The 135,064-nt window shown below is 38.4% G+C and overlaps 2 protein-coding genes and 2 long non-coding RNA genes across 9 annotated transcripts; 2 read left to right on the forward strand and 2 right to left on the reverse strand.

The window, feature by feature from the left end:
* The first annotated feature begins 19,926 nt into the window (after nt 1-19,926).
* LOC309656531 lies at nt 19,927-39,851 on the forward strand. Its single transcript, XR_014261424.1, has 2 exons — nt 19,927-38,379; nt 38,696-39,851. It is a non-coding gene; the product is annotated as an uncharacterized lncRNA (long non-coding RNA).
* A 1,647-nt stretch (nt 39,852-41,498) lies between these two features.
* On the reverse strand, nt 41,499-70,676 carry RTCA (RNA 3'-terminal phosphate cyclase). 4 transcript variants are annotated; one of them, XM_082452722.1, is made up of 11 exons: nt 70,537-70,676; nt 64,010-64,110; nt 62,258-62,416; nt 59,732-59,855; nt 55,962-56,020; nt 54,374-54,515; nt 53,885-54,009; nt 52,904-52,962; nt 46,743-46,837; nt 45,475-45,579; nt 41,499-42,168 (listed from the first exon to the last, which is right to left on the reverse strand). In XM_082452722.1, the coding sequence occupies exons 3-11, from the start codon at nt 62,374-62,376 to the stop codon at nt 42,067-42,069; spliced, it is 930 nt and encodes a 309-aa protein (XP_082308848.1). In that variant the 5' UTR covers nt 62,377-62,416; nt 64,010-64,110; nt 70,537-70,676; the 3' UTR covers nt 41,499-42,066. The 4 variants fall into 4 exon arrangements, with proteins under 4 accessions (XP_082308848.1, XP_082308847.1, XP_082308845.1 ...); XM_082452721.1 differs by having other exon boundaries at nt 62,258-62,401; nt 70,537-70,675; XM_082452719.1 differs by lacking the exon at nt 70,537-70,676 and adding an exon at nt 64,209-64,475 and having other exon boundaries at nt 62,258-62,401.
* A 202-nt stretch (nt 70,677-70,878) lies between these two features.
* DBT (dihydrolipoamide branched chain transacylase E2) lies at nt 70,879-115,652 on the forward strand. Of its 3 annotated transcripts, XM_082452439.1 has the most exons (11): nt 70,879-70,985; nt 79,357-79,480; nt 82,982-83,057; nt 84,725-84,906; nt 99,687-99,808; nt 102,450-102,666; nt 103,973-104,139; nt 107,928-108,005; nt 109,754-109,945; nt 110,084-110,155; nt 113,741-115,652. In XM_082452439.1, the coding sequence occupies exons 1-11, from the start codon at nt 70,935-70,937 to the stop codon at nt 113,906-113,908; spliced, it is 1,449 nt and encodes a 482-aa protein (XP_082308565.1). In that variant the 5' UTR covers nt 70,879-70,934; the 3' UTR covers nt 113,909-115,652. The 3 variants fall into 3 exon arrangements, with proteins under 3 accessions (XP_082308565.1, XP_082308567.1, XP_082308566.1); XM_082452440.1 differs by lacking the exons at nt 70,879-70,985; nt 79,357-79,480; nt 82,982-83,057 and adding an exon at nt 85,824-85,961 and having other exon boundaries at nt 84,845-84,906; XM_082452441.1 differs by lacking the exons at nt 79,357-79,480; nt 82,982-83,057; nt 84,725-84,906 and having other exon boundaries at nt 70,956-70,985.
* LOC309656507 lies at nt 110,438-119,806 on the reverse strand. The gene is made up of 2 exons (XR_014261414.1): nt 117,639-119,806; nt 110,438-112,454 (listed from the first exon to the last, which is right to left on the reverse strand). It is a non-coding gene; the product is annotated as an uncharacterized lncRNA (long non-coding RNA).
* Between the last annotated feature and the right edge of the window lie 15,258 nt (nt 119,807-135,064).

Raw genomic sequence — 135,064 nt, forward strand, 5'->3', positions numbered from 1 at the left:
GTCCATGTTTTCCAGGCCCCCGGCCATGGCTGTGGAATTCTAAAGAATGAAGTATCTCTAAATGTATTGTCCACACTCAACAATTCTTTGAATTTTGCCTGATATTTACCCCCACAAATCGTGTGTCAACAATCCTGTTAGCCAATTCATATTATTTTGTTGAAAAGTTCCAACTGAGACTTTATATGTGACAGTTATGGAAAAGCAAAGTGTATGAATGTCTCAGTAAACTTACCCACTTTGTTTAAAAAAGCTAATTCAATGATGGCAATCTATTTCCAAATTTGATGATGTAAAATTCGTGTAGAACCTAAATTCACTTAACAAATTTCCTAACAACTTTTCATCCAAGTGTTTGTATTAGAAAAACTGCTTTAGAAAAAGAAGCCCAGGTTCTCATTCAACGCATAAACTTTTAATTTTACTAAGTAAATAGGCTAATGAAAATAACTCTAAATCTATACGTTCAGAGAAGTCAGATTTAACTAAACACCTCTTGTTATTTTCTGAAATGAACTTACAAAAACATTTTCTTTCATATAATTCTCCTGCTTAGAAATTTTGGTCATGAGGAGTGAATTATAACCTGAACAAATAGAAGTCCTTAAAATTAAGAACTCAAAATGAAAAAGTTTATTTTTCCTTAGCACATTTACAATATGAGTATTACAATGAAATTTTTGAAGTTGTTAAGACTTAATAATGTTTTTTTTGAAGCTCAATGAAAGGAAAATAAGTGATTGTCAGTATAATCAAATCTCTCTAAACCAAAATCTATACAACCTAAATGGTATTAAAAAAATCCTACAAGAAAAATTATGAACAAGATAGTGCACATAGAGCATACATACATGTCAAGGTTCTAATGAGATCATAAAATACTATATTCTCTCAATTATCATGAGGTCAGAGTTCCTATTGGTTGTAGTTTCATAATAAAGGCATGATTTCACAGTCTATGGAGGAAGATAATGGAAAAAACTTTCCAATCACTCAATATGAATGTTAGGAACTGACTTTTATCTTAAACAACAATAAAGAATGGTGTTGCACACATAAAGAAAATACTAGGAGAGTAAAGATTTCACTCAACTGCAGAAAGGGAAGGTAATGTTATACAGAGAAATTTAGAAAGTATGGGGCTTCCCTGGTGGCGCAGGGGTTAAGAATCCGCCTGCCAATGCAGGGGACACGGGTTGGATCCCTGGTCCAGGAAGATCCCACATGTCACGGAGCAACTAAGCTCGTGCGCCACAACTACTGAGCCTGCGCTCTAGAGCCTGCGAGCCACAACTACTGAAGCCCCCGCGCCTAGAGCCCGTGCTCCGCAGCAAGAGAAGACACCGCAAGGAGAAGCCTGCGCACCACAACGAAGAGTAGCCCCGCTCACCGCAACTAGAGAAAGTCCGTGCACAGCAACGAAGACCCAACGGAGCCTAAATTAAATAAATAAATTTTTTAAAAAAGAAATTTATTAAATATAGGAGTGTCTCAAGTTTGAAAATGACAACATTTATTCTAACTCTGCAAACGTAGCTTGAATCCTACCTCCAGTGCCCTGAGGGTAGTCTGCAGCCTATGCTCACGCACCTGGAGAGCTAGAAAACTCACTGCTGGAGGCAGCTCTAAAATATGTTGTCACCCTCTGGTTCTAATTCTGCCCCTTAAGGCTGTGCTGAACTCCCTTAGTTACTCTTGCACATGACAACTCTTCAAAAATGCAAAGGCAGCTCCCTTGGACCACTTCTTCCCCCTTGGTATTTCCCAGATTAAAATTTCCATTTTCTGCAACCTTTTCTTAAATTACATGGCTTCAAGCCCCCTTGCTGTCCAGTCACTCTCTTTTCCAATTCGTCTGCATCCCTCATAAAGTGTGTCCCAGAACTGAATGCAGGCCTGTGGTGACCTGGTGTGACTAGTTCTGAGATCAGAAAAAAAAAGCACTGATGAAAATTCAGATGGGAACAAAAGCACTGAAAAACATAAAAGAACTAAGTTTTATTATTTAGTTGCAAAAAAGAAAATATTCTCTCGTGGGAAGAGGGGGGAAAAAAGTTGCTCAGGATAGTCAAAGCCCTGACAGCTGTGATATTTACATAGTCTATTCTTTTAAAATTATCTTCATTTCTCAGAATATTTGACTTTAACATGCTCTTTTAGTTGTTTGTTCAGTCATGATGATGTTATCTAAGCAAATAAAAGGGAATAAATAATACATATTTTGAATTCTTTCTAAAAATCAATTTTCAGTTTAACTATGAACCAAGGGGCAGTAGAAACCTACACTGCTGAGTAATTTGAAATTCAAAGTAATTTGAATTGTTTAAATATCTTGATAAATTGCTTATATAATGCCAAAAATAATTTAAAGCAGCTTTTAGTAAAATATATATGATAAAAAGTCATTACAAGCCTGTCCCAATCTCATGAGAATGTATACAAAAGTGAATAATGGCAGAAAACAATTGAGGTTTATTATTATAGAGTATTATTATATTATTATATATTATATTATATTATCAATTATATATATTAATTATATATTAATATATATTATATTATTATTATAGAGTATTATTATTATGGAGTATTATAATAGTATTTTTTAAATGATCATTCTTTAGTTTGCTTTTACAATTAAAGATTCAGATCCAGAACGAGAATTCTGCCCTTGTTTTTCAGCTCATCTACTCTGCACTCATCCTGTTTGTAAAAACAACCTTCCCAAAGGAACCCCAGGCCATTATTGTTCTCCCCTGTTCCTGTCAGTATCTGATTCAGGAAACTTCCTTGAAAAATGGGGAAGAATGGGGTTTTCTACTTTATTATCATCACTGCCAAATATGTTATACACGGATTGTTGAAAATCTGAGTGCAATAAAAGGAATAGCAACCCCCCCCCAAAAAAAATGTCATTACAGTACAAAAAGAATACCAAAAATTTGTAGACAACATGACTGCCCACAGATGCTAAGATCTTGGCCTGACCCAGCCATATTCTGCATCACACTAATTCTGTTTAAGGATTTCAAGCCAGAATCAAAGACAGTAAAAACCAGAAGGGACCTGGAAGATCAGCTAGGTCCAGTTTTCAAACAGACTCCATGGAGTCTAAGGTAGCAAGAGACGCCACATGGGGTTGGGGGTGGAGAGGGAAAGATGAGCAGGCAGGGCTTTTACAAAATATTTCATTTATAAAAGATTATGTGTCAAAATAGAGGAAAGAAAAGAGAAGAAACTGAGGTCCACAGCTGGTAATCAATTTTCCAAAGTTATGTAGCTGATTGGTGGTAGACTCAAGACCAGTATTCATTATTTGCTCTAGTACCAGCAGTCTTTTCTCAGTTTTCCCCTAACTTAGCTTATCTAACATTGTTTAGTTCATAGGTTCTGAAACTTTTGAGATGATAAAGTATCAAGCAATATAATGTATATTAATAACTTTTTTCTTCAAAATTTTAGAGAAAATGATTTAAACTCAGAATGAAAAAATAAAAGGTGCTTCATTATCTGCCACTGCTATTATTGTCATGTGGCTTCTATAAAAATCTGAATTATTTTTCCACTCCTGTGATTTATTAATAGTATACCAGCGTTCTACAGAACACAGCTTAAGAAATACTGTTTTAGTGAACATTAAATAAAATAATTCGATAATCATCTCATCCTTGACTAGTGCAGCCACGAAAGAATGATGTAGTTTTAGAAAGTAAAAGAAAGTTCCATGGGCAGGTCAGTATACATACAATTGCTCAATTTATTAACCACTTTGCTACATTTTTCAAATAGGCTAAAATGCGGTTTTTAAATTTACATAGTTTATCCATCTACATTTATCTATCTGTCATTCTTACTCTTTTTGGAGAAGAAATGAAGAAGTGAACATTTTTTTCTCCAAGAATATATAAAATAATATTCCTCACGCCACTCCTTGCCCTCATCACCACTGCCTCAACTTACCACCACCCCTTTACCATCGCCCTGTTAAGAAATATCATTAGTCAGCTCATGTTTTAATCTTGTTTTCATGTTCACTCCCACATGCACATCTAATACATGCCCCTACTATACTCTGTATATGTTTCTATCAGGAAAATAATAGTTGAGTTTTATCAAAAACCAAGCAGAGCAATTTATACCTCAGGTCTCACATCAGTTGTCTATGAGGTAGGTACTATGATTACTCCCATTTTACAGTTGAGGAAACTGCCACAAAACAGATGCTTACGGAATATTTGGAGAATAAATAAATAAATGAGTAATTAAAATGTTGGGAGTTGATCTCTACTACCACGCTCTATTCACATTGTCATTTCTTACCTATCGTTCCTGCAGTTAATCTTATAATTGTATTTTTGTCCATAATTATGAAAATAAAAATGAATTTCAAAGTTAAAAAAAAAAAGGTTGGGAGGTGAACTTATGTGAATCACTTGGATTTGTAAATTAGTTATATCTGTAGCCTAGAGTAGTGGAAAAAATACTGGATTTATAATCAGAAGCCTGGGTTTCAGGCACCGTTCTATCACCAACTGTAAGCATTATCTTAGACTATTTCCTCTGGTGTTAAATGGAGATTATAATAATTTCTAACTCACAGGAATAAGAGTAGAATTAAATAAGACTACCATGCTGTGATGCCGTTGTATACAAATATTTGTTATTAGTGTTAAAGCCGATATTAAATACTAAAATATTTCCAAAATATGATGATCAGAAGCCTCAAATTATATATTTGGATCTAGGTATCGTTACTTAATTTACTCCTAGATTAAAAACACAAGCAAACTATTTACAATAGCCAGGACATGGAAGCAACCTAAGTGTCCATCGACAGATGAATGGATAAAGAAGATGTGGCACATATATACAATGGAATATTACTCAGCCATAAAAAGAAACGAAATTGAGTTATTTGCAGTGAGGTGGATGGACCTAGAGTCTGTCACACAGAGTGAAGTAAGTCAGAAAGAGAAAAATAAATACCATATGCTAACACATATATATGGAATCTAAAAAAAAAAAAATGGTTCTGAAGAACCTAGGGGCAGGACAGGAATAAAGACGCAGACGTAGAGAATGGACTTGAGGACATGGGGAGGGGAAAGGGTAAGCTGGGATGAAGTGAGAGAGTGGCATGGACTTATATATACTACCAAATGTAAAATACATAGCTAGTGGGAAGCAGCCGCATAGCACAGGGAGATCAGCTCAGTGCTTTGTGACCACATAGAGGGGTGGGATAGGGAGGGTGGGAGGGAGATGCTAGAGGGAGGAGATATGACGATATATGTATATGTATAGCTGATTCACTTTGTTATAAAGCAGAAAGTAACACACCATTGTAAAGCAATTATACTCCAATAAAGATGTTAAAAACAAACAAACAAACAAACACAAGCAAAATATACACTCACAGAAAAGCTCTTTTAATCAACTGAAGACAATTCCACAGGATACAAGTTAATGTTGTCTTTCATTTCTGATTGCCTGTGGCATGGTACTGTCCCTAGAATGTGATTGGGGCCAACGACCTCATTCAGGCATCCTCCATGGATTCCTAAATTTCCCTGCTCTGGCTCATGTTCTTTCAATCGTTCTGTTCCAGAAGCCTGGAACACAAATGTTGTTCCCTCCGGTTCCCATGGTGACCCTTGGTGCCCCTTTGGAATTCCAGGTTTTCTGGTGCCTATCCCTGTGCAGAAACTCCAGGAGAAAATAATTTCAACAAACTAATGGGAGATCCTTGGTTTTCATTTTTCCAATCACAAAATGCTATACAATTACTGAACACATTCCTGATGGTTGTTCTTGCTGCTGTTGTTGTTATTAACACCTATAATTGTATTGATTCCAGTGGGAAAAAACACACAATATCTTCTGTGTACCAAGCCTTCCTGCATGAAGATTCTCTGTTATTCTTCAGATTCTATCCAAAGTATAATTTGGACTTGTTAGTGTAGGATAATAATGATATGAATAATGTGCACACCAACAAAAATAATTTCTGCTTATCCTAAAATATATTATTTCTCTTCATAACCGTGTTTTATTTCCCATAACATCAAACATATATTTTCTTTTTATATTTATGCATTCATTCATTCAGCAAATATTTGCTGTTTACTATTTGCCTGGCACTGTACTAGGTGCTAGGATTACAATCAAGAACGAGGCAGATTGTTTCCTTAAGGAATTTACATTCTAGAAAGTGATATAGATAAGTAAGCAGTCTCCATAAGCAAGAGACATATGATAGGCTGGAGTAAGTCAGAGCATTAGGAAACTTTTGTGAAAAACATTAGCTCTGAGAAGTGAGGAAAGCATTCCCTGCAGGATAGACTTGAGCTTGAACAGGCGTTAGCCAGGTGGAGGTAGCCAGATTGAGAAGGGAGCAAGGTAGCAGGGGAGGTGGGAAGGAGGAAGACGCAAGGAGAGAGTCCCAGGCTGAGAAAACACGATGTACACTGGCTGGGAAACAATCATGAGAAAGGCTAATTCAGGGATCTGAAATAGTTTCATTGGGCTCCAGCGGAGTGTAAAGTGGGAGGAGAGGGGAAAGGATCTTGGTAAGAAAGGTTAAAAATGTGGACGTTATCCAGAGGGCAATAGGTCACCAAAATGAAATATATTAAATAGGAAAAGCCTAGTCAGGTGGGGATTTAAAAATTGCTGGAAATAGTCTGCAAAGTAGTTACGCTAATTGTAAATAGATTGGAGCTTACCCCATTAATCCCCAAAGAAGCAGAATTATAACAAGAATATAGACTAAGCTCCACTTAATAGGCTCTTTCATTCTCTCCTTTTCTTCTCACTATTAAAAAGACAAAGTCGAACTTGCCCATTTTTTGCAGAACATAATTAAGTGCATAAAGGAAAGAGTTGTCTGAGATTCTGGAAATTTAATTTGCATATACTGAGGATAAATGTGGATAAGGCAATGCATATTTCCTCTAAATTGTGGGTATTTTTAGTAAAGGACCCTAAGCAAATGTAAAAAGTAAAATATACAAGAATTACACTTTATTAAAATATACTAATTAACTGAAAAAAGTAAGGTGGGATGTGTAAAAAGTTGATTTCTAAAAAACTTTTTTAAAAATTTTAGAAATAGTAAGTTAACATGAATGATTTGATTACCTGACTTCTTAGAGGACAAGTTGGTAGTGCCTAACGATTTTAAAAATAAAAAAGCAGAGAGGCTATAGGGCATGACTTGTGCCCTGGAGCTCCCAGCTGGACAGCCAATCCCAATCTTGCCATCTCCTCTTAAGACAGAAAAGTATGCACCAGCGTGCAGACATAATTCTTATCTAACATGCTCTATCTGTCTGTGTGTTGTGTGTGGTGCCTTTCTTGGTGCTCTTGGGTGGTTTGCCTAGCCAGGTTTTCCTGATGGACTTTTCCTCATCACAACCCTTTACAGCATTCCTCTGAAAGTGATTTTAGTTCTTGGAACATCATTAACCTAAGTATTACCCACTTACCTACTGGAATGGGGGGGAAAAAAAAAACTGACAAGAAGAACATTCACTTACCACGCTGACTCATCCCTTTCCTAACACTTTGTTCCAGGCCAGAATTTTTTGTTTCTATCCCTAAACCTCTTCCTCCTCCAGACTTCTCCAGCTCAGTACATACTGCCACCAGTTACCAGTTGCTCAAGCACACTCCTAGCTAGGAATCATCTTAACTGATCCCCCGCACGGAGTCATTCCACATGAATTGCTTGCTCTGCCTTATAATGTATCCTGAATCCTTCTACTTTTGTCTCATCATCCCTTCCCCCGGACCTCTGCAACTGGCAAGACTTGTGTTTTGATCTGTAGGTAAGACCCAAGGACTATGGTCCAAGGAATTCCTTCCCTATTGTGTCCTTTAAGGGTGGGGGTGGGAGGCAGTTATTTTGTTAGTTCTTCCCATCACAATCCCAAGAAAGCATCCTGGGGAAGAGATATCTAAGCATCTACTGCCTTTGGCTGGTGTGGGATGGGGTCACTGTCAAGTCTACCTGAGCCTCCTACCCTCTCTCATACTTCAACTTTGAATGATGGGACCTTGTGAACCCAACCTAGGATGTTTGGTCAGAGCATAGGTTCCTGTGCCTGGTCAGAACATACTTTCCTGTCTGGGGTTGGGAAGGCAAGGTTGGGGCTGGAAATAAGACAAGAGCCAGATTGTGAATGGTCTCATTTTGAGAACACTCAGAAAAATGTGGACCTTTATCCTTTAAACGATGGGAGTCATGGAACATTTCTAAAAAGGGAAAATCACATAACTAGTTTGATACTTTCTGATGCAGTACATAGAAAATTATGAGAATGTATTGAGGAAAAGTGAGAATGATGGGAAAGGACATGGATATTAGTGCCTAAGGGCTGATATTATAAGGCCTTAACCTATGTTTATTAGCCAGAGTTCAACATAACGCCTTTTCTGTGAGTGCTTGTGGGTGACCTAAGAACTCTGGAGTAGAGAAGTTCTACTGTGGGCTCCAAGCTCCATGTAAAAATTTCAGAAAAGCCCCTTACTTTTTGTTACTAAACACAGACTTTCAGTGATGAATGGACTTAGAAGTTAGGTGATGAGAAGGCAAATTAAAAACCTATACTTCAGCTTTTGGGGCACTGATATTTTCTTTGGGTGAAAAGTTGTTTATGTAATGAGAAAGAGTCTACATAGAGTAGAAGTTAAGATAGTATTTTGGAACTCTGAGATATACAGTGATGAGATTGGATCACAGGATATTTTTGGATAATAATATTGATTCTGAAATGACCACAGAAAAAATTCAAAATATGGAAAGCAATTTCTGTACACAGTAGAGGACTGTTCAATAAATGACATTAGGATAATTGGTTAGAAATATGTGAGGAAATATTTAAATGCCTCACCCATATTAGAATGAATTTCACACATAGGAAAGAATTAAATATTTTAAAAATCAAATAATTGAAAATAAGACTAATTATTTATCCAGTCACTTCAGGAAGTAAAAGCATAGGCCCAATAGAAGAAACTGCAGAGGAAAAGATCAACAGGTTTGACTGTAAAAACTTAATCACAATGAAAAGATAAGCATCAAATCAGAGAAAATATTTTCAGGAAATATGACAATAATGAGTTATTATGTTTTATGTAGAAAATATGTACAAATCTATAAGAAATCCCAACAATCACAGTTGAAGCAATGGACCTTCTCAGTCTTTAATACAATAAATTAGAAAAGACAGAAGGGTTAAATGTATAATATTATAACTGATCTAATGAATTAACTATTATGAAAAAGTCAAAGTGATAATTAGGAAGGTTATGTACATACATATACATAGAAGATAACTGGTTATTACACTGGTTATACTGGTGATTATTTTTGAACACCTATTATGTTCCAGACTATATGGCAAGCCTTTCACTTACATTATCATTTAACCACAATATTAATCATACATAATCATTTTCAGATGGTGCTACTGAGGCTCAGACATGTTTAAATGTGTCCAACATTGAACTGGAATCCAAGTATGACTATCCCCAAAGAGCAACCCTTTAACCATTATACTGTGGCCTTCTGTATCAAGTTCTACATTTTTTAAGGTATTATTAAAATTGTTATATTTTAATACTATTACCTAAGAAACAACAATTTAAAACATTTAGAAAGATGACTGAAAGAGTATATATTACAATGATTGCACTGGAATTGACAGATTACAGGTTATTTGTATATTATACACTGTTTCATTATTTTTTTATGACTTTAAAAAGATTTTATAAAGAAGAGTGCCTTGGTTTTAGAAAAATATAATACATTACCCAGCTTATATCAGGTTCTACTCTGAAACTTGACAAAAATAACACACTAAAAAAACCTATGTGCCCATTTCATTTGTGAACTTACTTGTGATTTTAAATATAATTGTAAAAATAAAACCATGCATTTCGTCTGAAGAGTAATTCATCTTGACCAAGCTATGGAAATAGTTGTTCTGTTAGGTAAGTGAGTTATGGGACATATTTGTTTCACATTTCTTTTAGTGTTGTTTATAAGATTATTTTAAGAATAAATAAAAAGAATTTAAACTAATATACAAAGAAAAAATTTTTTAATACGTAGCCAGGAACGAAGGTTTGCTGTATGTTGTTGTTTACAATTTCAGCAACAGTATATTGTACCAGATGCTATGAGTTCCAGTTGCAAGTGAAAAACATCACACATTACCAAGCAGTTCTCTTCCCTTCAAAAACATGAAACGTGGCTTTAATTGGACAAACTCATCATTGTTTCCTCTTTCTTTTATGTTTAATTTTCCTGACCCCTTTATAGACTTCTCTTTTCTTTTTACAAATAGACTTTTATAGGGCCTTCCTTACTAGTTCATCAGATATACCCAAGCAGATATGAATCCCGATAGTGGATAGACATGGTTGGTGCATACACTGGAACCCCTACTACTCAGTAATTCAGGAAAGAGACAATGAGGGTAAATGGCAGTGGACATAAAGAGAGGGCCTAATTCAAGACATCATTAGGAAGTGTAATTGACAGGATATGTAAAAAAGATGTATATAGAAGTCAAGGGGGGAAAGTGGAGCCAGGAATAACTCCAAGAACTGTGATTCTTTCACTGGCTCAATGGTGATGCCATCTTCTATAGGATGTTCATGGGGAATAAAATGAGCTCAGTTTGTGTTATCTAGAATTTGAAGTATTTGCTGGGAAATGAGATGGAAACACATATTAAGTACTTGAATATATAGATCTGAAGCTCAGGACAGGTAGATGGGCTAGACTGACAGGTGTAAGAGTCTCCACAGAATCAGCATAGTCTAACCTGCAGGATAAGCATAGTGATGTGAAAGAGTATGGCCTCTGGAGACAGACTCTCTGAGTCCAAATCCTGGCCCTCCTCTTACCAGAGGTGGGACCTTAGGCAAATTATTAACCTCTCTGTGCTTCTGTGTCCTAGTCCATAAAATGGGAATAATCAGAGTACCTATTTCATAACACCATTAAGATGAAACCAGTTTGAGATTGGTTCAAGATGGCGGAGTAGGACATGTGCTCACTCCCTCTTGTGAGAGCACTGGAATCACAACTAACTGCTGAACAATCATCAACAGGAAGACACTGGAACTCACCAAAAAAGATACTCCACATCCAAAGACAAAGGAGAAGCCACAATGAGATGGTAGGAGGGGCACAATCACAATAAAATCAAATCCCATAACCACTGGGTGGTGACTCACAAACTTGAGAACAATTATACCACAGTAGTCCACCCACTGGAGTGAAGGTTCTGAGCCCCACGTCAGGCTTCCCAACGTGGGTGTCCAGCAATGGGAGGAGGAATTCCCAGAGAACCAAACTTTGAAGGCTAGCGCGATTTGATTGCAGGACTTCAACAGGACTGGGAGAAACAGAGACTCCACTCTTGGAGGGCACACACAAAGTAGTGTGCACATCAGGACCCAGGGGGAAGGAGCAGTGACCCCATAGGAGACAGAACCAAACCTACCTACTAGTGTTGGAAGGTCTACTGCAGAGGCGAGGGTGTGGCTGTGGCTCACAACGGGGACAAGGGCACTGGCAGCAGAAGTTCTGGGAAGTACTCCTTGGCATGAGCCCTCCTGGAGTCCACCATTAGCCCCACCAAAGAGCCTGTAGGCTCTGGTGCTGGGTCACCTCAGGCCAAGCAACCCAAAGGGAGTGAACTCAGCCCCACTCATCAGCAGACAAGTGGATTAAAGTTTTACTGAGCTCTGCCCACCAGAGCAACACCCAGCTGTACCCATCACCAGTCCCTCCCATCAGGAAGCTTGCACAAGCCTCTTAGATAGCCTCATCCACCAGACGGCAGACAGCAGAAGCAAGAAGAACTACAATCCTGCAGCCTGTGGAACGAAAACCACATTCACAGAAAGATAGACAAAATGAAAATGCAGAGGACTATGTCCCAGATGAAGGAACAAGATAAAACCCCAGAAAAACAACTAAATGAAGTGGAGATAGGCAACCTTCCAGAACAGGAATTCAGAATAATGATAGTGAAGATGATGCAGGACCTTGTAAAAAGAATGGAGGCAAAGATTGAAAAGATGCAAGAAATGTTCAACAAAGACCTAGAAGAATTAAAGAACAAACACCTAGAAGAATTGAAGAAAAAACAAACAGAGATGAAAAATACAATAACTGAAATGAAAAATACACTAGAAGGAATCAATAGCAGAATAACTGAGGCAGAAGAACGGATAAGTGACCTGGAAGACAGAATGGTGGAATTCACTGCCGCTGAACAGAATAAAGAAAAAAGAATGAAAAGAAATGAAAACAGCCTAAGAGACCTCTGGGACAACATTAAACGCATGAACATTCACCTTATAGGGGTCCCAGAAGGAGACGAGAGAGAGAAATGACCAGAGAACATATGTGAAGAGATAATAGTCAAAAACTTCCCTAACATGGGAAAGGAAATAGCCACCCAAGTCCAGGAAGCGCAGAGAGTCCCAGGCAGGATAAACCCAAGGAAAAACACGCCGAGACACATAGTAATCAAATTGAAAAAAATTAAAGACAAGGAAAAAATTTTAAAAGCAACAAGGGAAAAATGACAAATAACATACAAGGGAACTCCCATAAGGTTAACAGCTGATTTCTCATCAGAAACTCTACAAGCCAGAAGGGGGTGGCATGATATATTTAAAGTGATAAAAAGGGAAGAAGCTACAACTAAGATTACTCTACCTGGCAAGGATCTCATTCAGATTCGACGGAGAAATCAAAAGCTACAGACAAGCAAAAGCTAAGAGAATTCAGCACCACCAAACCAGCTCTACAACAACTGCTAAAGGAACTTCTCTAAGTGGGAAACACAAGAGAAGAAAGGGACCTACAGAAACAAACCCCAAACAAATAAGAAAATGGTAATAGGAATATACATATCAATAATTACCTTAAATGTAAATGGATTAAATGCTCCAACCAAAAGACATAGACTGGCTGAATGGATACAAAAACAAGACCCATATATATGTTGTCTACAAGAGACCCACTTCAGACCTAGGGACACATACAAACTGAAAGTGAGGAGATGGAAAAAGATATTCCATGCAGCAAATGGAAATCAAAAGAAAGCTGGAGTAGCAATTCTCATATCAGGGAAAATAGACTTTAAAGTAAAGACTATTACAAAAGACAAAGGATACTATATAATGATCAAGGGATCAATCCAACAAGAAGATATAACAATTGTAAATATTTATGCACCCAACATAGGAGCACCTCAATACATAAGGCAAATGCTAACAGCCATAAAAGGGGAACCCAACAGTAAGACAATCATAGTAGGGGACTTTAATACCCCACTTTCACCAATGGAAAGATAATCCAAAATGAAAATAAATAAGGAAACACAAGCTTAAAATGACACGCTAGACCAGATAGATTTAATTGATATTTCTGGGACATTCCATCCAAAAACAACAGAATACACTTTCTTCTCAAGTGCTCATGGAACATTCTCCAGGATAGATCATATCTTGGGTCACAAATCAAGCCTTGGTAAATTTAAGAAAATTGAAATCATATCAAGTATCTTTTCCGACCATGACACTATGAGACTAGATATCAACTACAGGAAAAAATCTGTAAAAAATACAAACACATGGAGGCTAAACAATACACTACTTAATAACCAAGAGATCACTGAGGAAATCAAAAAATACCTAGAAACAAATGACAATGAAAACACGATGACCCAAAACCTATGGGATGCAGCAAAAGCAGTTCTAAGAGGGAAGTTTATAGCAATAAAACCCTACCTTAAGAAACAAGAAACATCTCAAATAAACAACCTAACCTTACACCTAAAGCAATTAGAGAAAGAAAAACAACAAAAAACCCCTAAAGTTAGCAGAAGGAAAGAAATCATAAAGCTCAAATCAGAAATAGATGAAAAAGAAATGAAAGAAACAATAGCAAAGATCAATAAAACTAAAAGCTGGTTCTTTGAGAAGATAAATAAAATTGATAAACCATTAGCCAGACTCACCAAGAAAAATAGGGAGAAGACTCAAATCAATAGAATTAGAAATGAAAAAGGAGAAGTAACAACTGACACTGCAGAAATACAAAGGATCATGAGAGATTACTAAAAGCAGCTATATGCCAATAAAATGGACAACTTGGAAGAAATGGAAAAATTCTTAGAAAAGCACAACCTTCCAAGACTGAACCAGGAAGAAATAGAAAATATAAACAGACCAATCAAAAGCACTGAAATTGAGACTGTGATTAAAAATCTTCCAACAAACAAAAACCCAGGACCAGATACCTTCACAGGTGAATTCTATCAAACATGTAGGGAAGAGCTAAAACCTATCCTTCTCAAATTCTTCCAAAATATAGCAGAGGGAGGAACACTCCCAAACTCATTCTACAAGGCCGGCATCACCCTTATACCAAAACCAGACAAAGATGTCACAAAAAAAAGAAAACTACAGGCCAATATCACTGATGAACATAGATGCAAAAATCCTCAACAACATACTAGCAAGCAGAATCCAACAGCACATTAAAAGGATGATACACCATGATCAAGTGGGGTTTATCCCAGAATGCAAGGATTCTTCAATATACGCAAATCAATGTGATAAATCATATTAACAAACTGAAGGAGAAAAACCATATGATCATCTCAATAGATGCAGAAAAAGCTTTTGAAAAAATTCAACACCCATTTATGATAAAACCATTCCAGAAAGTAGGCATAGAGGGAACTTACCTCAACATAATAAAGGCCATATATGACAAACCCACAGCCAACATCGTTATCAATGGTGAAAAACTGAAACCATTTCCTCTAAGATCAGGAATAAGACAAGGATGTCCACTCTCACCACTATTATTCAACATAGTTTTGGAAGTTTTAGCCACAGCAATCAGAGAAGAAAAAGAAATAAAAGGAATCCAAATCAGAAAAGAAGAAGTAAAGCTGTCACTGTTTGCAGATGATATGATACTATACATAGAGAATCCTAAAGATGCCACCAGAAAACTACTAGAGCTAATCAATGAATTTGGTAAAGTAGCAGGATACAAAATTAATGCACAGAAATCTCTTGCATTCCTATACACTAACGATGAAAAATCTGAAAGGGAAATTAAGGAAACACTCCCATTTACCATTGCAACAAAAAGAATTAAATACCTAGGAAGAAACCTACCTAAGGAGACAAAAGACCTGTATACAGAAAACTTTAAGACACTGATGAAAGAAATGAAGGATGATACAAACAGGTGGAGAGATATACCACGTGCTTGGATTGGAAGAATCAACATTGTGAAAATGACTATACTACCCAAAGCAATCTACAGATTCAATGCAATCCCTATCAAACTACCAATGGCATTTTTCACAGAACTAGAACAAAAAATTTCACAGTTTGTATGGAAACACAAAAGACCCCAAATAACCAAAGCCATCTTGAGAAAGAAAAATGGAGCTGGAGGCATCAGGCTTCCAGACTTCAGACTATACTACAAAGCTACAGTAATCAAGACAGTATGGTACTGGCACAAAAAGAGACATATAGATCAATGGAACAGGATAGAAACCCCAGAGATAAACCCATGCACCTATGGTCAACTTATTTTTGATAAAGGAGGCAAGAATATACAATGGAGAAAAGACAGCCTCTTCAATAAGCGATGCTGGGAAAACTGGACAGCTACATGTAAAAGAATGAAATTAGAACACTCCCTAACACCATACACAAAAATAAACTCAAAATGGATTAAAGACCTTAATGTAAGACTGGACACTATAAAGCTCTTAGAGGGAAACATAGGCAGAATACTCCATGACATAAATCACAGCAAGATCCTTTTTGACCCACCTCCTAGAGTAATGGAAATAAAAACAAAAATAAACAAATGGGACCTAATGAAACTTAAAAGCTTTTGCACAGCAAAGGGGAATATAAACAAGACGAAAAGACAACCCTTAGAATGGGAGAAAATATTTGCAAATGAAGCAACTGACAAAGGATTAATCTCCAAAATATACAAGCAGCTCATGCAGCTCAATATCAAAAAAAAAAAACCCAATCCAAAAAAGGGCAGAAGACCTAAATAGACATTTCTCCAAAGAAGATATACAGATTGACAACAAACACATGAAAGGATGCTCAACATCACTAATCATCTGAGAAATGCAAATCAAACTACAATGAGGTATCACCTCACACCAGTCAGAATGGCCATCATCAAAAAGTCTACAAACACTAAATGCTGGAGAGGGTGTGGAGAAAAGGGAACCCTCTTGCACTGTTGGTGGGAATGTAAATTGATACAGCCACTATGGAGAACAGTATGGAGGTTCCTTAAAAAACTAAAAATAGAATTACCATATGACCCAGCAATCCCACTACTGGGCATATCCCCAGAGGAAACCATAATTCAAAAAGACACATGCACCCCAATGTTCATTGCAGCACTATTTACAATAGCCAGGTCATGGAAGCAACCTAAATGCCCATGGACAGACGAATGGATAAAGAAGATGTGGTATATATATACAATGGAATATTACTCAGCCATAAAAAGGAACAAAATTGGGTCATTTGTAGAGATGTGGATGGACCTAGAGACTGTCATACAGAGTGAAGTAAGTCAGAAAGAGAAAAACAAGTATTGTATATTAACGCATACATGTGGAATCTAGAAAAATGGTACAGATGAACCGGTTTACAAGGCAGAAATAGAGACACAGATTTGGAGAACAAACATATGGACACCAAGGGGGGAAAGCGGGGGCGGGGTGGTGGCGGTGGGATGAACTAGGAGATTGGGATTGACATGTATACACTAAATGTATAAAATAGATAACTAATAAGAACCTGCTGTATTAAAAGTAAATTAATTAAATTAAATTTAAAAAAAAAGATGAAACCAGTTTTTTTCCTTAGGATAGTGCACAGCACACAGTAAACATTCATACACATATATTTCAAATAAAAATGGTCTCCAAGAAAGAGTATATGAAGTCAACTATACCCCAATATAAAATAAAAATTAAATTTAAAAAGAAAGAAAGAGTGTATGGAACAATAGTTGAAGAAAACCAGAATTAGCCATGAGGAATATTAACACTTTAAGATGTGGGTAAAGAAATAGGTACCTTGAAAGAAAATGAGAAAAAACTTCAATAGTATTTTTTTCCTCCAAAGACACCAAAACTGAGACATTGAGACATAGAGGTAATAAGAGAATTGGGGCTTAACTCCTCCTGCCAGATTCTCTACAACTTTAACAGGCAGGCTCTCAGATGGTTTTAGAAGTATAACGTTTACAGGTTCCACAAGAGAGAAGGAAAGTCTTTAGCTATGTCGAATGGGAAGTGCCTAGTATCCTTTTTCCAGTTATAAAGAAGCCTCACATTTTAAAAGCTTTTGAGTGTGCTGTATTAGGAAAAATCACAGGCTCTCAAGAGGAATAAAGCTACTCTGACCATAAAATAATGTCTTTCACAGATTCTAGGTTGAATAATTAACATTCATAAAGTGTTCCAAAAGGAAAATCACTTAAGAGCACTGAGTATTATTGTCTAATTAATAGTTTCCTAGACTTTACATGATTAGATACCACAGATACAAAATTAATTCACCTGGCATGAAATCTGACTTTTACTCTCATCCCCATATCCGGCAATGCTCATAGTGTGGTAATGCCTTTAAAATGCAGGAAATGTACCTTTTAAAAATAGTTTTTGATAGTTCTGTACTATTTCCACTCACAGTACTTCTGACACCAAATATGTGGGGTTTTTTCACACCAAGCAATTCTCCAATTCTCTGTGGACGTTCACTAGGTGTTCTACAATTCAATTCAATTCTGACACTGTCTACCTAGAGATAGCACAAACCCCATCGCTTTGTCCCACAAGACTGCCCCTACCTCAGATGCCAGTCACAAGTCCCAGGTTGCCACCTGTATTTCTGACCAACCAGCTATAAATCAGGGATTCCCATGACTCCCTCCTCAGGTTCAATAATTTGCTAGAATAGCTCACAAGACTAAGGAAAATATTTTACTTACTAACGCAAGTTTATTACAAAGGATACAAATCAGGAAAAGCCAAATGGAAGAGATGCATAAGGCAACGTCTGGGGGAGAGAGGGGCTCGAGCATCCATGTTCTTCCTCTCTGGGCATGTCACCCTCCCAGCACCTTGATGTGTTCACCAACTCTGAAGCTCTCCAAATCCTTTCTTTTCATCATTGGCCATTAGGGAACTCAGTCTCAAGCCTCTCTCCCCTTCTCGGCTGTCTAGGGGTGAGGCTGAAAGTTCCAACCTTCTAATTACAAGGTTCGTTCCTCTGGTAACCAACACCTATGCCCTCCAGAACGTATCTGTGGGCCCACCAGGAGTCACCTCATTAGCATAAACTCAGGTAAGATTTGTTGCAAATAACAGAAGATGCTCTTCTCACCCCTTCCACTCAGGAAATTCCAAGGGTTTTAGAAGCTCTGTGTCAGGAACAGAAAAAGACCAAATATATATTTCTTATCACAGGTAGAAAAAGAAAAGCCTAGGGATTATTTGGGAAAGGAGGCTTTCCCAATCTTTCCATTTTCTAATGCCTGGGTACACTGCCCAAAACTACTTGTTAAGAAGGGGCTTTTAATTGCAAATATGTGAACGATAAGCCAAAAATCAGTATTTATTAACATGGGGCCATTTGACCTTTATTTAGATTATATCTATATATGCAGTGTCTTAGTTTATGTTTCCCAAGTGGTAGATTCTGAAACAAGGGTTCAAACGCAAGTAATTTATTTGGGAGGTGCAAGGAACTTCACCTGGGGAGTGAGGAAGTGGGCAGGGAAGGGAAGTCAACCAATAGAAGGTATGTTTTCAAGGCCGTCTACCACTCGGCGTACTGGATAAGGGTGTAAAACCACCTGTCCCAGAGTACCCCCAACTCACCCAAAGGGCAAAGGACCTCTGATATTTGTCTACCATCCCCCACCATCCATTGATTGAGGGCTACTCCTGGGGATGTTAATTCTCTGACACTTCCCTTTGGTGCATGCATGTTTCAGAGAGACTCCTTAAGCACAAAGATGCAGAGCTTGGCAGATGGAAGTCTTAGAAGTCAGTGGAGGTGACAGTCCATAGAGTCAAAGATAACAGGTAAACAAACTCAGAAATGACAAGTGTCTTTGGACTTGTCTATTAGAGGCTGTTTCACTGCTGCCTTTCATGACAAAACTCAAAATGTTTCTTTCCTCCCTGTTGCCAATTCTGCCTCTCATTCTCTCTTGAACACACTCCAATCAGGCGTCTATCCCCACTATTCTATCAAAACTGCTCTTGTCAAGGTCACCAATGGCCCACACAATGCTAAATTAAACAGTCGATTCTCTGTCCTCATCTTACTTGACCTACTAGCAACACTGAACCCCATTGTTTGCCGCCTCCGCCTGCTCGAGTCACTTTCCTCACTTGGCTTCCCTGACACCACAATTCCTGATTCTCCTTCTCCTTCAGTCTCACTGGCTGCTGCTTTTCTGCACTCTGTTCCTCCCCGTTTTCTCAACCTCTTAAAATTGGAGTACCCCAGGGCTCAGAGCCTATACACTTCTCTATCTCAGCCACTCCTGTTACAATCTCAGCTCATTTTTTGGCTTTAACTCTGATTGATGTGCTGACCTTCACAAGTTTACCTCCAACCCTGACATCTCCACTGATCTCCTGACTTATACATCCAACTAGACATTTTCACTTGAATTTTTTTTTTTAATTAAAAAAAATTTTTTTAAACGTTTCTTTTAATTAATATATTTATTTTTGGCTGTGTTGGGTCTTCGTTTCTGTGCGAGGGCTTTCGCCAGTTGGCGGCGAGCGGGGGCCACGTGGGCCTCTCACTGTCGCGGCCTCTCCCGTTGCGGAGCACAAGCTCCAGATGCGCAGGCTCAGTAGTTGTGGCTCACGGGCTTAGTTGCTCCGCGGCATGTGGGATCTTCCCAGACCAGGACTCGAACCCGTGTCCCCTGCATTGGCAGGCGGATTCTTAACCACTGCGCCACCAGGGAAGCCCCTCACTTGAATATTTAAAAGGCACCTCAAACTTAGTGTGCCCCAAACTCCTGATCTTTCTCCCAAAACTTGCTCCTCATACAAGCTTCTTCATCTCAATTAATGGCAATTCTACCTTTCCAGTGCCTCAGTCTAAAACCTTGGATTTATCCTTGACCCACCTCTCTATGTCATATACTGCATCTAATCTGTAGCAAATCTTGTCACCTCTACCTTAAATTATATTGAGAACTGGAACAGTTCTTCACTACCATACACGTCCAAGCCACCATCATCTGGGAATAACTGCAACAGTCTCCTAACTGGCTTCCCTCATTCTGCCCTTGTCAACTATGGTCTTGTCTTAACAGAGCAACCAGAAGTTTCTTTAAAATGCTAAGTCAGATCATATCACTTCTTGGCTCAAAATGTCCCAAATCATTCAGAGTAAAAGCCAGAATCCTTTAAATGGCATGTAAGGCTCTAAGTGACAGAGCCTCCCATTATTCCTCCAGCCCCTCCTCCTATCACTCTGCCCTTTATTCCTATTCATGCCAGCCACATTGGTCCTTGTAGTTCCTTGAACATTCTAGACACACTCCCACTTCAGGGCTCTTGCCCTTGCTGTTCTCTCTGCCAGGGACTCACTCACTCACCTCCTTTAGGTCTTTGCTCAAATGTCATCTTCTCATTGAATCCTTCTATGACTACTCTTTTAAAATCTGAACTTCCCACCCCCAACCAACACTCCCTATCTCCCTTCCCTGATTGATTTTCCTCCATAGTACTTATCACTTTCTAAAATATTCGATATTTTACTTACTTATTTTGTTCATTGTCTGTCTCCCCAACCAGATTATAAATTCCTCATGGCAAGAATTTCTGCCAGTTTGGTTCACCGAATGGTGTCCTCAGAGCCTAGTACAGAACCTGGCACATGGTGGTAACCCAACAAATATTTTAATTGATTAACTAAATGGTGTAATTAATTAATTAAGCTGATTGGTTTAATTAAGTAATTAACTAACAGCAAATGGTGAGGACAAAAGCAAGCCTGAAGTGGTTCGAGGAGTGACTAGAAATTGAGAAATATGAGATCAATCAGGAAAGCAACACTTTTAAGAAGCTTGGGTCAGTAGGGAAGATGAGAAATAAGACAAGGTCATGAGAGTGTTGAAAGACCAAAGGAAAGTTGCATTTTGTTTTGTTTTGTTTTGTCTTAAGGCTGGTATGTTTGAGCACACTGATAGACTGAGGGAAAGGGGCCAATGGAGTTGGAGAGGCAGAAGGCAGAGGGAAAGCCTAAATGATCTGAAGGGAACAAGATTAACAATGAGAAAGATTAGCCTTGATCATGTGAGGATCACCCCATCTTCTAAGACAGAGATCAGCAAACTTTATCTTAAAGGGCCAAATAGTAAATATTTTAGGCTTTTCGCGTCACAGGGTCTCTGTTGCAACTACTCAACTCGACTTTCAGATTGCAAAAAAGCCATAGACAATACATAAACAAATGGGCACAGTTGTCTTCCAATAAAATTCTATTTACAAAAGCATATGGCAGACCCAGACACTGTAGTTCGCCAACCTCAACTCAAAGATTAGAGGGGAGAGGGTAAGAATAAGAGCAAATGTACTTACATTTATTAATTGGTTTGGCAAGTGGTAAAAATGGTATACTTGCCTAATTACTGCTATTTTCTTTATGAATTAGAAGTTGGGATCACCTAACAGAAGAGTGGGACTAGGTAGAGACTTTTTGGAGAGGGGTGAATATTTGAAGTACTTGAAATATAGAAATGAAACAGCATGGGGGTGGGGGAGGATATTGCCCAACTGATATTAGAAACCAGTCCATTACAGCTGTGGTCCATCAGGACCAGTCTTGGGAACAGAGAAGGTCAATTACCTGAAAGAGAAAGGCTAAGGCTAGTCTTGTCTTGGCCGGCTCCCTAGTATCTACTTTTACTTTCTTCCTCCAATAAAACCCTAATTTTCCTTTGAAATATTCATCCCTCAACCACCCTCGAACACATGGTTGTGGTAGCATTAACCTCGGCCTCCCCACTCAGCTCTAGAGGTGGGCTCTAGCCAGCTTAGCCAGTCAGCATATTCTGTCCCCCATAGTGGTCACAGTGACAGAGTCGGGGATGAAAAGAGGACACAATGTGCATCAAAGAAAGGGAGTGAATTCCAAACTCCTTGCCAGAGCAACTTCAAAAAAGCTGTTCCTTCCCCACAGGTGGATGGTATAGGAAGAAAAGATAATGTCTAGAGCCGTAACTGCCCTTTTTACCCCCAAGTGAAATCCAAGGATAAAGCCAGCCTGTGGGAGGCAGAACGGAGAGAGGAATAGAAGAGGACTTGGGACATCACTGGATCAATCATGATGGAAGAAATGAGCTGGCTTTATCCTTGGATTTCACTTGACTATGAACTGTCTATTCTTCTTTAAATTTCCCCATATTTAAGGGGTGCCTTGCATCTATTAAATCCTTGACAAATTTGTTACATTAAAAAGATGAAGTTGGACTTCCCTGGTGGCGCAGTGGATAAGAATCCACCTGCCAATGCAGGGGACACAGGTTCGATCCCTGGTCCGGGAAGATCCCACATGCTGTGGAGCAACTAGGCTGTGCACCACAACTACTGAGCCTGTGCTCTAGAGCCTGCGAGCCACAACTACTGAGCTCGCGTGCCAGAACTACTGAAGCCCGCGCGCCTAGAGCCCGTGCTCCGCAACAAGAGAAGACATCACAGCGAGAAGTCCGCACACCGCAACGAAGGGTAGCCCCGCTTGCCGCAACTAAAGAAAGCTGGCATGAAGCAACAAAGACCCAATGCAGCCAAAAATAAATAAATTAATTAAACTGTAAAAAAATAAAATAAAAATTAAAAGGTGAAGTATGCCTGGGGTAAGTGAGTAATCCGATGTGACTGGAGCAAAGGGCACATGAAAGGAAGTTCTGGGATATAAAACTAGAAAAATAATGGAGACTTTCTAACACCAGCTGAGGCATAGGGAGTGTTACAGCACAAACTTGTGCCTCCTGACTCCTTGCTCTTCCATTTATAGTAAATAAGGCTAATAGTGGTTTTTAAAGCTATAAGTCTGTGTCAGCATTCAAAAATAGAGCACTCAGATTTTTAGCAGACAATAAAAGAAAAAAATGCTCTCATACACATTACCCTCATTTGTCTGAAACTCAGACACCACTGAGGCAAAACTGAAAATATTGACTTTGGAGTCAGACCTATGATTGAGCCTAGGCTCTGTCACTAATGTGCTAGTTTCCGAACCTCTCTGAACGTCAGTTTTACCATCTGTAAAAGGGATAACACTGGTTGGTACCTATATACTGGGTTGTGAGGATGAATGACATAGTGTAATGTAAAGTACCTAGCCTTAGCACGGGGCCAGATAGTTGAGTGCTCAATAAACATCAGCTATTATTAGACATTACAGCGAAGTACCAGCTTATTTAACTACCACTCTATAACCTTCTTTTGCAGATGAATCGGGTGAAAATTTTGCAGGTATGACAGTCGAGTCAAAAGCAGGTAAGAATCAAGAAGTATTGGAAAACATTCAAAAACAACCTACATTTCCTATTTTCCCCTAAAGGTTTACGGTCTGTGCAAAGACTGCAAAGCTTAAGTATTGGGAAACGTCCTTCTAAAGACATACAGACTTTTGGATAGAAATTATAACTAAACATATTACATCTCTGATCAAATGACTACTACACTTGTAGTAGCTTCTTAATTAAGAGACTTATTTAAGCTTCTATTTGCCTCTTAAAGGGAAAAGAGCAGGGTGGGAAATTCTGAAATAAGCCTGAGATCTCTAACACTAGGAAAATGTATTAAGTGTGTGCCCTTAAAAATTATGTTCATGAAATATTGTATTACCTATCAGGAAGGTGACATCAGTTTTCCTAGAGCACTTTGCCACGTTTTAGAACTGTTGTGGAATACAGAAGCAGGACCTGGCTGAGAAAAATAGGAACAAACTGATATCCAGTCTCCTTGAAGAGAGTTCCACCCCTTTACCCCCACTCTATTCTTTCACTTCTTATTCTACTGTCTCTATGCTCTATAATCCTTCAGCTAAACCCTGAGCCCAAGAAGGGTCCCCAGTGCAGGAGAGTGGTTAATCACAGGAACCTTGGTACCAGCAGACCTGCATTCAAATCCCAGCCTAGCTGCCTTCTTACCAGCTGCCTTCTTACCAGCTGCCTTCTTACCAGACTTAATCTGGTATTGCTTAATATAAACTTCACTTTTCTCCTCTGTAAAATGGGTATGAATAAATAAAAGGGCTGTTATGCAGATGAAGAGAGACAGCACATTCAAGCCAGTCAGTACTGTGCTTAGCACACTGCCGTCAATAAATGATAGCTGCTATTATCACTACTATATTATCGTTCAGTTTATGATACTTAACCTTTCTGTAACTTTTAAAGGACAAGAGAAAAAAACCCACCAGGCAGTAGCCCCAGGAATTCTGAGAGGTGATTAATGAAATAGTGTCTATGAGACCTATTGAATGATATGGGGGAAAGGTAATACAACAGTCTTCATAACAAGCAAGAAAAAAGGTACTCACCCACCAAAAATTTTCACCTGCCAACCTCCCCTCTACATGATAACAGTTCTTACTACAGATACAATAAAGAAGAAAACATCCTTAACATTCAGCCCACTGGAAGCTGTTACTGGCCCTGAGTACAAAGGTGTTTTCACTGTCAGCCAAACAGATAGGAATTCTAGGGAAGTTACTCTCTCTAAAAATTCCTAGGACCTCAAAATGAAACACACATATACCGTTCTCAGAGCAAGTCATTTCAGAAACTTACTGCGACCGAAACCACACTCGGTTCACACTAACCTGAGATCTGTAGGGCCCATACTTCCTCTTCTTCACAAGGATATCCGCTTGGGCTATAAGGACCCCACATATTCTGAGTTACCTTTTCATTCTTCTCGGTGGCACAAGCCTGTTGTACTCAGGTGAGAAGACAGAAGAATTCTGCCCTATCACATGGGCAGACGTGGTGTTCGATTACCTTCTATCAGTTAGATTATGGGGTTAAGGAACTAGATCAAATTACAGTCCAGGGGTGTGCAGGCATTGTAATGCAAGTAAAGGTATGGATGACAGTGGACTGCTGCTTTGCCCTCGGAAAACACCAAACTGACAAAAAATGCAGTCTGAGCCTAAAATTTTACCAAAAACTGCCCAGAAGCTCTTAGTAAAGCAGAAGTGTAAAATAATGAAAAGTAAAGCTAAAGTGTAAGATAATGAAAGCTGACTGCATCAGAGCCTATTAGCTCCATTCTGCTATTTATAGTGCTGTGGCTCACTCTGTATCAACACAATCATTGCTGAATTAGATATGACTAACAGTTTTGGTTGATCCTGCTTAATTGGGTCAGATTAATGAGCCAGCTGCACACCCATGTGGGAGAACCATTCATCATAAACTAGACTGTTGATGTTTAATGTAATATTAGATTCTCTTTTCCCAAAATTGGTTTGAATTATACTGTTAAATTAACCTCTCTTTCCCCTCAGGCCTCCAGTAGAAGCCTAGAGCCAATAAAGGACTGAGCTAGCTCAGCCTGTCATTAAAGCAACTTCTCAGGAGCTAAGTCCCAGCTGAAGGGAGGGTCTGGCCTCTGAGTTAGAGATGCTAACTGTTTGTGGTGGTGAAGAGTGAAGAGCCAGGCATCCTGGATTCAACTCCCCACTCTACCACTTGTTAGCAATGAGATCCTGGCCAACTTTCTTAACCCCACTAAACCTGTTTCTCCATTTGTAAAACAGAGCTAATAATAATACCTACTCAATAGAGTTTCTGATGATTAAATGGGATAATCCACTTCAAGTGTTTACCATAAATGCCTGGCATATAGTAAGCCCTCAACGAATGTCAGCTACAACTAATAATGATAAATATCAGGCTAAAGAAAGCTTTCCTGATAGTTGCTCTCTCAGAAACACACAATCGACACATACACTAGTCAAGGATTCTCCATCTCAGTACTGTTGGCATTTTAGACTCGATAATTCTGTTATGGGGGACTGTCCTAAGCACTGCAGGATGTCTAGCAGCATAGTTGACATCTAACCACTATGGGGCACTGCCTCAGTTGTGACATCCAGTAATGTCTCTAGACATTGCTGAATGTCTCTGGGGGAGGAAAGGAAAGCAAAATCACCTCAGCTTGAGAACCACTGTGGTAGAACAATTAATAGCTGCTGTTAAGGACATTACCATCTTTGTGTTATCACTCTTGCCTAAATGTCCCATCAACTACGTCTACTAGGTAACTAAATGATAAATAAATCACATACATAGAAGGCTGCCTTAAAATTACTTCCTCCTTTGCTGTTAATTCAACTCCGTGAAGACGAACAGCGTGTCATTTTTACCTCAGTGTTCTCAGTACCCAGCACACAAGGGACAATGAATGAATGGATGAATGAATATACCCTTGAGCTTTTTGTTTTGTTTTTTTTCACACACACACACTGTATTTTATTTTTACAAGAGATAGACTGACACCAAGCATTGTACATGGATGACCACAACAAAAGCAACAATGATTGCAATTACCAAACACGAAACACAGTCATACTATGTCATAATTTTGACATTCAGTCCAGTAATCCTCCACTGTAACAGCTCCTTTACTTTGCAGTGAAAATTGATTTGTATATTCTTTGCCTCTGAGTCCTTGTGGGATTTTTTTTTTTAAATTCAAACAGTCACAAAAATTATAATCATCCTCATCAGTTCACTCAGTCCCATGTAATTAATTTTTTTTTCATCTTGATCTTTTGTTAGCACTTTTATGAGGTCATCAGTTTTTCATGAGAGTTCTGAAAATGCTTATTCATTCAGAGCAGCACTTAGGTTTCCTCACTCTTGACTCTAGTCAACACACGAAGGAGATAAACACTGATCATGCCCCGACACACTCCCATACCGTGAGGAAGCACGGTAAGCTGGGCCGAGCCAGGTCAGGCTTGCAGGAGCAGGGGAGGGCAGCGGCAGCCTTGCCAAGAGCTTCAGGGCACAGAGCCAAAGGCTGAACACCAGCCCATCTCCAGCAAACAGCACCGAGGGCCTAGCTGGAGAAGTGGGTCCAAATAGGTCAATGAGCAAAAGACCTGCAGAAAATCCTAGGATGAGAGAGGCTGAGCCAGCAGAGCCACAGAGCAGAGCAAGGAACAGCTCAGAAGGAGAAGTGGTCTGAAAAAATCCCACAGACAGGCAGAAATGTTTCTGGCTGGATGTAAACATGTTTCAGACAACTTGTGATATGGTCACTTACGGACCCAAGATGAAATGAGACCCAGATTCTGTCTTCCATGGTTCCAATTCACCCTGCCAGCTTCATGTCAACTACAGTTTTGTTTCGTTTTTTAATCTATTCTTTTTCAAATTCTTTTCCCAATTAGGTTGTTACAGAATATTGAGCAGAGTTTCCTGTGCTGTACAGTTGGTCCTTGTTGGTTATCCATTTTAAATAGAGCAGTGTGTACACGTCAATCCCAAACTCCCTATCCTCTCCCTCCCACCCTTCCCCTCCTGGCAACCGTAAGTTTGTTCTCTAAGCCTGTGAGTCTGTTTCTCAGAACAGTTTTAATCAGTATATTCTCTCTTCATCCAGGTCAATGATAAACATGCTGGACAAAACTTTTCCTTAGAAACTACGATTATTTCCCCAGTGGCCCGTTAAATAAAGGTATTTAATTCTGTAGAGAACAACTTAAATAGGCTATAAAATAATGACATGTATCACAAAGTTCAGCAAACAAAATTTTCAAGTGAACATCACTTCAACTATTTTCATATGAACCCACAAAATGATCCAACTATACCAGGTGGTTGCATGATATTTCTGAAGCACACAAATGAGGATTCTTAAATCCCTGCTTATTTGATACTGAGATATAAACTGGTAAACAAATACACAGCTCTCTGAAGTCATGTCAGCTATACCTACTTTCCTTTCATTGTCCAGTGCTCAGCTAAAATTTATTTTCTCTTTGGTTTTGTGTCCTTTATTTTGCAAAGGTATGTGGATTTGAATGTGATAATAAAAGCTTATAGCCCAGGTGAGAAATTTCTTCTAGGGTCATGTGTATATACTTCCCTTAAGGAAATAGTGGGCTTTGGGGGGGATGGCAGTGAGAGGGGGAGGGAATAACTAGTAACATATCACGTCTCCTTTTTCACTTTCGCCAGGAATCCTAGACCATACTTGAAACTCAATTCTAGTGGTTCATTTGTGTTCTACTTATATACCAGGGCACGACTTTCTACTCTAGTTTTTATTTCTCTGAGCCCGATTTTTAATTTATTTGTAGCTCACCACTTTATGGTATGTGCTTATTGCAAGTCTCTGAAAATATTTTGTGAAATGAGGTAAAGTATGAATAAAAATTAAACAATGATCAAAACTTTTATATTATGTAAATGGCATTATAAAATGAGAGGCAAGATTAGCCTTAGTAATTAGTCAAATAGTATAAAGGAAAAGGCATAAATATTAGAAAGTGTACAACAACATTCTTTTTTTTAGTTTTGAGGGATTTTTTTATTTTTAGGATTTCTGATAAAAATGCAGAACCCTCTTGAGGGGTTAATACCTTAAGACTTTATCAGTAAGTTAGCAGCTTACTGAGGACTAGCTAACATGTGTGCAGGATTATATGCAGGAGAGGATCATGACCAGGAAAAAGATACAGAAAGGGTAGGTAAGATAGTGTCAAGGATCCACCTCAGCTCATCGTTTTTACATGGTGCTGCTAGCCACAAGGATCCACCTGGGGATATTTTATAGTTTCTTTGTGCTGTTATGCTAAACGTGTCAATCATGGTGACAGCCCCGCCCATTGTCCTACTGAAGGGGCAACCCTGGGACCCGCATTTTACCTCAGCAAGAGTCAGCGCTTGGCCAGAGCACAGTCAACCCTGACTCCCATCCTAGCCTATGATAAACACAAAAGATTTGCTATTTAGCCTAATTTAGCAGCAGCTCACAAAACACAGGTGAAGTCATTTCCATAATCATATTGCTACTACCAAAATCTTCCCTTCATTAAATTAGAACAGCCGTATCTGAGCTAAATGAAAGTCTCTACTCTTTAATTTTGCTTTCCATTTTTTTGTGTAATTAATACACAAACAAGGTTCAGATTTCAAGAGACACCCTGCCTCCTGGGCCTGGAACTATTCTGTTCCCCGATGAAAGCAACAATGTTGCCAGTTTATAGTTAGTCTTTCAGAAATTTTCTATTAATTCATAAAAATGTATAGTCTCAGGGACTTCCCTAGCGGTCCAGTGTAAGACTCCCTGCTTCCACTGCAGGGGGCGCAGGTTCAATCCCTGGTTGGGGAACTAAGATCCCACATGCCGTGCGGAGCCGCCAATCAATCAATCAATCAATCAATCAATCAATCAAGTCTCACAAGCTAGGAAACTGAAAAAAAACCTCATTTTTTTCCTTTAACCTACGGCATCCAGTTAACTGACAAGTCCTAAATTATATTTCAAAAGACTTGTGAGCTTTGTTGTGCTTTCCCATTTCATCACTACTGCATGAGGGGCTTTAATTTTCTCCCTGGCTCTGTTAATCTCCCTTCTTCCACGTGGCTACCAGAGTAATCTTTTCTGTTGTTATTAAATACGTTATGAAATGTGTATATTACACATATGTACAATATAAATATACATACAAAATGGCATATATGTGTGTGCTTTTTAGAACAATATAACATCCCACATGTCTACCACCAGCTTGAGTCATAGACTATCACCAGCACTTTGGAAACTTGTTTTGTGCCTTTTGTTGCCTGTTTGTCTCTCCCTCCCTCTACCCCAGAGTAATTACTTTTCTACATATTGAGTTTTCCCATTATCTTGGGATTTATTGCACCCCAATAAAATAAATGTATAGTTTTGCATGTTTTTGAAGTTTTCATAAGGGGAATTACACTGGATGCATGTCTCTGTGACATGTCAGATATCATTGTTTTCATCTCTCAAAGTTCTATTGTATCTTTTAAAATATCTTCTATGTCTCTAATTAGCATATTTAATCTTTCCTCTAGCTTTTTGAACATATGGAATATAGTCATAATATTTTAATGTTGTCCTGAATCCTCTGTCCTGCAAACTCTAGCCATCCAGGTTACGTCAAGATCTCAGTCAGGATCTTCAAATCAGAGTTCACCAGGCTGCACCTGGGTTTTCCCTCCCTGTGCCATGGCCTGAAAACTTTCTCTTGGCAGTCAGCTGGGGCAATTACAGGGCTCTGTTTGTTTTCTATCTCTCAAAGAACACTATCCTTCACTGCCTGATGTTTAATATCTTGAAAATTATTGTTCCATATATTTTTTTTTCACTTTTTAAGTTGTCTCAGGCAGAAGGGTAAATTTACTCCATCTTGGCAGAAGCCCGATAAATTGGGTTTTTTATTCTGTTATGTAAATATCCTCAAATTAAAAAGTTATAAGCCCCTTATACATATAACTCTTACACAACTAAAAAGTCTTAAAATTTTACAAATTAATTATAGTCAAATCCAAAAGTGAATTAATAACATTAATTTAAGGTGATTAAAGATGTGATTTGGTTTAAACAAGGCATAGTATTAATTGCTCCAGCATAGGTTTGCTTTAGTTTGGCTGTGGTGACTCACTTCTCCCACTAGTTCTCTGTATTTCAATCACTGAAAAATATTCATCTCATTCAGCCTTCACTTTGTTCAAACGTGTCACTTACATTTTAAGTCTACTCCTGTTCTCTTTGGTGTCTATATGTGCAACTGTGAATACTGAACTTTCATAGCAGTATTTGGCTGCTATGATGATCCTGAATATGCTTATATTAATTTTTAAATAATCACTGAATTGAAAAAACAAAAATTTTTAAATTCTTACATAAAACATCCCGTTTGATATACATTGTTTCAATGCAAGACAGTAAAACTTCTATCAAGTTGGTAGCCACACTGAAAAAGCTAAAGATGTATTTCAGCCAAGAGAATTCCTACAAGATAATCTCTACTTTATCTAAGATGATTGACAATGAGGAGAAACAGGGACTGAAGTTATGATGAGCTAAAAAATACCTGCAAGAGAAAGGTGGGGAAACTCTATGAGAATAACGAAAATACGTGCCAGAAAAAAGCACAGGGTATAAAAGTGAATGTGACAGCAGATCATCTACAAAGGAGGAAAATAAGAAGAGAGAGAAACTCAAGAGGAAGAATCCAAAGAATATCACTGTCTGATAGAAAAAAACAAACCAAAAAAATGAGACAGGGAAAAACAGATTATCTAGAATCTTTATGGATAACACAGGATTGACAGAAAAAGCAGCATCTCTGGGGCAGAAGAGAAGCTACATCAGCCAAATTGACAAAGAAAAATCATTGCCACTTTTACCAAAAGCCAGAGCATAGATCTGGATTACACCCCGAATGGAATAAAGTTCTTTCATCAGAGGCGAGGTGAGTTTTTCAACCCTGCATTAGACCAGCCTGTCTGGGAAAGTAAGTCACCTGCATCCGTCATCCAACAAGAATTCAGCAAGACAGCAGAAAGAGAACCCTACATAGTGCTTCCTTTCTCAGCTCAGTTTCAAGGTCTTGTTGGCGATGCTCTATATCTGCTTCTGGTTTCCTGAGTGCTCCCCTGGTTTGACCTATAACTTCTACATGACCCCTGACTCTCATGAAATTTTTCCCGCAGGGTGACTTGAGAGTAGCCCTTCTGTTTTCTATTGTGCTTCCCTCTTGGCCTTTTCACTGGCTTTCTTGAACCTGGTTTATTTACTTACTCTGTTTCTCCTTGATTCAGTGATCCTACCTGCTCCCTCTCAGGGTGAGGGAAAGTCCTCCAGGGAACAGAAAGACCCAGAGTATGGAAAAGGGAGAAAGAGCCATCAGAGTAACTATACTCCCAGAGGTGAGGTCCCCATAGAGACCTAAGAGCTAGGTGGAATGCCAAGAAGAATATCTGCTTAGTACTTTAAACCTGCAAGACTGTTGGGCGAGTATGCCTACCTAGGAGATTTAGTAACTGTGTAAACCAACTGAATGATATGAAGTGCACTTGAGAAAAAACTCTCAGCTAGGCAGTGCTCATGTCTCAGAATCCCCACTGTGCAGCAGAGGTCAGCTGTCTACACAAACCTGGACAATGTGTGTTGGAGTAGACAGGTGGGTGCCGGGAAAATGAGAGAAAGTGGGGAAAAGGCAGGATTCCAGGATCCTGGTCTTTGATAGGAAAACCTTTCCCCTTTGTATTCTCTGGTGGTGACAGAGAGGGGGGAAATCTGAGACACATCAGGGGTGAGATGAGATGCCATGCCCTATTTTAGCTCAAAGTCTCCTTAGGAATTTAGCATCATCTACTCTCCATATACTCCACTTTGGAGCTGGTAACGTCAGGATCAGTGTGATGGAACTCCAGGTTCTCATCAGTGGACACTCTTTTTCATGATAGAAAGTCCACTGAGGACATTCACAGGATTTGTCTGATAACGCAGCACTTAGGGGGCAGGTCCAAAGACTGCCTGTAATTCAGGAGACCCTATGGCTTCACCATGTAGTCTCATTTCACCTGAAGTAATCACTGCCTTATCCTTCATTATTCTATTTAGGAGTATACTGATTATTAAAAAAAAAAAAATTGTGCCCAAGGAAGCAGAATTATTTTAACAGCTTTCATCTCTACATTGTGATTTTTTGTTTTCTGCAAGTATCTGAATGTTTTCACTTAGTTTATAATAAAAATAGGACCCTAGTAAAACATACAAAGAATTTTAGAGCTGGAAAGAATATCAGATTCTAGTCCTCTTTATTTTATAAAAGAACTGAGGTCTACAATGATTAAGTCTTTCAACAGAACTCATACTCTGTAAGAGCTCAAAAATATTATTCCCATGAAACATCCAAGGTTCCAAGGGCTTAGTTAATTCACCCAAAATCAACAACTAATAAATGATGAAGCTTGTATTCAAATTCAGATGTCTCCACTGGCTTTGGAGGCAGCTGTGATATGGTCATGAAAGAGCAATCGGATACCAGCACCCATTATGCTGTGTAGCCTTTCTCATGCAGATAGAGAACTGCTCTGCATACCTAGATTGGTAATGTGAGTGCAATGACGTGCTACATTTTGAATCAATGCTAAGCAAAGGAAAAAGGATTTGGGGTTGTCTTTCTACTTGTATTTCTGGAATCTGATCCTACTGTAAACAGAATAACAACTTACACCTGTTTTTTTCCCCAGAGTCTTATTTGAATTCTTCCTAGCTTTTCCCCAGCCCTGGAGCCTCCTGGAGTAGTGTTCCTTTACGGATGTTATGTGGACCACCTCAACAAGGGTGGGCTCCTTTTTAAAATATACAGATTCCTGCATCCCACCCAGAGTCACCCAGTCAGTATTTCCAGGACAGAGAGGGGGACTGGGAGTTTTCATATTTATAAGTCTCCCTGGAAGCTTATGTACACTGAAGTTCTGAGATTATACAGAAATGTCACTGACTGATACTGCAACAGTCTTTGCCTGAAAATAACAGAACTGAAATCATGATTAAAATAGAGTAGCCTTGGAATATTACTCAGCCATAAAAAGGAACGAAACTGGGTCATTTGTAGAGACGTGGATGGACCTAGAGAGTGTCACACAGAGTGAAGTAAGTCAGAAAAACAAACATCGTATATTAACGCATATATGTGGAATCTAGAAAAATGGTACAGATGATCTTATTTGCAAAGCAGAAATAGAGACACAGACATAGAGAACAAATGTATGGATACCAAGCGGGGGTGGGGGGGAGGAATTGGGAGATTGGGATTGACACATATACACTATTGATACTATGTATAAAAGATAACTAATGAGAACATACTGTATAGCAAGGGGAACTCTACTTAATGCAATGGGGTGACCTAAATGGGAAGGAAATCCAAAAAAGGGGATATATTTGTATGTAGAGCTGATTCGTTTTGCTGTACAGTAGGAACTAACACAACATTGTAAAGCAACTATACTCCAATAAAAATTAATTCCAAAAAAAAATAGAGTAGCCTCCAGGAAATCCTGAGTCAGGAAACTGAACTTTTTTAGGAGTGCAGTTTAAAAACTATCTTCAATTGCCTTCATAATTTAATATATTACTCCAGATACATGCTAATTTGGAAAAAAGGGAAAAATGGAAAGAAACAGCAATTCCCTCTAGACAGCTACTTTTAACATTTTGATATATTACCTTCCTACCTTCTCTTTTTCTTTTTTTCCAAGAAAGCTGCCTTTTTGTAACATAAGGATGACTTAAAAATGAACTCCTTAGTCAAAAGCAATATTGTGTCAAATCTCCATTAGTACAAGGATAGTCATATTGGCAGATCCATTGTGATCGACCTGCCACGAGGTATCCTTCTGGTCTTTCTTGGGGAAAGGGCTGTGTAAAGGGCACAGCATCAGTCTCTGCTGTTGGCAGGTTAGGCACTCAGCAACGAGGATAGCCACACCAGCCCTGGGGGAGCGGGGTGGGTACATGGTGTTGGGGCCACGCATGACCTTTACCCCCACCACTGTGGCTGGTGAGCAAGCACTGAGGTAAGTGCAGAAGGAGGCTGCCTGACATTCACACAGCAGGTCGTTTTGTCCACCTGTTTACTGAAAGTCTCCTCTACATGGATGCCCTTTGCTGAGTATTACGGGACACCAATTCTTTTCACACTCTATATTCATTCTGAAAGTTTCATCCACAGACCTCTTTCCTCATCTTCTCTGTCACCAACCTGCCAAAACTTCTTTTTTCTGAGTCTCCAACTTTTAGACAAACTGCCAGTCAGTATCCATGAATCAGTATATTTGCACTTTTGACCAGCTCTCAATGCAGACAAAGTGGACAAATGTATCGCTCGAAGTTCTACTCGGTGAGAGGATTTTCCACCACAACTGTCTTGCAGGGACACCCCTGAATGGAGTTGTAATGCTGCAGCCATCTGCTTCCAGTTGATGCCAACACACTGTGAAAACCAGCTATAAACTAGGCTTTAGCTTTTTTCTTCCTCGGTCAGATGCTTATGTCTTCAGGAACTGCTTGCACTTAATCTTATTTATACCATTTCCACTTGAGGTTGGATTGCTGATGCCTTCAACCAACCTTGTATCGTGGTGGATGAGAAAACATCCAGTTCATCATAGGAAGCTCAGGTCATATGGTCTCTTAGATGTCCCAGATCAGAAGTTCAGTTGGTACCAGGATCCAGTAGCAAACCAAGAGCTGTTTCTGAAAAGGATAGGTATCTATTCCAAAACCCTAGTGGCCTGTGCTTTTGCTAGCATGACTGTTGTAGCCAGCCTTTAAAATGGTTCCCAATGATCCCCACCTCCTGTTACTCATGGCCTTAATCCCATTCCCTTGGGTATGAGCTGGACTAGCGGCTTGCTACTTAATAGAATATACAAAATGATGGGATGTAACTTGAGATTAGGTTATAAAAAGACTGTGGCTTCCATTTTCAGGTCAATATCTGTCTCTGCCTGTCTCTCTCTCTCTCTCCACTCACACTAGGGAAAGCAAGCAAGCTGCCTTGCTGTGAGAAGCCCTATGGAAAAGCCCACAGTTTACCAGCCTGGAAGGAACTGAATGAAGCCTGCCAACAACTATGAGTGAGGTTGGAAGTGGATCCTTCAACCCTACTCAAGCCTTAAGGTGACTGTAACTCCGCCCAGTGGCTTGGCTAGACTGCAACCTCAGGAGATGCCATGAGCCAGAACCACCGAGCTAAGCTGGTCCTGTACACCTGACCAACAGAAACTGTGAAATAATAAGTGTTTGCTGTTTTAAGCTGCTAAATTTTGAAGCAATCTGTTATGCAATAATGGATAAATACAATGATTATCTGTGGACTTAGGGTTGTTCTACACAATATTGCTTCTGACCAAGGAACTCACGTCTCAACCAAAAAAGTGTGCCAGTAAGCTCATGCCCACTGAGTTTATTGTTCTTGCCAGGTAGGAAGGATATCCCTCAGAAGCAGGAGAGCTGATAACGGAGCCTAGTGAATCAGTCACAGCGCCGGCTGAGAAACAACATACTGAAAGGTTAGGGCCCTATCCTGTAGGATGTAGGCTATTCTTGGGATCAGCAACTAATATAGGGTATTCTTTTCTCCCATAGCCTGAATACATGAACCAAGGGGTAGAAATGGGAGAGGCTCCTTCAATATAATAGTTAATTACAACCACCCCGCCCAAATTTTGTTTTCCATCCTTGCAAGTTTGATTGCTCTTGGTTTAGAGGTTTTAATTCCCAAAGGCAGAATGCTCCCATCCACTGGCTATGTTGAGCTTCTCATGCTATTGAAATAACAAAGAAGAGATCATTGCTTTTCCAGGGGCAACTGCTCCCAATTACTAAGGGTAAACTGAGTAGCTGCTATAACAGTCCAGGGGGACTATGTCCAGAGACCAAGGCATTCTCTGAATTCTCTCAAATCTGGTTGTACAAGTTAAGGCAAAACTACAGCAACACATTAAAGACAGACCACTAAGAACAGATTTAGGGTATTTAGATGTTTTTAAATTATACAATGATATAAAAATATAGAAAAATACATGTGGGTTTACTTCCTGAAATAACGTTATATTAGAATACTTTTTTAAGATATTAGAAATAAAGCATTGTTTTATTTGCCCATGTTAAAATAAAAAAAACACAGACCACTAAGATTTAGACCCTTTGGGAGTGAAGTTTTGGATTGCCTCCATCAGGAAAAGAACGCCGACTGGCTGTGGTGCCAGCTGAGGGTAAAGAAAACAGAGAATTTATAGCAGATGTGAGTGCACACAACTGCAGCAGTTGTGCAAATTTTCTCCCTTCCTCCTTATGTATATATTAATATATATTTACTTATTTTTTCCTTCCCCTTCATTGTCCCTCTTTATTTTCTATAAGGACTATTACTGGTGATTAACTTTACAATTTGGTCTGTATGCTACAGAACATTTATTTAGTTGGGATTGATTAAAACAGATAATAACATCCCCCAGAGATGGCTATGGTGACTGTTGGGACTTTAGGTTTCTTTTGAAGAAGAGGACGGAAGTATCTTTGTTTGTAAAAAGGACAGTTGCATCATGTGAAGCAAAAGCAAAGAATGTTATTGTTGTAAGATAGAAACACGTAAATGGATATTGAACTACCAAAAAAAAAATAGATTCTGCTATAGCTATTCACTGTCTCTCAGCTCCAAGCACACCTTTCAAGACTGTTCATGATGTTTGGGTGTATAAACTAAAACTTCCAGACTCTCTTGCCAATTGGTTTCTGGTTAGATTCTGCAAAAGGGAAGCCCAAGGTGGAACTTGGAAAGAGGAGAGAAGAAAGGACCCTTCCTGCTTTCAGCTCCTGTCAGGGATGCTCCAGCAGCAGCAACAACAGCAGCCGCCAGCTATGGCTCCAACCAAGCTTTCTTCAGCTGGCCCTGCCACATACCCTGCTATGCTCCCTTGGCAGTAAGGATATTAGTTCCGCTGTGCTCCCGCACCTGCTGGGCCGTACCACCTGAACCGCCTAAGCACCTGCCAGGTCGCATCCCCCTCCTTTAAAAGTCTGAGTACCAACCACAATGCTCCTGAGGTCTGATAACCAGCTAAAGAGTACCCCTTCTTGGGAGATATGATCAGTCCCAGAGAGCCCCTCCTTCAAAGTTGTAGGTTCTGATAAAATCACTTGTATTAGTCAGGGGGTCTCCAAAGAAATAGAACCAATAGGAGAAAGATATACAGAAAAACATATAGACAGACAGAGAGAGACTTACAGGGTATTGGCTCATGTGATTATGGAGGCTGAGAAGTCCCACACCTGCAAGCTGGGGACCCAGGAAGGCCAGAAGTGTTGTTCAAAGGCCTGAGAGCCAGAGAGCCAATGGTGTAGGTTCTAGTCTGAGTCTGAAGGCCTGGGAATCGGGAGCACAAAGGGCAGGGAAAAACTGATGCCCCAGCTCCAGCAATCAGGCAAAGGGCAAATTCAACCTTCCTCTACCTCTTTGTTCTATTCAGGCCCTCAAAGGATTATAGGAAGTACACCTACATTTGGGAGGGCAATCTGCTTTACTCAGTTCACCAATTCAACTGCTAATCTCCTCCGGAAACATCCTCACGGACACACAAAAAAATACTGTTTAAACAGATCTGGGATTCAAAATTTTTCATCATAAGTTTCCACAGTTCTAGGAAAGAAGGCAATCAATGTTATAAATATTGTCATTTTTTTTTTTTTTAATTTTTATTTATTTATTTATTTATTTATGGCTGTGTTGGGTCTTCGTTTCTGTGTGAGGGCTTTCTCTAGTTGTGGCAAGCGGGGGCCACTCTTCATCACGGTGCGCGGGCCTCATTATCGCGGCCTCTCTTGTTGCGGAGCACAGGCTCCAGACGCACAGGCTCAGTAATTGTGGCTCACGGGCCTAGTTGCTCCGCGGCATGTGAGATCTTCCCAGACCAGGGCTCGAACCTGTGTCCCCTGCATTGGCAGGCAGACTCCCAGCCACTGCGCCACCAGGGAAGCCCCTAAATATTGTCATTTTAAAATAAAACTATTCCATCACTCTCAAATTTATCCACTAGACTCTAAAAACCATAGCTGTTTAATATCTACCATCTCCATTAAAAAAAAATATTCCCTTCCCCCACAATTTTATATTTTTATGCTTAAAAGTTCACCTTGTTATATTTCTCTGCAATAAAAATATGTATTTTAATTTACATTGTTTTAAAATTTTCAGTGAACACAAGACTCTTAAAATTTTTTTAAATTTCTTCTGGCTTGATTAATTACTATCAGCATTATTATACAATGGAGCATAACAAACATATATATGTTTTGATATACCACTAAATATAAAAGTAAAATTTATGGAAATACGTCTCTTGGGACTTCCCTGGCGGTGCAGTGGTTAAGATGCCGCACTTCCATTGCAGGGGGCATGGGTTCGATCCCTGGTAGGGGAACTAAGATCCTGCATGCCCCGCACTGTGGCCAAAAAATAGGGGGAAAAAAAAAAAAGAAAAAAATGAAATATATCTCTTAATGAGATTGATGTTCTTTTTTAAAAATTTAGATCATGTATCTATGGACAGATAATGTTAATTACTGGGATAAGATAGAGCTCAATGGAAATCAATAACAAAAAGGTTAGCAAGTGTGAGGCTTAAAAATATATAATTGTTGTGTGTATTATTTACAAAATATTAATAATATAGATTATAGAAGCTACAACACACTCCACATGGTAGGGGTGAACAGATAGCAGAGAAGTAACTCATAATTCTTACTAAGCAGTAATCTACCAAAGTTTAAAAAAAAATAGATTTAGGGCCTCCCTGGTGGCACAGTGGTTAAGAATCCACCTGCCAATGCAGGGGACACAGGTTCGAGCCCTGGTCCGGGAAGATCCCACATGCCGTGCAACAGCTAAGCCCGTGCACCACAACTACTGAGCCTGCACTCTAGAGACCGTGAGCCACAACTGCTGAAGCCCGCGTGCCACAACTACTGAAGCCTGCAAGCCTAGAAGCCCATGCTCCGCAACAAGAGAAGCCACCGCAATGAGAAGCCCGCACACCACAACAAAGAGTAGCCCCTGCTTGCTGCAACCAGAGAAAAGCCCGTGCACAGCAACAAAGACCCAACGCAGTCAAAAATAAAATAAAATAAAATAAATTTTTTTAAAAAAGATTTAAATTTTCTAGTAGCCTTTCGGCAAAGCTACTGAAAATGTTTCTCCTAATAATCATAAAAATAAGCTTTATTTAAAGGTGTCATGTTGATCTGTGGAAAGTAAACATTGGAGCTTTCATCTCCCTACTTAAAATCATGCAAATATATATAATAAGGTCCAGGTTTATCTCTTAGTTTGAGAAGACTTTTCAGAGACTAATATTTCAGATTGTCCCTTTATTTGGTGCCTTTGAGATTTTCTTATATTCCAGGGGAATACACCATAGGAAAATTAGGCTGGGTAAAAAATAAACTTTCTTTTTGTAAAGAGGAAAAATGGAGATTGTGAAAGAGAAGGTAAAAAGGAGAAACTGCAAAGTTCTACTTTGACTGCAGGCAACTCTATTTTAGAAAGAAGTACATATTTAAGTAGAGAAATTTGGAAACATATTCTCTAAAAACTACTGACATCTGAAAACTTGAAATTCATGGGAAGGCTTTGTGAAACTCAAGTGGTATGAATACCCCTACTTGAAAGTCACTAAAGAATATTTTTAAAGAATATCAAAATATTAAATGTACCCATTGTGCACATAGGGTCCAATCAACAGAATTACTTGGATTACGTCGTTATTAAAAAATGAAGATGCATACTGAAATATCAATACAATTTCAGATATAGAAGTAGGAATAGAAGTACAATTTTGTTTGAGGAAAATAAACATCTTCTAGAACTTCACAAAAATTTCTTTGCAGTAGTCCCTTTATTTTACCCAAGCTGAGACTAACAGTAGCGACACACCCAAGCCAAGATTAATCATAAACCCATCATGTACACTGTTGCCCTTAAATCTCTTGCTCCGAAATTCCCAATCTCTGCATTCCAACCTACCTCGTTAACACTGCCACACACCTCATCAGAAGCAGCAGATATCATCACTGGTCTTAAAACCCCCAAACTTATCACAGCCCCTCCAACAGCTATACTAAAAGTGTAGTTTGACTCTAAAATAGAAAGACATTTCATGCCTTATGTGTTATAGAAATTAACTTATAAATTTACTCCCTGAAAATACAAATAGCAAGCAATACTATCATCATCATATTTAAAACAAATTGAACTCAACTGTCCAAGGCCACAGAAATCACTGACAAGAATTACGATTATGTACATGGAGTAGTTTTTTTCATTACACCTTTTTATACAGACTAATTCTGCACTTTCTGAATGTTTTATAATATCATCCTCTGGCTCTGTATCTTGTACTATGTTTTTTTGTTTTGTTTTGTTTTAATTTTTGAATTTTATTTTATTTTTTTATATATCAGGTTCTTATTAGTTAACTATTTTATACATATTAGTGTATATATGTCAATCCCAATCTTGTACTACGTTTTAATCATTACCAGATTAAGTCCAAGATAGAACTAAGTCTGAATGAATTCCTCACTATATTACAGTACGGCATATTTAGCTGTTACATAAAACTAGTTTCATTTGAGTCACAACCTCAACTGCCTACAGGGACCAGGAAATAATCTAAATGTGGAACAGGCTAGGTGTAAGACAATAGAGAGTGATGAAAAGCATTCTGTTCTAAAGGCAATTATTTTTTTAATACTATAAGCCAAACAAAAACATACCTGGGGCTGATTTGGCCAAATTTACTAGGGTTGAAATTTTGCAGTTCTCATTGTTTAGCTTTCACAACATATTCAACAGATTCAAAATCAATATCTACCAAATACCCACTAGAAAGAAGATACATATAATGAGACAATGCTTATTAAATGTTATTGTTGACACAACAAGTACATGTGTACAAAGTTGTCTCATTAAATTTTACGTGAGATTCTAGTAGTGATTAGAATTATACACAAATTACAGATCAAATCTACATCCGTAACTTAATATACTATATCAAAAAAAAAACACACTTCAGGTGAAAAGAATATTTTATTTCAATACTTTAATACTGAAATCTGCTATCATACATATTCACCAACTCTTAAATTTCACTGTCCCTATCTATCTCAGAAGACAGTCAAAGTGAGATTAATAGGACGAAGCATTCTCAGCAAATCTAGAACTTTCTGTACTTCATCTCCAAATTTAAGTCAGGTCCTTTAATAAGTTACTGCTTATTCACTGTTCTATAATATTTATGAAATGATTAGTGCAATACATCATTGAGGTATCATTTAAAAGGCAAATACCCTATAGATTTGGATTTGTCATCCCAATTCCTTGGCACTCAATAATGTAAGCGTCTTTAGAAGCATCTTCTTCATCCTCTGATTTCTTCACAGTAAATTTAGCCTGAAACCAGAAGAGCATTTAGTATATAAATAATATGAAAAGCGATAGAGGGACGAGGCCACAACTCCAGCTTAAATAGGCAGTAGTTAATACCAAACTCATTTTATTGAAGAAGCTAGAGATACAAATATCAAATGACTCATGAGAAATTCAATGGCCTAGATATAAAATATTCTGTTCCAGAAGCATGGTCCGTGTTCAGGGGTATACATACCTGTGGAGTTCTGTCAGAATATACAGCCTGGGCCCTACTCCATACCCACTGAATCAGAACCCCCAAGGAGTACAGCTTAAGCAAATATAAATTTTAAAATCTCAACTGTTAATAATAATGCATCTCCACTACCTACTTCCTAAAATTTTTCTAAAACATGGCACTGAAGCATTTATACTTCTTTTATCTTGTCAAGTATCAAAATACCCTTTAATTCCCTCAAATTTTCTTGCTAATTTAATTCCCTAAATATACTATTTAAAATACCTAGTTCAGAGCAGAAAGGTAGAGGGAGGTAACAATTAACATCTTCATTGATCTTTATTGGGCTTAACATTGTATTTTTCACTTAACTAATTCAAGTTTGGCTTTGAAACATTTGACCTCTATCATTGTATTGTGGAAACATGATTTTTTAAAAAGCAAATGTATTCATTCTAAGAAAACTGAATTAAAATCAAAACAACTGAGTAGGCTGACTGAATTTGTGACAAAGGGATTTCAAGTATGCCTAAAACCTTTTGATTCTCTGAAATACAATTTGAAAACCACTACTCCGAGGTCCTGTTGAACTGTAATATTTACAAATTATTCCAGTCTCAGTATTATGTGGCAGTGCACTGACACCCTGGACACTGAAAATTACTGTTGAATGAATAAACACTGAATCTGAATTCTGAGCTAGATAGACAATTTATATAGTATATATATTTTTCTCAAATTATAAGCACTATATAAATATGAAACACAGGTAACAATTATGGAAATCATTTCTAGCCTATATATAAACTTACTGAAAACTACAAAAATTTAGAGTTGGAAGGAGCCATAGGGACTACAGCACACTCTCTGACCTTACTGATGAATTATCTGCACTGAGACACAGACTGATGAAGCACCTTTGCCCCAAATCACTGAGTTAAAACACAACAAAGCTGAACAAGAAACCAGAGCTAAAAATTCCAGTTCACGGCCCTTTCCACTGTGTATTCACTTCAAATAACATGTGAGTGTCTACTATGTGCAAAGTACTGTAGAAAGAATGAATACAGGGCTTCCGTGGTGGCACAGTGGTTAAGAATCTGCCTGCCAATGCAGGGGACACAGGTTCGATCCCTGGTCCGGGAAGATCCCACATGCCGTGGAGCAACTAAGCCTATGTGCCACAACTACTGAGCCTGTGCTCTAGAGCTCACGAGCCACAACTACTGAGCCTGCATGCTACAACTACTGAAGCCCACGCGCCTAGAGCCCATGCTCCGCAACAAGAGAAGCCACCGCAATGAGAAGCCCGTGTACCGCAATGAAGAGTAGCCCCTGCTCGCTGCAACTAGAAAAAGCCCGCGTGCAGCAATGAAGACCCAATGCAGCAAAAAATAAATTAAATAAATTTATTAAAAAAAAAAAGAGGGGCTTCCCTGGTGGCGCAGTGGTTGAGAATCTGCCTGCCAATGCAGGGGACACGGGTTCGAGCCCTGGTCTGGGAAGATCCCACATGCCGCGGAGCAACTGGGCCCGTGAGCCACAATTACTGAGCCTGCGCGTCTGGAGCCCGTGCTCCGCAACAAGAGAGGCCGCGATAGTGAGAGGCCCGCGCACCGCGATGAAGAGTGGCCCCCGCTTGCCACAACTAGAGAAAAGCCCTCGCACAGAAATGAAGACCCAACACAGCCATAAATAAATAATAAATTTTAAAAAAAAAGAAAAGAATGAATACAGCCTTGCCTCTGCTATTAAGAAGATCACAGTCTACGTGGGGAGACAAATAGTAGTTACAAAATACAGCATAAGTAGAATAATAAAAAATACAATTAACTATCTTTTGACATCAAATATAATTTGCCTTTGCCTCCTATCAAGCCTTTTCCCACAATTTAACCAAAATCTACCTATCCTTTCTAGTAACAACAAAAAAAGTACATATTATTAAGAATCATACAAATAACATGTTAGGAGTAGGGCAACCATGGCTTTGTGCTTGGTACACCTCTGTAATGCTTAATTTCTTAATACTACTGTACATTATTTTTATAATTTTTTAAAATGCTTAAGGTCAGCACCTTCCTTCATACAATTCTGAGTTATAAATTTTATATTATTTTATAAAATTACATTATAAAGACTATGGTAAAATGGAAATATGCCACACATTACTGAAAAAAGCAAGAAATGAAGCTGTATGCATTAACTGCAAAAAAATGCAAAGAGAAACAATTTTAAGAGAGGAGGAGAATACCTAAACGTCAAGAGTGGTTTTACTGGCAAGGAGGAGTTAGGGACAGCTTTTTTCCTCTATTTTCTAAATTTTCTATAAAGAAATTAGTTTCAGATGAAATATACATGTCACATTTTTTAAGTTAAGAATCCTGTAGAAAAGGTATAAATATGAGCTTATTCAATGTTAAATTCTTTTTCACTAAAAATCATAAATCTAGGGAATTCCCTGGTGGTCCAGTGGTTAAGACTCAGCGCTTTCACTGCCAGGGCCCGGGGTTCGATCCCTAGTCGGGGAACTAATATCCCACAAGCCATGCAGTGCAGCCAAATTAAAAAAAAAAAAAATTATAAATCTACTTTTCTGAAGCTGAAAGGACTGGTAAATGTTAGAAGTCCAGCAAATACTCTAGTCTACCCCAATAAAATCACAAGAAAATAAAATAAAACATTTAAAATTTTTATATAAATAATTTAAGTTTATAGCCCACTGCAAATCCCTTGTGATTTGATTTTATAGTTCCCATTAAAACATTTTCACTTACTGGAAGGCAGTACCTACCACACATGAGCTTAGATGTATGCTCTCCCAGTTTGCTCAAAGCTCAGTCCTGCCACTAAGAAACTATCTTGAGCATTTAATTCCTCTGCCTCACTAGACTCATAAGTAAAATGGGATTAATAATAAATGGCCACCTAAAATGGTCATGCAGAGGGAGACAACTCAGCTTCACTTCTGAGTGAGCTCAGTGTCTGCCACATAGGAAGTATTCACCAAATGACAGCAATTACAATTACTATTAAGTTTTCTGTTGATTAAAATGTGACTCCAAATTGGCCAAAATGAAAATCAATTACTCTTTCTGATGAATACTCACCTTTGCTAGTTGTTCAGCAAAATGTATAGCCGTTTGGGTATGGAGCGTAACTGGTCCTGTTTTTATTCTGGAAATTCCACTGGCTAATGCCATGAAAATGATCAGCTATTAAAAAAAGAACCAAGAAGAAAACTCTCACACATTTACTAATATTTGGGGTTAAAATTCTACTGCTTTCCATATGAAAATACTATTGATACTAGAAATCAACATAGCTAAAAAAGAATTTCTATTTCTTTAGGTTTCCAAAAGTCTTAAGATGATACAAAACCTATGTTACCAAAAGTCTGTGGTGTAGCACAGAAATGCTTAGTAGCAGATCTCAATATAGATTTTTAAAATTAATGTTTCAGAATATAGAAAGTTAATAAATTTAATCAGACCAACTATCTTTGCAAGCTATTACATACAATACGAAACTTTCTTCCATACTCTAGAATTACAACATTTTAACACATAAATAAATACACTAATACAGAATTACTGGAGTGTAGACTAGTAAGAAGGAAGAGACTAGAAATAAGGAAAACTGTCTTAAGAAACTGGTCAAGAAATCTTGAGTAATACATTTCTAAACATAGACATCTGATTTGCTATTAAGGAGAAAAAACTATGGTAGAAAGGAAAATCTTATCAAGACAGTGCACCATAAAAAGATTTTATTTGAAAATATTCACTAGCACTTCTCAATGTAAGTAGACATGTTAAGTTTGAGAGATGTATGACACATCCAAGCAGAGATGTTGACAGGCATAAGAAATATAATGAGTATGCAGTTAAGGAGAAAGGTCTGGGCTAGTGATATAAATTTAGGAGCTGTCAGCATACAGATGGTACTAAAGCCATGAGACTGTACAAAATAACTGAGGGACTGAATACAGATAAACAAAAGAGGTGTGAGCCTAAGCCCAAGGGCTCTCCAAAATTTAGAAGTTGAGAAGAGGCAAACAACAATGACAAACTGGCAAAGAGACTAGAATGTATGGCTAGCGAGATACAAAGATAATAACAGTATTTCAGAAAGCAAGCGAAGAAAGTATTTCAAGAAGGAAGGAGTGCTCGATTGTGCCAAATGCTGTAGCCAGGTCAAGTAAGATGAGAACTGATATTTATGGTATATACGTTCCAGAATAATACCTAAAAAATGGATTGAACTAGCACATACCAATCAGTGCCTGAAAGTCAATGACTATAATTTACATTCAATCTAATTGCCCAATATTTGAATCTAATAGGCTTGAAGGTTTTTATCCTAAAAGTGTCATTACCTGGTCTTGCAGATACTCATCCACAGCACCGCCATGTCTAAGATTTGCTAACAGCATTTCAGCAGCTTCAATTCCAACCTTGTCTGCATTAACACCTACAACAGGCACAATGTAAAAAAAACTAAATTAATTACTAAGAGGCAAAAAGTTTAACATATCCCAGTTAGCACTGGTGTAATATCTTTTAGGTCTTTGAACTCACCCAATGCAACCTTTAGGATAAGATCTTCATGTATATTTAAGCTTCTGAGAGCTTTAGCATATGCAAATATTTTATTAAATGCACAAGTGGAAGAAAAAACAGGCTGCTTTGGTCCTGTTTAAGAAGTATTAATTATAGGGGGACTTCCCTGGAGGTCCAATGGTTAAGACTCCGTGCTTCCACTGCAGGGGGCATGGGTTCTATCCCTGGTCGGAGATGTAAGATCCCAAATGCCACATGGTGCGGCCAAAGAAAAGAAAAAAGAAGTACTAATTATAAAACCAATTTACAACTAAGTTATGACCCTACAGGTGTAACACTACACCTTGATTTCAAAATTTTAAATTTGTAATTCATATATGTTACAATTAGTCGGCAGCCGATTGCATTAGAATTAAAGGATTTTTTTTAAAGTCAGATAGTTTTCATCTAAGGAAGAACAGATAAAACTTCTCAGATCAAATATTATAAAGTTTTATTCCTTTAAGATTTGAATTATTTATTTATTTATTTACTGTGCCACGCAGCCTACAGCAACTTAGTTCCCCGACCAGGGATTGAACCTGTCCCCTGGCAGTGAGAGCACTGAGTCCTAAGCACTGGACCACCAGGGAATTTCCTGGTATCACCTAATTTTGAAAATAAGTCAGAAAATTTATTCCCATGTTCTACTTCCTACCTCTCTACACATACCACAAATATTTGGTACAATGCTGAATACAAAATAAGTCCATCAGGAGTAGTGGAATGTCAAATGATTCTTTTTATTTAATTTAAACTAAATGAACCCTTGACTACAAATGAAAATGTCCTTTGAAAAATGAGAATGTGGTTATTTTTTATTTTATATTTGGAAATTCATTTGACTATATGCATGTCTTGATAAAATTTACCAGAAAAGGGGAAATCAAATTTTAACCATTTTTTCCCTTACAGCAATTATTATCATAATATAACAAATTAAACTATCTTCACAATATCAATCAGGCAAGATTCATACATATTCCAAACCATTTCATTACATGATTGAATGAAATGGTTTGGAATATGTATGAATCTTGACTTCTTCGGTAAACCACTTTGCCTTTTCCATTTCTTCTTCTAGATGGAGATAGAGATGATAATACCCAAGTTGCAAACCTGTTAAAATTAGAGATAATATTTATAAAGCTTCTATTACCAAGACTGGTTCATAATAAGCTATTAAGAAAAATAGTTAATATGGAGTACCTACTATGTGTGTACCATACTAAGTGATAGAAACTGGTTCCTTTGCTAAGGAGACATCAGAAAATACTCATATATAAGAGTATTTGAGGATAAGTGAGTGCTAAGCTCTATGGTATAAACTATATATCCAATGAGATTTCAGAAAAGGAAATTATAGGTTCTAGAATAACTTGAGAAGGTTTCATGGAGCATGAAGGACTTAGGTGAGACCTTGAAGAATGGCTAAAATTTGCATGGAGGATGTGAAGGAGAAGGAAGGAATTCCTGGCTTTGTATCAATAGTATCAGAGAGCAGTAGACACCCTAAGGTTTCTCAAGGTTTCTCTGCCTAGGGGCAAAGTAGTTCTCAGAGCCATTCACATTCCTTCCTACCCAGCCAGCCTTGAAAGCGAATAATGGGATGAATGGATCTAACATAATTACCACATATTACTAGTGGTCTGTGGCAACTGAACAAAATGAAGTAAATATGAGAATTTTTCTTATTAGTATTATGTTCGAAACAAAAGAGCAAAATCCTAGTTTCTTCTGAAAACTTAAGGCTTTTCTGACAAATACTCTTCTGATATTCTAGAGGTTTCTTAAAACGGTCTCAATTTTGATGGTTTATAACGAATTAAAATGAATATTCAATGATTTGGGGTTTCTTCTAGCTTATTAAAAGGACAAAACTATAAAACAGTTATCAGGCTGAACAGAGGAAGCTAAAGGACTGATTATAGCATCACAGAGAGGCCATGAATTACCACATATACTGAAGGAGGAAAAAAAGTGCTTACTACAGGCTAGGCAGTTTCCATACACAAGAAACAGGATTGATAAACCAGAGGTATAATTCATCTTAGCAAATTGATTTGTCCCATAGTAAAGAACACTAACTGAAAGATGAGAAATCAACGAATACACAGATATTCAACAATGTAAAGACAAATACATTCTGTCCATACAGCAATCATATAAAGTTGGAAGGGATTCTTATACATAGATAATGGTCCAATCTCATTTTTCAGATAAGGAAAGCCCAGAGTCACCATGTAAGATAATGACAGACATAGGACCAAAACTTAGGTCTTCTTGCTCTCAGTTTAGTGCTCTCTGTTATAATGCACTGCCTCCATCTAAAACTGCAAGATTCCCTCAAAAAAAAAAACACACAAACAAACCTCACCTTTGCAACAGGATTAAAGAATGTTATAACTGGAAGGATTTCAGAGATTCTTCAGGCTAACTCTCTCACTCAATAGATAAGGAAACTAAGGTCAACTGAGACAATGACAAAAGCACGACTAGTTACAACTTACTGCTTCTAATACATATGGTGGTGTGCACAACCAGCCAAAGTTGCTTCTGATAATAACGCTTAAACATTAGGATTCAGAGTCTAGTAATTTTCTAGTTAATTTAAATCTGAAATAAAAAGGGGATCTGGATATTGGGATCCATCACATTCTCTGAGATGCTTAATACATAGACTACCTAGACTAAGAGAGAAGACCCCAAGGTCTTTGCATTTGCTAATGACATCTCCTTTGACTTAACTGCCTGACAGGAAACAAGGGCAGGCACCAGAAGGAGTCAGGCAACCTCAGTAAGTATGCTGCTCTATCCTCTATTCCCTCCTACCACTATAAGTCTAAAAATAAGTACTGTGCATTCTACATGAGCGTTGTCCAAAGACAACTTCAAAGTAAAAACCGTCTCATATGACAAAGTGAAAAAAAATGTTTATGGAATACTAGGAAAGAAAGTTTTTCAGGGCTGGCAGTAAAGTTAATTCCAAGTATTGCTCATAACAGAGTAACGGACCATTTATGATGTCAATGCAACATATCCAAAACTATCATCTACCCTGGCAAACTAACTCTACCTCCCATATTCACAAGTTTTAAGTATTTCCAGTTACCCAAGTTAGAAATCTAGAAGGTCATTACACTGCATCTCTCACCCCCCATTTCCAGCTGATCACCAAATTGTCTATTCACCCTCCTAAATACCCTTATATCAGTACTCATCTCTCTAGACTCAGTCCCTGCATTCCTTGGTGTAGGTCCTCACCATTTCTGACCTGAATTGCTGTAACAGACTCTTGTCTTCCTGCCTCCACTATGGTTTTCCTCTAATCCTCTACACAGCTATCACACTTACTTCCAAAGACCTGGAATTACATCCCTCCTTAAAATCTTTATGTTTTCAGGATGAAACCCAAACTCCTTTATATGGCCTATAAAGCCCTTCAAAAATCTGTTGACCTCTCTAACCTCAGTCTCTGCGTTGACCCAGATCCTGTACTCATCACCTATGGTTCTAGTTGCCCAAACACAGAACTGCACTTTTATGTCAGCACTTTCCTTTGTCCTTCTTCCTTAGCTCTCACTTTTCTATCTGGCTAACTTCTACTTATCTACAGAACCCACTGGAGGATCACTGAATGGCACAAGACAGATTTGAGGTCAATCAGCCCCCAAAGAATGAGCTCTTCTTCTCCTGTGTTCCTATGGTGCCCTGGGGATAGAACCACCACAGCACTGGTCTGTCTCCTCTGCCAGACTAAGCCAGGAGGCAGAAATGGTGGCTCTTACTTCTGAATCCTTCATACAAAGTACCTGGCACATCTTGGTATCCAACGATAATACAAACAAACTGAACTCACATTCCACCCAATGCCTGCCAAGCACTTACTACTTGTAACATAGGGTCCTAGTCTCTGCTTTATATTTTGCATTATCTTTGCCCTCTCAAGACTTAAAGATATTGCATGTAGTGGCTCACTGACCCGTGTTGATTCCTCACCGCACCTAACAAGTAATGAGTATACACTAAATATATGCTTTTGATCACTATTTCTCAAATTTTATAATACCTTAGAGAGCTTGTTCAAACAGATTCCTGGGCCCCACTCTCAAAGATTCTAATCTGATACATGAGGTGGGCCCCAAAATTGGTATTTCCAGCAAACTCCCAGATGATGCCAATATGCTACCTGTCCGCCAACCACACATTGAACAGCACGGTTTTAAACAGAATTCATTTATGTCCAGTCAACCAAAGGTGTTGATTTTACCTATTCTACTACACTGGTTAGATTTGACACCCAACTGTATCTAGATCAACCAACTGAGTAGACTAAGATTACCTGGTTTTTTTGTATTCAGCAGTAATAATGTGGTTAAATGGCATAGCGAGGGTAAGCGTCTTTTAAAGATGCTACAAAGTAGGAATAAAGCAATCAACTGCCACACAAACAGTGAAAAGTTCAATTAGAAGTTGCCTCAATGGCAAAAGTAACTTTAAATACTAACCAACAGATGCATACATGTATCTACTCTCCCAAATATACCAAATACTACAGAAATTTCCCTTTCACAAAAACATTCAGTATTTTGAAATCAACACTGTAATAACTGATGCAGGGAAGAACCATCAATAGATGCTAAAACCACTGGATGAAAGTTGTATTGACATAGGATAATCAGATGGTGTCAAAGTATTATCCCAGAGTATTTATTAATTATAAAGGGAAAAGGGGGAATTCCCTGGTGGTCCAGTGGTTAGGACTCCACGCTTCTACTGCAAGGGGCACGGGTTCAATCCCTGGTCGAGGAACTAAGATCCCACATGCTGCGAAGCACGGTAGATAGATAGACAGGCAGACAGACAGACAGATAGGTAGGCAGATAAATAAATAAATAAGGAACATTTATAGCAGACAGACGTGGAGAACACCACCTTAACCAAGTGATCAGTCAGCTGTACTGATAAAGGGCACACTGACATTACGTGCACCCTGATGTGATACAATAGAATGCACACAAAATCACCTGTGCAATATTCTTACTAAAAATGTTTAACCTGAATAAATCTAATCATGAGATAATCAGACAAATTCAAACTGTGGAAAATCCTAGGAGAAAATGGCCTGGACTTTTCAAAATGTAAATATCATGAAAGGAAAAAAAAGGTGAAGAGACTATTCTGTGGTTTAAAAAAAAAAAAACTAAACAGACATGACAACCAAATGCTGTGTGTGCTCAAAAACAAACAAGCAAGCAAACAAAAAACCCCATATTGCTCTAAAGAATATTTTGGAGGCATCTGGTTACGTCTGAATATAATAGACAGGGAACTTCCCTGGTAGTCCAGTGGTTAAGACTTCACCTTCCAATGCAGGGGGTGCGGGATCATTCCCTGGTCAGGGAGCTAAGATCCCACATGCCTCACCGCCAAAAAGCCAAAAAATATAAACAGAAGCAATATTGTAACAAATTCAATAGAGACTTTAAAATGGTCCACATCAAAAAAAAAAATCTTAAAAAAAATATACATATATAATAGACAGATTCTTTGGGTATAAAAATGGTAATGTGATTATGCAGATATTATTCTTTGGATGGACACGCTGCAGTATTCAGGGGTGAGACTTGGTACCCGCAACTTGCATAGAGATGGTTCAGAAACACACACAACATGTAGCTAAATGTTCATAACCAGTGAATCTAGGCAAACAGTGTATGGATATTCACTAATCATTCAACTTTTCTATAAGTTTGAAAATTTTAAAAGTATAAAGTTGGGGGAAAGACTGAAAATTTAATTGACTCTAAAACAGAATCAGTTAACCATATCCTTTCAAACTTGTTATCCATCATTCTACAACATCCTAATCCCGACAGATAATTAAAGAATCGTACACTAGCACTGGGAACAGTGGACGCCCTTCATTTAGCTATACCTCGTTTACCAAGCGATGATCCAGCAAACAAACAGCCAGTGGACGTCTCAGCAATAATGCTACACAGGGAAAAAAGTGTTACTATCTATGCTATAAATGTTCCAAAATTACATGCAAATATAACACAGGAGAACAGTGACTATTAAATAAGCAGAATTAGATCTGGCTAGTATATTACGAAAGTGAAAGTCTTCATAGAGAGCAGCATGATTGGCATTCTCCATCTTCACCAGGGTATGAGTATCTTTCAGCACTTCGGACAGGAAGTCACACTAGATTCTAATCCACTCACAGGTAAGGAATGGCCCTCCCAGAAGTCTTGTCATCAGCACTAAGTGGTACCATTTCAAAGGCATACTGCACTCATTATCTTAATGAAAAGGTCTTTCTACGGAGATGTTTGGTTTTGTTTTATAGTTTTTAGATAGTACTATCATACAAAGACAATGCATTTACTTTAAACACTTTAATAGAAAATCTGGAAAAGAGAGCTTAAATTTAAATATCCACAAAAGATACTTTTATTCTTCAAAAATATTAATTAAAGCATTTTTATAACAAATCAATAACTACTAAATGGATTAATATACTATATTTCTTTGTTAAATAGATCTTTGCCGTATCTAATATTTACTTGTAAACTGATTTCACGTTTGAGATACAGAAAAGTAACTGGAAATATTTCTCTTAGGATCATCTTCAAAGGCTAACTTCTGATTAACTTAAACATTTAAGTTCGCTATATAAACAAAAAGGCTCTTATAATGTAATAAAAGGTAAACCATCCTCAGAAAAAAATTCAGAATAAAATAATCATCATAATTCATCATACTGTTGTTTTAGGTAGGAATGCCCTTAAAAATATATCTTCTTAAAACTACAAATTTAAACAAACAAAAAAAAGACAAATCTTTAATTAAAATAGAATAATTATTTCAGGGCTCTCTCAACCAACATCTAGGAAAAAGTATATTGTCTCACATTATTCCATTTCCATTGCCAAAAGCTTGGTCTTTAGGTTCCTGAACAGGCTGGATGTTAACATACAGATCCCTAATCTCCTTTCTGATGCATCTTACGGCTGCCGCTGCCATATCTTTTGCTACCTATTTTGGCAAGACAAAAAAATAGAATAAAATAAATTAATGATTATTTTGACAATTGCTTTCAAGCCTTCAAAGACATATAATTAATAACTTTTACATGCATCATATAAAAACACAATTTTCAACAGTAGAGAACACAGAATTTTAAGAAAAATTTTTAATGAAAAGATTTATTTAAAAATTAAGTTCTTTCAATTTCAAAATTTAGATGATATAATACTTATCAAGACATGTGTACACTTCTAAGATCATCTAGACAACTTTATTTTTTATTACTTTATTTTTTAAATTTTTATTGGAGTATAGTTGATTTACAATGTTGTGTTAGTTTCAAGTATACAGTAAAGTGAATTAGATAACTTACTTTAAATGGCAAAACACCAGCAACAAAAGCTCTTCCATATATCTTAGTCACAGAGCCACGGTCAGTTAAATTTATCGGGTTCAACTGTTTAACTGGTGACATTCGGATAATCACTTCACCACCTCCTTTTGGGTAGTAGCCCCTATGAAAAAGTATCATAAATACTCACATAAACTGATTGCACGACAAAAAAAAAGCTCAATATTTACAATAAAATAACATGTGAGTGATATCCAACTACATAATTCATGTTTGAAACTTCCAAATAATGTTTTAGATCTGTGTTGTCCAATATGGTAGACTCAAGCTACATGTGAATGAATGAATATTAATTAATTAATCTATTTATTTATTTATTTAGGCCAAACAGCTTGCAGGATCTTAGTTCCCTGACCAGGGACTGAACCCACGCCCTCAGCAGTGAAAGTACAGAGTCCTAACCACTGGACCACCTGGGAATTCTCTATTTAAATTTAAATTTAATAAAATTTAAAACTTAGCTCCCCAATCCTACTAGCCACATTTCAAGTGCTCAATAGTCATATGTATCAAGTGACTACCATCCTGGACAGATAGGGAACATTTCCCTCAGTACAGAAAGTTCTATTCAACAGTGCTGTTTTAGACTTAAACTACTTAATGGTAGGAGCTTGGTCTATTTTGTTCCTGCTATATTCCAGTGCCTAAAACAATGTCTGGCACATAGTAGGTGCTCAATAAATATATGATGAATATTTAGTAGCTGAACCACTAATAAAATTTTAACTCAAATATTTAGTGTCACTTATTCTACAGAGATGCTGAGAACACACAGATGAGAATGGCAATGCTCTTGTCCACAAAGAACTCCCCACCTGGTAAGATGGGGCTCCACATATAATCTACTAGGACACAACCCAGGCTGTAAGGAGGACTACAAGACAGATGTAAATAGGAACTCCAACTGAGGCACAATCACTGACAATTCACATAAGAAATTACAAGTTTCATTTTCAGAAAATGTAGGATTTCCAATTTTTAGGAGAGCAGGGGAAGAAAAACATGAACAAAGACATGGAAGTCTGAAGGCACAAAGTATGTTTAGGGAATGGCAGCAATCATGTAGTTAGAATATATGGAGGGGAGGGAGAATAAAGCTAGAAAAGTAAATTGGAAAAAGACTGCAAATCACTTAAATGCCACACCAAGAAATATGGCCTTTTTATTATGTGGCCTTACAGAGGGAAGGGAAGCCTTACAGAGAAATAACCTGAATGCCCAACGTGTCTCTTAGAAAAATAATTCTGGTTGCTCTGTGGAAGAGAATCCCTTTTACGACCCTGCAGTGCCCATTCCAGTTGTCCGCACACAGTGAGCATTCTGTCTGTGGTGAGCATGGATAATTCTAGATAGGAAGGTGCCTCAGTGTAGCAATTCCCTTTCAAGTCCCCATGCCTCTGCTGCTTATTGTTTTTAAGCCACGAAGTACTATTATTTCCTATAAGATATGTATTAAGTGGGTTACGGAATGACAGTTCTCCAAGATCTAACTTTTCCACTATTTTTAGCACAAGTAGTGGGTCAAAGGGTTAAGAAATAAGTGACTTACCTCATTTTAATGTCACAATTAAATGTGAAACCAAATTTTTCAACAATTGGCTTGAAAACCTGAAAAATCAGTTTATTGTTACTTTAATCACCATATTCACTGTCAACAAGTATATTTAGTAAACAAAAGTGCTCTGCACTGAAGTAGTAATGAGGCACCATGGATAAACAGTGATATAAAAATGTGTAGGCTAGTTCTATTTTTCAAATAAAATATCTGACATGTAGCTAAAATTAAAAGTTTAACATTTAATTAATCAGAGCTGTGCAAGTCTATCTAATGAAAAAGAAAAAAAATCAGGACTCAAGATACTTGATCCTAGCAGTTTTTAACTCCAGAGGCCAGTATTTCCTAACCTTCTCAATATAATGTACCGTAAGAAATTAGGAGGTGTTGAATAGCACTCCATTCTGCGTTCTCAATTTTTTTTTATATAGTTGAAATCTCACTGCATATACAACGTTTTATACATTTTTCCCCATTTAACATTATAAACAAAAGCATCTTCCCAACATTATAAAATTCCTCCTAAAAAATATTTGAATGACTTCATGGCATTCTAGCATAATTTACCTAACCACTGTCCAAGTTTTCATTATTACATAATTATATATATTATATAACAATAATTATAGTATATAATGCTCTGCTCCAATACCTTTAACATTATCTTTTGCTGCATTTCACAATATTTAATTAGGGTCATTTCCTTGAAGTGGAATTACTAGGTGAAGAGAGATTAACTTTAACTTTCATTATACATACTATCAAACTGAATTTTAAAAGACTGTACCACCTATTAAAATGGCAAAAAAATTTTTAACTGAAATCTGAGACTATCAAGCGCTGGGGAGGATGAAGAAGAGCTGAAACTCTCCTACAGTGCTGGTGAAAATGCAAAACAGTGCAGCCACATTGTATGCCAAAACAATTTGGCAGTTTCTCAATAAAGGTAGACATAAACTTACGATTACAACTGAGCAACCCCTCTGTAGGTATTTACCCAAGACAAATAAAAACTAATGTTCAGACAGAAAAACCTGTATGTGTTTATAGTGGCTTTACTCATACTTGCCAAAAACTGGAAACAGTCCAAATGCCCTTCAACTGATGAATGGATAAACTGGTACTGATAAACATCCATATAATAGAACACTACTTAGCTTTTATTGCTGATACAAGCAACATGGATGACTCTCAGACGTATTTTTTAAAATTTATTTTATTACAGTATAGTTGATTTACAGTGTTGTGTTAATTTCTAGTATACAGCAAAATGATGCAGTTATGGGACTTCCCTGGTGGCGCAGTGGTTAAGAATCTGCCTGCCAATGCAGGGGACAAGGGTTTGAACCCTGGTCCGGGAAGATCCTACATGCCGCAGAGCAACAAAGCCCGTGTACCACAACTACTGCGCCTGTGCTCTAGAGCCCGCGAGCCACATCTACTGAGCCCACGTGCCACAACTACTGAAGCCCGCGGGCCTAGATCCCATGCTCTGCTACAAGAGAAGCCACCGCAATGAGAAGCCTGCACACCACAACAAAGAGTAGCCCCTGCTCGCCGCAACTAGAGAAAGCCAGCGCGCAGCAACAAAGACCCAAGGAGGCAAAAATAAATAAATAAATAAATAAATTTATTTATTTATTTATTTTTAAAAATGATTCAGTTATACATATATATGCATTCTTTTTCATATTCTTTTCCATTATGGTCTATCACAGTAGGACCTTGTTGTTTATTCATTCTGTTATATAATAGTTTGCATCTACTAATCCCAAACTACCAATCCATCCCTCCCCCATCCTACTCCCCCATAACCAGATGTATTATAAGTGAAAAAAACAGACTCAACAGGCTATATACAGTATTATTCTTTTATATGACTTCTGAAAAAAAGGCAGAACTATGAGAGAAAACAGATCACTGATTGCCAGGGGTGGAGGAGGGGGATTGACTACAAAAAGGGATAAAGGAATTTTCTACAGTAATTCTCTATCTTGATTGTGATGACTGGTTCACAATCATACATCAGAAATCACAGAACGGTGCACTACAAAGGGTGAATCTTAGTATAAATAACCACACCTCAATAAACCTGGAGAAAAAAAGATCATACCACTTTTCTCTCCCACTAGTTGTATAAGCATGCCAATACTGAATTTTATCATTCTAAAAATTTATAGTCAAAACATGGTATTTAATTGTTTTTTAAAATTTTATTTTATTGTGGTAAGAATATTTAACATGAGATTTAAGAGTACAACACAGGGCTTCCCTGGTGGCGCAGTGGTTGAGAATCTGCCTGCCAATGCAGGGGACACAGGTTCGAGCCCTGGTCTGGGAACATCCCACATGCCGCGGAGCAACTGGGCCCGTGAGCCACAATTACTGAGCCTGCGCGTCTGGAGCCTGTGCTCCGCAACAAGAGCGGCCGCGATAGTGAGAGGCCTGCGCACCGCGATGAAGAGTGGCCCCCGCTTGCCACAACTAGAGAAAGCCCTCGCACAGAAACGAAGACCCAACACAGCCATAAATAAATAAAAATTTAAAAAAAAAAAAAAAAAGAGTACAACACAATATTGTTGACTATAGTTACAATGTGTACAACAGATCTCTAGAGCTCATTTATCTTACTGTACTGAAAATTTATGTCCGATAATTATTAACTCCCCAATTTCCCCCTTCCCCTAACCAGCATTCCAGTCTTTGATTCCATGAATTTGACTACTTTAGATATCTTACATAAGTGGAATGCCAGTACTGTCTTTATGTGACTGGCTCATTTCACTTAGCACAATGTCCTCAAAGTTCAACTGTGTTGTCACATAGAATTTCTTTTTTTTTTTTTTAATTTATTTATTTTATTTATTTTTGGCTGCGTTCAGTCTTTGTTGCTGCACATGGGCTTTCTCTAGTTGCGGAAAGCTGGGGCTACTCTTCGTTGCTGTGTGTGGGCTTCTCATTGCGGTGGCTTCTCTTGTTGTGGAGCACGGGCTCTAGAGCACAGGCTCAGTAGTTGGGGCACACAGGTTTAATTGCTCTGCGGCATGTGGGATCTTCCCAGACCAGGGCTCGAACCCGTGTCCCCTGCATTGGCAAGCAGATTCTTAACCACTGCGCCACCAGGGAAGTCCCCCACATTTTCTCTATCCTTTCATCCATCAGTGGACATTTAGGTTGTTTCCACATCTTGGCTATTATGAATAGTGTTGCAATGAACATGGGAATGCTAATATCTCTTGGAGATTCTGATTTCAACTCTTTAGGATAATACCTAGAAGTGGGATTGCTGGTTATATCGTAGTTGTATCTTTAATTTTTTTGAGGAACCTCCATACTGTTTTCCACAGTTGTTGCACCGTTTTGCATTCCCATCAACAGTGTGCAAGCGTTCCAATTTCTCCACATCCTCACCAATCCTGTCAAACATAGCATTTAATTCTTACTTTGAGTTTTTCTTCCAAATCATGATCCCTGTATTCAGAAAATAACAGATTTATACGATAAGCAATATAATATATATACATTATAAGTAACATAATGTATATAATAACTGAGGCTTTTTAAAGAATTCACTATGAGCACAGTTCTAAGATACAACACACAATCTAAAATAATTATCCTCTCCCACAACAGAACCAGACACCATTAAGAAATTAAACAGCTATGTACACAAAAACACTCAGGATATATTTAAATAGAGAATGGAGATTCAGAAGACTATGTGAGATCATCTTAGTTTTATCAGTAGCAACAAAAGCCCTTACCATGGCTGTGTAATCAATCTGTGGTGCCATTTCAGCATTAGTTCCACCTTTCAGACGAAGTTCTGATGGACAAGCAGCGAAGAGAGCACAGGGCATTGAGACCTGCATCAAGAGGCACACACTCCTAAGGAGAAGGCAGAACAGGCTTAGCTGCATTTTCTTTTTAAAGTCTCAAGAAAGAGACATTACTACTACATATCACCATTAGCTGAAGCACAGACAACTGAGAAGGCAGGCACACGCCCTCAAGTTTAAAGTTAAAAAACACTCCAGTGACTGAATGATAACATCCGATTAGTATTTCGCAGTAGAAGGAACTGGCCTTAAATGATAAGCAAATCTGGGTTTGAATCCAATATTAAATACATTAGCTGTGTGATCTTAGGTAAGTTCTAACACTTTTCTTTATGTTACAAAGAAGTAAAAAAAAATTTTAAAGCATCTTTACAATGTTTTTATAAAAGGATTCTTAAAAGTAACAGTTTATGAAAATGCATTCAAAACCATCAAGGTCTAGAAATATTCCAATGATTGTATCTGAGTCTCCACCATGCACAAGGCATCGTTCCAGATATTAAGACACAGTTCCTACTATCGTGGCATTTGTGGTATGATAGAGTAATGTTTTACAAAGACTGATAGCCAAATATTTTACATGGAGAAAACTGTTAAGCAGATAATCCTTACCATAACTCACCTCTGTTTGGTCCTTATAGTCAAATAATGTGAGAAATCATAAGAAATAATTATAGAATATGTAGCATTTTATAAAATGAAACAGTCAGATTTCCTAAATGAGCTGTTATCTCCCTTCTCCAAAGTCAAGGGAAAACAATCATATTAAAACATAGACTGTAGTTTGAAAAGGAGTGCAACATAGCCTCTACCTACCAAAAGATAGCCTTTACTTAACTTTCTTATAGCAATGATGCATGTGTACTGAATTAGTCTCTATCACTGATAATGCATTTCATAACTCAGTAAATATTTATTGACTGTATAATGTGTTAGGCACTGTAAGAGAAAATGCATGCAATATAATCCCTGTTCTCAGGAATTGAGCCTAGGAGCAAGTGAAAAAAACCTTGCTCAGGAAATGTTCAGTTTACTATAAACCATAGGTTTACAACTACTGAACTTCTGTTTATTCTCTGAGAAACCCAACACAGTTAAAGTGTCTCTCTTCCATTCAATAAAATCAGATTCTAAGAAGACTAAAGAAAACCTTTATTTTAGAAGAGTAAGGAATTGCAAAGACAAAGGTAGACATGAGAAAACACATGGTACTGTAATCACAGTTAGGGGTGAAAATGTTAGAATTCAAATAAATAAGATGTGTTTTCTTACTAGGAACAAGCTTGTTTGAGTCTACTGAATGGAGCTGGATTATCAACTTTAAACTCACTGCCCATACGTTCTAGTGGATTAGAAGCCAGAAGGCCTAGATTCTAATTCTAGCTCTGGTTAATCACTTAACACCAGAGGGTCTTCACTCTCTCATTCACAAAGTGGAGGAAGGGTTGGAACACATGGTTTCTACCTTCTCTCCTGTAGCTTCAAAATTCTATGATTCTTAGTTAATTTTTAGATAGCTGATTAACTATAACTTTTCCCCCATTTTGTACCAGAGAATGCCCAAAATAATAAGCTCACTAGAAAGATACCTCAAAATGCTTTAATCCCCTTAAGAAAGTTCTCATTTGGCAAACTTCACCTTAGGCCTAGCAGCAAGCCCCTTTTAGCAGAAGTCTATTCACATCATAACTCAAATCTCAATCGTCACTAAACATTTTAAGCTAAAAAAAAAATCATAATTTTTTGAAACAGTCATTTCTGAAACAAACTGGCATTGGGCTTACAGTACTATTTCTTACTTTACCAAATTTCCTAGTAAATGGATAGGACTTTGGTAAAAGGATGCTGCTTACAATAACAATCAGCCAATAACACAGAAGACACAAAAATTGCTCTCCATGTTTTATCAATAAAAGGAGGGATTCTTGGAAAGGGATAAAAGCTCAATTTAATTGTTAAATATCCAGTTTTCAATGGGGAGAAAAAGCCAAGATCATATATAAAAATTTCTAAATAGGGTTGTGTAAGTATCTATTAAAGGATAACAAAAATACCTAGACTAAAAGTAGAAGATGGCTAATAATTTGCTGTAAGCCAAGAACTAAATATGCTACACCACAAAGACTACTATCACTATAGAGCATGAAGCTACGGTTGTTTTCAGATATTCATTTTCTAAGTGATAAAACTAAAGAAACAAATATGCTATACTACACATGTGAGAAAATTCTAGATAGGTATAGCAATAGCTACAATTAGGAAGCAATTAGGTATCTGAAACTTTACACAGTCTCTAACCCTGAAAGGTAAGTGTTTTATCTCCATTTTAAAAGTGAGGAAACTACAGCTTCAAAGAGGTTAAGCCACTTGTCCAGTAAGTGGTAGTACCTGCATGTGCATCCAGGTCTAATTCTGAAACCCATACTTAAATGGAATGTAAGTGACACATACCCTGCTGTCTTGGTATCTGCTGTGTGGACTCCACCTTTGATCTTCTCTGGCGTAAACATTATTTCTGTTGAGCCGATTTCTGCCCCCTCCAGATGCCCATCACAGAAATCTCGAATCATTTCCAGTCCAGATAAATGCTGAGGCCTTCAGGTCATAATACTGCATCAAAACGTGTGCATTCAGACTGCCTATATCCCCACTTTTTATGACACATTTACAAAACTTCAATGGCAAGAAAACAGCAAGCTCTAACCATAGTAAGTGCCAGAGCTTCCTTTTGGCTTTTTATGCATGTAGACTACCTGCTGGTAGGCATTATTTTAAGGGTTCCTTCCAGACCAGTTATTTTAACTATAAACATATATGCTGATAATATTGTTGCAAATTAGAAGTATGCAAAAGAGGAAAACTAATAAAACTATCTAAGTGCCACTAGTCTCACTTGCATTTCACTGAATAATCTATGATACCTGCATGGGCTGAACTGTGTTCCTCTAAAATTCATATGTTGAAGTACCTCACAATGTGACTGTATTTAGAAACAGGGCCTCTGAAGAGATGATTATGTTAAAAGAGGCAGTTAGAGTGAGCTGTAACCCACTCTCACTGGTGTCCTTACAAAAAGAGAAGATTAGGACATACCAGGGGTGCACATGCACAGAGGGATGAGCATGGGAAGAGGGGGCAAGAGGGTGGTCACCTCCAAGCCAAGGGGCGAGGCCTGAAACAGAATCTTCCCTTATGGCCCTCAGAGGAAACCAACCCTACCAGCACCTTGATCTTGGACTTCCAGCCTCCAGAATTGTGCAAAAATAAATTTCTGTTGTTTAGGCCACCTACTCTGTGGTATTTTGTTATGGCAGCCCTAGCAAACTAATAAAATACCTCACACAGCCTTAATGAATTAATTGCCCTATTGGTGAAATGGGTTACTGCAAACTACTGCTGTGACAGAGAATTACTGTTCACACATATCAGTAATTGCCTTTTAATAATTTCAACATGGAATGTGGATAAAAGACTAAGAGATAGCTGATCCATTAGAATGAAATATATACAAAATACAAGTACAAGGAATCAGTCTGTCTTCCCCCTGGGTCCTCTTCTAATGCGTGCATATACCTGACACTTAAAATAGTGGCATGCCTAGCTTCCCAGACAGAAGAAACAAGGTCAACTGTCAACATTTTTCCCTCTCCTACAACTGATAATCCTGGTCGTATCCACAGCTTCCTAGAGGTCTGAATGAAAGCTGGAATGACACATCTCAGGGTCCTTATGAGACTAAAACGTGCGGCAGCAGAAAATGCACTGGTTAAAAAGTGGGGTTTCCTCCGGCCCTGGAGCCTGTTCTGCCCTGATCTACCTTGCCCGCTGCTACGAGCTCTCCGGGTACTTGGAATGCCCGATAAGGTGGGGAAACCGTTTAAAAGATAACTCATTAGGAAACGAGACAACTCTAGCCAAATAGAGAAAACATGGGCCTATTTTCTGAACTTGCCCCTTGAAACTTTCAAGGGCGCACAAGCCCGGCTACGGCTAACCGCCCAGCCCGAAACACCGTCCCGCGGCCCGGGCGGCCCGGCTGCAGAGTCCTCAACCCTGGGGCCGGCGGATCTTCCCAGCATCACCGTCGGGCTCCAGATTCCCAGCCCCAAGACCCGTCCCCCATCCCCCAATGGCCTGTCCCCCGCCCCGAGCCCCCAGCCCGCTCTCCACCCTCCAGTCCCGCCGCCTGGCTCCCCGATTTACCTAAGGCCCGGGGTGCTGCGGCCTGCTCGGATCTTCTGCACCCGCAAGGGGAGGCCCAGGAGACAGCTCAGAGCCGTAGACACCCTCAAGATCTGCCCGCCCTGGTGCGGAGAGAAGAGAGAGAACATCAGATGGGCAAGCTCTGTGCCGCACCCCGGGCGGCAGCCGCAACCCGCCAGGCCTCGGGCTCGGCACTCACCCCTTCCATGATGCTGCCGTCCACCTCGACCCGCGGGCCCGCCATGGGGGGCGTCCTGAGGCCGGGCCAACCGTGACTCAGCCTCGGCCCGAGCGGGAGGAAGAGGAGACGCGGGCTCCTGCCCCGCAGCTCCGGAGGCGCGGTCCTCGCTTGGGGCCGCGGGGCTCCACGTAAATGCGGAGGACACGCCGGCTACGGGAACGCCCGACGCAAACCAAGCTGCTCTGCGTGCAGAAGCCGGGTTCGCCCGGCCCACAGCCAGGGCGCATGCGCGCCGCGCGGCACTTAAAGAGGCGGCGCCCACAAAATTCCGGCAAATCGGAAGCTGTCCAGCAGGAGGGGTGGTGGCCGGGGAGGTTCCCTGGAGGTAGGAAATGTGTCCCTGGAAGACTTGCGCCCTGAACACAGCAAAACGCGCAGATTGCCGAAAGCCTCTCTTTCAACTCTAGTCGGATCCTCCAGTTGTCTCGCAGGCTTGTGCAAGCATCTGCGTTTATCTCTGTTTTCTCGGGGATGCTGCCGTACCCAGAACTGGAGACTCTTAGAGCTGAAGATGTAGGAAAAGTCCCTGCAATGCACCGACCACCCTCTCTGGTCGGGTTTGCCTTCTCTGCAGCCTGTCCCTTGAAATGTGTGTCCCTGGTGCATTGATGATACCCATGAGCCTCTCGTTCTTCGTGTGTGTGTGTGTGTGTGTGTGTGTGTGTGTGTGTGTAGAGTATTATCTCTTTTTCTTCTGCTAGACACCATTTATTTGGGGATGAGTGGAAAAGGACAGAATCAGAATCAGTAATATAATGCTCAAAAAAGCCAAAGTTATGCCACCTTGTCCGAGAATGAGTGCAAGTTCATGACTGCAATGAACAGTGCCACTAACGTAATTCACCTCAGAGGAGGGCAGGAACGACAACCCGCTTCTTGATTCCGCTTGTGGTTCAGTTCCTACATTAACTGAGTACCAAATCATATGCAAGCCTCTAGGTAAGCAAAGAAGAGTAAGGTATTTTCTGCCTCGAAGTTATTGGAAGTATATAGTAGAGACTGAGAAGTGATAAATTATAATGTCATTCTTCTTAATGATAATAATGTACTGTACTTATCTTACAGTTCAGTAAAGAGAGAGCAGCAATTAGAATATGATAAACCATAAAAATAATAGTCAACATTTATTGAGCACTTAGCCACTGCATGCATTCACAACCTGCTGAAGTACTTACTGTTTTTACTCTGATTTACAGCTGCATGTGTTAAACAATTTGCTACAAGGCCACACAGTTAACTAGCATACTGTGATATGAACCGTGGTGCTCTGAGGTGAACACAATTGTCTCCTAATCCCAACATTCCACCACTTTTGTAACAGAGAAGGCCCTGGGAATGCATATACTTTACCCAATCTCTGATACCAAAAGCAGACAAAGATGACATGGAGAAGAAAAATTTATAAATTTTATAAATTCAGATGCACCAGGATCAATCAAAATATTAACAAATAAATCCAACAACGTTTATGAAATACCATACAGTATGACCAAATTGGGATTGAATATCATTCTAACATTGGAAAAATGTTATGATGATATATCAAAAACCTAAGATCCCATTAATAGATGAAGAAAAAGCATTTGAAAAAAAATCAAGATCTATTTATGATAAAACAAAAGCAAATGAACCTAGGAATAAATGTAAACTCCCTTAACCTGATTAAGGACATCTGGAAAACTCTACAGCAAAGTTCATTCTTAATAACAGTAAATAATGGTAAAACATAAGACACCTTTCAAAATCAAAACAAGATAGTAATGCCCACAGTTATGGCTTCTTTTCAACAGATGATGGAAGTCTAGTCAGATTTTACAAGAAAGAGATGAAAGACACAAGACTGGACAGACAAAAACAACACCGTCATTATTCACTGGTGATATGATTACCTACATAGAAATAATGCCATTTGCAGCAACATGGTTGGACCTAGAGATTGTCATACTGAGTGAAGTAAGTCAGACAGAGAAAGAGAAATATCGCATGATATTGCTTATATGCGGAATCTTTAAAAATGATACAAATGAACTTATTTACAGAACAGAAACAGACTCACAGACTTAGAGAATGAACTTATGGTGGGGGGGGGGATAGTTAGGGAGTTTGGGATTGATATGTACACACAGTTCTATTTAAAACAGATAACCAACAAGGACCTACTGTATAGCACGGAGAACTCTGCTCAATATTCTGTAACAACCTAATTGGGAAAAGAACTTGAAAAAGAATAGATACATGTATATGTATAACTGAATCACTTTGTTGTACACCTGCAACTAACACAACATTGTTAATCAACTGTACTCCAATATAAAATAAAAAGTTAAAAAAAGAAAACCTCAAAGAATCTTTAGATATATTATTGAAAATATAGTTTCAATAAAATTCCAATCAAATGCCCACAGTACTTTTTTAAGGAGCCTGACAAGACAATTCTAAAATGTATATGAAAGAACAAAAGTGCAAGAATAATTTTAAAAGAATGAGGTGAAGGGTACTTGTCCTCTGAAAACCCAGAATTTCTATGAAGCTAAAGTAATTAAGATAATGTGAGATTGGTACAGTGATAAATAGATTACTTAGAGCCCTTAAACTGATTTCTTTGACAGATGAGATGGCAGATCAGTGGGAAAAGAAGAACTCTTCAGTTTATGGTGTGGAAACAATAGGTTAACCATAAGAAAAAATGAAATTGGATTTGTATTTCACACCATACACAAAAACCATTTCAAGATGATTTAAAGACTTAAATATCTCCCACCATATTTTAAAAATTAACTCAAAACGGGTCAAAGCCCTAAATGTAAGAGCTAAAACTATAAAACTTTTAGAAGACGATATAGATGTAAATCTTCATAACCTTGGATTAGTTGATGGTTTCTGAGCTATGACACCTGAAGCACAAACAATTTTTTAAAAATAAATTGGACTTCAATTTAATTAAAATAAAAAACTTTTGTACTTCAAAGGTTACTATCAGGAAAGTGAAAAGACAAACTAAAGAATGGGAGAAAATATTTTTAAGTCATATATCTGATGAGTCTAGTATCTAAAATATATAAAGAACTATTACAACGCCAAAATAAAAAGACAACCCAATTTTTAAATGGGCAAAGGATTTGAATAGACATTTCTCCAGAGAAGGTATACAAATGGCCAATAAGCACATGAAAAGATGTTCAGCATCATTCGTCATTAGGGAAACCCAAATCAAAATCACAACGAAATATTGTTACTGAACGCCCCTTGAAAGACAATTCTCCCAACTCTTGAGAGGCAAGTGTTGGTAGGAAAGGAAAGGTTGCTTTATTTCGGAGGCCGGCAACCGGGGGAGAGGGTGGACTCCTGCAAGAGAACCAACTCCTGATTGTTGCTCAGGGGACAGGGGCTTTTAGAGGGGAGTTTCAGGGCTGTATAGGCAGAGGGAGGGAGCAGAACAGCACAGTCAGTTCTGACAGTCATCTTGAAGTAAGTAATGTGGTGATCTGATCAGCATCAACTTGGTTGTTTCAAGATTACTGCTTAATCTTTAGTTCCAGGGTTTGTTCCCATTTCTTTGAGGCCAGTTCTCAGAACTGTGGAAGCTTCTGTCACGGCTTCAGTTCGGTCATCATGTAGTCATCCTCCTCCACCTGGTGGGGGTTTCAGTAGCTGCAAAACAGCTCACAGGATATGGCCCAGAATATTATCTATAGCCCTTAAGGAGGAACTAAAGGTCCTTGACTATGCTTAATGATTAAACTATTATTATTTGGTCTCCTTTGACTGTTTTCCTTTGTTTCTGCATTTTCTCACTTCTCTGATTAAACTTATTCTTTGGCTAAAGTTTTTCCACAGACAAAAGGCAGGCTGAGGATATGGGGGGCGGGGGGCAAGGACCATAGGGTCCTGCTCCGTTTCAATATCACTTTATATCCACTCGCATGGTTATAATGAAAAAGACAGACAATAACAAGAGTTGATGAGGATGTGAAGGAACCAGGACCTTCATACACTGCTAGTGAGAATGTGAAATGGTGCAGCCACCTTTGAAAACAGTCTGGCAGTTCCTCAAAGAATTAAACATAGGGTTATCGTGCAACCCAGCAATTCGACTCCTAGGTATACAACCAAGAAAAATAAAACACATGTCTGTGCAAAAACTTGTACATTAATGTTCATAGCAGCATTCACAATAGCCCCAAAGTGGAAACAACCCAAATATCTATCGACTGATGAGTGGATAAAGGAAAATATTTATATCTGCAAAATGAAATATTATTTGGCCATAAAAAGGAATAAAGCACTGATACATGTGTAAAACAGATGAACCTTGAGAACATTAGCTAGTCATAAAAGCCACATATTGTATGATTCCATTTATATAAAATGTCCAGAACAGGTAAATTTATAGAGGCAGAAAATAGACTAGTAGTATCAGGGACTCAGGAGTGGGAGGGAGTTCCAGAATGGGAATTGATTGCTAATGGGCATGGGGTTTCTTTTGGGAGGTGATGAAAATGTCCTGGAATTAGATGGTGGTAATGGTTTTACAACTTTGTAAATATACTAAAAATCTCCGAATTGTTCACAAAAATCTTTCTCTTGCCCCTTTGCAGTCATTCCCCATTCTCACACCCAGTGCCAGGCAACCACTCATCTGCTTTCTGTCTCTATAGATTTGCCTTCTCTGGACATTCCATACAAATGGAATCAGGCAATATGTGATCTTTTGGATCTGGCTTCTTTTACTTAGCATAATATTTTTGAGGTTCATTCATGTTAAAGCATGTATCATTACTTCAGTCATTGTTAGTGATGAATAATATTCCATTATATGAATACACCACAGTTTGTTTATTCATTTACGTATGTAGGACATTTGGGCTGTTTCTAGTTTTTGGCTAATATAAATAAGGCTGTTAAGAACATTCTTGTACTAGTCTTTATGTGGACATATGTTTTTATTTCTCTTGGGTAGATACCTAAGAGTAGAATTGCCAGGTAACAATCAATCATTCAATTATTATTATTATTATTGTTTGGCTGCAGTGGCGCAGCTTGTGGGATCTTAGTTCCCCCACCAGGGATCAAACCCAGGCCCCCTGCAGTGGAAGCTCGGAATCCTAACCACTAGGGAATTTCCTCAATTAAATTTTTAAAAAGAGAGGAAATGGGTTATTTGGCTCTTTTGAGCTCAAGTGAAAGGATTAACTAGTGAATATGTGGCATATCTCTTGATGTTGGAAGGAAGGATAAGGAAACATACCATACTGGATTTGGAAGCAGTAATCATGTTGAGGTAAAGAGTATAAAAGAAAAGAAGTAAACTACACATTTTCTTAGGAGAAGGTAGAGTCAAAGGGAAAGTTAAGAGGAAGAAGGTAGTATAGGGGCTTTGGGAAGGAAACAATTCAAAGGCACAGCTACTTAATCTTTTTATACAAACACATGCATGTATTATTATGAAATATATTATTGGTGCCTATAAAATGTTTTGTTAGTGGGAAAGTTAAAAAAAAATCAAAGTTCTTTGACTATCCCAGGTTTTCTTATAAAGGTAATGATTTAAATTTATTGCTTACAGTTTGTGTGTGTGTGTGTGTGTGTGTGTGTGTGTGTGTGAAATACACTGAAAGGCAAATAAGGCAAAATAAAAAGTGTGAGTTTGAGTAATATCAGACAGTGAATTTGTGAAGTACCTGAGATTTTGTTTTACGGCCACTAATCTTCAGGTGTTGAGAATTTATGATTTTGTCTTTGTTCCAGTTTTGTTCTCTGTAATTCTTTAGACATCTGTACAGATTTTCATTCCCTTATAAGAGGAAGAACAGACAAATATCCTGGACATTTCTAGAAATTTGTTTCTTAGTTGCTGTGAGGAGGATTGACCATTAAAGTTCTGATCTTTTCTTTACCAGTTCCACTGACCTCAATTTGACCTTTCCCCAATAGGCAAATAAATAAAGGTAGTATGTCTGACATATATTGCACGTGCTGGGCAGCTACATCTGACAGAGTCCCTAAAAAGGAAAGATAATGTTGATGACATTTATCTTAGACGTTATGGTAACCTTGTTTATCTTCCATGAAAAAAAAAAAAATCGAAAAGCCAGTTTCGGTAACCAAGAACACAATGCGAGTAAGAAATGCCCGTTATTGGGAAGTATTCCAGTATAGACTTGACTCAACTAGCGGTACAAATCCTTGCTACAAAGTATAGAAATGTCCCATTTTCTGTAATCAAGCGGTTACAATACAAGCTGAAGGAAGGTTTTTGTCTTTGTTTTTGCTTTCTCCTACTTACCCCTCAGATCTTACTTCAACGTAAATTTCTCCAGGTGAGTGCCCTTCCTTTGTTTCCTTAACATACTCCGTCTCTCCCATTACTTGCACTGAAAAGATGATCGTTGGCGCCTATGTACTTACACAGCAGTGCCTTACCCAACTTTGTCCCTGAAACTAAATTTGGGCAGCCCTCCTCCCCATTTGTCTCTCCTCCCCCTCCGCAGGGCTTTCCCACCCCACCCCCAGGGTTATCTCAGCCCCGCCCCGCTCCCTGATTGGCTGTTGGGTGGGAGGCTCGTTCCTTCGCTCTCCATTGGCCGCTCAGGCCTCAGGGGAAGGCTCGTTTCCCGGCTCCCAATAGGTCCCCCGCGCAGGCAACTCCTCCAACCTCAGAGCAATGGTCATTTCCGGAGTAAGATGGCTGCAGTGCGTGTGCTGAGGACCTGGAGCCGGACTGCCGGCCGTCTGGTAAGCAGGTTGGGCAGATCTGAGGTCGGGAAGGAGTGATTTGTTCGGAGTCACCCGGGAGAGGTGTGTTACTTTGTCCTCCGAGTGCTTCGCGTACAGGGCTCGCGTGATGGAGAGGTGGAGGGAGGTATGCAAAACGAAGGGCAGCGAAGGTGGTGCCCAACCTGTCTGGAGACCCACTCTCTCTCCTTACCTGGGCGCACTTATGTCGTGACTTGGTCGCCCTCCCGCTTCATCTGCACCCGAAGCCCAGCTAGCCTTTCGTTCAGCAGCCTTTTATTGAGCACCATCCGGGTACCGGGCATTGTGGTAGGCACTGGGGAAACAGATATACTGTATTCATTAAACATTTATTGAGCACCCCTTAATTTCAGACACTGATATTACGACCCCTGCCCTCGAGGAATTTACAGTCTAGAGAAAGAGACTGGGCAAGGAAAGCGTTAACACCATAGGTCCTTGCCTCCGAGCAGCTGAGAGGCTCGAGCTTTGTTCTTTGGGTTTACACCTATCTCCTACATTTGCACCAGTATCTTTCCAACCTTTTAAATCACCAGAGCTAAGACCCACCGCCATCTCTCCTTCATTTCTCCCCTTTCACACAGTCTTCTAGCACCAAACAATTAACATCCCAATAATCATAGTGTTTCATCCTATTTGCATAGCGTTTTTCTTCCTGGGTCCCCTCTTCTGAATTTTCCTATAGTGTTGGGCCCCTGATCTTACAAAAGCTTCCAAGAGCCTGCTATGTACCAGGTACTGTGCTAGGAATTGGGGGTGCAAATATGAATAAGACAGACACTGATTTCTGCCCCCTCAGAGTTTAATTACAGCCTTGTGGTATGGCACGGGGGAGAAAGGCAGAGATAGACATTAAACAAGCAATTACAGCACAGCATGAGAAGATGAAACAAGTGCCTAGAGCTACAGGGACACATAGGAGGGATCTTGGGGGGTCAGAGAGTTCCCAGAGGATACTGTATAATTTGAGATTTGTGAGAGCTAAGTAGGAGGTAACCAAGAGAAGAAAGCTCTTCTCAGCAGCACCTTACTGGATATTGGCCTCCCTTCTTTTGAAAGCTCTCCATGCTTGGCTTCTGTGACACCGGCTTCCTGGTATTCTTTTTCCTACATCTTTGAACACTTCATCCCAACCTCCTCCTCTTTCCTTCCCTAACTTTTAAATATTGGTGTTTTTAAGGGTTCTGACTTTGCCCCTCTGTGTGCTTCTTGCACTTCCAGGGTTACCTCATCCACTTCTTCAAATTTAGTTGCCATTTATATGCTGATGATTCCTGAAGTTCCCCAGTCTTCCAGCCAGCTTTACTGCAGACCCATATATCTCACTGTCCTGGAAATCTCCAAATTGCATGTATTTTAGGTGTTTTTCAGCTGTAAGTGATAAACCCAACCAATAAGTAGGAAATTAAGTATCTGTGCATACAAAGCATCTGAAAGTTCGATGGCAGCTGGGATTGATTAAGTGCCTCATCATTATCAGGGTTGTCATTTTAGCAATTCATGTGGCCTTTCCCTCAGGGTCACAAGAGGGCTGCTGCAACTTTGTATTCAGGGCAGTAAGGAGGAAGTGGTGGTACCATGCAGACTCACTGGCTAGAACTGTGTTACGTGGCCACTGCTAGCACAAGGGAGCTTGGAAGGACTAGCCTTTAGCCACCTCACAGTGACTGTTATAATGCCTCCGAGGAACATCAGACTCTAGGCTCTGGAACTAAACCCTCAAACCTGTTTCTCTTGATTCTAGCCTGTAAATCTCAAAAATCTAGTCATTTTTCTCCAAACTGTCTCCAGCTGCAGATATCCTGGACCTTCCTAAGTTGGACTTTTCTGCCTCTAATCTTGTGCCTCTCTAACCCGTTCTCCATAGTGTAGCCAGAGTGATCTTATAAAGTAGGACACAAATTTGAGAATGTCATTTCCTTGCTTAAAACTGCTCTCAGCAAAATGTTCAGAATTCAAATGACTATGAAGCAATATATGATCTGCATCTTTCCAACCTCTCCAGCTTCATTCCTTGCTAAAACCTACCTACCCAGTCCCCACTCTGACACTTCACCCTTAGCTCACACTAAACTACACTAGAAGTATATTGAACAATTTCAGTTAATTGAACACAGGCTGTTTTCTCTCTCTTGACTTCAGACCTTTGCACGTCTATTTCCTCTGCTTTAAAGACTCTTGCCTTACTCCCCTATAGACTTCTCTGCAACACATCTCACCCCCTGGGTGACTTCTACTCATCCTTAGGTCTTACTTCACTTTCTCCAGGTAGGTTCCCTCCTTTGTGTTTTCTTAACACTATCTCCCCAATTATAATACTGTTGTAATCACCTGTTTACTTGCTTTTATCTTTCACAGTATGGACTATACATTCCATAAGGGAAGGAATCATGTCAATTTTGTTCTCTAATCCTAAATGCCTGGCACATAGTAGGTACTCAATAAACATTTGTTGAATGACTCAGTAAAAGAAAGTCTATTTTTTTCCATATGTTATAAAAAATCATAAACAACAAGAGGTCTTATCACCTATAGTAAATTATTAAGAAAGACTTATTATGTTGTGTTTATACTTCCCTATGGCATCATGCATTTGACTCTTGATTAACTTACCCTATTATCTTGAATTTTTCTATTTTGTCTGTCTTCCTGCAGTAAAGTGTAAGCAATTTGAATTCAGAGACTGTATTCTGTATCTTATTTAGCTTTGAATTCTCGAGCACAGAACAATCCTATCTTTAGGTATGCTCAACAACTGCCTGCTGAATTATTACTAATTTATTTCCTTATTATGTGAATCTGCTAAACCGTCTTTTCATTACTTTGTATTTTTTTTATGTTGTTTGTAGAAGACAATGTCTCTCATACTTGAAAAATTATTTTTTTCTCCTCCCTTCCATTTTCTAAAAATAAATTTATTTATCTATTTATTTTTGGCTGCGTGGGGTCTTCATTGCTGTGAGTGGGCCTTCTCTAGTTGTGGCGAGCGGGGGCTACTCTTTAGTTGCGGTGCGCAGGCTTCTCATTGCGGTGGCTTCTCTTCTTGCGGAGCATGGGCTCTAGGCACGCGGGCTTAGTAGTTGTGGCTCACAGGCTCTATAGCACAGGCTCAGTAGTTGTGGCACACGGGCTTAGTTTCTCTGCAGCATGTGGGATCTTCCCGGACCAGGGCTCGAACCCGTGTGGATTCTTAACCACTGCGCCACCAGGGAAGCCCTTCCCTTCCATTTTTATCCTTCTGTTTTCCTTTTTATACCTTTAGTAGGCAGCTTCACTAATGTGTTTTAGCTTTCTCTTAATAGCCACTCAATCGCTGTTTATCACATAATGCCTATTGCACTTATGTTGCTTTCTTTATCTACTCTAAGTCTTCTCAGCCAGGAGCCTGTCATTCCATGCCTCAAATACAATAATTGTTTCTTAACTTTGTCCTTTCTCTCCAAGCTTTACCTGTTATAATCTAACAAACACACAAACACACACACACCTAGATTAATTTCTTTTTTTATGCTTTCATTTTATTTATTTTTTTATACAACAGGTTCTTATTAGTCATCCATTTTATACACATCAGTGTATACATGTCAATTCCAATCGCCCAATTCATCACACCCCCACCTCCACCCCCCGCCGCTGCTTTCCTCCCTTGGTGTCCATACGTTTGTTCTCTACATCTGTGTCTCAAATTCTGCCCTGCAAACCGGTTCATCTGTACCATTTTTCTAGATTCCACATGTATGCGTTAATATACGATATTTGTTTTTCTCTTTCTGACTGACTTCACTCTGTATGACAGTCTCTAGATCCATCCACGTCTCAACAAATGACCCAATTTCATTCCTTTTTATGGCTGAGTAATATTCCATTGTATATATGTACCACATCTTCTTTATTCATTCATCTGTCGATGGGCATTTAGGTTGCTTCCATGACCTGGCTATTGTAAATAGTGCTGCAATGAACATTGGGGTGCATGTGTCTTTTTGAATTATGGTTTTCTCTGGGTATATACCCTGTAGTGGGATTGCTGGATCATATGGTAATTCTATTTTTAGTTTTTTAAGGAACCTCCGTACAGTTCTCCATAGTGGCTGTATCAATTTACATTCCCACCAAGAGTGCAAGAGGGTTCCCTTTTCTCCACACCCTCTCCAGCATTTGTTGTTTGTGGATTTTCTAATGATGCCCATTCTAACTGGTGTGAGGTGATACCTCATTGTAGTTTTGATTTGCATTTCTCTAATAATTAGTGATGTTGAGCAGCTTTTCATGTGCTTCTAGGCCATCTGTATGTATGTCTTCTTTGGAGAAATGTCTATTTAGGTCTTCTGCCCATTTTTGGATTGGGTTGTTTATTTTTTTAATATTGAGCTGCATGAGCTGTTTATATATTTTGGAGATTAATCCTTTGTCCGTTGATTCATTTGCAAATATTTTCTCCCATTCTGAAGGTTGTCTTTTTGTCTTGTTTATGGTTTCCTTTGCTGTGCAAAAGCTTTTAAGTTTCATTAGGTCCCATTTGTTTATTTTTGTTTTTATTTCCAGTACTCTAGGAGGTGGATCAAAAAAGATCTTGCTGTGATTTATGTCAAAGAGTGTTCTTCCTATGTTTTCCTCTAAGAGTTTTATAGTGTCTGGTCTTACATTTAGGTCTCTAATCCATTTTGAGTTTATTTTTGTGTATGGTGTTAGGGAGTGTTCTAATTTCATTCTTTTACATGTAGCTGTCCAGTTTTCCCAGCACCACTTATTGAAGAGACTGTCTTTTCTCCATTCTATATCCTTGCCTCCCTTGTCATAGATTAGTTGACCATAGGTGCGTGGGTTTATCTGGGCTTTCTATCTTGTTCCATTGATCTATGTTTCTGTTTTTGTGCTAGTAGCATATTGTCTTGATTACTGTAGCTTTGTAGTATAGTCTGAAGCCAGGGAGTCTGATTCCTCCAGCTCCATTTTTTTCCTTCAAGACTGCTTTGTCTATTCGGGGTCTTTTGTGTTTCCATACAAATTTTCAGATTTTTTGTTCTAGTTCTGTAAAACATGCCATTGATAATTTGATAGGGACTGCATTGAATCTGTAGATTGCTTTGGGTAGTATAGTCATTTTCCCAATATTGATTCTTCCAATCCAAGAACATGGTATATCTCTCCATCTGTTGGTATCATCTTTAATTTCTTGCATCAGTGTCTTACAGTTTTCTGCATACAGTTCTTTTGTCTCCCTGACAGGTTTATTCCTAGGTATTTTATTCTTTTTGTTGCAATGGTAAATGGGAGTGTTTCCATAATTTCTCTTTCAGATTTTTCATCATTAGTGTATAGGAATGCAAGAGATTTCTGTGCATTGATTTTGTATCCTGCAACTTTACCAAATTCATTGATTAGCTCTAGTAGTTTTCTGGTGGCATCTTTAGGATTCTCTATGTATAGTATCATGTCATCTGCAAACAGTGACAGTTTTACTTCTTCTTTTCCAATTTGTATTCCTTTTATTTCTTTTTCTTCCCTGATTGCCATGGCTAGGACTTCCAAAACTATGTTGAATAATAGTGGTGAGAGTGGACATCCTTGTCTTGTTCCTGATCTTAGAGGAAATGTTTTCAGTTTTTCACCATTGAGAATGATGTTGGCTGTGGGTTTGTTGTATATGGCCTTTATTATTTTGAGGTAGGTTCCCTCTATGACCACTTTCTGGAGAGTTTTTATCATAAATGGGTGTTGAATTTTGTCAAAAGCTTTTCCTGCATCTATTGAGATGATCATATGGTTTTAATCTTCAATTTGTTAATATGGTGTATCACAATGATTGATTTGCATATATTGAAGAATCCTTGCATCCCTGGGATAAATCCCACTTGATCATGGTGTATGATCCTTTTAATGTGTCATTGGATTCTGTTTGCTAGTATTTTGTTGAGGATTTTTGCATCTATATTCATCAGTGATATTGGTCTGTAATTTTCTTTTTTTGTAGTATCTTTGTCTGGTTTTGGTATCAGGGTAATGGTGACCTCATAGAATGAGTTTGAGAGTGTTCCTTCCTCTGCAATATTTTGGAAGAGTTTGAGAAGGATCAGTGTTAGCTCTTCTCTAAATGTTTGATAGAATTCACCTGTGAAGCCATCTGGTCCTGGACTTTCATTTGTTAGACGATTAATCCTTTTTCTTCAATAATCCATAATGTATGAGTTCAGACTCCTTAATCTGACATTTACAGTCATCAGCAGTTTGGTACTTGAGCTCCTTCCACTGCTCCCTTTGATAAATTTGATCAAGGCAAATCATACAACTCAACATTTAAAAATGGGCAGAATTGAATAGACATATTTTCAAAGAAGAAATGCAGATGGCCAACAGGCACATGAAAAGATGCTCAACACCACTAATCATCAGGCAAATGCAAACTAAAACCACGGTGAGGTATCACCTCAAACCTGTCAAAATGGCTATCATCAAAAAGAACACAAATAACAAATGTTGGCGAGGATGTAGAGAAAAGGGAACCCTTGTACACTGTTGGTGGAAATGTAAATTGGAGCCACTGTGGAAAACAATATGGAGGTTTCTCAAAAAAACTAAAAATAGAACTACCATATGACCCAGCAGTGCCGCTCCTGGGTACATATCCAAAAAACCAAAACACTAATTTGAAAAGATATATGCACCATAATGTTCATAGCAGCATTATTTACAATTACCAAGATATGGAAGCAACCTAAGTGCCCATCAACAGATGAATGGATCAAGAAGATGTGATATACACACATATACATATGTACGTATATACATATATATATGTAATGGAATACTATTCAGTGATAAAAAAGAATGAAATTTTGCCATTTGCAGCAACATGGATGGACTTGAAAAGCATTGTGCTAAGTGAAATAAGTCAGAGAAAGAAAAGTACTGTATGTAATCACTTATGTGTGGAATCTAAAAAATACAACAAACTAGTGAATAGAACAAAAAAGCAGCAGACTCACAGATATAGGGAACAACCTAGTGGTTTCCAGTAGGAGGGAGGGCAATATAGGGGTGACGGTGTGGGAGATACAAACTTATGGGTGTAAGATAGGCTCAAGGATGTATTGTACAACATGGGGACTATAGCCAAAATTTTGTAAGAAACGTAAATGGACTGTAACCTTTAAAAATTGTATAATTTTTTTTTTTAAAAGTGTGATGTAGTTAATCAGGTATTAATAACATTGAAATGTTAACTTTCAAATTAAAATATGTACCTTTCACGCACTTAGTTTTTGATATATCAAATGAAGTACATTCAGTCCTACTTATTTGCGTAACATTGTATTTTATTATATTAGGATTTTATGTAAAATATCAATAGTTAAATCTAAAGAGTCATCTATAAATTATGATAAGAAAACCTTTGGGGACAATACTATGTGTGTTTTTCAGTGTCTTTAGATGCCAAAGGAGTCACTTTTTTTTAAGAATAAAGAAGTGATTATTTATTTATAAATTTATTTATTTATTTATTTATTTTTGGCTGCGTTGGGTTTTTGTTGCTGCACGCGGGCTTTCGTGGCGAGTGGGGGCTACTCTTCATTGCGGTGCGTGGGCTTCTCATTGCAGTGGCTTCTCTTGTTGTGGAGCACAGGCTCTAGGCATGTGGGCTTCAGTAGTTGTGGCACATGGGCTCAGTAGTTGTGGCTTGCAGGCTCTAGAGCGTGGGCTTCAGTAGTTGTGGTGCACAGGCTTAGTTGCTCCGCTGCATGTGGGATCTTCCCGGACCCGTGTGCCCTGCATTGGCGGGTGGATTCTTAACCACTGCGCCACCAGGGAAGCCTGCTAGCAGTCACTTTTGAATTCTTTAGTTGTTTTATTTCAGGAAGCCTTTAATGACTCAAATACACCTACAAGCTGTTGTGTTTATATAGAAAACATTGTTAAAACTTTTTTACTTTCATAGGGAATTTTAGGCAAGGATCGTAAGCATGTGGACAAATCAGGATATAATTTTACTAAACAAGGGAATTCCCTGGCGGTCCAGTGGTTAGGACTCCCTGCTTCCACTGCAGGGGGCACAGGTTCAATCCCTGGTTGGGGAACTAAGATACCGCATGCCTCGTGGCATGGCCAAAATAAATAAACAAAAGAACAAGAAAATATTCTGGGTGCTAGGGTTTGAATTCCTTTGGTTTCTTGACCAGAAACTTCTCACTGATGCCAAGTGTTCTGATTTCAGCCTAGAAATTTCATATTGTTTATATTGTGATAATGATTGTTCTACTTTTAGAATAGACTTGAAATTCAATATATACTTAGAGATACGCCATTAAGATCATTTATAAAAGCTTTTACTGTTTTGTTTTCCCATCTCTAGATTTGTGTCCGCTACTTTCAAACATGTGGTAATATTCATGTTTTGAAGCCAAACTATGTGTCTTTCTTTGGTTATCCTTCATTCAAGTATAGTCACCCACATCAGCTGCTGAAAACAACTGCTGGTAAGTGTAATGTCAGAATAGCCTGTACAACATAATGTTTTGTATTTATTCAGTAACTGAAGACTCATCAAAGTAAAAAAGTTGACCTTTTATTTCTAGCCTGGCCCTCCTTGCTCTCCCCACATCTATCCAATTCTCATTTTCTTTTCTTTTCTTTTTTTTTGCTCCCACTCCCCTTTCACATACTTTCCCTTAATACTTGTGTCTTCATAATGCTGGGACTGGATTCTCTCGGGCCCTCTGTTCTTTATCATATGACTTACCTGAGTGCAACAGTCAGCATTGATATGACTTAGATTAAATTGTTGACTTAGTAGATTGTGTCCTCGTACTGACTGTATTACTGTTTTTTGGATGAGGCACTTAATCTGTCATGTTAAGATAGTGTGATGAGGTGCTTGTATAAATAGAAAGTTCTCTGGCTTTTACCACTTAATTACCTTTCCCCCAACTTTTTCTACCTTGCAAAGAACTTGAGACTTAAGTATTAGATTTGGCAAAGGCACTAAAACTTTTTTTTCCTGATGTTCTTTTTAGAACCCTGGTAAAGAACTCTAGACTTTCGTTACAACGTTAAGCTTTTGACAGATACTTGGTGCCTTAGTCTGTGCTAGTGATGAAAAATAACGGAATTCCAGGCGGATCCAACCCCTGAGATCAATTAGTCCTTCCATGCCTGTAGATGTCTTCTGCTGCATCACCCTAAGATATGTAAACCTTATCTTCACCATTTAAAAAAAAAAAAATTCTATTTTCAAAAGTTGATCTTTTCTCTTTACTTCTCAGAGAAAATAGAGGCCATTCAAGCAGAAACTCCAACTTCCTACCCTAGTCTCTAAACACTTAAGGAGCTTTGGGTTACTAGCTGTGTAACCTTACGCAAGTCACTTAATTTCTCTCTGTTTCATCATTTGGAAAATGGGAGTAACATCGTATCCAACTTTGTATTCTTGTGAGAGCAAATCCATTCAACACAGATAACTGACTGATCACCAACTCCCTGCCAAGGCACTGCTCTACATACTTGGGATACATCCTCTTCCTATTCTGCCCTAACTCAGTAAACAGTTAAGCTAGAAACCTGAAGCCATCCCGATACTTATCTCACATCAAGTTGATTACCAGATACAGTAATATTACCTCTTATATGTTTCTTAAATCTGTCTTCACCTTTTCAGACAGCTTTGAAAATATGTAAATATATGAAGTTCTATGCTTCAGTTTCTTACCTACAATAGCCTCCTAACTGCTTTCTCTGCCACCCCTCCCCCAGTCCTTTCCATCACACTCCTGCCAGAGACATTTTTCTCTAAAATTATAGATATAAAATTATAGGTCTGAAATTGTAGATGGGACTCCTATCAGCTAATTGCTGAATAATAACCTTCCCCACAACTTAGTGTCTTAAAGGAACAATGATTTATTGTTCCTCAGGATTCTGGGGGTGGGTTGGTCGGGTGGCTCCTCTGCTGGTTTCACCTGGGCTCACTAATGCGACTGGATTCAGCTACAAGGTCATCTGCTGGTTTCACCTGGGCTCACTAATGTGACTGGATTCAGCTACAAGGTCATCTGCTGGTTTCACCTGGGCTCACTAATGTGACTGGATTCAGCTACAAGGTCATCTGCTGGTTTCACCTGGGCTCACTAATGTGACTGGATTCAGCTACAAGGTCATCTGCTGGTTTCACCTGGGCTCACTAATGTGACTGGATTCAGCTACAAGGTCATCTGCTGGTTTCACCTGGGCTCACTAATGTGACTGGATTCAGCTACACAGTCATTTGCTGGTTTCACCTGGGCTCACTAATGCAACTGGATTCAGCTACACAGTCATCTGGGTTGGAAGGTCCAAGATGGTCTTACTCATATGTCTGACAGTTGGTGCTGGTTTTTAGCTGGGGCATCTCATTTCTCCTCCACGTGGTGTGTCTCATCCTCCAGTAGACTAGAACAGAGGATCTCAAGGCACATTCCAAGAGGGAGAAAGTGGAGGCTGCGAGGTCCTGTGAGGCTTGCACTCCAGAACCTACACAACTTTACTTCTGCTGCATTCTATTGGTCAAAACGAGTCATAGGCCAGCATAGATTTAACTAGTGGTAGGATAAACTCTACCTCTAATGGGAACAGCTGCAAAGAATTAATGACCATAATTATTTACCACTGGTTCCTAATCACCTCTAGGATATGTTCCAAACACCTCACCTCATCATGGCACAAAGCCTTAAATCTGGGCTGATTTCTTGCCACGTAGCCTATCCTCAGCTGTACGGAAGTGTTTGTCATTCCCTAACCATGCTGTATACTATCGTATTCCCATGCCCTTTCACATGCTGTTCCTCGCATAATATTGCTTCGTATAGAGGTGCCATGGTGTACTTACTTGCCATTTTTTGATTACTTCAGTTGGTTTCCAATTCTTTACTATAACTCTATGATAACTATTCCTGAGCAGAAATCTTCGTGTACCTCTCTATTTCTTCAAGGAAGAAAATCTTAAAAGTAAAATTACCTATGGAGTCAAAGAAACAGACTTTTTTTTTTTTAAGGTTTTTGATTCTTAATGCCAAACTATTTTTCAGAAAGGTTCCAGTTTGTACTATGAGCAGCAGGCTATGAGAGGGCCCAACTTACTAGAGAGGAAACAAGAGGTGCTTAGGACCTCCGTATCAAAACTGTATTTCTTAACTACTAATCTCCTCATATTTATTAAAGAAAAATTTCCTACCTTAATCAGCTTGTTGTATATTTTATAAGCAATTTTGATTAATAGTAGTTTAAAGATAGAGGAGCGCTCTTCAGTCACTTCAGAGCCATTTGTTAGTTTGGAAAAGTGAGAGGATCCATACGTACTTTCTGTCTTGGGAATAATTACCATAAATTATCATTGGCATCTAAGTTATAAAGAGGGTGTAGAAATTTGAAAAGGAGTAAAAAAATGCTAAGAGAAAATAGAAGACTAAAATTTAAGAAGTTGGTAGAACATCATTTGGGCGAATAAGGATTTTCCAAGTCTTCTAGGTATGGATCTGCCTGATCTTTACACACTGGGAATGAGAAGAGTTGTATGAAGTCAAAAGAGATTTAAAAGCAGGCCATTGATGTTTATTATAGTTTCATAACATGAAACAAGGAGATCCAGCTGAACCTCCCTTTGTCTAATATCTTGTCCTATTATCTGTTCATCACTATTATTGCAAAATCTCATTTGTTGGAAGGGCCTCCTATACCCTTATAAAAGAACATTATTTTGGAAATTGGAAAATGTCAGTTCTGTGGCAATATCAATAGGTCTGTGTCACTGAATAATTTATATAAATCTTGGGTGGTTATGAATGATGGTTATGCTTTTAAACATTATAAAATGCTTTTTAAATCTATAAAAATGGAAAAATTTCTGCCTCTGCTTGAGAATATTTTCTAATTTTAGATGTCAAAGCATCTGTCTATTAGCAATACATTACATATTTAATGAGATCATTTCTCATTTGTCTTTGAAGCTCTACAGGGACAGATTGTTCAGTTCAAACTCTCAGACATTGGTGAAGGGATTAGAGAAGTAACTGTTAAAGAATGGTAAGTTATTCTGAAAAATTTTTTAAGTAAATATAAAAATAATTTGAGTAAAAATAAGTAGAAATCTATTTAAATTGAGACATCTCTTTCTGTAACATATAATGATTTTTTTAAAGCAATAAGGTAAATCTAGTTTGTGTTGCCAATATGCTGGTGGCACAATTCATCCTACAGTATGGCATTTTATTCAATGTAATTTATTAAGGATTATTTTTTCCTCATTTAAAAATTTTTTTCACTACCCACCCCTCACTTCAGCTAAAAAAGAGAAATTTGCCACTAAAAAATATTAAGTTGGTATGACCATGTGTTTTGAAAAGCATTTACTGTATGAACTTAGAGCTTTTTTCCAAACTATTTTGAAATAATCATGTAGTCTAAGGTCTCTTTACCAAAAATGACTTCAGTAAGAATGCAAGGGGCTTCCCTAGTGGCGCAGTGGTTGAGAATCTGCCTGCCAATGCAGGGGACGCAGGTTCGAGCCCTGGTCTGGGAAGATCCGACATGCCGCGGAGCAACTGGGCCCGTGAGCCACAACTACTGAGCCTGCGCATCTGGAGCCTGTGCTCCGCAACAAGAGAGGCCGCGACAGTGAGAGGCCCGCGCACCGCGATGAAGAGTGGCCCCTGCTTGCCACAACTAGAGAAAGCCCTCGCACAGAAACGAAGACCCAACACAGCCATAAATAAATAAAAATAAATTAATTAAAAAAAAAAGTCTTAAAACAAACAAACAAAAAAAAAGAATGCAAGTACATTTGACTCACCATTACCTGAGAGTTTGCCTATATTTTTAGAAAAGGTTACAATATTAAACCAAAAGGCATGAATCAAAAAATAATTTTCGAAAGGTTAAAAAGATGTTAAAAAAAAAGGCTTGAAACAAAACTTAAAAAGCTCTTTACTTAGTCATCCTTCTATCCCTTTCTGGAAAAAAAGGAAACACCTCTGGGTACTGAAATAATTTTCAAAGATTTCTAGAAGTAACAGTTAAGGTGAGTCAATAGATTCTCTCCCACAATTGTATACTGTTAAAGATCCTTTCAAAAATCTGATTCAGCCACCTGAACATTCTTTCCCTGCTGTTCTCATTATAATTGCTTTGTAGGTTAGAAGAGAACTATAATAACATAAATGTACTTTATGATTTTGTAGCTGTTGCATTGTGGGATCAAGGAAAGAGCAATGACCTCAGGTCAGAAGAACCTGAATCTGAAACTTATTAGCCATCTTAGAAACAAAGACTAAGAACTCAAACTAAAATTCATGAAATTAAAAAGGATGTATATTGAGGATATCAATTTTTAAAATTTAATTCTAGAAATAATAGGCATCATTAAAATTTGATAAAGCCTAAGACAATAAAAGGAAATAACACTTTTAAAATACATTTTTCATATTTGAGGCAGAAAACCTGACAAATTAATTAAATCTTGGGGTTATAGGTCTATGAATTTTTAATTATTTTGAAATTTTTTATATTTCTTGAATAGGCATCAAAGAGCCTCTGGAAGTCACTGTAGTCTCTTCTGAAACATTCTTTGGTATACTATCTGGGACCAAATGCTGGGCTCGATGGATACTGATCTAATTCAGTGTAACATTTATATTGTTAAGATGATCTGTATTATTCCTCATGTAAAAGTGTCTTACATCTTTTTCTTTTAGGTATGTAAAAGAAGGAGATACAGTGTCTCAGTTTGATAGCATCTGTGAAGTTCAAAGTGATAAAGCTTCTGTTACTATCACTAGTCGTTACGATGGAGTCATTAAAAAACTATATTATAATCTAGACGATATTGCCTATGTGGGAAAGCCATTAGTAGACATAGAAACGGAAGCTTTAAAAGGTACTGTATATATATGTTCATCTATTTTGCCAAATTGATCACTGCTGTCCTTTTGTCACTGGGTACCAATTGAAAGTGGAGTTTACTTTTAACAACTTACAGGATTTGATTTGGGGGGTTTAGAAGCTGAAATCAGGAAAATAGGAAAGGTACTCTGTGATGCATGATTATCTTTTGACCAGTTACCATGTTAAAAACATGTACAGTAATACTTCATTTATCTGGAGGCCTACCTTCTGGAAACCTTGGTGTTCACAGAAGCAACAAGCTCTCTTGGGAATTAAAGGTTCAAGCTTTAAACACTGGTCACTAATAAAACTTGGAATATGCAAAGATTAAATCTCACATAATGGGATTGCTCTGTTTGCTGCTGATACGAAAACCGAAACACACTCTTATTGGTGATGGTTATGAAAGCCAAATTTCTTAAAGAGAAGTAGAAGACAAAAGGAGGAAAATCAGAATGAGAAGCAAAGAAACTAGCATTCAGAAGCAGCCGCAACCATAGGACTTATAAGCAGTAGATGTCCTGACAAAAGGGAATTCGTTATGAGAACGTTACTGGAAAATTAAAACAGTGCGCTGTCCCTATGGTAGCACATAGCTGGCTCTCTACATCAGAAGTTCCCTTTGGCATTGTTGTGATACACCAAGGTTATGTCATCTAGGAAGCTTTGATGTGGGGGCAGGGGGAGCAGAGTCTGTGATGCAACCCTAAGCCCACAATCTATCTGGAAGTGCTGAGATAAAGATATTTCAGTAGTGTAATTTGGAAGTCTAGAAGGAGTCTGAATTAGAGTGGCTGGCTGACTCTTAGTCCTGCAGTCTGTACAATAATATAATACTAATATCATAGTCACACTTTATCGTTTATACAATGTTTCACACTTAATATTTTATTTATTCTTATTTGTGAGGTATTCCAGTTTAATGGATGAAGAATCATTGGGTAATTTGCCCAGTGGCAGTGACAAAGCCAAATTTAGAAATCGGATGTCCTGAGTCTTTGTCGAGAATATTTTCAGCTATAACATGTTGCCTCCAAAAGCTGGAAGGTAACTTATTAAAACCTTCCTATTATTTATTTAATTTCTATTATTATAAAAACAGGATGTGTGCATTGTAGAAAGTTACAAAATGCAGAAAAACAAAAATAAGAAAATGAAAACACATTCCTACAACTCATTAATCACCACTCTTAACACATTAGTGTATGTCATTCCAGACATTTTTCTAGGCACATGTACATATGCATTTTGGGTTTTTTTTTCCCCATCTTTATTGAAGTATAATTGCTTTACAATGTTGTGTTGGTCTCTGCTGTACAACAAAGTGAATCGGCTATATGTATACATACATCCCCATATCCCCTCCCTCTTAAGCCTTCCCTCCCACCCTCCCTATCCCATCCCTCTAGGTCGTCACAAAGCATCAAGTTGATCTCCCTGTGCTATGCGGCTGCTTCCCACTAGCCATCCATTTTACATTTGGTAGTGTATATATGTCATGCCACTCTCTCACTTCGTCCCAGCTTCCCCTTCTCCCCCTGTGTCCTCAAGTCCGTTTTCTATGTCAGTGTCTTTATTCCTGCCCTGCCACTAGGTTCATCAGTACCACTATTTTAGATTCCATATATATGCGTTAGCAATACGGTATTTGTTTTTCTCTTTATGACTTAACTTCACTCTGTATGACAGACTCTAGGTCCATCCACCTCACTACAAATTACTCAATTTCATTCCTTTTAATGGCTGAGTAATATTCCACTGTATATATGTGCCACATCTTTATCCATTCACTTAGGTTGCTTCCATGTCCTGGCTATTGTAAATAGTGCTGCAATGAACATTGCGGTACATGACTCTTTTTGAATTATGGTTTTCTCAGGGTATATACCCAGTAGTGGGATTGCTGGTTCATATGGTAGTTCTAGTTTTAGTTTTTTAAGGAACCTCCATACTGTTCTCCATAGTGGCTGTATCAATTTACATTCCCACCGACAGTGCAGGAGGGTTCTCTTTTCTCCACATCCTCTCCAGCATTTATTGTTTGTAGATTTTTTGGTGATGGCCATTCTGACCGGTGTGAGGTGATACCTCATTGTGGTTTTGATTTGCATTTCTCTAATGATTAGTGATGTTGAGCATCTTTTCATGTGTTTGTTGGACATCTGTATATCTTCTTTGGAGAAATGTCTATTTAGGTCTTCTGCCCATTTTTGGATTGGGATGTTTGTTTTTTTGCTATTGAGCTGCATGAGCTGCTTGGATATTTTGGAGATTAATCCTTTGTCAGTTGCTTCTTTTGCAAATATTTTCTCCCATTCTGAGGGTTGTCTTTTGGTCTTGTTTATGGTTTCCTTTGCTGTGCAAAAGCTTTTAAGTTTAATTGGTCCCATTTGTTTATTTTTGTTTTTATTTCCATTACTCTAGGAGGTGGGTCAAAAAGGATCTTGCTGTGATTTATGTCATAGAGTGTTCTGCCTATGTTTTCCTCTATGAGTTTTATAGTGTCTGGCCTTACATTTATTTATTTTATTTTATTTTATTTTTAACATATTTATTGGAGTATAATTGCTTTACAGGGGTGTATTACTTTCTGCTTTATAACAAAGTGAATCAGCTATACATATACATATATCCCCATATCTCCTCCCTCTTGCGTCTCCCTCCCACCCTCCCTATTCTACCCTTTAGGTCTTTAATCCATTTTGAGTTTATTTTTGGGTATGAAGTTAGGGAGCATTCTAGTTTCATTCTTTTACATGTAGCTGTCCAGTTTTTCCAGCACTACTTATTGAAGAAGCTGTCTTTTTTCCATTGTATATTCTTGTCTCCTTTGTCAAAGATAAGGTGACCTTATGTGCATGGGTTTATCTCTGGGCTTTCTATCCTGTTCTCTTGATCTGTATTTCTCTTTTTGTGCCAGTACCATACTGTCTTGATTACTGTAGCTCTGTAGTATAGTCTGAAGTCAGGGAGCCTGATTCCTCCAACTCCATTTTTCTTTCTCAAGATTGCTTTGGCTATTGCAGTCTTTTGTATTTCCATACAAATTAAAATTTCTTGTTCTAGTTCTGTAAAAAATGCCATTGGTAATTTAATAGAGATTGCATTGAACCTGTAGATTGCTTTAGGTAGTATAGTCATTTTCACAACATTGATTCTTCCAATCCAGGAGCATGGTATATCACTCCATCTGTTTATGTCATCTTTGATTTCTTTCATCAGTGTTTTATAGTTTTCTGATTACAGGTCTTTTGCCTCCTGAGGTAGGTTTATTCCTAGGTATTTTATTCTTTTTGTTGCAATGGTAAATAGGATTGTTTCCTTAATTTCTCTTTCTGAACTTTCGTTGTTAGTTCATAGGAATGCAAGAGATTTCTGTGCGTTAATTTTGTATCCTGCAACCTTACCAAACTCATTGATTAGTTCTAGTAGTTTTCTGGTGGCATCTTTAGGATTTTCTATTTATAACATCATGTCATCAGCAACAGTGACAGTTTTACTTCTTCTTTTCCAATTTGTATTCCTTTTATTTCTTTTTCTTCTCTGATTGCCAAAGCTAAGACTTCCAATACTATGTTGATTCATAGTGGTGAGAGTGGACATTCTTGTCTTGTTTCTTATCTTAGAGGAAATGCTTTCAGTTTTTCACCATTGAGAATGATGTTGGCTGTGGGTTTGTCATATGTGGCCTTTATTATCCTGAGGTAGTTTCCCTCTATGCCCACTTTCTGGAGAGTTTTTATCACAAACGGGTGTTGAATTTTGTCAAAAGCTTTTTCTGCATCTATTGAGATGATCATATGGTTTTTATTTTTCAATTTGTTAATATGGTGTATCACATTGATTGATTTGCATACATTGAAGAACCCTTGCATCCCTGGGATAAATCCCACTTGATCATGGTGTATGATCCTTTTAATGTGCTGTTGGATTCTGTTTGCTGGTATTTTGTTGTGGATTTTTGCATTTATGTTCATCAGCAATATTGGTCTGTAATTTTTGTGTGTGTGATATTTGCCTGGTTTTGGTATCGGGGTGATGGTAGCCTCGTAGAATGAGTTTGGGAGTGTTCCTCCCTCCACAGTTTTTTGGAACAGTTTGAGAAGGATAGGAATTAACTATTCTCTAAATGTTTGATAGCATTTGCCTGTGAAGCCATCTGGTCCTGGACTTTTGTTTGTTGGAAGATTTTAATTACAGTTTCAATTTCATTACCTGTGATTGGTCTGTTTACATTTTCTAATTCTTCCTGGTTCAGTCTTGGAAAGTTGTACCTTTCCAAGAATTTGTCCATTACTTCAGGTAGTCCATTTTATTGGCATATAGTTGCTTGTGGTAGTCTCTTATGATCCTTTGTATTTCTGCAGTGTCAGCTGTAATCTCTCCTTTTTTGTTTCTCATTTTATTGATTTGAGTCCTCTCCCTTTTTTCTTGATGAGTCTGCCTAAAAGTTTATCAGTTTTGTATATCTTCTCAAAGAACCAACTTTTAGTTTTATTGATCTTTGCTATTGTTTTCTTCATTTCTCTTTCATTTATTTCTGCTCTGATCTTTATGATTTCTTTCCTTCTACTAATTTTGGGTTTTCTTTGTTCTTTTTTTTCTAGTTGCTTACACCTTAGGTGTAAGGTTAGATTGTTTATTTGAGATTTTTCTTGTTTCTTGAGGTGAACTTGAATTGCTATAAACTTCCCTCTTAGAACTGCTTTTGCTGCATCCCATAGGCTTTGGATCATCGTGTTTTTGTTGTCAGTTGTTTCTAGGTGTTTTTTAATTTCTTCTTTGATTTCTTCAGTGATCTCTAGGTTATTTAGTAGCACACTCTTTAGCCTCCATGTATTTGTGTTTTTTACAGTTTTTTTCTTGTAATTGATTTCTAATCTCATAGCATTGTGGTTTGATATGATTTCAGTTTTCTTGAATTTTCCAAGGCTTGATTTATGACCCAACATGAGATGTATTCTGAAGAACATTCCATGTGTACTTGAGAAGAAAGTGTATTCTTCCGGTTATGGGTGGAATGGCCTAAAAATATCAATTAAGTCTATCTGGTCTGTTGTGTCATTTAAAGCCTGTGTTTCCTCATTTATTTTCTGTCTGGATGATCTGTCTGTTGGTGTAAGTGGGGTGTTGAAGTCCCCCACGGTTACTGTGTTACTGTCGATTTCCCCTTTTATGGCTGTTAGAATTTGCCTTATGTATTGAGGTGTTCCTATGTTGGGTGCATATATATTTATAATTGTTATGTTTTCTTCTTGGATTGATCCCTTGATCATTATGTAGTGTCCTTCCTATCTCTTGTAACAGTCTTTATTTTAAACTCTATTTTATCTGATATGGGTATTGCTACTCCAGCTTTCTTGTTATTTCCATTTGCATGGAATATCTTTTTCCATCCCCTCACTTTCAGTCTGTATGTGTCCCTAGGTCTGAAGTGGATTTCTTGTAGACAACATATATAAGGGTCTTGTTTTTGTATCCATTCAGCCAGTCTGTGTCTTGGTTGGAGCATTTAATCCATTTACATTCAAGGTGATTATCGATATGTATGTTCCTATTACCATTTTCTTAATTGATTTGGGTTTGTTTTTTTGGTCTTTTTCTTCTCTTGTGTTTCTCACTTAGAGAAGTTCCTTTAGCATTTGTTGTAAAGCTGGTTTGGTGGTGCTGAATTCTCATAGCTTTTGTTTGTCTGTAAAGCTTTTGATTTCTCTGTTGAATCTGAATGAGATCCTTGCTGGTAGAGTAATCTTGGTTGTAGGTTTTTCCTTTTCATCACTTTAAGTATATCCTGCCCCTCCCTTCTGACCTGTAGAGTTTCTGCTGAGAAATCAGCTATAACCTTATGGGGATTCCCTTGTATGTTATTTTTCTGCTTTTTCCTTGCTGTTTTTAATATTTTTTCTTTGAATTTAATTTTTGTTTGCATTTTGGTATTTTTTTAACCAGACTTGTATTTGGTATATTCTAATGTGTTTGCTTAGTTAATGACTCTACATGTTTTCATGACAATACATTTTCATTTTATCTGGTAGTCACACCATATTTAAATTTAAATTTCCCCAATTGCCACCAAAATGTCCTTGGAATTTCAACTGGTTTGTTCAAGCTAGGGTCTAGTACAGGACTACAAATTGCACCTGGTCTCTTTTAATCTGGCATCTACTTCCCCACATGACACTGACTTGCTGAAGAGATGGTGCCATTTTTTTTGCAGAATGTCACATCTTTTGGACTTGTTGCTTCTTCATGGTGGTGTTTGACTTGTTACTCTCTTCTTTATATTTCCTGTAAACTAGAAGTAAGTTTTAAAGGCTAGGTTCCAGTTAAATATTTTGGCTAGAATCTACATCATGGAAATATTATGTACTTCATATTTCTCCATATCAGGACACAAATAACGTCTGGATGACCTGGTGTAGTGATGCTAAGTTTAAACATGGAATTAGGATAACCATACCCTTGCCCTTCCATTGTACAGTTATGTTTTTCCCTTTGCAACCTGAGAGATATCGATGTTGTAATGTTTTGGTACTATATAAGTAGTTTATAATATCATCTGAGAATCCTTGCCTAAATCAGCAATTGTTTTAGTGGTTGTAGAATGATGATTTTTGGATTCCTTTAACATTATTAGGTGGCATTATTCTGTAAAGTGGAGCTATCCCTTCCTTCATCAATTGGGGCTATTTGTTACTATGAAATACAGTTCCTACTGGAAAGACATTCCAGTCTTTCTTTACCAATTATTAAAATAAGGAGTTACTTTAATAGGCCCTTCAAATGGTGATATTAATTTTTCCAACATTCTCTTTTTTTATATTTCATTTGACCTGATGTTTTTATAATAATTCTTTTTAATGCTCAAATCATTAAGAGTGGTGACCATTTCAAGGTGGCTTCTGTGTGTTCTTTTAACGTGACACTGTTACTTTTCAAAACCTTCCTTGCTTTTGGCACAAGAAGATGATCTGGGACTCACGTTATATTGATACTTTTCCTGCCCCAGACCTGGAATTATCCATTCCTTGAGGGCCTCTTGTTCCTTTTAATGTGGAATAAATAAGAGACCATAATCTGGGTACTAGGGGTGCTTCCTATTATCTTGACTCCAAGTTTCTATTGAAAGGCATGATTTAGGAATATTAAAAACAAAAAAGAATTTACCTTTAAAAATTACCTGAAATAAACACAGAATTATTTTGATAGATCAACAAGATAATAGATATAGATTTTTCTTTCATCAGTTAAGACCTAGAAAGGAAAGAATTATACTCTTGGCATAAACTGAGACAACCAAAGATGCTGAACATTATTGTGGATGTCAGTAAATTAGAATACCCAGTCAAGTGCTGTAGACCAGATTAGATACCTATCTAGGCCATCCACAAAAGCAAATTATAGTCATCCTGTGGTATTTGCAAAGGATTGGTTCTAGGACAGACACACACACACACACACACACACACAAATGGACACCAAAATCTGCAGTTGCTCAAGTCCTTTGTATAAAATGGTGTAGTATTTGCATATAACCTACATACATTTTTTTTTTCTATATATCTTCGATCAGCAGTTGGTTGAATCCATGAATACAGAACGTGTGGATTCCCAGGTTCTGACTGTATATGAACAAGTGAACAATTGGGATTTGTGGGGGGTTTTATTGTTTCCTTTTATTTCTTAGAATTTTACTTTTTAGAGTTTCTTTTGGTATCTCCAATGAAATCCAACTTAATAAGTCTTGATATAGCAAATTATAAAATCACAGAAGTTTTTCAGGAGGGGGTATATTTTTTCTAGATAATTTTTTACAAAAATTAATTTCCTGTACAACATGGATGAATCTTGAAAAATTATGCTGAGTCAGAGAAGCCAGACATAAAAGAGAACATGCTGTATGATTCTATGTACATAAAGTTTTAGAAATGCAAACTAATATATTTTGACAACAAACCCATTAGTGGTTGCCTGCTGATAGGGTAGAAAGGAGGCAGAATGTTAGGAGAGAGGAATTACCAAGGAGTATAAGGAAACTTTGGGGGGTGATATGTCCATTATCTTGATTTTGGTGATAGTTATGGGTATATACATATTTCAAGACTTATGAAATTTTATATTTTATGTATGTGCAGTTTATTATATGTCTGTAAAAACTTAATGGGATTGGATAGGTTATGTTCAGAGTAAAAATTATCTGATAATTTTCCTCATAGAGAACTGATCATTGTTAGCTATTCTATTTCATTTGCAATTCAAAGTGTATTCTGAATAATTGCCTTGCATGTTAGTTTTATTTTGTGTGTGTACCGTTTTGCTTTTATATTTATGTTTTCTTGTAATTTTTATTGTTTTTTACTATAAGAATAACTATGAAGCATAAACCTATATATCAAATAAGCAAGCCTATAGAATAGTAGGTTCAATTTACTAAGAAATTTATATGTGCCTCTTTTTAAATTCTGGAAACAGGAAAAGTTTCTAAGTATTTTGTGTACCTTGACTTAAACAAGAATTTGTAGTAATACTGAATTTGTCTATATTGTTCCTTGTTTTAGTGCCAAGAAAGCCAATTATACTATAAATAGAAAGTTACCTAAAGAAAAGTCTTTTAGAAGTATAAGACACATTATGTCCATTTTACAGGTGGGAAATAATTATAGCATAGAACCATCAAGAGTGTAAGGGATCAAGAGTAGACGTCTTAATAGCAGTAATGGAAGTTAAATCCTGTCTTTTAGTGCTTATTTAAATAATATTCTATGGTACTCTCTTTGTAACATGGTGTTGCAGCCTGCTTTTCAAGACTGGAGTGTCATGATAATTCTGATGAGGGAAAATGTGTTTGTGACCTCCAACTCCTATCTCTGAGTGCTCTGACTGTAGGTAGACTCTACTTGAAAAGAGCTTACTAGACTCATTTATGCTGTTTAAAAAAAAAAAATTACACATTGAAATTTAGTTAATTAATATTATCAAGATTATGTCAAAGCTGATCCATGTCTCAGTATGTTGTCTGCTGTGAACTCAGTTTTAAGAATATTGCCATGAGTTCTCTTTACAGCTAACCTGGCTTTCTCTAACCTCTATTTTAAAAAGTAGGATGACTCCTCACTTTTCTAGACAAGTAAAGCTTTTTGAACCCAAACTTTTCTAAACCATTTATTTAATGGGAATCAGTAGTTTTATTTTTTTTTTAAACCTACATATTTTACACCTTCTTAAAGTGAGGATATTGGGTATAACCTAAAATCTTTTTTAATTATGCAAAGGCATGTTAATGAACATTCATTATTCTGGGAAAAACACAATTCTGCCTCTGATTTTTGTTTTTTCAGCCTACCTCTTAGCCTTGTCATTGTGCCAGGCCATCACTCTCCTTCCTAACTTTCTGGCAACACAGATAACCAAGTTGTTAAGAAATATGTGCTAAGAAGAGAAAATAGGATGTGATTGAGAGTCTAAATGACTTTTCTCTGGAGCAAGTGTATGGTTTTAATGCTGAGGCTGCGTGGCACGGTTTTAGGTGTTCTGCACCTGCAGCTATGTACAACATTAAGTTGCCAGAATGCTTGACCACCAGACAAGTGGAGAGTTACTATACCTAATTAGCTCTAATTGAGGAGTCTTGCCACCATGGGGAAGTATTAAGGGAAGAGAGGAAGGGACATAAGATGTAGCAGAATACTTTTATATTATTCTGCTGTTATATTGCATTTACCCTTTAACATGAACTCCTATCATCTATTGAATGCTTTCTCTGTGCTAATGCTATGTATATGTTACCTCTTTAAATCATATAGATTATTATCCACATTTGACACATGCAACGTTGAGACCCACAGAGGTTTAATAAGTTGCCCATGGCCACACAGCTAGTAATTGGTAGAGCTATGATTTGACCCCAGCTCTGTTTAATTCTAAAACACATGTTCCTGACCGCTTTGTTACACTGAAAATTGTATTCAGAGACGGGGTGTCAGCTCCATTCTTCATCTAGAACACTGGGGCTAAATTTCTAACAATGTACATATGCATACATTCTGCTGTAACAACACAAGTTAGGCATCCTATAGAGTTTATAGTATTAAATGTTTGCCAGGATAATACAGTGTTTTAGAGTTAAACAAAAGCTCTTTGCCATAAAACCATTTGAACAACATAGCATGTCATTTAATTAAATTACACTCAGTAACATAAATTGCATAGTACAATGCCTGGGCATGATAAGTGCTCAGTAAATGGTAACTAAAACCTTATTTTGTATAGCTAATTGTAGACTGAATTGATTGAATTAGCTGTTTCAGTAATTTGAAGTGAGAAAGAAAATGCTATGCAATCTCATTGGTTTAGTTGTCAATAATTCTCAATTTATGATCATTTGAGCAGAAACTAAACTAAGGTTTAGATTTGTGCTATGAAGAAAGGTCTTCCTAAGAAGTTTTGCAGGGAGGAAAAGTTTAAAGCTTCTTACAAAAACAACTCTTTCAAAAACCTTTGAGTGCTTTGGTATTTCAAAAAGTATTTCCCATTGCAATCTCACAGTTTTAATGTTTTTACTAATTCAAATTACTCTTTTATTTAATCTGAAATAAAATAGTTTTATTATAAATTTGCTTCACATGATGAATTCCAGCAACACTAAATTGACAGTCTTCATGACAAACACTTATTTACCAGAGTTCTTTTGTTCTTTCTTAAAATTTAATTAAGGTTTTAAAAACTGTATCTAAATCCACTACTGAAGGAATAAAATCCCACATATTAGAGTATAGTGTAAGAACAGTGAAAATCACATCAGCTGGGGAGAGTCATGAAATTTTAGCTTAGTCTTAACTCCATCCCCCTTAGAGTCTGTTTCTACATTGGTAAAATCAAGAAATGTGCCCTGCATTCTTGCAGCATTATTGTGAACATCAAAGGAGAAAATAAGTTTATAAAGTATACTTTACATAAGTATAATCATATAAAAAAACTTAGAAAATTACTTCAAGTGCTATTTAACAAGGTAGTATTTTATTTTTATTTATTTATTTTTTAAACAAGTTTCAAAATATTTTTTAAGACAACCTCATACCTGGAATACAAAACTAAGTTGAAAATTACTAAGACTTCATTTTTGCATAAAAGAAAAATTGCCTTTATCACACTGGAATTCTTAATTTTCTCAGAATCAAAATTAGTTATTTTAAAAGGCAAGGAATAAAGTACATTGAATGAATGGAATTATAAGCAAAACCAGTATGATCAAGATCATTTTCCCCAAAGCCTCATTTGAAAAGAATTTGACATTTTAATGTGAAAAGTCACGGAAGTCCTTTACGTTTAACTAAGCTCCTCAAAATATTGTGCCAAATACTTAACATTTATTTTAAAACACTTTAAGTTGTACTTTTACCATATACATGTCCAAAAACAATCCTGAAAAGAATATTTTTTCTAACTCACAATAAAAAACTTCCTGCTTTTCAAAGTCTGATCGGTTACAATCATCAAATACTAGGCTCCTGTTTATAAGCTCATGATATGAAAACAATTATGTCCAATAGCTTCAGGGGAAAGTACAAACTAGAATTTACTACTAATAATTTCTTCATCATCTTGGTCATCTATGTGAAGTACAGTAGGAAGGAGTCAAATGTTAGGACTTACTCTTCAAAAAGTTGAAAAACGACAGGAGTTACTGCCAGGTCCCAGTCTATTACACAAACTCTGGCTTTACATCAAAGATCACCATAGTTTTATTTTAGTCATCCTCTGATTTACTGTCCACACTTTCTTCATATTGCATAGAACAATCAGATGTTTAATTAAATCTGGAAAAAGTAATAAGCATTCCACATTTTGGGGGTAGCAATATGGGCCTCCCCCTGTGTTGAACATGTTGCAGTTTATAGCTAAGCTGACCGTTCAAAGGCTAAACCAGAATAGCCAGGACAGCTTGACTTTGTTGGTTTCCCAGTTGTACAGCTTGCAATCTCTATTTCATCGAGGTAACAGGGCACCATAACAGGAACAGATTGTTCCATCAGCAAAATTGAACCAGCAGCAACTTTCTCCAAAACTGTAACTTTTCCAAATGTGCAATCTCTAGTCAGGGCTAAGGTTATTGAATCAAATGCTAATAGAAGTTATTGTGGCCACTAGCTCTCTAAGTTGAATTTAGAAACTGTTCCTTTCTCTCCTGCCTAAAAGATCTGTTCATCTTCCTAGATCTTTTTCCTAGTTGTTAGGTTCTGAACCAAATATCCTTTTGTATCTGTGCGAAATTGTGATTTGATGTTGATCACTCCGTTTATCTTGGCATCATGTCACAAACACTCATCCATTTAGAAAATGACATTCCCTCCATATCCTTATAATTGTGATTTACTTCTTCTCTACTGGGTCACTTTTAAGATCAGTTCTATGATCAAGGTAACAAAAAGACTGGAAACCCTTGGATCATGGAAATGGCTTTCTGGTAGATATTCTCTGTTAAATCTCTGTTAAATCATCCCTGGCTTTCCAATGTCCTTAGCAAGGTAGTATTTTAGTGTTAAGAGAGCTTTCTTTCCACAACTACATGACAACTACAACTCATATATAATATGAGTGACTTCTTGCAAATCTTTGTTTTATTACTTAATACTTACACTGAAGTTATTCCAAAAGGCAGTACTACTTGGCGATATATAGAATGTTTTCCAGAAAGGTGAGTAGCAATAAATAACATGATATTTTGGTAAATAACCAAATATTTATTTTGGTAAATAACCAAATAAATATTTATTTGATAAATAACAAGTTATATAATAACTTGTATATGATATGTCTGGACATTTATGCATTTCTCAAACTGTAGCAAATATGCATTATTCAAGTTAGTATTTGGGATTCCTACAACTGAACCCCCTTGATTTTTCTTTGGATCTTAGTTCCTAATGCTAATCTTTCTTACTAGTTTCTCCAGTAACTTCAACAGATGTGGACAATACACAGGGCTTCTCAAAGTGCAATAAAATTATGCCTTGAACTGTAGAAGTTGTATTCCAGCTTATTTGACCAGAAAGAAAATCTACTAGGGCCATGAACTAAAGGAAACAGCACAAACTGAGTCAGCCCTACGATTGAATCCCAGCTTTTCGCAGTTTATTAGGTGTGTGACTTGGGCCAATCTCTTTATCTCAAGTCTCATTTTTTAAAATCTGTAAAATGGGGATAATAACACCTATCTTACACACTGGAGTGAAGATTAAGATATTACATATGTAGTACAGTATATGATATATACTAGGTGATTGTGGGAAGGAAGAATAATTTTCCCTGTACCTTCTGAGTTCTTAGCTGAGACCCCTGTAATAAAAGACAGATGAACAAGAGAAAAACAAATTTATTAACATGTAGACCTCATGTATACCTGGGAGATACCCAGGAAAAATGAATAACTCAAAGAGGTGGCTTTAGGATTCAGGTTTAAATACCTACTTAATAGGGAAAGGGGAGGAGGGATGTAGGCCTCTTAGGGGAGAGTAAATGATTTTTAGGAAGGATGAATTGGCTCTTAGAAGAATATATGGGAGGTATGATAGTTTGTGACAAAAGTTTATATGGGTGTGTTGCTGATTTCTAGTCTCTCCTCCTGTGATGAGTCAATCTTCCCTGGTTGGATGAAACTCCTAAGGAGGGAGTTTCTGACAGTTGAGTTCCTTTTGGATGTCTTTAGGTACATGAAGAGAGTTCAGAGTAAGCCTCTCCCTGCATTTGTTGTTTTTCAAGTGCCTACAGCTCTTGAAAATAATCAGTACACCAAAGTGGCATATTTTGGAGTGGCATGACCTGAGCTCCTACAATCACATTTTGGGGTGGAATATTCTACTACTCTTCATGTTCAATACAAAGTGTTTGTTTTTTCTCTTCCTTAAGCGTCGGGGAACTTTGAGAGCTCCACCAGACCAATTCATAGACTAGTGAGGAGGAATGAATGAATAGAATGTCTTTCCATAGTTTTCCAGCAGTGGAAAATTTTTATTTGCTTAGAATTGAATGTCAAAGCTAACTCAGTTTTCTGCTGATTTTCAGAGGTTGGCTCGAGTTTACTTATTCCCACAGAGATTCTGCTGTACTATAGCACTGATTTCCTAGCATCCGACCTTGACAATTAAATGCTCTCAAAAACTTTTTTTTTTTGGTTGCAAAAATACATGCTAATAGCCCAAGGTAGTTTTTCTTATATCACTACTCTACAGTTAGAGAATAAAACAACCAAATTAGTATTAGCCATGAAAATAAAACCTTCCACAGCATTCCTTAAGCCATATTCAAAGCAAAGAAAAAATTTAAATGCTGTATTATCTTAGGAAAGCATTTAAGATTATCACAGATTTTACATGATTCATGTAATTTACCTCACATTTGATTCTCATTTCATATGTATATGAGAAATTTATTAGGAAAATGTTTACAATACAATGTGTTCTAAAATTTATGAAAGAAACTTGCATTTTTTAACTTGAAGCTGCTACATAATTTTAACAGAAATGAAGTAAACAGCAGGCAATAATAATCATTAAACAGTACCTGGTATCCGTACACCCCTCTCACTCACTCTAGTACCCTTGTATGTTTTTCCATTTTACAGTTGTGTTTTTCCATTCTGAAGTAGCTCATCTATTATGCTTTTTGACTATATACTTTAAGTTGAATTTATTTATATATTATAAGACACTAAGCTTGTTGTTTTTGTTGTTTCAGTATTTTCTACTAAAGAGTAAAATTTTACCTTGTTACCAGATTCAGAAGAAGATGTTGTTGAAACTCCTGCTGTGTCCCATGATGAACACACACACCAAGAGATAAAGGGCCAAAAAACACTGGCAACTCCTGCAGTTCGTCGCCTTGCAATGGAAAACAATGTAAGTTTTCTTAATATTTAAGTGTGAGATCACACAGAAGGTATACATGTGTATCTATGAAGAATTACCCAGCTATCCCATGATGAGATGGCTCAAGTTGGGATTAAAGGAAACATGAAAATGTCTGTTACTAAAAAGTGATAGTTGCATAAAAGTCCTCACGAGCAATGAGAAAAAAATTGTGAACTTATTATTCATGTTAATTGAGAAGTGTGGATTTATTATTCTTCCTGAGAGCCTAATAACATTCAGGGCTACCATTTATTGAGCACTTGTAAATACTAGTGTCTTAGATCAGGTACCCTGCAAGCATAGCTTGAGGACAGGCGTTTGGGAACACATAGTTGATTGATTGATTGAGAGAGTGATCATCTTTACTAGGAATGAAGGAAGCAGTATAGGGAAGGGATGGGAAATGGGCCAGGCAAGGATGTGGTCCCAAGGATCTGCCTGATCCCAGGGAGGTAGGGAAAACCATAGAGCTATACTGACTTGAGTCAAGGAGCCTGGCCTTCTGTTTTCCCTCTTACCTGACAGTCATTGTTTCTTAACCTCCAAAGTGAGATGGCTCCTAGGCATTGTGCTAATAATTTACATGTTATCTCATTTAATCTTCACAACTCTGAGACAAAGGGCCCTTCTAAGACTTAGAGAGGTCAAATAACTGGTCCAAGGTCACACAGCTAACCCAGTGGTGGAACCAGGATTCTGAAGTGAGTCTCTGCGACTCTGAAACCAGTGCTCTTAATCATTAATAGTGTCTCAACAATTTTTTGTGTGTGTGTGTGTGTCAACAATTGATGCCTCCATTATTTGAGCACTTCTGAGCCAGACACTATACATACATTATCGCTAATCCTCACAGTAACCTTGCAGACTGGTTTGGATTATCCCCTTTTTGCAGATGAGAAAAGGTAGAGAAGTTGATTAAGTTGCCTAAAATCAAGTAAGTAGCTGAACTGGGGATTTGAGCACAAATCTGTCTGGTTCCAAAGCCTGAGTTCTTTCCACTGTGCCTCACAATGCAGGCTTTTGTTTGTTTGTTTTTGAGAGAAGTAGTTAAATTACAGTTGGGGGGAAAAAAGTTTACATTTTGGGAATAAGAGTCATTAAAATGTTCATTCTCCTTCAGCTAGTTATCCTACCATTGGGGAACTATCCCAAGGAGATAATCTAGGATATATTCAAGTGTTTTATATAACGAAAAATTAGAAGGCACATATGTGTTCAAAATCAGGGAAATGCTTAGGAAAATTATGTTATAAACCCTTAATGAAAATTTATTAGCCATTGAATGTGTTCAAACATGAAGACGATTTAGCATAACAGAAAAATAGAAATAGTAGTATGGAACACTACACTGTTAAGGGCAGCAGATGAAATAATGATCTTATATATTGCTTTGAAAGCTATAAACATTTTACCATTTTAAAAAGAATTATATAGAAGGACTGCCTGTAGAAATATATGATGTGGCTTTCCTCTTCCTAAAGATGTGTATAATTAGAGCATTTGTGTAAGTACTAGAAATTAAATAACAGATTTATTATTATAAAGTCACCTTTTTCCCCCTTTTTTTGCAGTTTGTATATTAATTAATTGAGTTTGTCTAAAATTAAAAACCAGTGGCACTTACAGTTGTTTGTAATTACCTAAAAATTATGTTTAAATTCTTAGAGTTCATTTGTTATAAACTAAATGTTTGATGTGATAAAGTCCTTTACTCTTTTGTGGTCATTCTTAGGGAAGCATTAATACAAATGAAATAGGACTTAACCTTGAGAGTTTAACTAATATACACTATGCGTGAGGATATCATCCAAGCTAATGTGTCTTTTTATTTAAGTACAATTCAATTTAGTGAAATATTTTATCTCTATTACCGAACATAGGAAGTGATTAAATAAAGCCAGATCACAAATATTTCCAAAAAGTATCATGAGTGCCCAGTAGAAAGTGGAATTATATCATCTATTGTTTATTCTGTGGAAAGCAATAATAAAACTTAACTATTTGACCCTTAACTTGGACCAATGAACTCACATTCCAAGTATGCCTCAATAAAGTTTATTTCAGTGTTTTGTACTGATCTTTCTAAAACAGCCATCAGAAAAAAACTAATTCAAGAGAGCTTTTATAGGATGATTATTTTAACCATTATGTGTTTACTGGTAGCCAAGGTCAGAAACAGTGGTCTACATTTGTTATAGTGTTTAACTCTTGTTTAAACTCTCAGTTCTTCTTATGTAGTCTCCAAGAATAGAAAAAAATCAAATAAGAATTATGCAAGAAATTTTGAAATAGTTGATTGTTTAAAAATATGTTTTCATAAATAGCTATATACAATGTAGATATTACATTGTTACCGCATGGGCAAATGAACAGTAAGTACAAAAGTAACAAATGATCACTTATGAAGAGTAGCTATAGTTTATAGCATTCTATTGAGAAGATGAAAATGTTATTTATAGTTTGTAGTGTTCTATTAAGATAATTAAAATGTTATTTCCTTATTCTAATTTATTGGGCAGAGATACTTTTTTACCTTCAGTTCATTTAATTTCACTTAGAGACCTCAATGATGGGTTTATTTATTTTTTAGGTAGTTTTATTTTTAGCATTAAAATGTGTCATTTTTTAGATTAAGCTGAGTGAAGTTGTTGGCTCAGGAAAAGATGGCAGAATACTTAAAGAAGATATTCTCAGCTATCTGGAAAAGCAAACAGGAGCTATACTACCTCCTTCACCAAAAGCTGAAATTATGCCACCTCCACCAAAACCAAAAGACAGAACTATTCCTATACCAATATCAAAACCTCCAGTATTCACAGGCAAAGACAGAACAGAACCCATAAAAGGTAATAATAATAATAATGTAAGGTAATAGAGTAATTTATTTGGGGGGAAGCTGCTTCAACATGATGAAATTACAGTTTTTCTAGGAAAAGCTTTAATATATACTGGTAATTTTTAATTTATTTATTTATTTTATTTTTATTTTTGGCTGTGTTGGGTCTCCGTTTCTGTGCGAGGGCTTTCTCTAGTTGTGGCAAGCGGGGGCCACTCTTCATCGCGGTGCGCGGGCCTCTCACTATCGCGGCCTCTCTTGTTGCGGAGCACAGGCTCCAGACGCGCAGGCTCAGTGGTTGTGGCTCACGGGCCCAGCTGCTCCGTGGCACGTGGGATCTTCCCAGACCAGGGCTCGAACCCGTGTCCCCTGCATTAGCAGGCAGACTCTCAACCACTGCGCCACCAGGGAAGCCCCTGATAATTTTTAAAGAGTAATATGTTAGCAGGTTTCTTACAGTATAAATTTGTGTACAGATAATTTTTCTGTTTGAAGATTTGCTCGGGATATTTTAAATATTATTTTTTGTTAGCTTTCAAAACAACTACTTCTGATTTGTTATTTACAAACTCTTAGGATGATTAACGTCCAGAAGAGTGGCTTTGCAAGAAGCCATTGTGTAAATACATGGCTTGCATCCTTTTGAATTTATTATTATTATTATTATTTTGGCATTATTATTATTTTTTTTTGTTTGGCTGCGTTGGGTCTTCGTTGCTGCACGCGGGCTTTCTCTAGTTGCGGCGAGCGGGGGCTACTCTTCGTTGCGGTGCAAGCACTTCTCATTGCAGTGGCTTCTCTTGTTGCGGAGCACAGGCTCTAGGTGCGCAGGCTTCAGTAGCTGTGGCGCACAGGCTCAATAGTTGTGGCTCGCAGGCTCTAGAGCACAGGCTCAGTAGTTGTGGCTCACGGGCTTAGTTGCTCCGCGGCATGTGGGATCTTCCCGGACCAGGGCTCGAACCCGTGTCCCCTGCATCGGCAGGCGGATTCTTAACCACTGTGCCACCAGGGAAGCCCCCTTTTGAATTTTTTATATACCACAGTGTTGAAAGCAGTTACCTGTTATATTATTACAATTGACACTGGGTGTTGTGCTACAGTCAATGCTTCAGCATTGAAATTACTGGCTTTCAAGTTACGTAATGAAGATGGTAGCTCCAAGAGGAAGAGTTTAATTAAGAGTAAGTGACATTAGAGAACCTTCTATTTTAGTTTTTAAAGGGATTAAAGGATTTAAGAATTGTTATAAAGTACATATATATAATGCATATATGTATATATATGCATTATATATATGTATATTTAATGTTTTCCAGGCTTTCACAAAGCGATGGTCAAGACCATGTCTGCAGCCCTGAATATACCTCATTTTGGGTATTGTGATGAGGTTGACCTTACTGAACTGGTTAAGCTACGAGAAGAATTAAAACCCATTGCTTTTGCTCGTGGAATTAAACTCTCCTTTATGCCCTTCTTCTTAAAGGTAAGCTTTTAGTCATTTCAAACAAGGCTTGAGTAAGACATTTAAATTTTGTTTTGCAAATATGCAATGTGTTAACTATGGGTTTGAATAAAAATATATTTCTCACAATATCACATAGTTAGAAAAATGTACAAGTACACTCTCTTTGTTTCATGGAAGTTTATAAAACTGAAATATCTGTGTCAGATTTTTATCTACTTATCTCTTTAAGCTAGGTGAGGATTGTCCTGCCATGTAGGTAAAGCCTTTAATTCTGAAAGGATCACTCCAGCAAAGTCCTGATTTGAAGAAAAGTGAGACTTGGTATTGATCTTTCACTTTTCAACAAACTTATATTGAGGCTTCTGGGAATCATTTCTAGTACTAGGCCTTGGTGCCAGTATAAAAAAGAATAAGGCCATCAGCTGACCTTGAGCAACTCACTAACCACCATTTAGAAAGCAGCCGCCATATGCCTGACCCAGTACCAAGTGTGCTGTATACATGATCTCTTTTAATGATCAGAATAATGCTAACATGTAAATACTGCTATCCCCATTTTCCATTTAAGGAAATTGGCACTCAGAGAAGTTGAGAAACTTGTCAAGAATTTATATCTAACAAGTGGAGAAGCTAAGTTTTCGGTTCTGGTCCATTTTTCTCAAAAATGCATACTGTTGTCTCTAAATCCAGTGTGGCTTCCTACCAGCCCTTTCCATGGTTCTTTTCAATGGTTCCCCTTCAGGATAGTTTCTAAATGCGTTAACGTGGCGTAAAAAAGTATTTCTATGCGTCTCTGCCGCCCACCTCTCCAGTCTTCTCTCTCACAGTCACTCTCTCCGCTATAGTCAGATTAAGCTACGCATAGTTGCTGGAATACACAACTTGACCTGAAATGCCGCCTCCTCCCTTGATCAAATACATGTGCATCCTAAACACCAAATTTTGTTCCAGTATGGAACAGAATACAGAAGCCGGTTCCTCCTACAGAAGCCAGTGGCTGTCACAGTTTGAGTTAAATGGCCTTTTGTTTCTCATTGCAGTTTATCTCAATGTATTGAAAGTGTTTATACTCAGTCGTCTCTTCACTGATGCTGAGTCTTATAAGGCAGAAGCTGTTCTCCTGTATGTCCATCTTTTTAACAACTACCCTAACAGGGAAAGAGATGGTCTATAAACATGAGATGTAGTAGGTGCCAGTAAATGAGAGATCTGGACTATATTACAGCTATAGAGGGTCATCTGCAGAGACACAGCAATTGAAACACGTGGATGAGATCACCCAAATTATGTGTGAAGGAGAAGAAAAGAAGGCTAAGGGTTTTACATCAGTGTTTAAGGGGTAGGTAGAAATTGAGTTGGCAAAGGCAATGGAAGAGGGTGAGTGGGGTCAGTGGTTTGACAATAGGAGAACCAGAAAAGAGTCACTTAATAGCCAAGTGTATCTATTGCTGTATAACAAACCACTCCCAAATTTCATGGTTTGAAACAATTACCATTTATTATTTCTCATGAATCTACAGGTGAGCAGGACCAGTCTGCTGATCTTAGCAGAGCTCACTTATATGTCTATAGACAGGTAGTAGATTGGCTAGGGGCCAGCTGGTGTAGGATGGCCTCAGTGAGGATGACTAATTTCTCTCCTGGATGTCTCTCCTATCTGCCCAGTATGCTAGCCTGCACATGGTCTCAGTACTGGCGGGGGTGAAGAGCGGAAGCAGAATGTTAGCACTTTCCCCAAGCTGTGCTGCACTGAGTTTGTTTTTAACTCATTGACCAAGGCAAGTCACATGACTAAGCTCAGAATCAGCTTGCAAGAGCACTGCCAAGGGACTTGGATACAGAGGCTCGTTAAAGATTGGGGCCTTTGATTCAGCCTCTCACACCGAGACAAGAAAAAAGTTTTAAGAGGAAAGTAGATAATGGTTATATGCATTACAGAGGTTAAATAGGATAAGGGATGGGAACAGGCTATTGGACTGGTAATGAAGAGGTCATGTGTGGCCTCAGCCAGAACTTACTGAATAAAGTATTGTTGAGGTAGAAGCTTGGTTGCAGTTAGTTGGGGAATGAAAGAAATTGAGGAAGAGGAGGAACCTGAAAAAATATGCAAAAAGGCAGACAGGGCATAGGTACAGGTGACAGTTATGGTGGTTGGAGTAGATTGAAGAAAGGTTCCACCTGCTCCCTCCCCTCCTGCACACCCTCAAGGAAGAATTGAGCAGATCTGTAGGCTGAGGGAAAGAGCTGGAAAATGGAAAGTTAAAAATGCGTGAATGGGAAGCACTGTTAGAACAGTGCCTGAGCATGAGGGCGGAGTGAAGATGCAGACCCCGGTGGAGAAGTTCACCTGGAGGAGAAGAGAGTGCCACCTCTTGTTTCAGACTGCGTTCCTCTTACTGCTTCCTGTGACAAGTCTGTTTTGCAGCAAGGACAGTCCAGCTTTTTAATATGTTAAATTTATTTCATGATTGTTTTTCTTTATTGTTCCAGTCTGAATGAAATATCTGATCTTTATTTTGAAAATAAAAGTTAATATGTTTTGTTTTAAAATAACATTTTTTTCCCAGTCTATATAATTTTAGAACATTTGGAAAATACTACAAAGTATTGTACAGGGGGAAAAATGACCTATCTGTGGACACACACCTTGTTTTTCCTTTTACAAAATTTGGGTTATACTCAAAATACTGTTTTTAATGTATAACACTTTAACCTTAATTATGGGTTTTTATATAAAGAAGATTAAAGTTATAGTTATCAAATCAAATGCTTAATAAAACTTTCCTTAACTTTCTAGTTCAAGGATGTGACTTCTTTTTTTCTGTCAAGACCACTGACCCACAGACAAAAATAACACTTAACACAACGCACATAAAGAACTCTTAATTGGACAAGATGAAGGCAGTAGGAGAGGGAATTCTTTTTAGGGACAATTTTAAGCATTTTTATTTTCCTTTTTTTTGGGCTGTGCCACTTGGCACTGCTTACAGGATCTTAGTTCCCCAGCCAGGGATTGACCCGGATCCACAGCAGTGAAAGTGTGGAGTCCTAACCACTGGACTGCCAGGGAATTCCCTATTTTCCTACTTTTTAAACTGACTATAAGGCATGACAACCAAATGCAGTGTGTGAACTTTGATTAGATCTTGGATGGGCAGAGAAACAGCTATAAAGAATATTTTGGAGACGGGTAAATCTGAACATGGACAGAAGAGAAATGGTAGTAAGAGAAAAAAGGAAAAAGGAAAGGGAGAGATTAAGGCAGGAGAAGGCACAAATGCCATCAGTTCTGGGAAACGGGCTCTAAAGTAAATGTTTGCACCAGCTCTGCCCTTCGCTTGGCCAAGGACACCAGGTGGAACACTGGCCTCTCAAATCCTTATCACTTGTTCTTTCTACACAGGAAAATAGCTTACTGCCTTTTTGTGTTTTAATTCAAAGTGTTTCTTTGAACTACAGGTTTGCTTCTCACGGAAACCTTAAGACTCTACATGTAAGTGAGGAAAACATGTAGAATTTAGACCTTTTTTTGGTACTTTGGTCAGTCTGCATAGTTACTTTGAAAATCTCCTTGATGTTTACAAGCTCCCTGACTACTTTATCTTTTATTCTTAAATGATAAGGGTAACCTAGTTCCACATTGCTGGGAGGTAACATAGGGAGTAATATGCCTGGTACATGTAGACTCGCAATTAAACTCAGCTTAAATAAGAGTTCTTTCCTTCCATCCTTTACATCTTATTGCTTCAAATCCCCTATCCTTTCCAAGCTAAAAGTGCTAACGTTGTATTTCTCTCTCTAAACAGGCTGCTTCCTTGGGATTACTACAGTTTCCTATCCTTAATGCTTCTGTGGATGAAAACTGCCAGAACATAACATATAAGGTTGGCTATGTGCTGTGATAAATAAAAGTGCAAACGTGCTTGTAGGTTAAAGAAGCTTCTATTATACCTCAAGTGGTGATCTTCTTCAAACTGGAAATTAAAGTATGGGGTAAAACATTAAACTGAAGATAAATCTGTTGCTATTGATGTTGGTTTTACTGGTTAATAATTAATGATACTATTCAGATATGCAGATTGCCATTTTTAATGCCTTTTGGTTTTCTGGTTAAAATAATGGAAATATACAGCTGTGAGTCAATGGTTTACATTTCCCATCGTACATACCGTCTCCACAAACAGAAGAGCTCTCTCAAAATGGAATTCCTGCAGTTTTTAAAACAAGAATAATTTAGGGACTTCCCTGGTGGTCCAGTGGTTAAGACTTCGCACTCCCAATGCAGGGGGCCCGGGTTCGATTCCTGGTCAGGGAACTAGATCCCTCATGCCGCAAGAAGATCCCGCACACAGCATCAAAGATCCCATGTGCCGCAACTAAGACCTGGCACAGCCAAATAAATAATTTTTTTTTTTTTAATAAATAAATAAAATCACATGCTTGTGTATTGATACCCATTTAAAAAAATAAATAAAGGGATTTCCCTTGTGGTCCAGTGGTTAAGAATCCGCCTTCCAATGCAGGGGATGCGGGTTCGATCCCTGGTCGGGGAACTAAGATCCCACATGCCGCGGGGCAACTAAGCCCCGAGCGCTGTGGAGCCCGTGCACCACAATTAGAGAGAAGCCTGCGTGCTGCAACGAAAGATCCCACATGCCGCAACTAAGGCCTGGTGCAGCCATAAATAAATAAATAAATATTTTTTGGAATTAAAAAAGAAAATAAAACAAGAATAATTTAAATGAGCAAAGTACTGAAAGTTTGAATTCGTTGAGTGAACTCTTCTGTTTGGAGTGAAAGTTCATTAAGGCTGAGAACTCTTTTGAGGATGCGGCCCTTACTTGTATTTCTTATTAGAAATATACACCAGGAAGTGAGCTTTACATTCTGGGGGGCTGGATCTAAAATCTTTCCATGTTATTAATACAATTTCCTCATTAAGTATATACTTGTTGCAAACAATTCAGACAAGAAAATAGTGATATTTACCTTCAGTCCCATAATCCTAAAATAACTCACTGTTTATGCTGAGATGTACATCTGTCTAGGATTTTATTTTTACACAGTTAAAAAATATGGAATTATATATATTATATATATATATATAATATCATATATCTTTTTAAATTTAAAACGTTTTTCTTTTAACTATTTTCTTTTCTATTTAATATGTTTTAGACATCATTACATGTCAATAAATATAGCTTTGTTATCATTTGTTTAGCCAGTGACTTATTGATAAACATTTTGATCATTTGCACTTTCTCAATCTTACAAACAATCTGACTCAACATCTCTGTTCATCTCTACATACTTTTGCATTTATCTCCTTAGCACACATTTTTGTAAATGTTGGTACGTACTGTTAAATGTTCTCCAGAAAGTATATACCAGCTTGCACTTCCACTAACAATGGATGGAAATAATCTATTGCCCTATATTCTTACCAAAAAAAAATTTATCTTTTTCAAAAAAATCTTTTAAAATTATTTCTTTTAAATCATCACCAATATGGTGAAAATAGTTTTCTATAGTTGAGTTCATAAGGCAGTGAAGGTTGAGACTTTCTTTTCTGTTAGCTTATGAAAAGGCTGCTGTATAATTGTTTGTTTGTTTGTTTGTTTATTTTTAGGCTTCTCATAACATTGGGATAGCAATGGATACAGAGCAGGGCTTGATTGTACCTAATGTGAAAAATATTCAGATCCGCTCCATATTTGAGATCGCCACTGAATTGAACCGCCTCCAGAAATTGGGCTCTGCAGGTCAGCTCAGCACCACTGACCTTACAGGAGGAACATTTACTCTTTCCAACATTGGATCAGTGAGTAATAGTAATGTTCAAGTTCATAAACCATAACTTAAGATTTGTGACCATATGCTCAGTTAAAAATATAAACTTTAATTTGCCATTTGTTCCTCAGAAGCTTAATTTTTCTACTCTATTTTGTTTGTTTTCTAGATTGGTGGTACCTACGCCAGACCAGTGATATTGCCACCTGAAGTGGCAATTGGGGCCGTGGGAACAATTAAGGTATGTTTGTTACATAGTTGAAAAAAGTTTAAGCAATTTGGGGTAGGAAAAACAAAGAAGAGTGACTGTTTCTGAGGTTTTTCCCCTCAATTTGTAGGTTTGAGTATGGTATTGGGTTTAGTAAGCCAATTATTTCTTCCTAAGAACTAGGTCTGCAACTCCGATGGCTGCCTCTGTAGAGTAAATGCTTGTGATCTGAATTGTTTCTGTATGGATCAACCATTGTGGATTATGCCAGGCACAGGTGTGAGTCTTTATGAATAATCACAAATATAGCCAATCTGAGTCTATCAAAATATCTTTATTTCAGAATACCAAAGAATAATAGTAAGCCAATCCAAATTATTATTTATAACGGGAAAACACCATTGAGAGCGTTTTTCTTAAACTTCGCTCTGTTCAAGAATCATTGGGAGTGCAGTTAAAAACACAGATTTCTTGGCCTTGGGGACAGAGCCTCCAAAATTTACATATTAAACAAGAACCCATGTGTCCATGTTATAGGAGACTGACTTAGAATAAGGGTTGCAGTGATTCTTAACCCTGGCTACACATTAGAATCATCTGGAGAGTGTGAAAAAAGTGCCCAAGCTCACCCCATACCAACTGCACCAGAATTTGTGGGGGCTGGGGCTTGGGCATCCCTATTAACTCAGGGTTGAGAACCACCAGAGTTAAAGGAATAAGCTCATAGATACCATTTCAATACCACCATTATTAAATGTCATTGTCACTACATTAACCTTGATTTTGATCTTCACGTTTTCAGAAGAACCTTTCTTCTTCTCTGTATTTATAATGCTTCCACATGGAACATCTCTGGGACTTGCTTTTCATGAGTTTATTACTTTCATGTTGGCATCCAAAATCTTCACAGATACTTTCCTTCAGCCTTTGATTTGCTTTCTAGCAGCCGGTACTTTGGCTGCTAAGTTACTCGCTCTTCTAGCTCTACTTTCCCTTCTGGCACACAGAAGAGACAGGGAGGAAAAATAAGAACACATAGCATGACACTGTTCTGTCCAAATCAGGAGTTTCTCTAAGGGATTAACTTCTCTATCACTCATCCGCCCCCAACAAGCATTCAGCATTTGATTCTCAAAGAATTCTGACATTTTTGCAGCTTACAAACAAACCGTCATACCTATTTAACAAAGTTTTGTTTTCCCTTTTCGTGAAAGCAGTTTGTTTTCTTCTGAATTGTACATATAGGTATGTAACTGCGGTAAACTATACATGACAAAGGTTAGCATTTTAATCAAAGCGTATGTTTCAGCAGCAGTAGATACAGTCACGCTGTTTGCAACAATCACCACCGTCCATCTCCAGAGCTTTTTTATCATCCCAAACTGAGACTCTGTGTGCACAATATATACCACATTTTGTTAATCTGTTCATCTCTAATGAGTATTTGGGTTGTTTCCATTTTTTGGCTATTGTGAATAATGCTGCTATGAACATTGGTGTACAATTACCTGTGTGAGATGCATTTTTTCAGAATCATCTTACTCATGGTTTTTTCAAGTTATGAAGCATAGTTCTTGAAGTATAAATCTTCATAGTGACTTAATGTAGTTAATCTTTGTTGGGTAGGGACAGTATTTCATTCCTTTCTCCCTTTGGGTCATCTCTCCTTTGCTATCTTTTGTTTTCACTGTAAATTTTAAACTGTCACTAAATAGTCTTAAGTCACTAAAACCTCCACATTCCTCAATTCTCAGTCCTTATCTTTCTTGACCTATTAGCTGCGCTTGAGTTGATCGATACCGCCTCTTTGGAAAAGCTTCTTTGCTGAGACTTGCAGAAAACCTTGCTAGTCTGCTTCCCCCCTACCTAGCGCCTGTTCCCTCTGAGTCTCCTTTGCCTGTACCTCCTCGTCTCCCAATCTCTAAACATCGGAGTACCCCAGGGCTCAGTTCTGGCCCTTTTCTTTATCTGATCCAGTCTCACGGCTTTAAATACCATTTATATGTGGATAGCTCCCAAGTTTATATCTCCAGACCAGACTAGACCTCTCCTTTGAACTCCAAACTCTTATTTCCTACTCGGAAGTCTAATTAGGCATCTCCAGTTTCCTGCTCCTTCCCTCACCACCCCACCCTCTCACCTGCTCCTCCTGAAGTCTTCTCCTTTCAGTGACTGGCCATTCTGTTCAGAAACCTCCAATAGCTTCTCACCTCACTCCAAATCAAAGGCAAACTAGCTGCAGTGGCCTACCATGGCTCTACACTGGTGCCACTCAGTGTGACTGGGACCCACATCAGGCTGTGACTGCTGTATCCGGCCTATGAGGGGAGAACTACAGAAGGGGAGAGTAGGGCTTAGAAACCTTCATTGCCCTTTGACAGAGTGATTTTATGTCTACTGAACCTAACAATAAGAGGTGGATCTTAACATTTTGTATATCTTTTTATATCATTATAAAAAGATAATATATTTTTGATATATATTCACTTCTGATATATTTTTTATTTATTTATTTTTGGCTGTGTTGGGTCCTCGTTTCTGTGCAAGGGCCTTCTCCAGTTGTGGCGAGCGGGGGCCACTCTTCATCGCGGTGCGAGGGCCTCTTCACCATCGTGGCCTCTCACTATCGCGGAGCACAGGCTCCAGATGCGCAGGCTCAGCAGCTGTGGCTCACGGGCCCAGTTGCTCCGCGGCATGTGGGATCCTCCCAGACCAGGGCCCGAACCCGCCTCCCCTGCATTAGCAGGCAGACTCTCAACCACTGTGCCACCAGGGAAGCCCCTATTTTTTTTAAAAAAATAGCCTGCAATGAATTCGCTTTTTTTAAAATCTGTTTTTGGAAAAGTCAGAGACAGACTGGGAAGCATAACTGTTGTCGTAGCAACATGCCCCCCTTCAGCCTGCTCTTTCTGTGACCTCATCTCCCACCTCTCACCCCAGCCCCTCCACTGTAGCCTCCCTGCCAACTTTGCTGGTCGTCCAACACTCCAGCCATGCTTCCCCCCGTCTTTCTCCAGGTGTGCATATGGCTTGCTTCCTCACTGCCTTCAGTGAGGACACCTCCTTGGTGAGGCTTTCCCTGCCCACCTGTTAAAAAAAAAATGCAACCTCTCCCCTATTTCCACCTCCTGCATATAATCTCTATCTCCATTCCAAAGTGCTTTAGTTTTTCATTTGCACTTTTCACTATCTAACACACTATATATATTTTACTTATTTATCTTAATCGTCTGTCTCTCCCCATTAAAACGTTAGCTCCAAGAGGGCAAGGATTGTTATTTGTTTTGTTCATTGCTTTATCCCCAGAGTCTAGAAGAGTACCTGGTACATGGTAGATGCTCAATAAATAGCTGTTAAATAATTGAAATCTGAAATGAAGTTTACTGTACATACGGAAATTAGACAGGTGACAGGAAATACCTTGGAGAAACTCTGAAAGCTTGAAACACACACTCACAAAGATGGGAAGAGTAGTAGTTAGCATTATCAAAAGTCATTTGGGATGCCCATTTCTTCTCTATTATAGGGAGGGAGATTTGCCTAATCTTTCACCATTGTTTTTACTAGAGCTTGCTTTGAGCAAGTGAAGGCTCACTCTGTCCTTTTCCTTATTTGTAGGCCCTTCCCCGATTTAATGAGAAAGGGGAAGTATATAAGGCCCAGATAATGAATGTGAGCTGGTCAGCTGATCACAGAATTATTGATGGTGCTACAATGTCACGCTTCTCCAATTTGTGGAAATCCTACTTAGAAAACCCAGCTTTTATGCTACTAGATCTGAAATGAAGATTGATAAGACATCCTTGAACTTTCTGAGCTTCGAAAGAAAATGCAGAGCCCAGCTGTGCAGCACACGTTCCTCACTGCAGTTTGTATTGTAAATGATTTGTAATGTATGATTACAGTTCTGAGACACAATATGTATCACTATTCTGTTAGGGTTTTTACTGAAAAGGAATAATGGTATAATAGTTCTCCTGGGCTGTCACATTTTATAGGTCATAGTACAACTTCTTAATATAGTGCTGAGGTCTTTGTGTCAATGGATTGAAACTGGCCGGGACAACAAAATGAATATTACTGAAAGACAGGCCGCCATATACAGTATTTGCCCTATTTTTTTCTTTCTTTTTATTTTAGACTAACTCTTTTTATAAACTTTTTTTAATTTATTTTATTTATTATTTTTGGCTGCGTCAGGTCTTAATTGCGGCACGCGGGATATTCGTTGAGGCATGCGGGATCTTTCCTTGCAGCACGGGATCTTCATTGTGGCGTGCGGGCTTCTCTCTAGTTGTGGCGTGTGGGTTTTCTCTCTCTAGTTGTGGCATGCGGGCCCCAGGGCGTGTGGGCTCTGTAGTTTGCGGCACACGGGCTCTAGCTGAGGTACGCGAGCTCAGTAGTTATGGCGCACAGGCTTAGTTGCCCTGGGCATGTGGAATCTTAGTTCCCTGACCAGGGATTGAACCTACATCCCCTGCATTGTAAGGCAGATTCTTTACCACTGGACCACCAGTGAAGTCTCTAAACTAATTCTTAATGAAAATTTTCAATTATACTTAGTTGGGAAAAGGAATTTATATGCAAAAGTATTTTCTATTTCCCCACAAGAATGCAAATTATTGTATAAAATAAGTGCAATTGTATTTACCTTTTAAGATATCCTGGAGTGTGTGTTGCTCTGTAGAGATTATCATCTGTAAATGTCTTATTTGTATAAATTAATATCTTTTAAAAGGGAAAATTATAAGCTAATCTTAAAAATGCCCAATTATAGTTTTATAGCCAGTAAGGCCATTAAAAGTATTTGTTTAAAGTGGATATACTTTTAGAATTTGGTAATGGTTTAGTGTTTTATTGGGAAAAACTTCACCTTTACAACCTTGCTTCAATGTAAGGAAGGTACTTTAAATGTAGCAACCACTGACATTGTGTTACATTCAGAAGTCCATTGCCTTTTAACTTTTTTTTTTACTTTCTTGGTCTTCAGCTAAAAAAATAGGATAGATTAAGAAGTTAGGGTCTATTCTATTCTTCATATCCTGAGAAGGAATATGAATAAGGGGAGAGAGAAGACTAATGGGTAATTATGGACATTAAAATAAAATAATAAATTTTGCATAGAAATAAAGGTATCCTCATGATCATTTTGTTAGAGGCCCACTTGAATCAGAAATTCAGGTTGTTTCTAATATTGTCTAATTGAATACTGTATGTTCAAGTGAAGTTTTGTGACAGAAGAAGTTGTTTTAATGTCTACTTGATTTTTTTCAAAATGGAAATGATGTATAATTCAGAAAATAATGAATCTAATGAATGTTATTTTTAAAATTCAGATAATATGAAAAGTTGCAAAGAAAATAAAATCAACCATAATCCAACCACTATTAACATTTTGATCAAGGTATCTGTATACATAGCTATTCTTTTTATGAAAATAAGATTGTGCTGTATCTACTATTTTATAGTTTGATTTTTTAAATTTAACATTATGAGTCAATAAACAGTTCCACATTATGATACTTTTAAATGGCTGCATAATATTCTATTGTTTGCATTTATTACACATCTAAATGTTAAACATCTACTGTATACTAAGTGTGATGCTAAGCAGTGGGTACGCAATGCCCATCCTCATGGTTCCTGCCTTCACTGGGCTTACAGTCTAGGGAGGGAGACAGATACTTAATAATCATAAAAATAAGAATATAATTAACTCCTAAGTAGGAGAAAACAGGGTGCTATGAGAGCATCTAATAGAAGTTACTGATCCTGTCTGGGAAGATCAGGAGAGGAGGTACCATAATTTAACCAATTCCCTGTTGATGGCATTTACAGAATTTTAAGTGAAGAATGACATGATCAGTAAAAATTTCCCCTTCACTTAAGAAATGTGAAAACTAGGAGAACAAGAGCTTTGAAATAAGTATGTAATATGTTCCCCTAAAAGTCCAACATCATTGGCTCAGAATAAACCCTTGAGCTATCTGTTCTATCCCAAATCCCTGCCATAACCACCTTCTCTTTTGTCTCATCCTTTGAGAATTCAGCAAAGGATTTGCTTTCCATTGTGTGTTGGACCTTTAAGATAAGAGGATCCACTGGGAGGGATGAGGGGGCCAGGAGCACAGCCGTAGTAGCAGTGCGGGTCCACAGGGCTCCACACGTCATAGGGCGGGAACTGTTTAGAACAAGGCCTTAGCCGTATTCCTAAAGGTTGAAATTAAAGGGAAGAAGCCAGAAAATTCAAGTCCTTCACTAGTATGTCTGGAGGTTGTAAGGTACTATATGTCCATGGGGGAGAAGCCAAAGTTATTGGCCCCAGATTATTGTTGGGAGCGCCCAACAAGAAAATCAAGGTTCCATTCATTATGTGGGGCATTCCTCTGATTTTGAAAAGGAAGCACAATAGGGAAGGAAGTTTGAAGGACAGAAGCCAGACTGGTATTAATTTCCATTTCAGAGATCAAAATATACCAAATCTTGAAACATTCCAAGAAGTGGTTATGTAGGGAAAAGAGAGCCCACAGGCCTGTTTTGGCATTTCCCATGGCTTTCCAAAGTGGGTCCCAAAGGTCACTTGATGGATTTCTTTGCTGACTTCTAAGTAAACTACGGTTTGAGAAAGATGATGGAACTCACTCAGCACTGCCCTGCAGCCCCGAAATACAAACCTTTCCTTGACGTCTTCAGACTTATTTAACATTCACCCTCTAATTGATTAATTAGTTCATTCTGCACATATTTATTACTGAATATATGTATTCAGTTCCAGGCCCTGGGATATACACTGTGGATAAAGGTGAAGAAGATAGATGAAGTTTCTGACCTCACAGTGAGAACTCTGGCTGGTGATTAAAGCCTTCACCAGAAGTGGGTCTGTGCCAGTAACATGGAGGAGAGCAGTGCTTCTAGAGTTGAGTTGTATCTCCAGTCAGTTCTTTATGGTGGTTTTGCTCCTTCCCTATAAACTGTCGTTTCTCACTGAGGTTAGATCATTGTGTCTCCTTTACACACTAGGCCTGCCTCATCAATCCTGCCTCACAAACCGTACACCTAATAATGAGATAGACTCTGTCCTTAGGTCACACAGACACAGGCCATTCAAGCTCTTCAGGTTACGGTTTGGGTGTTGCTTTTCATGAGGCAAGCAACATAGGGGACCTACATGAGCCCAGACATTTAAGGAGCAATATGCAAGGGCTGTACCATCTGAGCATAATATTTTCAGAGTGCACATAAAAGAGCTTCTAATTAAACTACCATCAATGAGTCATCTAGCCTCTATGCTCATGAAATAGTGGTAGAGAGGGAAAAATTGAGTAAAATTTGAGACAATGATAATAATAGTGTCAGGCACCGCTAATGCTTTACATATATTCATTCGTTTCGTCTCTCCAGAAACACTATGAGGTAGGTGCAATGATTAGCCCCATTTGAGGAAACAGAGTTTAAGTACTTAGATGTGTGTGGATTAACATACTCTAAAGAAGTATAAAAAGCTAAACTACTATACCTCACTTCGTGTTCCAAATGTCAGGATTGTCCATGATTTTATGCTGTTTGAGGAACTGGTATTATTGAGCTAAAAGAAAGAGAGTTTTTGTTTGTCTTAGGGGTCTTAGCAGTTTGAAATGCTCCCTGAAGTCCCTGCGTTCTCCAGGCACCGAAAGGAAGGGGTTTTGGTGTTATGAATTCTCTGCAGCAGTAGTTTATGAGAGCAGCATGATGTCAGTTCACCTCAGAACAGGATCTACCAACATCCTCCTGTTCTCTTACTGAGCCAGCCTTTACACACCAGAACCAAACTGTAGAAGAGAGCTGGCCATTGGGGATTCTCAGAGTACAGGATGCTTCCTTTAGGAATGAGAGTGAAACCTGAAGCTGCCTGCAGTGATGTCCCAGTTGTTCCTGGTGGCCTGTAGCAAAGCATGAGGACGATATCACGTGCTTCGGGAGATGATCAAAGGAAAATCCTGAGGCTTCCAGAGGAAAGGATTGGGGTCTCCGTCCTTGCAGACAGTGCCTTATCTTCCCCAGGTACAAGCACTCGAAAACTAGAAAGAGGTAAGTACAGAATTTGGGTTTCAGAAGATCCTCTTATGCGCTTTATCGTCTGTCACAATGAATTAGTCCCCATTCCCTGAAAACAACATGCAGTGTATTTCATGTTTCCATGCCTTTGCTGGGCTTGTTTCTCCACTCTGGTCTCCACCAGAAGAAAATCCAGAACAAAAGTCACTTCCTTTTTTAGACCTCCTCTGACTGCACCTCCCTACGTTTGAGTCAGTATTTATTTTTCCTCTCTCTCTCCTGCTTTGTCCACACCTCCAACAGGACTCATGCAGTGATGTAGCTGGATGGGTATGTCTTCACTGCTGGCCTGTGAACCTTCTCAGTAGCCCCAGCTCAACTGCCTAGTACTCAGTATGTGCTGGTTGACTTAAAAAGAAATCTATGCCCTGGATCTGATTACATTTTTTTATGAAGTCCTCATGTAGCATTGAAGCATTGCCAATGACCCAGAAAAGTATAATGTGAAGCAACCATGGCCATGAGGCAGCTCTTGTATCTATGGAATGACTCTGAATGGCTATGCCTGCTACAAGGAAAAGTATCTAGAGGAAAAGGAATCTGTTCAAACCTCCCTATAACTGGTAAGACATTTGTTTTAAATGTTTGACAAAAGACAGTTATATTTTCTATGTGTTGTGTATATTTCATAGTTCATTGTAATTCCTCAGTTAATCAGAATGTTTAGTGCTTTCAGGCTCATTTTAGATTTTATAGAACTTGGATCATTATTTTGCTTTTTAAAATGTTTACTGCAAATGATTCATTTATGCCACTACACCATGTGACTAAGCAAAGCAATGATTTATGTGAGGCCAAGCAGGAAATAACACAGCCAAATTCTCCAATGTTATTTATATGGGAAAACAATACCCACATTACAGGTGCATTTACTATGCCAAAAAAGTAGAAACTACTTAATTTATTGATTTACCGATTTATAGATTTATGCCCTGCCACTTTCAGAAGGAATTTAAGAAAGCAACTGTGTCCATAGTCATATTCACCACATTTGAACAGTATAACTATCATTGTTGTGTTGTTGTTTATAGTTACCTTTACATAACTTTTTTATAAATAAAGTTTTATTGGAACATGGTCCCACACATACTTTTATGTATTTTTTTTTTTTTAATGCTCTATGGAGTTGGGTTTTTTTGGGGGTTCTTTGTTTTTTTATTTTTTGGCTGTGTTGGGTCTTCGTTGCTGTGCACGGGCTTTCTCTGGTTGTGGAGAGCAGGGGCTACTCTTCGTTGCGGTGCTTGGGCTTCTCATTGCCGTGGCTTCTCTTGTGGCGGAGCACAGACTCTAGGCGTGTGGGCTTCAGTAGTTGTGGCTCACAGGCTCTGGAGCACAGACTCAGTAGTTGTGGCACGCGGGCTTAGTTGCTCCATGACATGTGGGATCTTCCCGGACCAGGGCCTGAACCCATGACCCCACATTGGCAGGCCGATTCTTAACCACTGCGCCACCAGGGAACTCCACATTTTAAATTAAGCATCTCAGGACTTCCCTGGTGGTGCAGTGGTTAAGAATCCGCCTGCCAATGCAGGGGACACGGGTTCGATCCCTGGTCTGGGAAGATCCTACATGCCGCGGAGCAACTACGCCCGAGTGCCACAACTACTGAAGCCTGCGCGCCTAGAGCCCGTGCTCTGCAACAAGAGAAGCCACCGCAATGAGAAGCCTGCGCACCACAACAAAGAGCAGCCCCCTCTTGCCGCAACTAGAGAAAGCCCGTGCACAGCAACGAAGACCCAACGCAGCCAAAAACAAACAAACTAAAAAAAAAGAGAGAGGGAATCTTAAGTTCAGTCTTGATTTTTCTGTTTTTCCAGAGAGACACAGACAGCACCAAGTCAGTTGTCTTCATCCCACTTCCTAGTTCCGCCTTTTTGCATCCCAGCCTTGCCAAAACTGAATTCTCGTTCCCCTGGTTGATGAAAACTTATTCAGATAATTTATATGTCCTTGGTAACCATCAGAAACCTAACTTGGCACCCACAGAATTTCCGTGAATGGGTCTCCCAGGGCATCCAACCCTGGGAAATCTACTCAGGGGACATTCTGAGTCCTTCCTGACTCAGTTCCTTCTCTGATACTCTTGCTCAGGTTTTAGGAAGTAATTCTCTAGTCATCTTCTCTCTTTTTTTTTTTTCATTTCTCTCTCTCTTTTTTTAACATCTTTATTGGAGTATAATTGCTTTAGAGTGTTGTGTTAATTTCTGCTGTACAACAAAGTGAATCAACTATATGTATACATATATCCCCATATCCCCTCCCTCTTGCATCTCCCTCCCACCCTCCTTATCCCACCCCTCTAGGTGGTCACAAAGCACCAAGCTGATCTCCCTGTGCCATGCAGCTGCTTCCCACTAGCTATCTCTTTTACATTTGGTAGTGTATATATATCAATGCTACTCTCTTCGTCCCAGCTTACCCTTCCCCCTCTCCGTGTCCTCAAGTCCATTCTCTACATCTGTGTCTTTATTCCTGTCCTGCCCCTAGGTTCATCAGAACCTTTTTTTTTTTTTTTTAGATTCCGTATATATGTGTTAGCATATGGTATTTGTTTTTCTCTTTCTGACTTACTTCACTCTGTATGACAGACTCTAGGTCCATCTGCCTCACCACAAATAACTCAATTTCGTTTCTTTTTATGGCTGAGTAATATTCTGCTGCATATACCTGCCACATCTTCTTTATCCATTCATCTCTCGATGGACACTTAGGTTGCTTCCATGTCCTGGCTATTGCAAACAGTGCGGCAATGAACATTGTGGTACATGACTTTTTGAATTATGGTTTTCTCAGGGTATATGCCCAGTAGTGGGATTGCTGGGTCATATGGCAGTTCCATTTTTAGTTTTTAAAGGAACCTCCATACTGTTCTCCGTAGTGGCTGCACCAATCTACATTCCCACCAACAGTGCAAGAGGGTTCCCTCTTCTCCACACCCTCTCCAGCATTTACTGTTTGTAGATTTTTTGATGATGGCCATTCTGACCAGTGTGAGGTGATACCCCACTGTAGTTTTGATTCAAATTTCTCTAATGACTAGTGATGCCGAGCATCCCCTCATGTGTCCACTGGCAATCTGTATATCCTCTTTGGAGAAACATCTATTCATTTCCTCTGCCCATCTTTGGATTGGGTTGTTTGTTTTTTTGATATTGAGCGGCATGAGCTGCTTGTATATTTTGGAGATTAATCCTTTGTCAGTTGCTTCGTTTACAAATATTATCTTCCATTCTGAGGGCTGTCTTTCGTCTTTTCTATGGTTGCCTTTGCTGTGCAAAAGCTTTTAAGTTTCATTAGGTCCCATTTGTTTATTTTTGTTTTCATTTCCATTACTCTAGGAGGTGGGTCAAAAAGGATCTTGCTGTGATTTATGTCATAGAGTGTTCTGCCTATGCTTTCCTCTAAGAGTTTGATAGTGTCTGGCCCTACATTTAGGTCTTTAATCCATTTTGAGTTTATTTCTGTTAGGAAGTGTTCTAATTTCATTCTTTTACATGTAGCTGTCCAGTTTTCCCAGCACCACTCATTGAAGAGGCTTTCCTCTCTCCATTGTATACTCTTGCCTCCTTTATCAAAGACAAGGTGACCATAGGTGCATGGGTTTATCTCTGGGCCCTCTATCCTGCTCCACCAATCTATATTTCTGTCTTCATGCCAGCACCACACTGTCTTGATTACTGTAGCTTTGTATTATAGTCTGAAGTCCAGGAGCCTGATGCCTCCAGCTCCGTTTTTCTTTCTCAAGATGGCTTTGGCTATTCAGGGTCTTTTGTGTTTCCATACAAATTGTGCAAATTTTTCTTCTAGTTCTGTGAAAAATGTCATTGGTAGTTTGATAGGGATTGCATTGAATCTGTAGATGGCTTTGGGTTGTATAGTCATTTTCACAATGTTGATTCTTCCAATCCAAGAACAGAGTATATCTCTCCATCTGTTTGTATCATCTTTAATTTCTCTCATCAGTGTCTTATAGTTTTCTGCATACAGGTCTTTTGTCTCCTTAGGTAGGTTTATTCCTAGGTATTTTATTCTTTTTGTTGCAGTGGTAAATGGGAGTGTTTCCTTAATTTGTTTTTCAGATTTTTCATCATTAGTGTATAGGAATGCAAGAGATTTCTTTGCATTAATTTTGTATCCTACTACTCTACCAAATTAATTGATTAGCTCTAGTAGTTTTCTGGTAGCATCTTTAGGATTCTCTATGTATAGTATCATGTCATCTGCAAACAGTGACAGTTTTACATCTTCTTTTCCGATTTGAATTCCTTTTATTTCTTTTTCTTCTCTGATTGCTGTGGCTAAAACTTCCAAAACTATGTTGAATAATAGTGGTGAGAGTGGGCAACATTGTCTTGTTCCTGATCTTAGCAGAAATGTTTTCAGTTTTTCACCATTGAGAATGATGTTTGCTGTGGGTTTGTCATATGTGGCCTTTATTATGTTGAGGTAGGTTCTCTCTATGCCTACTTTCCAGAGAGTTTTTATCATAAATGGGTGTTGAATTTTGTCGAAAGCTTTTTCTGCATCTATTGAGATTATCATATGGTTTTTCTCCTCCAATTTGTTAATATGGTGTATCACATTGATTGATTTGCATATATTGAAGAATCCTTGCATTCCTGGGATAAACCCCACTTGATCATGGTGATTGATCCTTTTAATGTGCTATTGGAATTTGTTTGCTAGTATTTTGTTGAGAATTTTTGCATCTGTGTTCATCAGAGACATTGGCTGTAGCTTTCTTTTTTTGTGACATCTTTGTCTGGTTTGGTATCTGGGTGATGGTGGCCTTGTAGAATGAGTTTGGGAGTGTTCCTCCCTCTACTATATTTTGGAAGAGTTTGAGAAGGATATGTGTTAGCTCTTCTCTAAATGTTTGATAGAATTCGCTTGTGAAGCCATCTGGTCCTGAGCTTTTGTTTGTTGGAAGATTTTAAATCACAGTTTCAATTTCAGTGCTTATGATTGGTCTGTTTATATTTTCTATTTCTTCCTAGTTCAGTCTCAGAAGGTTGTGCTTTTCTAAGAATGTGTCCATTTCTTCCAGGTTGTCCATTTTATTGGCATATAGTTGCTTGTAGTAATCTCTCATGATCCTTTGTATTTCTGCAGTGTCAGTTGTTACTTCTTTTTCATTTCTAATTCTGTTGATTTGAGTCTTTTCCCTTTTTTTCTTGATGGGTCTGGCTAATGGTTTATCAATTTTGTTTATCTTCTTAAAGAACCAGCTTTTAGTTTTATTGATCTTTGCTATTGTTTCTTTCATTTGTTTTTCATTTATTTCTGATCTGATCTTTATGATTTCTTTCCTTCTTCTGACTTCGGGGTTTTTTTTCATTCTTCTTTCTCTAATTGCTTTAGGTGTAAGGTTAGGTTGTTTATTTGAGATTTTTCTTGTTTCTTGAGGTAAGTTGTATGGTTATAAACTTCCCTCTTAGAACTGCTTTTGCTGCATCCCACAGGTTTTGGATCGTTGTGTTTTCATTGTTATTTGTTTCTAGGTATTTTTTGATTTCCTCTTTGATTTCTTCAGTGATCTCTGGGTTATTTAGTTGTGTATTGTTTAGCCTCCATGTGTTTGTATCTTTCACAGTTTTTTCCCTGTAATTGATATCTAGTCTCATAGCATTGTGGCCAGAAAAGATACTTGATATGATTTCAATTTTCTTAAATTTACCAAGGCTTGATTTGTGACCCAAGATATGGTCTATCCTGGAGAATGTTCCATGTGAACTTGAGAAGAAAGTGTATTCTGCTGTTTTGGGATGGAATGTCCTATAAATATCAGTCCAAACAATATAAGTCCATCTTGTTTAATGTGTCATTTAAAGCTTGTGTTTATTTATTTTCATTTTGGTTGATTTGTACATTGGTGAAAGTGGGGTGTTAAAGTCCCCTACTATTATTGTGTTACTGTCGATTTCCCCTTCTATGGCTGTTAGCATCCACCCCATGCATTGAGGTGCTACTATGTTGGGTGAACAAATATCTACAATTGTTATATCTTCTTCTTGGATTGTTCCCCCGATCACCATATAGTATCCTTCCGCGTCTCTTGTAACAGTCCCTATTTTAAAGTCTATTCTGTCTGATATGAGAATTGCTACTCCAGCTTTCTTTTGATTTCCATTTGCATGGAATATTTTTTTCCATCCCCTCACTCTCAGTCGGAATGTGTCCCCAGGTCTGAAGTGGGTCTCTTGTAGACAGTGTATGTATGGGTCTTAGTTTTGCATCCACACAACCAGTCTATGTCCCTTGGTGGAGCATCTAATCCTTCTACATTTAAGGTAATCATTGATATGTATGTTCCTATTACCATTTTCTTAATTGTTTTGGGTTTGTTATTGTAGGTCTTTTCCTTCTCTTGTGTTTCCTGCCTAGAGAAGCTCCCCCAGCATTTGTTGTAAAGCTGGTTTGGTGGTGCTGAATTCTCTTAACTTTTGCTTATCTGTAAAGGTTTTAATTTCTGCATTGAATCTGAATGAGATCCTTGCTGGGTAGAGCAATCCTGGTTGTAGGTTTCTCCCCCCCCCACAACACTTTAAATATGACCTGCCACTCCCTTCTGGCCTGCAGAGTTTCTGCCAAAAAATCAGCTTTTAAGCTTATGGGGATTCCCGTGAACGTTACCTGCCCTTCCGTTGTTGCTTTCAATATTCTTTCTTTGTATTTAATTTTTGATAGTTTGATTAATATGTGTCTCGCATGTTTCTCCCTGGGTTTATCCTGTATGGTACTCTCTGCACTTCCTGGACTTGACCAACCATCTCCTTTCCCATATTAGGGAAGTTTTTGACTACAATCTCTTCAAATATTTTCTCAGACCCTTTCTTCCTCTGGGACCCCTATAATTCGAATGTTGGTGTGTTTAATGTTGTCCCAGAGGTCTCAGAGACTGTCCTCAACCCTTTTCACTCTTCCTTCTTTATTCTGCTCCCTGGCAGTTATTTCCACCATTTTATCCTCCAGCTCACTCATCCATTCTTCTGCCTCAGCTATTCTGTCATTGATTCCCTCTACAGCATTTTTAATTTCAGTAATTGTGTTGTTCATCAGTTTGTTTGCTTCTCAGTTCCTCTAGATCCTTGTTAAATGTTTCTTGTATTTTCTCCATTGTCCCTCCAAGACCCTGGATCATCCTTACTATCATTTCTCTGAATTCTTTTTCAGGCAGGTTGCCCATTTCATCTTCATGCACCTGGTCTTGTAGGTTTTACCTTGCTCCTTCGTCCATAACAAATTGTTGTGTCATTTCATTTTTTTTTTTTTAAACGGATGAAGGTTTTTGAATTTATTTATTTATTTATTTATTTATGGCTGTGTTGGGTCTTCGTTTCTCTGCAAGGGCTTTCTCTAGTTGTGGCAAGCGGGGGCCACTCTTCATCGCGGTGTGCGGGCCTCTCACTATCACGGCCTCTCTTGTTGCAGAGCACAGGCTCCAGACACGCAGGCTCAGTAATTGTGGCTCACGGGCCCAGCTGCTCCACAGCATGTGGGATCTTCCCAGACCAGGGCTGGAACCCGTGTCCCCTGCATTAGCAAGCAGACTCTCAACGACTGCGCCACCAGGGAAGCCCCCCTTTTTTTTTTTTTTTAATGGGTGGTGCTGTATTCCTGTCTCACTGGTTGTTTAGCCTGAGACTTCCAGCACTGGAGTCTGCAGGCAGTTGGGTAGAGCTGGGTCTTGGTGCTGAGATGAGGACCTCCTGGAGGCCTCACTCTGATTGATATTCCCTGGGGTCTGAGGTTCTCTGTTAGTCCAGCAGTTTGGACTTGGAGCTCCCACCACAGGAGCTCGGGCCTGACCTCTGGCCTGGGAACCAAGATCCCACAAGCTTCGTGGCATGGTTAAAAAAAAAAGAAAAACAAGGAAGAAAGAAAGAAAAAAAGGAGCAGTATGATATCAAAGAATAAAAAACAAAATGAAATTAGAAAGACAAAAAATATATTAGGAAAAATAAAACTATTATTGAAACAACTGCAACAAGGTAAAACAAAACCACAACAGAAAAAAAAAGAAAAAAAAAAGAAAAAGCCTTGGCTGTGGGGGCGGAGTTTAGGCGGGGGTAGAACTTAGGCAGGGGCTGGGTTTAGGGGGGGTGGGACCTAGGCGGGTGGGGGTGTGATGTTTGAGCATGGGGCAGGGCCTAGGCTCAGGACCCACGCTGCAGGGAAAGGCCCTGGGGGCGGAGCCTAGGCTGGGCGACGTTCAAGCGTGGGGCGGGGCCTTTGCTTAGTACCTGCACAGACGGGGAGAGGCAGCGCGTGGAAAGGAGGGCATCTGGAGCGTGGAGTTCTGGAGTTCGCAGGTAGGGCCCTGAGTGAGGGTGTGTGGGTGGGGTTTAGACCCAGCGTGTTGGAGAGGGTCTCCGAGGGGGTCTCCTAATGTAGAGGTAGGGCCCTGGGTGGGGGTGTAGGGGTGGGGCTTGGGCTCTGCACGCAGGAGGGAGGCTCCGAGGGCAGAGGATTAGGTCCAGGAGTCCAACAGGCTCCCTGGTGCCTACGTGGACGGGGAAAGCACTGGCCGCATTCCCTTCCGTTCCTTTGTGCCCCTCCCCCACTGTCTCCCCTAGGGTCTCCGCCGTCCCCGCTGGACCCCTAACCGTGGGTGGGTCCCGCTGGGTGTAAGAACTCCTCCCCTCCCCCAGCCGTCCCTCAGGGGTGCCGGTCCAAGAGGTCCGGCCTTTATTTTTGCTCCCCTTTCCCTCCCTCCCACTCCCTCAGGACCCGCCAACTGGAGGGGGCCTCGGTGGGCAGAGAATCAGGCCCGGGATCTCAGCAGGCTCCCAGGGGCCCAAGTGGGCAGGGGAAAGCTGGCCATGCTCCCTTTTGATCCTGTGCTCTCCCAATCGTTCCTCAATTAAGCTAGTTAAGATTCCCTTGGCACACTAGTTAAGATTAATTTCCAGTTCTTCATAGCGAAGTCATTAGAGACTCAGAACACTCTAAATTTAAAAAAATTTATTGTTGATAAATGTGGAAGTTTAATGTTGAATGTCCCTAGAGCCATTAACTTTTCCTTCTGGGCACACAGTTAAATATGTACAGCTTAGCCTGCAGTTAGGTAGGGCCGTGTGATTTATTTCTAGCCATTAGAATATGGGTAGAGGTGATGTAGGCCATTTCCAGATGTGGCCCATTAAACCTCCCAAGAACTCCTCCACACTCTCTCTCCTTTCTCTCCACCGCCGAGAAGCCTGCATGTTGAAGATGGCAGCTACACACAGTGGGGGGCACCAGCAAAGTCCCCACCCCCCATATCCTAGCACTGATTGGTTTGAATGTAATGCAGGTGAAAAACTTTTGTTGTTTTAAGACACTATTTGGAGACTAATCTCAAAATAATACCCTAACTCTAAGCTGTCCAGAGCAATACCTACTAGCCGAATGTGACTATTTAAATTTAAGTTTTAGTTATTGTGGCTATTGCACACTTGAAATGTGGCTTGTGTAACTGAGAAACTGATTTTAATTTTATTTAATTTTAATAAATTTAAATAGCCATGTGTGGCTAGTGACTACCATATTGGACATTGCAGATACAGAATATATCCATCATCACAGAAAATTCTGCTGGACAGTGCTGCCCTAACGAATAAAATAAACATACAGAGAAAACTGTTCTTATTTTTAAAATAATCCTCCACCACCACCAAGACAAAAACAAACGAACAAAAAACCTCCCTACCTCTTTAATGGCTAATTTCCCACTGCCTAAAAGAAGACTCAAAACACTCCTTTTTCCCATTGTTACCTCTGCTGCCACTGCCTGGACAAGCTTCCCGTCCTGCTCCTTCCTGCCTTTGCCTAACTTGAGTTCAATTAGAATTGAATGGGTGGTCTTGAACCCCTTGCAGTTTGGCTTCCTTCCCTACTACTCACCTGTGCGCTTGGCAAAGGGTCTGGCCACATCTCTCTCTCAAATGTTTCCTAAATAGTTCTCTCTGGATCCACCTCTCTCGTAAGCTCATTTTCACTCTTTAGCAACTCAAGGTCACCACACGTTTCAGGGACATCTCCTCAGACAGACCAGGTCAACTCTGAACTGTTTATGCCAAACCACAGATGGGTCATGTTACCATTGTTAACCCCATCAAAATAACCACAGGCTTTTCAATGTGACAGAAGGCATTCGCGTTTAGACGAACACTGAAGGTATCATGAATCCTTGATGTTTGCAAGCTTAGAATTAAAAGGAAATAAATTCATTAGGAGGCAGTCCCGGTACTGAGCAGAAAGGCTCTGACCACAAGCTAATTCATATGCGAGTCAGAGCCCTGCGAGGGAACTCTCGGCCAGCTTGCTAAAACTGAGCAGAAGAATTTGGAGACGGTCCAGAGGGGAGCCACAAAAACAACCGAAGCATGACAAGAAAAATGGCAGTTCTGTTAGGAAGAAGCCATCTGTATCAGGCTTTTACTGGGTACCATGTGGAATGTTACAACGCCCAGCATGGGGAGCAGCTGTTGTGGGTCTTACTAAGAGATAGGATGGAAGAAATGAGAACAGGTGGGAGGTCAAGAATTTAGGTTAGACACAGGGGGAAGTCAGGACGCTTAAAGGTGGGCTCACCCTCTTCTCAGCTGAGCGGGCGGCAGCCTCCTCTCACGAGCAGCACACTGCCCCCACCCACCCGCCTTCCCAGGGGAGCCATCAGACCGGGTTCAACTTGCAATAAACTAACTTCAAGTTTGCTGCAAGAAGCTTCTAAGTATGTGGTAGATCGTTCTAAAAATATGGTGAAAAGGAAAGTAAAAAAAAAAAGAAAACTTATAAAGCCTGTACAGAGTGCAATTATCTGGAAAAACTTAGCAATTTAATTTCCTTGAAAAATGCAACCAGAGTTCAGAGTGCAGTAACCAAGGCAAGTTAACAAAGTTGATGGCAGGTCTAAGTAAGTAATTGGAAACTGCAGACATGAATATAAATCCGAACATGACTAACAATTTGAAACATTAGATATTCAAATGTGACAGAGAGGAATCCACAGGCTAAGCCATCAGACTAACAACTCTGCAAGCCAAAGGCTCACAAATTGCGCCAGAACCTGGCCTTAACCTTATTGTGTTTCTGGCACAAGTTTAGAAGGGCCCCATTGGTTCAAGTGTTGCTTGGACAGAGCAGGACAGATTGTCAGAGAGATGGCATGATTTTTTAAAACCACCACTGTCATTTACTGCCCTAGTTTCCCAAATAAGTTTATGAATATTAAAAATATTGATATATAAATGCAATGCGTTCCAGTTTCAATAAAATGGCATTATTTCCATAAGATGTTTCTTTTCAGTTTATAATACTTTCTAAATACAATAAAAATTCTCATAGTTTCTATCTTTATTAGCTATTAAAGGTTCTGCATGGTATTTGTGGACATATGAAAAAATAATTTTTGTAGTTGCCCTTTGAAATGTATACAATATCTCAAAAGTTGGGTCAATATCCTGGAAACAAAGTATTATGTAATTCATACAAAATTATCCAGTGAAAGTTTAAAATTTAGTGTAACTTTTATTTCCATAGAACTAAAAAGCAGTGCATAAGAATAAAAGCAGAAGGAGCATATCTTTTCAATTTGTTATGAGGTAAAAATATCTCATTCAACATATAGGAAGCCAGTGCAATTTTTGTGTCAATATTTGGTGGGTATGGAAGGGGTATCGTTTTTTCTATTTTTTTTTTTCTTTCAAAGCAAGATTATAATGGCTTTTATTTTGTGTTCATCTGATTTTAGGTTTAAATTGCCCAAGGAAGTTGCATAATATTGAGTACTGTTGCCTAGGTTCTATATGTCATGTGAGAATTATCTTTACATAAGAAAGACAGTTTAAGGGGAAAAATATGGCAACCACTTCATTCATAAGAGAAATTATGTTTTGTTCACTTGTATTTTGTTGGCTAAATGACATATTTGTTACCTGGATTCACAGCATACTTTTCACAAATGAAGATTAAATCATTTCCATGACCTAATTTTTGGCCCATCCCCAGTAGGCTATAGAATAAATGGTTTTCATGTAATATTTTCTTGTGTCTCCACCGTTGATTGGTTTAGGGAAATGATGTGTGTGTGTGTGTGTGTGTGTGTGTATCTATCAAAAATGACAACCAGCACAAAAGTCTCAAGGTCAGAAGTACATTTTAAGTACATGCCTGGTGAAATACATTAACTTTTTGTTACAAAACACATATTTAATAATAGGGAAAAGGGAATAATTAGCATTTAAAATGAGATACTCAGGGCTTCCCTGGTGGCGCAGTGGTTGAGAATCTGCCTGCTAATGCAGGGAACGCGGGTTTGAGCCCTGGTCTGGGAAGATCCCACATGCCGCGGAGCAACTGGGCCCGTTTGCCACAACTACTGAGCCTGCGCGACTGGAGCCGTGCTCCCCAACAGGAGAGGCCGCGATAGTGAGAGGCCTGCGCACCGCGATGAAGAGTGGCCCCTGCTTGCCACAACTAGAGAAAGCCCTCTCACAGAAACGAAGAACCAACACAGCCAAAAATAAATAAATTAATTAATGAAAAAAAAAATGAGATACTCTTCTCAGCCATTTTAGTAACTTCACTATTAAAGTTATTAAAACATTGCAACTCTATGGAGTAATGTGGCAGAAGTCATTTGAGACTGGCTAGAATCTGAGAGCCAGAGCTCCAGGGGAAAGACATTTGGTGCCTAATGGTATTTCCTACCATCTCAGGAAGAAACAGCTGTTTTGTCAGACAAAGTGGAACAAGTTAGTATGTAGCTATAACTTTCTAATATAAGTATCAAAATATGGAGAAGAGCTGACTCGCTAATATTGGGCAAGTATGTGATCTGTTATTTAGGATACACAAACACACACACACACACACATGCACACACATTCACCCAACCTTTTTTACTGGAACATTTCCACATTAAAGAATATCAGTGTTCCAGAAAGTTCTAGAGCTGAACAAATCAGTTTTTAAAGTATTCTTGTTTGTCTTTCAAATATTTGAAGTGCAATTATAGAGGCTTCAAATTCTGTCTTTGCAAGATAGAATTTTTAACACTGAAAAATTATTGATCTGATAAATGAGGGTGTCTCATATATTTATTTTTCTTTGTTCTCTAGAGTTATATGGTGTTTCCGTTTCAAAGCCTTGCATTCTGACAAATTGCTAATAGTTTACTTGTTTTATTAAAGGACTCTAGAGGGTCATAAAAAGAGCATTATAGATCAAAATCCCAAGGTAGGGACTTCCCTGGTGGTGCAGTGGTTAAGAATCCGCCTGCCGGGCTTCCCTGGTGGCGCAGTGGTTGAGAATCTGCCTGCCAATGCAGGGTTCGAGCCCTGGTCTGGGAAGATCCCACATGCCGCGGAGCAACTAGGCCCGTGAGCCACAACTACTGAGCCTGCGTGTCTGGAGCCTGTGCTCCGCAACAAGAGAGGCCGCGACAGTGAGAGGCCCGCGCACCGCAATGAAGAGTGGCCCCTGCTTGCCACAACTAGAGAAAGCCCTCGCACAGAAACGAAGACCCAACACAGCCATAAATAAATTAATTAATTAATTAAAAAAAAAAAATCCGCCTGCCAATGCAGGGGACAAGGGTTTGAGCCCTGGTTCAGGAAGGTCCCACATGCTGTGGAGCAACTACGCCCGGCGCCACAACTACTGAGCCTGCGCGCCTAGAGCCTGTTCTCGGCAACAAGAGAAGCCACCAAAATGAGAAGCCCGTGCACCGCAATGAAGAGTAGCCCCCGCTCGCCACAACTAGAGTAAGCCCGTGCACAGCAACGAAAACCCAACACAGCCAAAAATTAATTAATTAATAAATTAATAATAAAAATTAAAATTCCAAGGTAATACACTCTTATTTTCCATTTTTCCCTGTGTTCCATTATTTTCTCCTGTTCTTATTTGAATGAATGGGTCACACACAAAATAGAGGCTTGTATGCTTGATATGATTACTTATAGTACTGTAGTCTTGTTAGAATTTGTGGGAAGAAGTTTGACTGAACAACTATTAATCCTATTGTTTTATTATACTTTGTAAAAGAAGACACTCTAGGTTTCATAAAATCAATTAAAAAAAAAACAAGGTAATAACTGCTTTACTTAGTGTTATGTGTTTAAAAACGTTACAATCTTTCTCTAAATTTCTGCATTTATTAACACAGGTTATGATGGAATAGAGTGAAAAGGAAATAGAACTAGGTAGCATGAACTATTCTCAGCCTCCTGTTACTTTTACATTTGTTCTCCCATCTTCATTCACTGCCTCTCAATAGACAAATTAAAAAATAAAAAAAATTGCTTTGATATTATTGGTGTCTATCTACAAATATAATTCTGTGTAACTTCCATAAACTTGTTTTTAAGAGGAAGCAGAATAGCCCAATGATCAAGGTTTGGGGGCCAGATCCATTTGAGTTGGAATTTAGCTCAGCTATTTTCCAGCTGTGTCTTTGACAAGTCCCTTAGTCTCTCTAAACCTTGGATTTTTTGTGCATACAATAGGGATGCCTACTGTGATGGCTAATTTATGTGTCAACTTGGCTGGGCCACAGGATGCCCAGACATTTGTCAAACATTATTCTGGGTATATCTGTGAGGGTGTTTCTGGATGATATTAACATTTGAATAGGTAGACAGAGTAAAGCGGATTTCACCCCTTCATGTGGGTAGGACTCATCCAATCAAATGAATACCTGAATAGAACAAAAAGTCTGTAACCTTTTCTTTCTTGTAACTGGTATCATGAACATTTCCTCATATTATTAACCACCTTTCTACTTTCTGTTTTTGTGACTTTGACTACTCTAGGTACTTATGTGAGTAGAATGATATATAATTTGTTCTTTCGTGACTTAAAAAAATTTTTCATTTAGCACAATGTTCTCAAGTTTCATCCATGTTGTAGCATGTGATATTCCGTTGTAGGTATACACCACAATTTCTTTATCCAGTCATCTGTCAATGGATACGTGTGTTGCTTCCACTTCTTGGATATTGTGAGTTTTGCTGTGATGAACATTGGGTGTACAAATATCTCTTCGAGTCCTGCTTTGAGTTCTTTTGGATGACGTTACATTTTTAATGTGCTTTTATTCCCTCTCTCACCTGGCCATCCCACTTGGCCCTCTTCTAGATTTGTTTTCTTTTTCTAAACACAAGCATTGCAATTGAATGCAGTCAGGGCCATAGATTCCAATGAAATATATCCCTGAGGGACCTCAGAATGCAAACCTGGGCACCAAGCAGCTGGCAACACACAATGACAGGAAAGGATAAACCAATGTGTGCAACAATGTAAAATGAGATACTTTGTGTGAAGAGTGAAGCCATTTAAGATGAGCTCATTTATCTCCCCTCCACTGTAAAGCTTTCTTCTTCTTAATTTTGTCTCAGTCACAGAAGAAAATTCCTTTAGACTTAGCCAATCTTCTTATGATCATATGGCACTCAAATCCACACCCAGCTCCTCCCTTCTCTTGGCTCCACTACTGGAGGGTGGAAATAATAACAAACCCTCATTGAGTACTTATTATGTTCAGGCATTGTCCAAGCTCTTTCATATGTTAAGTCACTTAATACTCACAAAAGCCCATGAGAAGCCCTAATTTTTATCTACATTTTACCAATAAAGAACTGAGGCACAGAGAAATTAAATAACTTGTCCAAGGTACAAGTGGGAGCTGGGATATTCAAGTATATAAAGATATAGTAATAGGTACACAGAAAGTTAAGCAAGTTAAAAAAGTACACTTAACTCCAGAAAAAACAAAGTTCCAAAGCAAAGGAATGTAATCATATCCACTATTTAATTCATCTATGAACAATATTTTCATAATAATAATGAACACTACTGATTTAACAAAAATTGTGATAGAACTAGATTGTGAGGACAGGAGGAGGAGAGAGATAATGAGTGGGTGGTTTAAGACCACAGAATTTTCATCTTTCATGGTACAAAGTCAATAGGTGATTCTGAAATTGGTATATGAAGAAATAGCAACGTAAGAATATGTTTGGAAACATAACATGAAACCGTTAAAATAGTTGTTGTGTCATTTTCTCAGATGCAGATAACAGAATTCTCCCTAGCAAGTTTAAGGAAGGGATATTAGTTCACAAAACAACTCCTGGAGCTACATTACAGACCTGGCCTAGTAAGGATGCTGCTGAGTTTGTCTCCAGAACTAGCTGTGTCTACTGTGGTCAGGAAACTCTTGCTGCCAAAACTGACCCATGAATATATTGTCTGCTCTACCCATACCAGCAAAAATGGACTCCAGTCACCCAGCCTCTGTCCTCACATTCTTTGCCTCTAAATCAAAGTATATGATTAGCAGAACCTTAGTCACATTCCCTAATCCAGTAGCAAGGGAGACTGGGATTTTTTTCCCCTTAATTCTATCTTGGTAAAGTGGGATTCACAATGAGGGGGTTATCAAACTATGGCGAAGGTGTTCACAAGATTTGGGGCAGCCATGAATGACAGATATTCACTATACATGCCTTATCTCTTCTTTCTCTCTAATCCCCTGTTGTCCTCAAATCACTAGAACTGTAATCTCCTTCATAAATAGCTCATAAATCTGTTCACTTTTCCCCACTCTCCCTGCCATTTCTCTAGTGTAGGTCACTTTAACAACTTCTCAACTGGTCTCACTTCCGGCAGTGTTGCCTCTTAGATCTGAGTATGGAAAATAAGAGGCTAGATAAGAGAAGGAGAGAGAAGCTTTGAAATTTATGGGTTTTCTATAAACTTTGTCAAGTTAAAATTTAATTGTAGACAGTGCCAAAGGCAGAAGTAAATCTAAACTGTTTCCACGGGGACAATTTAGTCTTCTTTTAAATGGAAACAAAACTC

Source organism: Balaenoptera physalus (assembly GCF_965194825.1).
Source record: "Balaenoptera physalus genome assembly, chromosome: 1".
Taxonomy (NCBI): Eukaryota; Metazoa; Chordata; class Mammalia; order Artiodactyla; family Balaenopteridae; genus Balaenoptera; species Balaenoptera physalus.

Excerpts from the sequence above, each read along its gene's own strand:
- RTCA (XM_082452719.1), bottom strand. The coding sequence starts at position 64,253 with ATGGCGGGCCCGCGGGTCGAGGTGGACGGCAGCATCATGGAAGGG. Across the intron at positions 62,402-64,009 it reads CGCAGCACCCCGGGCCTTAG|GCCTCAGCATTTATCTGGAC; the intron begins GTAAATCGGGGA and ends TATGACCTGAAG. Across the intron at positions 56,021-59,731 it reads AGATTGATTACACAGCCATG|GTTTTCAAGCCAATTGTTGA; the intron begins GTAAGGGCTTTT and ends CTGATTTTTCAG.
- DBT (XM_082452439.1), top strand. The coding sequence starts at position 70,935 with ATGGCTGCAGTGCGTGTGCTGAGGACCTGGAGCCGGACTGCCGGCCGT. Across the intron at positions 102,667-103,972 it reads CAGAACAGAACCCATAAAAG|GCTTTCACAAAGCGATGGTC; the intron begins GTAATAATAATA and ends AATGTTTTCCAG. Across the intron at positions 108,006-109,753 it reads GCCAGAACATAACATATAAG|GCTTCTCATAACATTGGGAT; the intron begins GTTGGCTATGTG and ends GTTTATTTTTAG.